Here is a 140,302-nt window from a genome sequence, read left to right as displayed (position 1 = left end):
ATCACTACATTTTTTCCTATCATTTTCATACGTTTGAAATTTTTCATAATAAAAAATAAAACATGTTTTGATATCTAGCTTGATGACAGCAGTTTTAACTTTGAAATGGTTTATAGCCATGATTCAACCAAAAAAATGTAGTCCCTCTAACCCCTATTCAGAGCAAGAAAAGGGGAGATCTGGCTGGATCCCATGGCCCATTTTAGGAGGAATTAACATTAAAACCTCATCTTCTGTTTCCTCTCACCATGCACATTTTGTTGCACATATTCCTTTCAAATCATCCCTTGAAGTCAGAGGATGAGTGTTGTTAAGATTCCCAACTCACAAATGAGGAAACTGAGGCACAGAGAGGCTAAGTAATGGATCCGAGACCCAAAGCAGCCCCCACTCCACCCTGGGTCCTGAACTGATGCCCACAGACCCCTGCCTGCCACCACCGCACCCCAGCCAGCCCCACGCCTGGCGCAGGTACCAGTTTCATTGACCACGGGCAGCGCAGACACGCGGCGGTCCACAAAGATGTCCAGCGCCGTCAGGATGGGCGCTGTGTCCAGCACCACGGCCAAGTCCCGGAATGTCCCGATGCCCAGATCTTGGATGGTGCGAGAGAGGAAGGAGGGCTGGGGCAGCAGGGTGCCCTGGGTGGGTTAGGGACAGGTGGGGATCAGGGGGGCCCAGGGCTCCCAGCCGCTCCCTCCCCAATCCGTTGGGCCAAGGACTTCTCAGCCCCTCAGGGCACCCCGAGGCTGCGCCCAGGCTCACGAAGATGTGCAGGAACTTGAGCAGCCGCTTGTGTGTGAGGATGTGGAGCACTGCGCCTGAGACCGGGTCCAGGACCGGCAGACGGTGGATCCGGTTCTTGATGAGGGCGTAGACAGCTTCAAACAGGCTGCAGAAGTGGGAGCAGTGGGCCTAGGGGAGCTACATCCCCCACCCCAGCCCCTGCAAAAGGAGGACAGGGCGTCCAGGCTGCCTGAGCCCTGCAGGATAAGCCCCTGAGTTCAGACCTGGGAGGTGTGGAAGGGGTTGCTCGGGCGGAAGGTGCCGCTAGGTGGCTGGGGACACTTACCTGCTATTGGGAGAAATGGAGACCAGAGGCTTGAAGCAGCCTTGCAGGTAGATCTCTGTAGGCAAACCAGGGTCCGGCTCAGGGAGGCCGCTGCCCGGCCTGTCTTCCTCCCTCGGGCCCCTGGGCTCCCTCTTGCCCTTCCCCCTTTCCCTCCAGGTAATCTCCACCCCTGCCAGGCCCTCGGGCCCCCCGGCTCACCCACACACCTCAGCCTCTGCCAGGCCCCTGATCCTCCAGCCCGAAGCTCACTCACACACCCTCAGCCCCCTCAGGTCCCAGGTCCTCGGGCCCCAGGCCCACCCACACACCCTCAGCCCCTTCCAGGTCCCTCCGCCAGCTCACCTCTCCAGGTCTCAATCGTATGCTGTTCAATCTCATAGATCTGGACCTAGACACCGAAGGCAGATATGGGCCCCTTGGGCACCAGGCTCCCTGAGCTGCCCTCCGCCCTCGCCCAGATGGGAGCCCCCAGGACCCCCAGCCGACTCCTCACCAGCGGGGACCTGTAATAGCGGTGCAGCACCAAAATGAAATCCGTGATGGTCAGCATCCCTGCGGGGGATGGGGAAGGAGGGGGGGCTTGTGGTGAGAGGCAGGTTGAAGGGTCAGACCCCCTTCCCGCTCCGCCAGAGGCCGAGGACTGAGACAGCTGTGGGAACCGTGGAAATAGGGGAGCAAGGCAGCCCCTCCCATGCCTGAGAAATGGGGTCACCCCTTTTAGGCTTCCCCTGCAATCCCTCCCCGCCCACCTTCCGGTCTCCTAATTTCTTTCTCTCGCTCCCTCTCTTCCTATCTAGCACCTAGGACACAGGACCCGGGGGAGCAGAGCTGGAGGGGTCAGCTGGTCACACCCACTCCACGCACAGGGTCTCCCACCCGGCGCCACAGGGTCACACTGTCCCCGGGCCAGGCCCTAGCGCGGCTCAGCCCAAGGGTCTGCGCGAGCCCTCGGTGGGTCACAGCTCGGCCCCAGAATCCCCTCGAAAGCTCTCCTCTTTCCCTTCCCGACCACCTCTGCCTCCCAGCCCCTGCTCACCCACGAAGCTCTGCTTCTTGCTGTCCCACAGGGGTGCCGCCCGGATGCCGTTGGCCACGAGCGCAAAGAAGGCCTTCTTGATCTGAGGGCCAGAGAGGTGAGGGGTGAGTCTCCCACTGCCCCCCGGGGGTACCCTGTCCCCACCAGGGCCCTTCCGCGGGGCTTCTCCCAGGATCTCCCCTACGTGAGCTCGACTGCCTTTCCCAGGCCACGGCGGACACTAGACACCATCCTGGTCAGGCACACTGACTTAGAGGTGACGCTGCTGGTGGCTGGTGCAGGTGACGCTGCGGTGACCCCTTCACCGGCAGCCACGTGTGGGCAGCGTTTCCACTCGGAAGTCGTAGGTGTACAGTCAGGCACAGTAGAGCTTTTGCTGACCTCAGTTCTAGAGGTGTGCTTATTTACAGAACACTTTGAAAAACTTTTCTCTAAATAAATTTGACACTGACTCGTGTGGCCTCATCCTAAGTGGTAGCATCCACACTGCTTGTACCTGTTCTGGTTGTGTCTTCCTAATGCATGTTAAAATAAATGCAGAACTACTCAAATAAATATATTTGTTCATGTACCACCAGAATCAAATAGTGTACTGTGGATGGCTCATAGGCTATGCTTCTGGAAACAGGGCCCTGCTCTGTGTGATGCTAAGCACGGAATCAGGCGTTGCATAGCTTAGCCTAATGGAAGAGCAGAGACTAGAGCTCATTCTAATTTTCTGTTATTGAGACCTCCCTGCTGTCTGGCCTAAGCCACCCTGCAATGTCTTCCGCATACTTGGGGTTTGCAAAGTGCTCCCATGTATCCTGGATGGTCCCAGGAGTCCTCTAGAGCTTGTAGGGAAAAGCAGGCATTTCCGTTCCCATTTTATTTAATTTTTTCATTACGCACTTATTTTCTACTAATCTCTCCACCCAACGTGGGACTCGAACTCATGACCCCAAGATCAAGAGTTGCATGCCCTTCCAACTAAACTAGCCAGGCGCACCCCCATCCTTATTTTAGAGATGAGAGAGGTATAGTGACTAACCCAAGATCCTATAGATACTAAATGGCAGAGCTAGGATGACAGGGAGAGAAGCCCTCCCCAGCACTGGTCTCCATGGTGCTAGGAAGGAGTTCTGGAAGGGGACTTGCAGGGTGCCCAGCGGGGTGTCCTGGAGGGTGTGAGTGGTGGCTGCAGCCCCGTGAGGATGGAGGTGGGGCAGCACCATGGCCTCACCTCCAGCGTGATGTCGAAGATGACCAGCTTGGAGCTGGTTGCCATGGCATCGTAGCAGGTGTGCTCCTGCATGAAGTGCATGTAGACTTGGGCCCCCGGCTTCTGCAGCTCGTCGTCCCAGCCCGGCCTGGGTAACAGGGCCCGCGGGGAGGGGCACAGGGTAGGCCTCTCTTCCACCAGGCCGAGCTCGTACCCCCAGTCTGCTGTGACTGGGAACTCTATATCCAGCTCCAGATCATCTGGACTGGAGCCTACGGCTGAGGCTGCATGGTTCAGGGGGGAGATGTCCCAGTCTGTCGGTGGGGTGCCCACCCTGGCCAGGGGGGCAGCTTGCGACAAGTGTGTGGCCTTGGGGAATGTGGCCTCCAGCCCGGTGCACTCAGCAGGCGGCCTGGCCTGGGGATCTGTTGGAGGGGAGAGGACAATAAGTCCATCTTCCAGAGTGCTTTCTCATCTGCTGGCTCGGGTCATCCTCACAGCAGGCTTGGGAAGCCTGGATGCTATGGCCCCATTTTGCAGGTGAGAACGCTGAGTCTCAGAGCCACACAAGATAGTGGCTCTGTCCTGAGTTGGCCATGCCAGGCCCCTGGCTCTGCCGTGCAGTTGACGTTTCCCATATGGACAGACTGGGGCTACAAGATGAGGCTTGGGTCCATCTCTATGAAGGGATCAGAGCAGAGCCCTGGGTCCCAGGCTCTGGGATGTCCCACTGCCCCCGCTCCCAACTCTCCGGAACTGGCCTTGGCCTCACCTTCCTCCAGACCCTGCAGCTCCCCTTCCTTCACCACCTCCTGCCTCGTCCATCTCGAGGACTTGGCCCCCTGTTTCCCATGGCTTCTTTCTGAGCCAGTGGTCATGACTGGTGATGGCCATGAAGTGCTCTCTCCTTGTTCTAGGAAGCTCATCTCTGGAAGGGGGAATGGGGCCTGTTTGGTTAATAGGGAGTAACACAACGAAATCAATGAAAATGTCATTAATAATAACATTTAATATTTGCAAGCTTCCCAAGAGTTTTTCTCCTCCATATTTCTCACTCCTAGCAATCTTATAAGGGAGACATTATCATCATTCTTATTTTATGAAAAAGAGACCTGAGATCAGAGATGTTAAGCGGTTTGCCACAATTCACACAGTGAGTAAGTGATAAAGTCAGAACCAGGGTCAGAGTCTTCAGACTCTATATCCCTCCCCTCCCCGCCTCCCCCTCCTCCCCGCACCCCCGCAACTTCTTCTGATAGAAAAGAGTGATGAAGGGAAAAGGAAAAGACACAGGAGCAAAAAAAGGAAAAGGAGGGAGAGAGAGACAAAAGATGGGCTATCAGAGCCAAGGAGATGACGGTCCCAAAGAGGGGGGACAAAGGAAGTGGGAGAAGAGGCTGGGCCCTGAGGAGGAAGCAGCTGCACTTACCTTGATGCTCGGGTCCCCCTAGGCTGCTCCAGGATGGGTTCTGTGGGGAGGAGAATGGTCTGGAGGGGTGGGGGAAGTGCCCTACCTTCCCGAACCACAGGTAGGTCCTCTCCCCGGCAGGCCTGCGTGTGCATGCACCCACCCCCGCAAGCACCCCCCCTTACACAAACACTTATACACTCAGGAAAACACACATCCAACCATTCCCAGACACACACAGGACCACATAGGTTGCTTACACGAAGAATACACGTACACACAGACACCCACATGCTCACACACACACACACACACACACAGAAGATCCAGGCCGCACATGCACACACACACACTCACACACATTCACACAGTGTGCTGTGCTCGCAATCCCCTGGCCTCGGCTGCCCCAGCTCCCGTCCCCGGGGACCCCTATACCCGGCGCAGTGTGTGCTCCATGCGGCCAACCCGGACCAACGGAGAGCAAGTGCGCAACACTGGCCGGGTGGCACTATTCTGGGCCCGGCCCTTGGCACCCTGCCCTCCCCGGATCGGTTTCTCTCTGATTGGGTGTCAGGCAGTGGGAGGGAGGGCTCTGCAGGCTCAGCTGCTCCCACCCAGAGCCTGGGGCAGGGTGGGGAGGGAAGGGGGGCGCCTGGAATCTTGAGACCTGGCCTTGGGCTCCCTCCTGGGTCTTCAAGGACGAGCTTGAAGGGCTTTGCCATGGGGGAGGTGGCTTGGAGCACTGTAGGGGCACCGGTGGGAGGTGGGCTTTCAGAGTCCTGGGCTCCTGCTCATCTTTATCAGGTGCCAAAGGAGGGGAAATGGAGGCGAGTTGAGCTCAACTTTCTTCCTTGTACAAACTTCAGTCGTAGGTGGTGCTGGAGTCAGAGGGGGCAAGTGGGAGCCAGCTGGGAGGCTAGAGGCTGAGGGGTTTGTGGGTGGTCCCAGAAAAATGGCCACTGTGTGTCCAGATGTCCCCATTCGAATCCCAGGAGCCCATCCCTTCCTCTGCTGGAAGTTGGGGTGGGATGAGTTAGGAAGGTGGGGAGCTAGGAGACTCACCATGAACTCACCATGAAGGTGTGTGGTGGGCTTGAGGGCCCAGGATGAGAGCCATCTGTTTCTACCAGTGATCTGGAGGTGGGTCCCAGGGTGTGGGAGCCCCGGTCCCAACATCCTCTCTGCGTGCTGTTCCTACATATCCTGGTGCCAACAGGATCCCAGCCCAGCTCTGGTGGCTGCCCACCCCCCTTCCTTGGCATTCCTGGGGCCTGAGTCAGTATCCAAATCGGGAATGCTGACCCAGCTGCTCTAGCTCCCCTCTCTCTGCCCCCCCCTTCCTCCTTCCAGCCTCTCCCATCCCAGTCTCTGACCCTGGAGTGGACACTCGGTAATGAATTACTGGATTTCTTGCTGAATGTACGGAACATATTTCTAATCACCTCGCAAGGCCCCTGTACTGCCTACAGGGAGGAGGAGGAGAACAGATCAGGGACTTGGCCCTTCCCCGTGTGTGTCTTGAGTAGCACCGGGGGTGGGTGCAGCTCTCCTGCAGGATTCCTGTGGCCTGCTCCCGTCTCATCCCAGATGGTGGAATGTCCAAGGCACAGCCGATGGGACACCTTGGCTGGTGGAAGCGTCAAGTGGATCATCCTTGGACAGGCCCATCTGCTATGCGATGGACCTAGAAAGCCTCTACGCACCTTAAGCTCTGGGCCCACCTTCACAACCGAGCCAGATAGAGAACAGTTGACACCATTGCCTTCTCCATCTTCGCCCTGGGGCCTGTTCCACCTCCAGGGCCAGTGGGAGGGGTTCTTCTCTAAGAAAGCCTTCCCCAATAGCATCACTTCCACTGCACTAGTCTCCTTCTAGTGCAGGCTCAAGGTACATAGAGTTGGCATTTAGATGACTATGCACATGTGAACGTCCTCTATCTCCAAGGAAACAGTGGCCACCTTGATGACCAAAGTGTGTTGGCTGGATGTGACAGAAACCCTGTTTGACGGTCAGATGGACCTGATTAAAATTCATGTTCTGCCGTTTGTTTGCCATAAGACCTTAAAAAGCATTGCTTGTATTCCCTGAGCCTGTTTCTACCAATGTAAAATGAGGATAAAAATATTCTGTGGCAGACTGCCAGTTGCCTCCTATTTTTCTCTTCTCTTCTTCTTTTAGTAGGAGAATTACTTGAATGTTAGCTGGAGTGGCTGCCCTTAATAAAGACTCAGATTCCCAATCTTCCTTGCAGCTAAATGAGACCTTGTGGGGCACCTGGGTGGCTCAGTGGTTTGAGCATCTGCCTTTGGCTCAGGGTGTGATCCTGGGGTCCTGGGATCGAGTCTTGTATTGGGCTCCCCGCAGAGAGCTTGCTTCTCCCTCTGCCTATGTCTCTAATGAATAAATAAATAAAATCTAAAAGAATAAAGTGATAAGTTTTTAAAAAAGAGGTCTTGTGATGAATTTTTGCAAAAGTGAGGTGAGTAGAAGGGATGTGAGCAACTTCCAGGTCAGGCCTTCAAAGAAAGAGGCCTGGGTTCCCTCCTTCTTCCTTTTCCCCCTCTGCATGCTGGAATGCTAATATGACGGCCGGAGCTAGAGCCGCTATCCTGTACCCAAATTGGAAGATGCTTGTTAAGGGTTTCAAAGTCACCCTACCAGCCTTAGACTGTTTATAGACTATTATGTGAGAGAGAAATAAATGTTCTGTTTAAGTCATTCTTAAGTTGAGTCTTTGGTACAGCGACCAGACATGCATCCTAATGAACACAGAATTGGTATCTGTAAGTAGCACTGCTCTGAAAGTCTAAACCAAGCGACATTGGTTTAGAGATTGGGCAGCAGATGGCAAAGCAAAGCACTGTAAGCTGGTGAGGTGGTGACCATTGTTATATTCCAGCAAAACATGCGGCGTGATAGTCATCTATGATGCTTTGAAAGGTAAATCTTAACAGAGCCTGTTAAGTCACAGAAACTGGATGGAAACAGACTGGTGGCGTGCGTCGGGTGTTGCTTGCTGCGGCGACTAGCAAAGACCTACGGGAGAGGTGCACTCAGGCTGGTTGTAAGAGTGACTTGGAAGAGGCAGCCTCAGCCAGGTTGTACCTGTAGTTCCAAACCTTTCTCCAGCACACTCCGTTCAGCAACAGTGGGAGCTGGCTCAGTGGGCAGGATAAAGGAGGCTCCCTTCGCAGCCAAGCATATTTTTTCAGATGGCCTCAAGATAGCCACCAGCAGTCTGAGAGAGAATAGAAAGTACACCACGTCCAGAGAGTATCGGGCACAGGAATTATGTCTCCATGAGACCATCGGCTGTGGCTATGCAAATAGAGAACCAGTCAGAAGCCTTTTAAGATTTTGAGGGTCGTGGAGACACCTGGGTGGCTCGGTCGGTGAAGCATCTGACTTCTACTCAGGTTGTGATCTCAGCATCCTGGGATTGAGTCCCATGTCGGGCTCCCACACCCAGCAGAGTCTGCTTGTCCCTCATCCTCTCCCTCAGCCCCTCCCCCGGCTCGTGCACTCTCTGTCTTTCTCTCAAATAAATAAATAAAAGCTTAAAAAAAAGACTTTGATAGTGCTGTATTGGCAAGAAACTACAAACCTAGTCACCAACAACCAGTTTGACCCATCCAGCTTCCCAGATGTGTGCCAGCAGAAGGAGGTCTATAGAAGCTGTAAAGTCTGCAAGGACATGTTCTGCAGGGTAGCCATAGAGGATCCTAGGTAAGGGATAGCTCCCCAGGAGGCAACACCACATGCCACATAGGGTGGCAGAAAGGGGAGGTCATCTCAGAGAGCAGAACCAGTGGCGGCCAGAGGCATCGCCCAAGAACTTACTCCTCTGTGGGGAAGCAGCTTTGCAATCCCTGCCCAACTGGAATTGGTAATTGATAAGATCCAGTGATTGCTGGCCGTTTGCCTTTCTTTCTTGTTCCAAGTAGACTTCTTTAAAATTTTTTTATTTAAATTCACTTTAGTTAACATATAGTGTGTTATTAGCTTCAGAGGTAGAATTTAGTGACTCATCAGTTGCATATAACACCCAGTGCTCATCATATCATGTGCCCTCCTTCATGCCCATCAAGGGTAGACACACAAGGCTGGCAGCAGACCTGTCCGCAGAGAGCTGGCAGGCCAGAAAGGACTGGCGTGATATCATCAACGTGCTCAATGGGAAAAATATGCAGCCAAGAATACTTTATCCAGCAAGGCTGTCATTCAGAATAGAAGGAGAGATAAAGGGTTTCCAGGACAAACATCTAAAGGAATTTGTGAACACTAAACCAGCCCTGCGAGAAATGTTAAAGGGGACCCTTTGAGCGGAGAGAGAACCCAAAAGTAACAAAGACTGGAAAGGAATAGAGACAATGGGGATCCCTGGGTGGCTCGGCGGTTTAGCGCCGCCTTCAGCTCAGGGTGTGATCCTGTAGACCCAGGATCAAGTCCCACGTCGGGCTCCCTGCATGGAGCCTGCTTCTCCCTCTGCCTGTGTCTCTGCCTCTATCTGTGTGTGTGTGTGTGACTATCATAAATAAATAAAAATTTTAAAAAAAGGAATAGAGACAATCTACAGGAACAGTGATTTTACGAGTAATACAATGGCACTTTTTCAACAATTACTCTGAATGTAAATGGACTTCTTGCTCCAATCAAAAGACAGAGTATCAGAATGGATTAAAAAACAAGACCCATCGTCGATATGCTGCTTACAAGAGACTCATTTTAGACTCAAAGACACCTCAGATTGAAAGTGAGGAAGCGGAGAGCCGCGTATCATGCTAATGGACATCTAAAGAAAGCTGGATAAGTCATCCTTATATCAGACAAACTAGATTTTAAACCAAAGACTCTAATAAGAGATGAAGGACACTACATCATAATAAAAGGGTCCATCCAAGTGGATGGTTGTTGTTTTTTTTTAAGATTTTATTTATCCATGAGAGACACACAGAGAGAAGCAGAGACACAGGCAAAGGGAGAAGCAGGCTCCCTGTGGGGATCCCAGTGTGGGACTCGATCTCAGGACCTCAGGATCACACCCTGAGCCGAAAGCAAACGTTCAACCGCTGAGCCACCCAGGTGTCCCCCAAGTGGATGTTTTAACTGAGTTTATCCTGTTCCTCCTCCACTGCTGTCTATGGGGAGCAAGAGGAGCAGATTATCTGCCTTTTAGTTTACAGGTCACTAGACCATAGGATCCCATCCACACCTCATCCTTCAGAGATCCCGGGCTCTGAACTGTTACGGTGCCTGGATGCCTCCCTCCAAGGGCTGCTGACTGTGCTCTTTGTTGGGGAGGGTCGGGGGAGCTTCTACAGAGCAGTACCTCCTCCCTCCTTCTTATTCCTCTACGAGTAATCCTCACAATTTTAACAAAGTGTAAGATTATATTTCCCAGTTTCCTTTCCAGATGGTATGGCCATGTAACTAAGCTTGGAGAGTGGGATGTGAGTATCTGCCTTATATGCAGACTTTAAGAATGACCTTAGCAGGAAGGGCAGATCTTCTCCTTCCTACTACCTGGAATTGTGATACAATGGTCAGAGCTGGAGCACTGTTTGAACCCAGCGATGGGAGATGCAGGTTGGAAATAACAGACCCTCTCCCTCTTGACCCCTTGCTGGCCTGCCTACCTCTGGGCTGTTACAAAGAGAAATAAATTTCCATCTTGCTTAAACCACTGACAAATCAAAGCTTTGCTAAAGCAACAAAGCCTCTCTCTAGCTAATGTATTTATTTACTTCGCAGGATTGGGGTAGAGTTAAAAGTTACCAGTGTATTTAATGATCCTTCACATTTAGGCAGCGCTTAATACCTACCGGATACCATAAAGCACGTCGTGTGCAGTATTTCTTGTAATCCCTCACAACCCTGCATGGCAAATATTAGTATATGTTTGTTATTTAAATTTGAAATATTTAATATTTACTAATATTATAATATACTTATAATTAAAATTTTACAGATGAAAAAATCAAGGCAGAGAGAGATGAACTTGATCAAAACCTTAAAGTGAGTGAGATGGAACTCAGGGTCAAAACCAGTGTTTCTGGACTCCGGTGCCACACACTCAAGCACAAAGCTTACTGTAAATAAAGCACAGGCTGGTCATGTAATAGATGCTCAGTAAGTGGTTGCTATAATTATTGCCTTGCCACCTGCTTTCATTCCCCCTTGACTTCCAGCCACAAGTCTCCAAAGGCAGGCAGGCATGGGGCACTCTGGTCGTCACCACGAGATTGTGGTATTGAGGATGGGGATGGAGGAGGGCTTCAGCTGGGGCAGACCCCAGTGCTGCTCAACACTACACCCATAGTGATTTTCCTGTTGTAAAAAACAAAACAAAACAAAAAAAACACCTCTCTGCTCTGCTCCTGCACTTTGCCTCTCAGTGCTCCCACACCTGCTCTTGCTGCTGGGTGAGCCCTACCCATTATCTCTGGCAGGACCAACCAGCAGAAGGTACTGGCTTTGGCTGGGAAATAAATACTCCTTGGGTGTTTGCTTTGAGTCTCTGGTCATGGTATCATATTTCTTGCAACCCTATTTCTTGGCTCGCTCTCAAAACTGGGTGTAATAAAGACCTGCACCCTGACCCTAGGGTGAATTTGGCTTCCATCTCTAGATAGCTGATTTGCCTAGGACATGGGGTCAGGATCCTGTTTAAGCGTTATTTTTATATCAGAGGGAGAAAAACAGCTTGAGGAGGCCAAGAGGAGTAGCCCAATAAATTACAAATGGGGTCTGCTGTGCCAGAGTGGTTGGGAGGCTGTGAGAGCAGCCTTCATGTCTGTCACCCAAACACTCCAGCTCTCATCCTATGTGTGGCTGAAATGGAGGTCAGTGTCCCAAAGACCTGGATAGAACCAGCACCTCATTAATGCAATTTACTCTGCCTCCAGGGCCCCATTACTGAGCTTTTTTCTGTGAGCTGTTGGAAACTGAAGTGGACAGATGGTGCTTGTGTCTACCCAGTATCCATTTACTAGGTCCAATTGAAAGGACGATGGGGGTACACAATGAAGTTAGTGAAAAGAGAAGTGGCTCTGTGCTAGGGCATCTGCCAATGCTGGCAAGAGCCTTGTGGGATGATGGGGGCCCAGGACCCACACAAGCTGGGAGTATGGGAAGAGATCTCGTCTATAAACAACTGGGATCTCAAAGGGCCATACCCTCAGAGTAGGCGTAATCCAGAAGCAAAGTAGGCTCTTTCGTAGATTTACAGACAAGATTTTTCTCACCTGAGTGGTTCAGAAAGTATCAAATCTTGAACTTGGTTTAAGGTGTTACTAAATCAGAAATGACCCCAGGTCCTGGCAGAAGCAAATACAAACGTTCTCTGGAGAAAGTTAGCTCCTTCACAGCGACAAATTATTCCAATAATATCCAGCCCATAGTTGAAAATAATGAGAGAGGCACCCGGGGGGTTCAGTCCGTTAAGTGTTCACCTTTGGCTCAGATCATGATCTCAGGGGTCCTGGGGACAAGTCCTGCGCTGGGCTCCTTGCTCAGCGGGAGTCTGCTTCTCCGTCTCCCTCTGCCCCTCAGCCTGCTTGTGCTCTCTCTCTCTCAAATAAAAAAATGAATCTTAAAAAAATAATGAGATACACTAAGAATTGTAAGAACTAGCAGAAAGACAGATAGTAGAAATAACCCCATAAAAACTTCAGCAACTGGAATTATCAGACACTTCCTATATAACAATATGCTTATTGCGTTTAATGAAATATGAGATGGTTTGAAAAAGTATGGAGCAAATAGGAAACTATGAAAAGCCATATAATGGATTATTTTATTATGTATGTATGTATTTATTTTTATAACAGATTATTTTTAAACACAGACAGAACTTCTAGGGGCACCTAGGTAGCATGGTCAGTTGAGTGTCTGACTCTTGGTTTCAGCTAAGGTCATGATCCCGGGGTCATGGGATTGAACCCCACATCAGGCTCCAAACTCAGTGTGGAGTCTTCTTGAGACTCTCCCTCCCTCTCTCTCTGCCCCTCCCCCTCTAAAATAAATACGTGAAATCGTTAAAAAAAAAAAAAAAGGTAGAACTTCTAGAAATGAAAAACACATAAGCGAAAGTAAAACCTTAATAAATGTATTTAACAACAGGTTAAGTGCAGCTGAAGAGAAAATTGAATGTCAGGTCAGAGAAGTTACCTAGAATATAATACAGAAAATTAAGGGCAGCCCGGGTGGCTCAGCGGTTTAGTGCTGCCTTCAGCCCAGGGCGTGATCCTGGAGACCTGGGATCGAGTCCCACATCGGGCTCCCTGCATGGAGCCTGCTTCTCCCTCTGCCTGTGTCTCTGCCTCTCTCTGTGTGTGTCTCTCATGAATAAATAAATACAATCTTTTAAAAAATACAGAAAGTTAAAAAATATGTAAAATGCATATGAAAAAGGATAAGAGATATTGAGGTTAAAGCAGAAAAGTCTGAAGCATATTTATTTTTTTTTTAAGGGCCAAAATTCAAATTATCTTTATTTTTTTTATTTTTTTATTTTTTTATTTTTTAATTTATTTTTTATTGGTGTTCAATTTACTAACATACAGAATAACCCCCAGTGCCCGTCACCCATTCACTCCCACCCCCCGCCCTTCTCCCCTTCTACCACCCCTAGTTCGTTTCCCAGAGTTAGCAGTCTTTACGTTCTGTCTCCTTTTCTGATATTTCCCGCACATTTCTTCTCCCTTCCCTTATATTCCCTTTCACTATTATTTATATTCCCCAAATGAATGAGAACATATAATGTTTGTCCTTCTCCGACTGACTTACTTCACTCAGCATAATACCCTCCAGTTCCATCCACATTGAAGCAAATGGTGGGTATTTGTCATTTCTAATAGCTGAGTAATATTCCATTGTATACATAAACCACATCTTCTTTATCCATTCATCTTTCGTTGGACACCGAGGCTCCTTCCACAGTTTGGCTATCGTGGCCATTGCTGCTATAAACATCGGGGTGCAGGTGTCCCGGCGTTTCATTGCATTTGTATCTTTGGGGTAAATCCCCAACAGTGCAATTGCTGGGTCGTAGGGTGAAGCATATTTAAACAGTCTCAGAAGAGTGGAGAGAGCTTGGGGTAGAAGCACTATTTGAAGAGATTGCTTGATGTTTTCTGGAACTAATCAACAAATAACAACCCCAGACTCAAGAAGCCTATGAATCCCCAGGAGGACAAGGGAAAGAAACTCACACATAGAAACGTCATAGCAAAAATTGAAGAAAACCAAAGACAAAGAGAACAAAAAATTGAAAGCAACTGAGGAAAAAAGATTATGATTGACCCTTGAACAACATGGAGGTGAAAGGCACCAACTTCCTATGCAGTTGAGAATCTGAGCAATTTTTGACTCCCCAAAACTTTACTAATAGCCCACTGTTGACTGGAAACCTTAGTCACAACATAAACAGTCAACTGACATATATATGTCATATTTATTACATACTGTATCCTTACAATAATACCTAACATTTCATGATATTTTCCAATATTTCTAGGCTATGTGGTTTGTTTGTGAGTTTTTTCAAATTGTCATTAATCTCCAAAAATGTGTCCAATGTATTTACTGAAAAAAAATCAGAAATAACTGAACACACACAGTTCAAAGCTATTTTGTTCAAGGGTCAACTATATTTTCAAAGAAACGACAGTTTAATAGCTGATTTCTCAATAGAAAAGGGAAACCGGGAGGACAATAGAATATCTTCAGTGTGCTGAAGGAAAGCAACTTCCCACTTACAATGTTACACAAAAAGAAAATTTACAAAGAAGATGAAAGCTGTATTTTATGACAAACAAAAACAGGTGGCTCATCGCCTCAGTAAGGGAAATTTCTAGAGAACATGCTTCAGAAAGAAAGTGATCCTACATAGTAGATCTGAGACTTAGAAGGTATAAACATCAAGGAAAGTGGTAAAAAATATAAATGTAAATTAATCATAAGTGTAAAAAAAGAGACAAGGATTGTAATGTCCTGTGGGGTTAGAATGAAAATACTACCAACCATGACATATAAATCAAAGGTGGTGAAAAAAATGGAGTGTTTAAAGCATTTGAAAATCCTTGTATTATCTGGGAAGAGCAAAAGATTTTGGATTTTGATTAGCTTTAATTTTGATGTATTAATCATGAATGCTGTAATCTCTAGAAAAAAGCACTCAGAGAATACAAATGTGGTTTATAAATAAAAAAGGAAGAAATTTGTGAGAAAAAAGAAACAACAACAGGCAGGACACACAGAAAGCACAAAATGGTTAGGAGAATAAATATGAATTAGATTAAGATTTATTTGGTTTTTTAAAAAGATTTTATTTATTTATTCATGATAGACAGAGAGAGAGAGAGAGAGAGAGGCAGAGGGAGAAGTAGGCTCCATGCCGGGCGCCCGACACGGGACGGATCCCGGGACTCCAGGATCGCGCCCTGGACCAAAGGCAGGCGCCAAATCGCTGAGCCACCCAGGGATCCCTATAAGATTTCTTTGGCCCCAAGAGGAGACAAAGACCTCTTGGTTTGGCAGGAAGACAAGAGTCAAATGGGAAGTAAGGGTGAGCAGATATGGATTGTTAAAGAAGGAGAGCTCTGCCCTCTGCCTCCTCCCTCTGGCTGGTTGTTGAGATCTGAGAGCAGAAGTCACCTGTGCTCTCCTGATAGAATCAGAGTAGAAAGGGTTACATGGTGTATGTGGGGAGACAGGACCTTACAGGGCTCCCCCAGGCCCAGCACAGTAAGGGAGCAGCAGAATGATCTTAGCATCCAAGAGCAATGCAGGAGGAAACCAAGCTTTTGAAAATCATATACCATTTCCTATGACTCAGCATAGCATCCAGATGGCAAGAATGTTTATCGTGTGCTCAAGAGTGGAGCAGAAGTGGAGACAGAGAGAGAGAGAGGATGGGGGATTTCGGTTGCGGAGGCGAAGGCGGCTCCAGTGTAAACCCTGGTTTATACTCAGAGGTCAGACTGTATCAGTCAGGGTGATTTCAGACACCAGTAATAGAAAACTCAATTCAAATTGGTTTAAACAGGGGCACCTGGGTGGCTCAGTCGATTAAGCAGCTGCTTTCGGCCCATGATCTCAGGGTCCTGAGATTGACCCCATGTCAGCCTTCCTGCTCAGCTGGGAATCTGCTTGTCCCTCTCCCTCTGCCACTCCCCCTGCTTGTACTCTCTATCTATCTATCTATCTATCTATCTATCTATCTATCTATCATCTCTATCTCTCAAATAAATAAAATCTTTTTAAAAATTGGTTTAAACAAGATGGAGACTTATTGACTCATTTAACCAGTTGATTGATTCTGGTTGGTTTAATCCAGTGGCCTTGATATATTTTTCCCTTTGTTCTCTTACCTCTGCTTTCCTCGGGTGCCAGCTTCATGTACTAAGGAAGCAGCAGCAATTCTGGATCCCTTGTCTATGCTCAACAACATCTAGAAGAAAAGGCACGATTTTTCCCCCTGTACTTTCTTCTAAGAGAAGGACCTATCTTCCAAAGTCTTTGGAAAATTTTGTATCTCATTAGCCCACTCTGAGCCATGTGCTCATTCCAGAACCACTCTGAGCCATGTGCTCATTCCAGAACCAATCTCCATCATTGAGAGACTACACTTGACTGACATTAATCAGATCCTTCTCCCAGGTGTGTGGCCACCACAAAATAAGGAGGAGTGGAATGGCTATTATAGATCAACCATACTACAGCCCTCCCCATTGGCTGCCCAATAATCATACACACCCTCGGTGCTGGGTTATAGGCAACTTCAGAAATGCAACTTCAGAAAAGACACTCTGTGTCTAAGTGCAATGCATTCATCCTTCTGAAAAAAGTATCACCCACACTTCATCCAGCTACATATTTTTAAAAATTTTTATTTATTTATGATAGTCACACAGAGAGAGAGAGAGGCGCAGAGACACAGGCGGAGGGAGAAGCAGGCTCCATGCACCGGGAGCCCGACGTGGGATTCGATCCCGGGTCTCCAGGATCGCGCCCTGGGCCAAAGGCAGGCGCCAAACCGTTGCGCCACCCAGGGATCCCATATTCAGGGGCAAACCCAGGATCCCTGGGAGATGTGCCTGCCTCTCCATCACATCAGAAATGTGCATCTGGTTTTTAAAAAGAAAATCCAGTTTCTTTTTTAAAAGAAAGTGGGTCAAGGAATGAGGTGAGTGCTTCTTGTTGTGTGAGCTTGGAAAACTCTAACTCTAGTGTCTGCGTGTATTAAATGGGAACAATAATGTCTGCTATGCAGGTTATGATGTCGATTTCAAATAAAACGGTGACAAAAATAAACCAGTGAAAGCTGTGTATTATTCATACTCCAGCTGCTGATCCCTAATAAATGTGTCACATTTGCAGCTAATATGCCAAAATCCTGCAGCTCAAAGTGATATCTTTTTGATTAGCTGCTATTTAACCCTGGGACTAACCCCTTCTCCCATCAATTCCTTCTAGGAGTTTGAACATGTTCTGCACATAGTTTGAGCTATCATGCTGGGCTGCCGTCCCACTGCCATGCTGCCCTCTGCACAGTCATTCTCTGTTTGTTGACTAAGGCCACCCTACTGTCTACACCACCACCTGTGTCATTTTCTTACTTCTCTGACCACAGACCTCTGTGGCTTCTTTCCTTCTCTTTGGCCAACAGAAACTTTCCATCTACTTCTTCAGATTAGCTATTTCAAACCCCAAGTAACACTCTTCATTCCCTTGCACCACAGTCTTCTCCTTTCCAGAATCTCAGGGGATGGAGGAGGTACTAGATTATGGTCATGTATGTCATCACTCCTCGCCTGGAGTCATAGTGTCCTCCAACATCTTGACTTTGCTGCCCTCTACCAGATTTCTTTCACACACAGTGATTTATCTCAGGAACCCATTAATGGTCTCATTCTCTCTCTCTCTCTCTCTCTCTCTCTCTGCCTCCCTCCCTCCCTCCCTCCCTTCCTCACCCAGTCTTATCTTTTTCAGAAAAGCCCAGTCCAATAGCTATACATGTTTTAATGACAAAATAGGCCAGGTTCAAGTTCTCTTCTACAGAGGCCTTGGGTAGCATGCAAACTCAAGTGGGTATCTTATCCAAAATGCCCTAGTTTGGGGGGCAGCCCAGGTGGCTCAGAGGTTTAGCACCACCTTCAGCCCAGGGCCTGATCCTGGAATCCCAGGATCCAGTCCCATGTCAGGCTCCCAGCATGGAGCCTGCTTCTCCGTCTGCCTGTGTCTCTGCCTCTCTCTCTCTCTCCCTCGAATAAATAAATAAAAATTTAAAAAATGCCCTAGTTTGGGATGCCTGGGTGGCTCAGTTGTTGAGCATCTGACTTTGGCTCAGGGCATGATCCCAAAATCCAGGATTGAGTCCCACAATCCCCTCCCTCTGCCTATCTCTGTGTCTCTCATGAATAAATAAATAAAATATTTTTAAAAAATAAATAAAATGCCCTAGTTTATCTAGAAGCCACAGAGAACCTTTGAGAAGAGTCTGGGTTTCAACAGAGCCCCTGCTCTGCCCAGCCAAGAGATGTTGCCACACTAGTACTGTGACTACCAGCAAATCGCTTATTTTCTTTAAGCCTTGATTTCCACATCCCCATAAAGCAGTCCTGAGAGGGAAATTTATAGCACTAACTACTCACATGAAATGGAGGGAAGAGAAGGATAGGAGATATTTTAATGATAAAGAAAGATATCCAGGACAGTGCTAAATGGAAAAAGCAAGATGCAACAGTGTACATAATATACTACCTTTTGTATGTAAAAGAGGGATAGAATATACATTTATATGCTTGATTCTACACAGAGAAACACCGGTGGGATTACAGGAAATGGTAAAAGTGGTTACTCACAAATAATACATTAAAAGGATCAGGGATCCCTGGGTGGCGCAGCGGTTTGGCGCCTGACTTTGGCCTAGGGCGCGATCCTGGAGACCCGGGATCGAATCCCACATCGGGCTCCCGGTGCATGGAGCCTGCTTCTCCCTCTGCCTATGTCTCTGCCTCTCTCTCTCTCTCTCTCTCTCTCTCTCTCTCTCTCTCTCTCTCTGTGACTATCATAAATAAATAAAAATTTAAAAAAAATAAAAGGATCATATACCATGATCAAGTGGAATTTATTCCAGGGATACACGGGTGGTTCAACATCCACAAATCAGTCAATGATACACCATATTAACAAAATGAAGCATAAAAATCACATGATCATCTTAGTAGATGCAGGAAAACCATCTGACAAAATTCAACATCTATTTATAATAAAAATTCTCAGGGGAATCCCTGGGTGGCTCAGCGGTTTAGTGCCTGCCTTTGGCCCAGGGTGTGATCCTGGAGTCTCGAGATCGAATCCCACATCGGGCTCCCTGCATGGAGCCTGCTTCTCCCTCTGCCTGTGTCTCTGCCTCTCTCTCTCTCTCTCTGTGTGTGTGTGTGTGTGTCTCTCATGAATAGATAAATAAAATCTTTAAAAAAAATCCTCAATAAAGCTGATTTGGAGAGAACATACCTTAACGTAATAAAGGTATGTTATATATCGTATATACCATATAAACCATATATGCCATATATAGCAAACACACAGTTAACATACCCAGTGATAAAAAACTAAAACCTTTTCTTCTTCTTCTTTTTTTTTTAAACCTTTTCTTCTAAGATCAGGAACAAGACAAGGATGCCTCTCTCACCTGTTTTATTCAAGATAGTACTAGAAGCCCTAGCCAGAGCAATTAGACAAGAAGAAGAAATAAAAGGCATCCAAATCAGAAAGGAAAAAAAATAAAATGGTCACTATTTGGCATGATGGCATGATATTACATATGAGAAAACCCTATAGACATCATAAAAATAAAACTGTTACAAGTAACAAATGGATTCAGCAAAGTCGCAATATACAAAATCAATACACAAAAATCTGTTATGTTTCTAGACACTAATAATGAGCTATTAGAAAGAGAAAATAAGAAACATTCTCACTTGTAGTTGCATCAAAAATAATAAAATACTTAGAAATAAATTTAACCAAGGAGATGAAAGACCTGTATACTGAAAACTACAAGACATTAATGAAAGAAATTGAAGAGACATAAATAAATAGAAAGATATTCTGTATTCATGGATTGGGAGAATCAATATTGCTAAATTGTCTATACTACTCAAAAGCAATCAATAGATTCAGTGAAATCCCTATCAAAATCCCAATGGCCTTTTTCACAGAAATAGAACAAATCTTAAAATGTGTGTGAAACCACAGAAGATCCCAAATAGCCAAAGCAAATTGAGAAAGAACAAAGTTGGAGGCATGACACCACCTGATTTCAAATGATTTTATAAAGCTACAGTAATTAAATCAGTATGGTATTGATATAAAAACAGACATGTAGATCAATGGAACAGACTAGAAAGCCCAGAAATAAACCCACATATATTGAGTCAACTTATTTACAAAAAATAAGCCATGAATGTACAATGGAGAAAGGACAGACAGTCTCTTCAATAAATGGTGTTGGGAAAACTGGACAACCACATGCAAAAGAATGAAACTGGACTTCTATCTCATACCATACACAAAAATTAACTCAAAATAGATTAAAGATTTGGATGTTAAGACCTGAAATCATAAAGCTTCTAGAAGAAAACATAGGTGGTAAGCTCTTTGACGTGGGTCTTGGTGATTATTTCTTTTTATCCTGACACTGAAAGCAAAAGCAAAAATAAATCATTGGGACTATATCAAATTAAAAAGCTTCCACACAGCAAAGGAAACCAACAAAATGAAAAGGCAACCTACCAAATGGGAGAAAATATCTCCAAATTATATATGGCAATATATAGCACAATATATTAGCACAATAAGGTGCTAATACCCAAAATATATAAAGAACTCATATAACTCAATAGCAAAAATACAAACAATCCTATTTTTAAAAATGGACAAAGGAGGCCGACACAGGGCCCCGGGGTGCGGGTGGGACAGCACTGTCCTTGGACAGTCTTCGGCCCCACTTCACTGTCCTAAGGTCCCAGGAGTCCCTGGCTCAGCTTCTTCCCACTGAAGGCAGCTTGAAGTTAGAAGGGAACAAGATAGATGACTGTGAAACCAGTGTCCGATTTTGCTGGCAATCTTATAAGGAGCAGATGGACTCTATCCCCAAGAATTGGTGCGACTGGGCCATGATTAGCAGGCCTTATGGCGACCTACAGCATTTTGCAGAAGCATTTGGCCTGGGCTTCCCCAATCCCTGGGCAGAAGGAGTCATCTTTGAGACTCACCAGATCCACTTTATCAACTGCTCCCTGGTGCAGCCCACCTTATCAGCACCCCCAGAGGATGTACTCCTGGCCATGATCATAGCCCCCATCTACCTCATCCCCTTCCTCATCACCCTTGTGGTGTGGAGGAGTAAAGACAATGAAGCCCAGGCCTAGAGTGGTGTGAGCTTTTCTTGGAAGCCATTTTACTCCTTTTCCCTGCCACCACCAGGTCTCTCTTCCCCTCCCTGCCTCCTTCTCTCACTTCCATTCCCACCACAGATCTTTGGAAGCCTAGTGATGTCACAGCACAAGTTCTGTAGTCTTCTTTTTTTTTTTTTATAACTATTTTTTTAAAATTTTTTAAAATTTATTTATGATAGTCACAGAGAGAGAGAGAGGCAGAGACATAGGCAGAGGGAGAAGCAGGCTCCATGCACCGGGAGCCTGATGTGGGATTCGATCCCGGATCTCCAGGATCACGCCCTGGGCCAAAGGCAGGCGCCAAACCGCTGCGCCACCCAGGGATCCCAAGTTCTGTAGTCTTCTAAATAAAAGTGGTTTTTTGTACTGTCAAAAAATAAAAATAAAATAAAAATAAAAATGGATAGAAAATCTGACTAGACATTTTTCCAAAGAAGAAATCCAGTTGGCCAACATGAAAAGATGCTCAACATCAGTCATCATCAGGGAAATGCAAATCAAAATCACAATGAGATATCACCTCACACCTGTTAGAAAAGCTGTCATCAAAAGGACAAGAAATAACAGGTATTGGTGAGGCCAGTGAGAATGTAAACAGGTGCAGCCACTGTGGAAAACACTATGGAGTCAAAAATGGAATAATAATATAAAAAAATGGAATAATCTCAGGGCACCTGGGTGGTTCAGTGGTTGGGCATCTGCCTTTGGCTCAGGTCGTGATCCCAGGATCCTGGGATTGAGTCCCACATAGGGCTCTCCAAAGGGAGCCTGCTTCTCCCTCTGCCTGTGTCTCTGCCTCTCTCTGTGTGTCATGAATAAATAAAAAAAATTTTTTATTTTATTTTTTTAAAGATTTTATTTATTCATGAGAGACAGAGAGAGAGAGAGAGAGAGAGAGATTGGCAGAGACACAGGCAGAGGGAGAAGCAGGCTCCATGCAGGGAGCCCGATGTGGGACTTGATCCCAGGACTCCAGGATCACACCTGGACCCAAGGCAGGCGCTAAACCGCTGAGCCACCCAGGGATTCCCCCCAAAAAAATATTTTAAAAAATGGAATCATCTCATGATCTAGCGACTCCACTTCTGGGTACTTGTCTGAAGAAAACAAAAACACTAACTCAAAAAGGCACCCCCATATTCATTGCAGCATTATTCACAATGGCCAAGAGATGGAAACAACTTAAGTGTCTGTCGATAGATGAACAGATAAAGAAATGTGGTATATATACAAATGGAATATTATTCAGGTTTTTTAAAAGATTTATTTATTTATTTTAGACAGCATGCATGAGTGGAGGGAGGGGCAGAAGGCAAGGCAGAGAGAGAACCTCAAGCAGACTCCCTGCTGAGCACAGAGCCCAGAGTAAGACTCCATCCCAGGACCCTGAGATCATGACTTTTTGACAGTACAAAACCAAGAGTCGGACACTCAACCAACCAAGCTACCCAGGCACTCCTTATTCGCGTTTTGTTTTGTTTTTAAAGAATTCTTGGTATTTACAACAACATGGATGGACTTTGAGGGCACTGCACTAAGTGAAATAAGTCAGACAGAAAAGGACAAGTACCATATGATCTCTCCTATATAGGAAATCTAAAACAAACCAAAACCGGGATCCCTGGGTGGCGCAGCGGTTTGGCGCCTGCCTTTGGCCCAGGGCGCGATCCTGGAGACCCGGGATCGATATCCCACATCGGGCTCCCGGTGCATGGAGCCTGCTTCTCCTTCTGCCTATGTCTCTCTCTCTCTCTCTCTGTGACTATCATAAATAAATAAAAAAATAAAATAAAACAAACCAAAACCGAATTCATAGATACAGAGAACAGGTTGGTGACTGCCAGAGGTAGGGTGGAGGTGGAAGAAATGGGTGAAGAGGATCAAAAGGTAAAAAAAAAAAAAGTAGTTGCCCATAGGGCTTAGCAGATGATGGGCCAAGGGATGGGGTAGATGAGAACAGGGTAGGAATAAGATTTCTCCATGCATACTTTGTTAGATTGCCCTGACTTTTTGAGTCTTATGTCACTAATTCAAAATAACACAACGGTTTTTCTCTCTTCAAGTGTTTATTTAAATTCCAGTTAGTTAACGTCCAGTGTAATATTGATTTCAGTAAAACATTTTTGTTTTTAAAAAATTTAAAGCAGAAAGATAAAAACATACAAAAAAGGTCAATAATCGTCCCACCAGATAATCCCTATGGACATTTAAAATAATAATTATACACACAACTCACGTTGTTTGAAAATTCCCTATTTTATATAAGGGAGGTCTAAAACTGAAAATCAAGTCTTCCTTTTCCCATTATTCCAAAGGAAGCCCCTGTTAACAGTTCCTTGTGTTTCCTTCCAGAAGTTTACCCATTTATAGAATTTATCCTGGTGCGCTGTTCTCGTCTGCTTCATGAATTCTACGTCTTGACCCCGAGAGCTTATATTTTATGGTGTTTGTTATAATATAGGTTATTATTTTCCTATTGATGGACATTTTAGGTTGTTTCTAGGGTTTTTTGTTTTGTTTTTTACCATTACCGGTAATGCGCTAATGAGTTGTCTTGTTTAAACATCTCGAGGTGGCAAATTCATTTTGAATTTAGATGAAGTAAGAATGATGCATTTTGAATCGTCTGTAGAACATGATACTTTCCCATGGTGCTACATTTCTTTTCTCCAAATATTTAAAAATATTTTTGGAAGGAGAGGGGTGAGGGGAGAGATCTTCAACCCCCAGCCAACAACGGAGGCCCCCAAGGGAGGGTGGTGCTGGCAGGGAAGGTTGGTTTCTAATTGCCATGAGCCCAGAGCAAGGCCGGGACACCGCCCGCCCCGTCCTTACGCAGAGGTCTTTCTCTGAGGAGCGGGTCCCTCCAGGCAGTCTCTAGGGTACCGCATCTCTATTTGAGGCTGTCACTTTCTCTGCCTCCCTGTGGCTCCCTGAGCCCCTCTACTGGATGGTCCTAAGGGAGCCTCCAATCTCTCCTGGGGTCTTGCGCCCTCTGCTAGCACTGAGGATTCGCCACAATTGTTCAAGGGCTGTGCCTTGTGTCCAGAATCATTCATTCCCAGCCCCCACTGCACACGGGGAAACTGAAGCCGCAAGTGGGGAAGCGACTGGCTCAAGAACACAAAGCAAACCAGCTCCTAGGACCAGATTTATGCCTTCCGACCCACCTTCCGATCTTCTGCACACTATTGTTGGAAGCAATGAAGACATGGGAGACCCTGGACTGGACTCCCCCAACCAGGGGGTCGGCCATCCACACATCCCTGGGAGCTCTAAGGAACTCTCCATCAGGCAGGGGACCCCTGCTCAGCTGCACTTGTCTTCTGCTGTGTTCTAGGGCAGTGGCCCTCCTGGCTTCCACCTGTCCTCTCTGGGAAGCCTCATTATTCCCCTCAGCGTGGATAAGGTTTCATAAGGCCCTAAGCAGAGCCCGTGCCTCCCCTTACACCATTATTTGTAGGTCCTTTCATGGATATCCACATACTACCTAGACCCCACTTTTACTTCATGCTTTTCTTTCAACTGTCTCTTTTACACTTCAAAGTCCAAGGACATGCATTACCCTTCTCCTGGATGATGACCCATAGATGCATCTGACTCCCTAGGAATTGTTTTTGAATCCTTGTTGTCTTCATTTGGCAAAGTAGACCTGAGCCTCACCCTGAATTCTTTATTTAAAAAATAACCATTACTAGTGAATGAGAGCCCGGCCTCTTTCAGGTCCTGACTTTTGCTGTGTCTTCACTATATTATTGAATCCTCATGACAGCTCTATGGGGTGGGGAGTCTTACCTCAGGGAAGGTGAGGCACAGGCAGGGTTATTAGTTGTCCAACCGCTGGCAGATGGCTGAGCTGATTTTGATCACACTCTTTCTAAAGCCAACTCATGTGACCTTGAAATTAAGGTTGTTTCTTGACATTAAAAGTAAAACAATGCCAAGCTATGGTGAAGAGATGCGAACTGGAGGGACACCCCCCGCCCCCGCCCCTGATCCATGCAGGAGGCAGACAGAGGATGTGCGAGGGCAGTGGGCTAGGCTGTGACCCAGCAAAGTGCAGTATCCTGGCATGTGGGGTCGGGGCACAAGAGGACGTGTGTGCCAGAAGTCCAAAGAGGTGGGGGCAGAGGGAGGAGATGAAAGTGGCTAAGAGGAGCATTCCAGGTTCTATCTTCCTGATGCCCTGAGGAATGCCATTGACCCTGCCAGATATCCTTTGGTCCCTTCTGATCACTAACGGGCCATTCAGTAACATTTTCTCCAAGGGAGCCCTTTTCTTTAAAAAAAAAAAAAAGATTTTATTTATTTATTCATAGAGATGCAGAGAGAGAGAGAGAGAGAGGCAGAGACGCAGGCAGAGGGAGAAGCAGGCCCCATGCAGAGAGCCTGAAGTGGGACTCAATCCAGGGTCTCCAGGATCACGCCCTGGGCTGCAGGTGGCGCTAAACCACTGTGCCACCAGGGCTGCCTGGGAGCCCTTTTCAATGCCGGGAGTGGGGTGTGCATTGTGGGGTACTCAGAAACAGGTGGGGGTAAGGGGGTAAGGGTCCACCAGAAGCACAAGCTGGACTCCTAGCTCTGTCACTCAATGCCCATGATCTTGGCCTCAGTTCTTCATCTGCCAAATGTCCCCTAGTAAACACAGAGATGCGCCACCCAGGCTTCCCTTCACAGAAGGATCTGCTGCCCAGTCATGGGGAACGGGCTCCTTCAGAGTCAGCTGCAGAGAACACGCTCTTCCTTTCTCAGGGCCGCCCACATATCTGGCTACCGAGTGACACAGGGATATAAAGGTCTGGCCATTTCATTCCCTGAGGGACACTCTGGTGGCAAAACTCCCTCCAGAGGTGACAGCTCCTGCGATGGAGGCTTAGCTGAGCCTGAGTCACCGCCCCACTTCTCCCTCTGCCCAATCCTGCTTCCGCCTCCATCCTTTCCAGATAAACCCCTTGCACCCCAAAGGCCATCTCCAGTCTCTGGAGGGCCCAATCGGTGACGTATCTATTTCCTGTGGCCAGGACAAAGGAGGCACGCCTCTAGATCTTATGAAATGATGCTAGCTATGAATCCAAAGTGTGAGAATTATCCAGCTTGTTGGGACCTCCCTCTTGGCCAGTCCTAGATCCATTTTGGACAGAGGCACTGAAGGCAGTAGGCAAGTCAAGCTATGGGTTCTGTGACAGTCTCGAGGCAGGATCTAGCTCTCATTGAATCAGGACAAATAACTTGAAGATATAAGGGCCGAAGGGTGCTCAAGGGAGGGAGAGAATGGCACTGAGCAAGTTGGCTGGTGTTCGGGCACGGCATCATTCTCATTCAGAGGCTCCACACACATCTACTGAACACATGTTATATACAAGCTCCTATGCCAGCACGTGGAAAGTTCTGGAGAAAAGCCTCAGGGAAGGTCTCTGACCCTGACTGTCCCCCAAGGGACATTACCCAGCCCCATGAGCTTTGGACACTTTCTTAACCAGTTCTTTCCTTATTTGATTTCTTTTTACTGAATAGCTGAAGTCTATCAGAAGAACAAACTTCCACCAGAGAGTAAATAAATAACCCCAAAACTCAAAATGTTTCTTCACCGTTGAATAACCTCATCTCCTTGTAAGATCTTTAATCCTCTTCCAATTCTTTTTGTTGCATGCACTGTTTCTACTTTACAAATGACATTAACATTCTGGGTGCTCTTTTTTTTATAGAGGCTGTTCCCTGCATCAGTGCAACGAACATTTGTCATTTTAGTGCCTGAGCAGTATCTTATGGTGCGGTCAACACACCCTGCTGCTAGCTAGGCACCGTGTAAGCTTTGAGCACTCCACTAATACAGAAAAGGTAGTTACATTTGTATGCATAGTTTCTTTTTTTTTTTTGTCTTAAATAACTTACAGTGGGTATCACTCCAAAGTGAAATCATGTAGGGTATATATATGATCAGTCTTGTTGGCATGCCCTCTGGGAAACCTGGTCAACTTGCAATAGGCAAAGGTTTCTCCACACCTCTCCCAGCTTTGAGTTTTATACTTTCTAAATTTTTTGGTGGTCAATTTAACAGGTTGGTGGTCTCCCAGGTTCTAATTTTTATTTTATTTTTTAAAAGATTTTATTTAGGGCAGCCCTGGTGGCGCAGCGGTTTAGCGCCGCCTGCAGCCCCGGGTGTGATCCTGGAGACCTGGGATCGAGTCCCTTGTCAGGCTCCCTGCATGGAGCCTGCTTCTCCCTCTGCCTGTGTCTCTGCCTCTCTCTCTCTCTCTCTCTCTCTCTCTCTCTCTCTGAATAAATAAAAATTTAAAAATATATGTTTAAAAAAATAATTTATTTATTTACCCATGAGAGACACAGAGAGAGGGGCAGAGACACAGACGCAGAGAGCCTGATGCGGGACTCGATCCCAGGACCCTAGGATCACACCCTGCGCCAAAGGTAGATGCTCAACCGCTGAGCCACTCAGGTGTCCCCCTGGTTCTAGTTTTTAATCTGCCTTCTTCTACTACGGAGAGGAACTTTCAGAAAGTATTTTCTCTTGAGGAACAGTGTCTCATCTTGCCAGGAGATGGTGCTGTGACTCTGTGCTAGGCTCCCTGAGAAGGCGCTGCCTTGTTAATGGTGGGCTGTGGGGTAGGCTGTGTGTTTGCCCCAGGAGAGGGGATATTTAAAAAAATCCTCTGGCGGGTAGCCCCGGTGGCGCAGCGGTTTAGCGCCACCTGCAGCCCAGGGCGTGATCCTGGAGACCCTGGATTGAGTCCCACGTCAGGCTCTCTGCATGGAGCCTGCTTCTCCCTCTGCCTGTGTCTCTGCCTCTCTCTCTCTCTGTTTCTATGAGTAAATAAATAAAATCTTAAAAAAAAAAGTGTTAAAAAAAGAACAGTGAAATTCTAAAAAATAAAAATAAAAATAAATCCTCTGGGTTCTCCCCCGGGGACCCAGTTTCCCACCTGAGTTCAGAAGACCTGATATTGGTGAGAAGCTGACACCACCTGTCCTTGGTCTGCCTTTGCCTGGCCCTGCAGTGAATCTTTCAGGCTTTCAGAGTTCCAAAGAACTCAAGTTTATGAAGTATCCACTGCAAGTCAGACATGGTACATGCCCTGCAAAAAAACACCAACAGTTCATAAGCAAGTGGAGGAAGGATATGTAGACAAAATCAACTCTAAATGCTGTTCTTTCTATAAAAAAAAAGAAAGGTTCAAAGTGCTACGAGTTCATGAGAATCGAAAAGATTGCCTCCCATAATAGGTGGGTGGAATCCTGGAGAAAGGGCAGAACTGGGCCTGCTGGGGCTGGGAGGCAGGTGAGCAGAGTGTGGAGGGGAGGCCAGGCTTTGGGGCCTGACCGAGGGCCACGGTGAGGCTGGAGTTCAGGTGGAGGACAAAAAGGAGGGTGAGATTGGGAGTGGAGAAGGAGACAAACCCTGGTGGGACCTGCATGCCAAGTTAAGGGGTGTGCACTTGACTTTGTAAGTGAGGGTGAGCCAATGTGACAGCAAGAAAATGGCACTTTGGCAAAATCAGCCTGAGGTTTAGCTGATTCCATGGTTTCCCTCTTGTGTTCTACAGACACATTTTCTGACCTCTCACAAATGGTAGATACGGCTGCCCACTTACTTCCCCCATCTCCAAGTGCTCTCCTTCCTTGGTTTCCCTGAAACCACATGATTTTTTTCCTCTTACACTTCTGGAGGCCTTCCCCGGACTCCTCTTTGGCCTCTTCCCCCTTCCTCAGCCATTAAATATTCACGGAGCCTCCTCTCCCTCTGCACTCTCTCCTGGGTGATCCTGGCCCTGTGCTGGCTTAATTACACCCTACACCAGGATGACTCAGCCCCGGGCCTCCCCTCTGAGCTCCAGAGCCATATATCCAACTGTTACATGACAGTGAATGTTTCAGAAGCATCTCTAATTCATGTCCCAAACTCCCCAGCCAGGCTTCCCTAATGCTGGTCTTCCGCCGCGTGTTCCTTAGCTGAGCGGACAAGCCACTGTTCATCCTGCGAGGCCAGTGAAACATCCCAGAGGCGCCCTTGCCAACTCCCTCTTCCTCATCCCCTTTCCCAACCTCCCTCCAAGTCCACCTGACCCTACCTCCTCCACACTGACTAGAACTGTCCTCTCTACCCATCATCTCTGTCCTTCATCCAGCTCCAGGCTGCTATGGCTTTTCACCTGGGCCACCACAGAGCCTCCGAGCTGGCCTTCCAGCTTCTGCTCTGGGTCTCTGGCAATCTCCCCTTCACACTGTGGCCAGAGCTATTTTTTCACGATGTAGAACTGACCATGCCACTCACTGTCCCAGGGAGGGGGAAATCTCTGCATTGGCTTTCTGCACCAGGCCCAAAGGGAGTGGTTTTTTACCTTAACTCTTTTATCGTTAACAAATACGGAAAAGAGCACAGAACAAATGTACAATTGAACACCCTTGGAACCCACTGCCATGAAAGGAGACAGAACCTTATCAGCCGTCCCATTCCTTGTGCTCCTCAAAATAGAACTGCTTCTTCCCCCACCCCACCCCACCCCACCTCTGGGGAACTTCCTATCTCCACTTTCATGGTAGGCATCCACTTATTTTTGTTATTCAACCACATGTCACTAACTACTGTGGTTCAACTTTGTCTGTTTGGGTTTTTGTTTACATGCCTGTTAGTTCTCCTGTAATCTAGAGGGTCTCCCCCCCACACACCCCTGTCATCTCTTTTTCTTCTCTCTTGCAGTGTATCTGTCTCGTAGAATTCCCTTTGCTTTTAAAATAAGAAAAACATTCTCTTCTATGCCTGGAAGGCTTTACTTGGTTTGATCCCCCAAAGTCTCTCAAGCCTCATCTCCCACTAGGCTGCTTTTTGCTTTCTTTCAACCCATGCCAACCTTGATTCAGTGACCCCAGCCCTTCCCCACGCCCTAGCAGGGCTTTCACAAAGGCTGTTCCTCGGCCTGAAATGCTCTTCCTTCTCTTGTGTCTTCCAGTTAACCTCAACTTATTTTTGTATCTCGGTGGGAGCATTCTCTCCTCAGGGAAGCCTGCTCCTCCTTCAGGGAGGTGGCCAATCCACCCCTCCCCTGCAGCCAGAGCCTCACAGCCCCTCCCTTCTCCTGGACAACACAGGTCAAGGTTGCGGTTTTCCATTTGTTTGTAAGATGATATGAGTAATGACCAAGAGCTCCATGAGGATAGGGGTTAGGTCTGCTCTTGCTCACCATTGTTTCTCCACTACAGAGCTGGGTGCCTGACACATAGTAGGTGGTCAATTAAGAATGTGGCTGCCCAGGGAGAGAGAGCCAGCAGACATCAACACAATTAGGAGAAACAGACCGAGACTGAAAGCCCTGATTCCCTCAGAGGTGGGAGCCTAAGCAGTGGGCATAGGGGGGGTGTCCCCTGGAGAAGAATGGAGAAGAGGGTGGAGGCTCCTCCCAGAACACCTGAGGCCGTGCCAGGGTCCTTCTGCCTATCCCCAGGCCCTAATGCAGGAGCCAGGCCTGGACTGGGACGGCTGGGAGGCTCCTGGGTCCAGCCACTCCCACTCGGGGCCACTGGGGCTGAGCTAAGTGGAAACAAATGTTCTCTGGCTGTTCCCAGCCCAGTCCTGGTGGGCGAGCAGCCCCTCCCTCTCAGCCCCTGCTCCCCTTCCCCTTCCCCTCTCCCTCCTCAGAGCCTCTGCCGACCACCTCCTTCAGTTCTTTCTCCCTTTGATTGATGGGGTGATTGGAAATTTGGGGCATAGGTAGGATTGGGAGATTTGGGAGATATGGGAGATGTGGTGCAGGTAAGCTGTGTGGAGAACCTGGGGGGCGTGGGAGGTTCCCTTGGACAAAGGCCCAGAGGGAGTCTCAGAGGAAACCTGGCCTGTGAGGCAAGGATCCAAGAGGCTGATGTGGAAACTGGGCATTTGAGCTCCCCCCACCTTGGCTGGAAAGTGCACTGCCCTCACTTCTGATGGGCTGGGGTGGACTGGAGTGGAGCTAGACAATACAGGGGTATGGAAGGGAGAGGAAGGCATCCCTTTTTTCTTTTTCCTCCCTCCATCTCTCTAGAGGGTCAACTTTTCCTCTCCTGGTTCTCCTGGGATCTAGAGACCCAGGGACCTTGGGAATTCTCAAGCCTCACCACCACCCCGAAGTAGGCAGTTAGGTCCCCTTGCTGGGGAAGGAGGAGGGAAGGCGGTGCAGAGGGAGGGAGAGAGAGGAGGGTTACTGGGAGGGGAAGGGTCACAGGCCCAAATTCCTGGGCTCCTGCAGCTTCAGTCATTCTGCGAAACAAAGAAGCAGAGAAAGTGATTTAGAGACAGATACAAATAGAAACCGAATTCTGGAGATGGGAGAGACGTGAAAAGACACGGGAAGACGGGGAGAGAGGATCCTACAGACGGAGGGCTCTGCTTTCGCCTGCAGCGACTCCGATGTTATCTCTCTCCAGCTGCCTCTCTCCCCATCCCCAGTCTCCACCTCTGCTCCTCCCCCCTCTCCCCTCCCACAGCCAGGCATCCCGGGGCTCCTTCCCCCTCTCTCTTTTGCACCGGGGCCTAAAAGTGGAGTTAAAAGGTTCTCAGAACTAAAGACTGAGCAGTAGAGGAAGAGATGGAGGGGGCTTGAGTGCCCAGAGAACAGACAGAGGGGGGGATCAGAGTAACAACACCCCCCCACGCTGCCCCCTCTGGGTTGCTGTGCTCCAGTCTTCTATGAACACTCCTCCACATGCATGTCTGTGCAGAGGTGGGGTGTGTTGGGGGGTGGGGGTGCATGGGCATGTAGTCTCTAGGGAGGCAGGCATGTGTCTCAGCCTGAGCCAACCCATCTGTGTGTCCATCTGTACCTGTGGGTGAAAGTTATCCAGCACTGTCTCGGGGAGGGGCAAGGGTGTCCTGTGGTTTCTGTGGGGTTATCAGGACGCCTGTTCTCCCTCGGGTGTGGGTGTGTGCGGGTGTGCACATGTGCACACAGCTTCATCTCTTAGTACCTTGGTCTCTATCCCCCAGCCCCGGTCCATGAAAAGACTTCCAGGGTGAGAGTGCGGGCCTGAAGCCTCAGACACATGTGAACTTATCTCTCTAAAGGTTTGGAAGGCAGAAAGGCAGAAGTTCATTGCTCTGGTTTCTGCCCAGATGCCAGCCAACCTCTAGATGGGGGTGCAGAGACAGCAACCGAGAGCCAGCAGAGCCCAGGCCGGCGCATCACAGACTCCGGCAGACCCCTCCCCTGCCCCGGTGTTTCTGCAGGCTCTACTGGGCCAACAGATTCTGCAAGGGGACTGGGTGAGGGGAGAGGGTTTAGGGAAGCCAGGGATGGCCAAATATTCTCTAAGATCTGGCCAGAGAGAGTGCTGCAGGAGGGGTGGGGCGATCTGTGTGTGTTTGTAGGAAAGGTGGGGGGTGGGGGCAGAAAGGCCGCCTGCGGGGGAGAAGGCTTCTTGGCAAACGCCCCAGTTTCCTGCGCTGATCCCTGCTCCCTGCCACTGCTCCCAATTCTGTTGTTTCAATAACATCATTTTTATCCACCCCACAGAGAGACTGTGTCTTAGGAGAGGGAGGCGAGGGGCAGGGTTAGGGCATGAGGGGGTGGTAATGGAAAGAGGCTGGGGTCTGGAGACAGCAGGGACTAGATTTGGGGCGCTCCCTCCTCAGGCAGAGGCAGGGCGGTCCCAGAGCCCTGGTCCCCTGATGACAAAGACAAATACATTAAAATTCTTGCCTCGGAGAAGAATGCAGGATAGGGAGAGCATTTCATAATCTGCAATAACAGTAGCAGGGTGGGGGCAGGGGTGGGTAGGGGACTCAGAACCCAGGCAGTGGTTCCCAGGGGTCCGGTCACTGGCCACCTGCAGCCTTTAGGAACCCCCAAAGCTCTCCAGCTGCCTGTTGAGTACCATCTGGACCGAGTGTGTACCCAACCCGGGTATGTCTCTGAGTGTGCAGCGTCCAGAGTCGGCACTGCCCTGCAGAAACAGCAACTGTGTACAAAATAGGCGCAGGGGCCATGGGTGACAGCTGGATGCTATGAAAGGCTAAAATGGGAGGGGGCAACCCTTGGGCCTCATGTCCCTCACTGTCTCTCCCTCAGCTACCAGGCGACCTACCCAGGGTCCCTTCCCCATCTCTAGAGTGCTCCAGCCTCCTCACCAAAATACTCTGTACCCAGTACGGGGGATTATTACACTGACGCAGTCTGGACACCACAGCGGTGGGGTTGGGCTCACAGCAAACCTAGGAGCCTCCCTGTGCGCCTAGGGCAAAGTTTCTCCATTTTTGTTCTCCAGTTGCTCATCCATCCTTCCCCAGATCTGCCTCCTTCCCTGAGCTAGGCATCTATGGTCTTCTGTTACAGCCCCTCAACCCCCTAGCTTCGTCTCTATTCACTTGTCCCCCCTCTCTGGGGGACTCAATCTTGCCTTCTCTCTGCTCACCCAAGGATGTTATCTCTCTGGGCAATGGCCTCACTCCCAGAGTTCAGGTGCTATCTCCATCCCAGACAAGACAAGAGCTTTCCTCTGGGTGCCTGAAGTTTCTACTACTTGGGACATCCACACCCACACCCCCACCAAGGGTGATGCCATTCTAGATGGTGGTGATAGGGAGACTGGCCTTTGCTGTGGAATGTCCTGCACCACCTGTCCCTAGGCACCCCTGGGGCAAGCAGGCGGAGGGGAGGAGCAGGGACTGTAGCCACTGCCTGTACTGCTTGGCGTGATGAATGGAGCTGTCCCTCCTCCCCACAGGCCTTTGATCTCCCCCCAGTTGGGGGGGGGGCAGGGGCATCAAAGACATTTTTGTGGCATTAGAGAATCAGATAAACGCCATCTCACCTGCAGCTGGCTCTTCCACCCCTCCTGGCCCCGGCCAAGTTGGGGAAGGAACGCGAGGCCCGGCTGCAGCGAGATCTGCCCTCCTTATCTCTTGCGAGTCTGCAATCTCAGCTCTCGAGCTCGCTTACACGTGCGAGCGCTGGGGCGCAGGCCCTCAGGAGGTTCCCCTGGCTGTCTAATCTCCCCTCCGCAGCCCTCCCCCGAGCGCGGGCTCCGAGAGGAGAGGCGGGGTGGCCAGGGAGGGAGCGAGAGTGCAGGCCTAGGCTTCCTCCTTTCGTCGAGGAAAGGCTGAGAAAGGGGCGTGCAGCGCGAAGGCGGGGCCGGCAGGGGGTGAGCCCTCCTGAGTCCGCCCGGTCCGACCGTCGAGTCGGCACCCCTCCCCGCAGCACCCAGCGCCCCAGGCGCACTTCCTCTCCCGGCCCCCGCTCCAGCATCTCCCTCCGAACCGCCCCCCCCCCAACTCCCTCATTCCTGGGAAGTTTTCTCTCTTTACAGTCAACAAACCTGTCAAACGTCTCCCTTCCAGCCCGCCCCCCATTCCCCATCTCCCCCCCTCACTCCTCTCCACCCTGCTTCCCCGCCTCTCCTTGCCCCCGACTCTGCGCGGCGGCGGGGGGCTCCCAGTCCGCGAGAGGCGAGAGGCGAAGGGAAGGGGCGAGGCTGGCGGGTCCCGCAGCCACGGGCGCGCTCGGGCCCCGCCCCGGGACCTCGCACCCGCCCTCCGCGGAGCTCCGCGCCTGCAGCCCCTGGGCGCACGGCTCCCTCCCGAGAGTCCCGCCGCCTGACTGTCGCAACTGCCACCCCACCGCCCCCCTGCCCCCCGCCCCCGCCCGGGCCCCGCTCCCCTCCCACCCCCGCCCGCGGCTCTGATTTCTTCTCCCGAGCGAGCTCGGCGGGAGACACAGGCGCTGGCGGCCCCGTCCGCTCTCCGCCTCCGCCGCGCCCTCCTCGCCCGCGATGGGCCCCCCCGCCGCCGCCCGAGCCATCGCCTCCCGGCCGCCGCCGCCGCCGCCGCGCTCTCCGTGAAGCCCGCGCCCCCGCGCGCACCGGCCGCCCCGCAGCCTCGCCCCCTACGGCACCGGCCGGCGGCAGAGCGCTCACGATGCTGCCGCCCGCGCCCTCCCTGCTCGGGCTGCTGCTGCTGCTGCTCCTGTGCCCCGCGCACGTCGGTGGACTGTGGTGGTGAGTGCTGCGTCGGGCTGGCTGGCCCGGGGCGGCTCCTGGAGCTCGGGAGCTTCCGGGGGGCTTCGGGACCGACCGGGGGGCTCCGAAACGCGCCCCCGCTGCCTCCGGGCTCCACCTGCGAGCGGAGCCCAGCCCCGGGGCTGCAGGAGAGGTGCCGGAGGTGCGCGCCGCTCGCCTGTCTGCCGGCCCCGCCTGGGCCACTTCGAAACTGCCCCTCACACGCTCCTAAGCCTCCGCTCCGCGCTTTCTGCTGTATTTCCTCCTACCTCGCGCTGCACACCCTTCCCCACCCTCCCCCTACTCCCTCCGGTTATGCGCTCAACCCAGGTCCTCAAGGAACTGGCACGTGGGTAGGAAAGAGCTACCGGCTACACGTGGGGAAGGTCTGTCTGTAGTCAGAGCCGAAGAAAAGAGTGTGTGAGGAGGGCCCTGGATTTAGGGGAGGAGGACTGGATTTGTGGGAACGAGAGGAACAAGGTGGGAAGCCACAAGGCTGGGAGGGTCAGACAGCTGCCTCTTGCCCGCCTTACTTTTGCCTGACAACCCCCCAGCTTCTCTGAGTGCTCCTTCAAAGTGGACAGTAGCGGCGAGGGGAAGAAAACGTAAAGGGAAACTGAGTCAGGACCCCAGCTTTCTCTACGTCCTCCTCCTGAAGCAAAGAAGAGGAAGAAAGACAGGAAAGGGACCCAGGCGCCCGGCCCTTCCAGACGTGAGGGTCCGGCATGAAAAAATACAGCTTCGTAGGTACTGGGAATCGTGAAGTGTCCCCGTGGAAGGGAGGGAGGCCTGGCCAACCAGGGCTCGGGGACGTGGCCTCCAGACCGGGCCCTACCTAGAGCAGACACCTGTGGAGCTAAGGTCTCGGCAACTTTGAGTCTCGGGGTTGGACAGCAACTGGGAAAGTGGGTGCCGGGCCGGGACCTCTCGGAGATCCGGATCCCGTAGCCTTTTTTCCGCGTCCCTGTCTCTCCAGAGCTGCAAAGACCCGCCCGGAATAGCTGGGTGTTTAAAGAGGAGGGACTTGGACGGGATCGCTGATGCATCAGCCAATCCTAAGAGAGCAGAGTCTTGCCTATTTGCATAGCGCCACATCATTGGCTGGATTCTCGACCCTCCACTCCTCCCCCCACCCCCGATTTGGAAGGAGGGGTGTGGCAGGCAGATCCCTCTCCTGCAGGGAGATAGGGAGCTGCTGGATGCCCACACAGCGAGCTGCTGGCGGCGATCCCTCCTTCGTGATGCGGGAGAGAAGTCCCTCGGGGGTGTCAGTGAGGGAGCAAATCGAGGATGACCCAGGTCCCGGCCAGAGGACTTGCGACCTTCGATCCTGGCTTAGGATAACTTAGTATAATAATAGTATCAAAAAAAATAATAGTATCAGTTTTGCAATAGACCTGAGATCCAGTCTCGGCCATTTGTTAAGTCTGTGACCTTGGATAAGTCACTTCTCTCTGCGCCTCAACGTCGCAACTGTAAAGTTGGGAGACAGCCCCCCTATCTGCGAGGCTGGATAGGAGGATTAGGCGGGAGGACCTACAAAATGATCTGACGTTGGGAGGTGCTCTGTAAATGTTAAGTCCCCTCTTCCACGCTGCAGGTTCTCCAGACTAGAATCTGTAGGGGTGAAAAGGAGGATTAATTTAAGTTTAAAATCCAGAGTCCCAAGCAAAATTTGTCAAGGGATCTCTACCTTGTTTCCCAGACTCATATTTCCTAATTTTGCCCTTTCTCAAGGTATGGAGACAGGCATCTCTCCCTGGTGGTCCTTGCCCTCCCTCTACTTTTCCTTGTCTCCAAACCATTGCCATCCTTCCAAGTAGAATACCACATCCTCCCTAACACCGTCTCTGTGTATTTCCTCCTCTGCCTTCTGTGTGCTCCCACTGCACCCCACGCATTGGGCAACCAGGCCAGTTACTGCACTTCACTTCCCCTCTGTGGTCCTTCTTCCCTGCTCCTGGAGGGCAGAGCCTTTGCCTTTGGGCCCTGGAGGCTGAAGGTGCCGGGGAAGTTTTGTGGAGTGCTGCTGAATTGGTCAATTCAGCTTTCTGAGACTTGTGTCTGTGGGGGTTTCTTGGTTCAGGAGGGGCTGCTGTGTGGGTGACAAGCCAAAGGGGGAGAGACCTGGTCTCTGGGAGACTGACCCTGGAGCTGGGGAAGCAGAGAGTGGGGGAGGAGGTGAGGAGGGCAGGTGTAGGAGAACACAGGGGCCTTCATGGCTGCAGCTGCAGGGGGAGCGGGGTGAAGAGTGAGGGGCTGGGGTGATAAGGTGTCCGGCAACTGCCTCTCTCAGCTGCTTCTCAGAAAGAACCTGCCTCTCCCACCTGCACTGGCCCCCTTGCTCTCCTCTGTCTCTGATACTTCATTCCTTTGGTCTGAGCCCAGATTCCTTTCTCAGGATCTTTGACTCTACTTGCTTGTTCTCTTGTCCCTACCCCACCCCACCATTGCTCTCTAAGATCTGGCTTGGGCTAGAGGGCTGGACCCAGCATCCCCAGTGACCTGAGGCTCCTGCCACTCCTTGCCCACCCCTCACCCCTGCGCTGTCCCCCTAACCCAGCTTTACTATGACTAAGACCTTTATCAAGCCAGGAGCTCCCAGGCTATTCTCTGATGTCTAGGACCTGCTTGATGGCTCTCTTTATCCTGCTTCTCAGAGAATGCTAGCCAGGCCAGAGCTCTAGCACTAGACAGGAAAGCAGCAGCCCCTTGCAGTCCACTCTGACATTCTAGTAGCAGCCAAGCTAGGAACAGAGGGGATCCTGGGAACTCTGAGTGACTGGACTGTCCTGATTAGGAAAGGAGGGTCCTGTAGGGGAGTGATCCAGGTACTGGAATAGGCTCAGGTACTTGGCTCTGGGTTCCAGAAAAGTTTCCCTTTTTCCCCCCTCCTCCTCCCTCCCCCTCAATGCAATGCATGCTTTCTAAACTCTGCCTCCGGCCTCTCTGTCTGTCTCTCTCCCATCTGTAACCATATCTTTGTAAATCGCAGAATCCCAGATTCCAGGACATTGGCCAGGCTCTCTTGAGGTCATCTCGTCCAGCCCACTGCCTCCAGGCCATCCAGCCTGCGCTCTGGCCCCGACAGATTGAGAGTGAGGCAGAGAGGGAAAGTCTGCAGCTTCCCGGTCACCAGCTCCCACCCCTTCCAGCCTGCTCTCCGAGCCCTTCCCACCCTTCCCACCCTCCCCACCCTCCCCCAGGAAGTTCTTCTCAATGTCTGACCCATCTCTATTTATGCCTCCATCAGTGGATGTGGAAAATAGCTCACTCTCACAGAATAGCCAAATCAATCTCCCTTCTCTCTTCCTCTTTCTGTTTTATATTTTCTATGAAAGAAACCAACCCTCCCCCTTGTTCTATGAGCAAAACAGCACCCAGTCTCCCTCCCTTCCCCCATCTCATCTTGCCTTCTCCCTCCCACCCCACCCCGTTATGGAAAAGAAACAGGAACCCAGGAACCAGGCCTGGAGGCCCGAGGACAGCCTCATCTCTGCCCCACAGGGAGTCAGGGAAAGGACCCAGGCTTCTTCCTGACACCCAGGTTTTCCAGCTGAGACCCCACCTCCCCCCTTCAGGCTGGGTTTGGCCATCCCCTTCCATGGTGTCTTTATCTGACCCTTTGTGGCCAGTCCTGTGGCTGGCCCCCGTCAAGCTCAGGGTGGGGTGGAGAATGGGGGTGGGGTGGCCACCCAGTACCCCCCTCCAGGCCTCCCGCCTTGGCAGCTTCCCCTGGAGGGAGACAATGAGGCTGTGAGCAGAAAAGGGCAGGGGCAAAAGGAGGCTGGCTCAATCCGGGCCAGAGCATGCCCTGAGCCCACCAGAGTCCTGGCACTGTGACATTTCCTGGTGGGGGGGGGGCGGGCCCCTCCTGCCCCGTTCTCATCGGAAGCCAGGAGTTGGTGGGGGGAGGTCAGTGGGAGGTTTGATCACCAGGGCCCAGCGAGGGGGATTCCAGAATGTGTACTTTGATGGAGAAATGCAGCTGTGGAGGGGATGAGGCCAGGGCCAGGCGGGCAGCCGGCCGCGGTCAGGCTGGCAGCAGGGCACCCGGCCAGGGAGCAGGAGGCGCTGGGGCACTCAGCAGCCTGTCCCCGGGGGCTGGGCAGAGCGCCCTCTAGCCCGCGTCCTCCTCCCTGCCGGGGCGGGTGCGGTGAGACCGTGGGTGCTTCCCCTGGCCGCCTGAGGAGGAGCTGAGGGAGGGAAAGGTCGCTGGGAGGGATCTTCTGTTTTCCACCTGGCGTCCAAAGCTGGTTCCTCCGGCTAAAGCCCTTCATTGAAGCCAGAAGTTAGGTCTAGAAAGTACTTGGAGATCATCTAAGCCAGTCTTCTCCCTTCTGGTTAAGAGTCCAGCGAAGTCTGGGGACAAGAGGGGACTTGCCTGAGGCCACCCAGAACGCAGGCAGCGAGGGCTAGAGCTGGGAGTCCACCTCCAGCTGTGTACCTCGCCCCTGTGTGCAGCGAGGGCGGGGGTCAGGAAGGGGGTAGAGGGCCCTCCACAGGCACCTTCTGCTCCCCGTCCCCACCGCCACATGGCTACTCCCCACCTCAGGATGGGAGAGCAGAAGCATGTGACAGGTTGTCCTCAGAGGATGCAGTGGGGGGCTCAGTGTGCCCACTCCTCTGCCCCCCAGCCCTGACTGACAGGGAGCCCCCTCGACTGACGAAGTCCCATCAGGGAAAGGAGAGCCCCTGCGTCTATGAGTTATGAGAAGGATCACCGGGTGAGGAGGTGGGAAGGGCAGTGTCCAGCACAGGGCAGAGGGAACCAAATTGGGCCAGCGTGGGAGAGGGCTGGAATGGGGTGTCTGGTGGATGGTGGGGAGGCAGGGGTTAATGGAGCTGGGGCATCACTGGCTTTGATGTGGTGTTTGGGGTGGGGGAAGGGGCTGGGGGAGGGGGAGCAGTAATTATGGAGTTAGACAGAGCAGGACAGGACAGGCGGGCGGGCACAGGCCCGGGCCCAGCCGCCTCAGCAGCCGTCAGGCAACATTTTTTTGCCCCTTCTCCACCACCCACCTCCCCCACCCCCATGCAGCCCCCACCCACAGCCCCAGGGCTCAGGGCTCCCTCTGCTGGCTTCTAGGAGGTGGGGGTCAGACTAGGGACCCTGGGGGTGAGGGTGAGGAAATGGGGGGGTTGGCCATGAGGCCCTTCAGCAGAGGCTGGACATCAAAATAGTCTGTGATCTCCTTGGCCTTAAAAACCCATCCAGTAGTTCTCTCTGGGGAAGGGGAGGGTCCTGGAGGGGGGCTTCTGGTCCAGGGGCCTGGCAGGCAAGGGAGGATGAAACACAGGGATCGAAGCTGAGCCATAAGGGCAGAGCATTGGAGAAGAGGGTGTTCTCACCAACCCACAAACACTGCCTGCACTCCTACTGCTTGCCCCGCACGGGGCAGGTCCAAGAGATGAATATGGGTGTATGACCAGGAAGACAAAACCCACTTGCTGGGTCTCATTCTCTGGACAGGCTCTTTTCCTGTGCACCAGAGAAGCAGTCAGGTATCATTTATTTCCATTTCACAGTTGTGGAAACTGAGGCTCAGAAGGTGAGGTCTCATTCATTCAACAAATATTAAGTGCCAACCAGGCAAATGGCAGAGCCCAGATCCAAACCCCAGGCTCAGCCTCCCCAAAGTCTGAAGGTGCCCTCTTGATGATGTTATGCTTCCTCATGACATCTTTGTCTTTAGTATGTCTTCGATCTAAGGGGAGAAAGATAAGATGAGAAAACAAGACAAAATAGTTATGCCACAGGCAGGACAACAAGCACCCCCAAATAAGCGACACCTGAGGCGATGTGGTGGTGGTGGGGTGGCTCCTTGGGGCTAGTGAAGTGAGCTTGGAGATATGTTGGGTCTGATTTTGCTGACTTAGGGGTTGGGAGGGGGTGGCTCTGAGTCCCAAAAGTTTAAGGTGTAATCTGGATGGATGCAGAGTTAGCCAACACTGCTAAGAGTAAGGAAGGGCGGTGTGGAAGAGGGCATGTGGGGTCATCTGAGGTTTTCTGATACCTCATGTGGTCATTTCCCTCCAGCTCCTTTGGTTTCAAAAATATTCACCTAAATTTCTTGCAGTAAGGATCCCTCCACTGAGTGACCTCCCTCCCAGGGTCAGTCAACTCCCTCCTTCATGTTCATCTGTATAATGAGGGGAGGGAAGGTGGTTGGGTAGGACTAGGTGACCTCTGGCATTCCCTTTGGCTTTCTGAATCTGGAGATGGAAAGGTAGGTTAGGCCAGAACCTGGGGCCCCCAGGGCTTAGATCTACTGATGTTGCCAGTAGGAACTGGCTGGCCCCTAATGCCACCTCACTTGACTCTACCAATCAAGGTCCCTGGGAAGGAGATCTTGGCACAAGCCAAGCCAGTTAAAATGGCCAACCCCAGGCTTGTCCCTTCTTGTCTGCATACTGATTTCTTTTAGGGCTAGCCTCATGTTTTTCTATGCCCAGGAATGGCTATTTGATTAGGATCTCAGATTCTACATACTACGTATTATATATTTCTTACAACGACTGTGCTCCAGTCCCCCAAACATGCAGATGCTCCCAAATGGGCACATCTTCCCTGGGCTGCCCCCAGGCCAATGCTGACTCAAAGGCCAAAAAAGAGCTGATTCCCTAAGGAAGCAGAAGGGAAGAGAAGAGGGTAAAGGAAGAGGGGAGATGGAGGAGTTGGTTTTTGATGTGAAGTCAAGTGTTAACAGTAGGGGGGATAAAGGGAGCTTCTCATGCTACCTCCTCCTGTTTCTGAAGCCCAGAGAGGGACCAACTTGCCCACAGTGGCTCAGCTTACCCAGAATTAACAGAGACCAGGGTATAGAAATGAGGCTTGATGCTTTGTCCAATGCCCCCCTGCTACTCTTCTTCTGGAGTTTTCTTTCCTGTGACTTGGGGATGGGAGCGAGGACGGGAGGGCAGGGAGCAAGCCGGTCCCTTGGGATTCTAGCTGCTACTACTGCCCATCCCTCCTCCTGACCAGCTTGTAAACAAGCTTTGTTCCCAGGCAGCCAGCCAGCCAGCCTGGGGAGCCAGACCCAGACCAGCAACTGACTCTGGGGCAGCCCCTCAACCCTGCAAAGGGCTGGCCCCACCTCCTGGAGGGCCCCACCCTTCCTGCTCCTTCTATCTCTAGCCCCTGGCAAGCAGACAAGGTCAGGGGGCTTTTTGCTTTTCTCCCTACATACCCCCCACCCTCTCTTGCTTCCCTAGGGTAGGAGGAGGGAGAGGAGAGGGATGGGGTCAGAGTAACCTTGAGAGGATAAGGCCAGTCAACCTTGGGAAAGTAGGGAGTTAGCAGAGAGCAGGGTTGGGGAGGGGAGACTGGGGAGCTTAGTGGCATGGGGGTGGGGTAGAAAGATGAGTTTGCAGAGCCCCAGACTCACAGGTGGTGGCCTAGACATGCAGGTGGCAGGAAAGGAGCTGGACAGCCATGGGAAGGTCTGCTTGCCTGCCTTTACATCCAGTGTAGGGGTGTGGGGGGGAGCTAATTAAGGGTCCGGGAATCACAAATGGATAGGGGCCTGGCCTTGGTGAGTGGGGACATTCTTCTTAGGTGGCTCATTCATTCATTCAAAAACATGTATTAAATGGTGTTCATTGTAGTATTATAGTAATCATTCATAATATGCAAACTTTCATAATAAAAATTGGGGGAAATATGAACTAAGCACCTAAAAATCTGCCATGGGAAGGAAAAGAAAATGCCACTTCTAATTCCCAAGGTGTACATAGTCTTATCTACTGACCCTATACAACCCTGCTGGAAGCAGCCTCAAATCCTTATTGTAATGAGGTGGATAAGTGGATGGAGTTTGGATAGATGATACGGGGATGGATAGATGGATAGAGAGATGATAGATAGATAGATGATAGATAGAGGCCGATCCACTCTTCAAAGTCATTGGGCCACTGGGAAACAGCTTGGGCTGCCCTACCGTACCTGTGACGCACTGCCCACCCCTCTATCCACCACTTCTCTTGGGTTGGGAAAGGGTGGAAGCTGGACCTTCCCAGGCTGTGGTTGGAATGCGGTGATGAGCAGGTCTTAAGCGTGGAGGAAGGAGGGCCTGGACTGCATGTCTCTTCACTGAGAAAAGGATCTTGGCTCCAGAAAACGGGTCGAGGGGGCTGACAATGATCTGATAGGGTGGGGTCTGGTGGTGGTGTGGGGAGGAGAGTAGGAGACCTTATAGGATCCATCTTACACATCTTCCTACAACTCTCTCCTCAAGCATCTTTCTCCCCAGCATTGAGAAGTTCTACCTTAAGACCTAAATTCCACTCACTGCTGTTCAAGCCCATTACATCTCATGTTGTGGGGCCAGAACAAGCCTGGGCAGCCTGTACTTGCAGAGCACACGGGGACAGAGGGGGAGCAGCGATGGGCACGAAAGTAGGCCACCATGACCTTTGGCACCTATCTACCAGTTTCCTCTACATTTTCTATCTCCTGGTACCACTTAGTCCCACCCAAGGAGTCTTTTCCTGCTCTCTGCTGAAGGCTTTTTTGTGTGATCTCAAGTGACTCTCAGATCCAAGTACTCCAAGCACTCATTCCTACAGCAAGCACAGGGATCCCAGCTAAGCTTTCAAGAGCAATCTCATTAAAGTAGTTCCACTCAAGGGGCAACTGGGTGGCTCAGTGGTTGAACATCTGCCTTTGGCTCAGGTCATAATCCTGCGGTCCTGTGATTGAGATCTGCATCGGGCTCCCTCCCGCAGGGACCCTGCTTCTCCTTATGCCTAGGTCTCTGCTGCTATCTCTGTGTCTCTCGTGAATAAATAAATAAAATCTTAAAAAAAAAAAAAAGCAGCTCCACTCAAGAGTGAAAACCTTAACCTTCGAGGGTCTGATACATGGAAACCAAATAACAGCTCTCTTCTTAGGTGAAACAAAGGCTAGGAACGGAAGGATTTCTGAAAGTGTACAGAACTTCCCGTGAGGTCTTGACCCACCAAGCCAAATGGCCTTCCCTTTCCCCAAACCAGTTATGTCACAACCAGTGGCGTCAGGGCTTGGCTTGCTGCCCTGCTGCTCTGAAAATGTCACAGACCCCAGAACAGAAGGGTCAGTGTCACTTACTTCACATTAATGCTTCAGCACCTCGGTCCCCAGCTATTTCCTCCTGCTCTCCAGTACAGAGAGACAGAGGATATCACTGCGTGAGGGCCCACCTGAGAGATCAAAGCCCAACCTTCCCATATTACAGAAGGACAAACTGAGCTACAGAGGGAGTGTGACTGCCTTCAGAGCTTCCCTTCCCTAGCCATTCTAAAATCTTGCAGCCTTCTACATCCCTGGGATTGCCCCTGCTTGCTAGCCCCAGGGCTGTTCAGCTGACAGATCCAGCTTGTTGTCCAACTAATGCCAGATCCTTCTTTGATACAACTTTTGCCTACTTTTCTTTGTATTGCTTTATGATTCATACTGTTTTTTTACTTCGACAGTTTTTGTGATCTTCCTCCTGTTAATTTCTTCCTTGTCTCCCTTTTGCGGCAGGCCGGTGCCAGGTGCCTTCACCTTGAGTCAAATTCCTATAAGGATTTATGAATGAAGATGTGCCCAGAAGGACAAGACGGAATCCTTGCCCGATAGCAATTTCAGTCTAAAATCTAGTTAAGGGGGGACATGGAATGGTTAGAGAACCAGTTAGGACAATATCAAACGCAGCTGGAGTGGGGCGAGAGAAGAAGCACATCCCAGCTCTTAGCCCTGGGCTGACCGGGCAGTCTCCCTCCCCCCTCCCCTCCCCCCAAGCCCTCTGAGTCATTCCCTGGCCCTGCTGTTCGGTTGCTTTCCAGGGCGGTGGGCAGCCCCCTGGTCATGGACCCTACCAGCATCTGCAGGAAAGCACGGCGGCTGGCAGGGCGGCAGGCTGAGCTGTGCCAGGCTGAGCCAGAAGTGGTGGCGGAGCTAGCCCGGGGCGCCCGGCTTGGGGTGCGAGAGTGCCAGTTCCAGTTCCGTTTCCGCCGCTGGAACTGTTCCAGCCACAGCAAGGCCTTCGGGCGCATCCTGCAGCAGGGTCAGTGTGGGCTGAGCACCCAGGGGGCTGCTTTTTCTTCGCTAGGGGATCAGAGGGGGGTGTGGGGGGGGAGACTGCCTGAGCCCCCATCTGTCCCAGGGGCCTGTGGGCACCCTGCCCTGACTCTGTCTCCCAGCCAGGCCACCTTGCCCACCGCATGCAGCACCGCGCGCCACTGCGCACCCAGCACCCCTCTCCATCCTGGGGGGACCCGCCCTCGAAGCCTGGGTGCTGCCTGCTGACTGCCCCCTCCCTGCACCCGCAGACATCCGGGAGACGGCCTTCGTGTTTGCCATCACGGCTGCGGGCGCCAGCCATGCGGTCACGCAGGCCTGCTCCATGGGCGAGCTGCTGCAGTGCGGCTGCCAGGCGCCCCGCGGCCGGGCCCCGCCCCGGCCCCCTGGCCTGCCTGGCACCCCAGGCCCCCCGGGGCCCGCCACCGGCTCCACCGACGGCAGCGCCACCTGGGAGTGGGGAGGCTGCGGCGACGACGTGGACTTCGGGGACGAAAAATCAAGGCTCTTTATGGATGCCCGGCACAAGCGGGGTCGCGGAGACATCCGTGCATTGGTGCAACTTCACAACAATGAGGCAGGCCGTCTGGTGAGTGTGGGCAGGGGTGTGTGAGTCAGGGTGGGTGTGGGTGATGGTGGGGTCTGTGGGAGCTTATCTGTGGAAGTGTGAGGAAGTGGAGGGGTGAGCGAGGGCGTATGTGAAGGAGAGCCGGCTTGGCAGAAAGGGACCTCTTGGGAAGATGGGCTGGGGGCATGGACGGGCATGTGGGAGGTAAGGTGCCCAGCTGAGAACAAGGAGTCCCTTGAGACGCCTGGGAGGGCCTGGAGCTGGTGGTCTAATGGGCAGGGTGAGAAGGAGACACCCAGGGAAGAGAACTTGGGGCCTTTAGCAACCTCCAAGAGCCAGCAGATGGGGCAAAGCTTGAGGTATGTAGAGATCCGGCTGCCAGGGCAGGGACAGAGGAGGGTGACAAAAGCTGAAGATGAAAGAAAAGAGAACTTGGGGCAAAGGCATGGGGTCTGGAGGTGGAGGAGTCAGGAGAAGTGAGGGAGGCTTGGCAAGGGGCTAGAACAGGCCTGACGAGGTGGGGGCGGGCTTGGAAAGGTGTGAAAGACAAAAAGTAGATATTGGTGAAGGTAGGAGGGAATCAGGCAGGAGCCAAGAAAGCTGTGACCGAACCTGAGTACTTGCCAACTGGCTGCCCACCAAGCCCAGAGTAGGCCCTGCTTGGGACGCTGGCAGCCTCTCCCTTTCTCTCCGCAAGAAGGAGGGCCCCAGGAGCTCCAGTTTAGGGATAAGAGCTGTCAGGGTCAGATGTTTCCAGGAGGGGATGTGAGAAAGGAGACAGGCCTGGGAAGGGGAGGGAGGGCACACAAGTCTGTAGATTAGGTTGGCCTCTGGACTCTGAGCTTCCAGAGATGATCTTCCTGGGTCATCTGACACCATAAATCTCTAGTGAGGTTGTAGCAAATAAGGGGCAGGAGTTCTGGCTTCCAGCTCCCGGGAATGCATTGACAGGGGGCCCTCCCGCACCCTATGCTTCAGTTCTAGGGTGCTCTAGGGACACCCTACACACATCCGGTGTCCTCCAGGGTTCAGGCCTGAGGCATCAGGCAAGGGGTAAGAGGGGACCCAGAGAGGAATGTCCAGACAGGCCCACATACCTGTCAGAGAGGGTTGGGGAGGGGTGGCAGGGGCAGACGCCCAGGAGGCCCGCTCTGCGGCTCTGCGGCTCTGCTCAGCCCTGCCTGGGGCCCGTGGGGCTACAACGAGGGGGGCCGGCCGGGTTGGTAGGAGGAGTAGAGCCCGACAGCTGCAAACCCTCCCCTCTGTGCTACACACTGCGCCCCCTCCCACCCCACCCCCACTTCTGTTACTCTTCCATTTTTATCAGTTTTCCTTCTCCGGGATCCTCTCCACCTTGCCCTCTACTCCTTCCTCTCTTCCTTCCACCCCATGCTCCCCACCTTACTCTAGGTCGGTCCTCTGGGCCTTCCCAAACCACGCACCCCTCCCCTCTGTCCCCATCGGCCGCTCCTTCGCTCCCCCGCAGGCCGTGCGGAGCCACACGCGCACCGAGTGCAAGTGCCACGGGCTGTCGGGCTCGTGCGCGCTGCGAACCTGCTGGCAGAAGCTGCCCCCGTTCCGCGAGGTGGGCGCGCGGCTGCTCGAGCGCTTCCACGGCGCCTCGCGCGTCATGGGAACCAACGACGGCAAGGCTCTGCTGCCCGCCGTCCGCACCCTGAAGCCGCCGGGCCGCGCCGACCTCCTCTACGCCGCCGACTCGCCCGACTTCTGCGCGCCCAACCGGCGCACCGGCTCTCCGGGCACGCGAGGCCGCGCGTGCAACAGCAGCGCCCCGGACCTCAGCGGCTGCGACCTGCTGTGCTGCGGCCGCGGGCACCGCCAGGAGAGCGTGCAGCTCGAGGAGAACTGCCTGTGCCGCTTCCACTGGTGCTGCGTCGTGCAGTGCCACCGCTGCCGCGTGCGCAAGGAGCTCAGCCTCTGCCTCTGACGCGCCGCCGGCCCCCTCCCCCCCGCGCCCCGAACTGCGCGCCCCTCGGCGTCTGCGGGACCTCCGGACCCCAGCGGGGACCCTGCCCAGCTTCTCCCAGGCCTCCGGAAACTGAGAGGCGGCAGGGCTGGAGGTGAAGGCCCAGGGCACCCGATTACCCCTCCTCCCTCCGGGAGGGAGCGCTCTGGGACTGCTGTGGGGGAGACTATGCAGTCGCCCTCCCCCTTTGGCCGCCTATGGAAACCAAAGAGCCAGGCTCTAGGCCTCTGGATGCAGGACTCCTTAGAACTGTTGGCCTCGGGGTGGGTGGGTGAGTTTAGTATCAATAAAGGTATTTAAACCCATAGGACTGGGCCCACAGTTTGGGAGGGGAGCTTGGGGCTGCCATGGGGCCAGGCTTCCCAAGAGGTGTGTAAAGGAAGATGGCTTTGACAAAACTAGCATCTCAGGGGTCATTCTTAGGTCCCTATATCTTCCCATCTATTGGATTAGGCTCTCCTGGCAAGGTGGTGAAGAGTCACCCTTGTCGCATCTCTCCAGCCTGGATCTGCAAGCAGGGGGAAGACCTAAGCCATCTCTCCTCAAAGGAACAGACTGAACAGGTTTAGGAAAAGAAGACCAGAAGCCTCTGGTAGTGTATTCAGCTCTCAGATCATCCCTCATCTTAATTCTAGGGGACTGTGACACCTTTACCTGCTTTTCTGTTTCTGTGACCCCTGAGGAATTCGAGGGTAGATGTTTAGGGCCACCCAAGCCCGTAGGATTAAAGCACTTTATCAACTGTAGAATGTGATGAAACTATGTTATTAGTAACACCAGACTTTGTTACCATCAAAACTAACTTCACCACCTTAATGTTCAAAAGACTGCCCAGAACAGCATTTCTTAATCACACTCAGAGGGGGGTGAAGCAAAGTTGTCCCAAGGTTTCTCTTGGCACCCAATCACATTTCCTGCCTTCTGGTTCTTTCTCAGCAAGCTGATGTTGAGGCTGAAGTGACAGAGAAGAAAGGTTTGGGATTCTGGATTCTCCAGAACTAAATCCAGAGGATGGGGGAGCCATAGCCAAATGGCTGGGATTCAGGGCCACCAATCTACCCACAGCCCAACCACTGCAGTGGACAATGACTGCCCCACCTGGTGATGTGGGCAAAGCATGAGCTTTGGATTCAGGCACTCTGGGTTTGAAGCTGCTGCTATTGTAGCTGCTTAGAAGGTTACAGGCAGGTTAGCCTCAGTGTCTCTAGCTGTACAATGGGAACACAGTTGTGTTTCAGTTATCCATTGTTGCATGACAAACAACCCCAAACTAATTATTTGTCATGATCCAGCGGGTTAGAAATTTGCCAGAACTCAGCTTGATGGCTCTGCCCCTTATGGCTGAACTATTGGCTGTAGTCATTCACTTGGCCACCTCCTGCGGTGGCTGGGCTGGCTGGACAGTTTAAGAGGCTCTCCTCATAAATGATTTTTTTTTTTTGAGATGTGGAAAGCACTTAACACAAAATTTGGCACAATGATTTATGTCAAGCTTATATTTAATAAATGGCAGTTACTGTGGGAATGAGGATAGAGAGCTGATGCTTTCAGGGCAGACCCTGAGAAGATACCCAAGTCAAACTAGCTTAGGCCAAAGGAATGAATTATTGGAAAGATAATTAAAAAGGGAATTGTTTACCTGGGAAGTCCAGGGGTAAGACTGAATTCAAGCACAAATGAACTCAGAGGGCCAAATGATGTCATAGGTCTTACTCCCCTCAAGTCTTATTCACCACCATCCCCAAGTCTACAGTTTCTAGCTTATCTCTGCTCCTCTTGTCATACTGTCCTCAGTATCTCCTGCTGCTGATAGACTTGCTCTATATGTCAGCCCTATGTCCACATTCTTAGAGCTGGTGGTCTAAAAAAGAATGGCCTTCCCAGCAAAAGTCCTAAGGAAGACCCTGATTTGGTCAGCTTGGGTCACTTGCCCATCCCCAAACCAATACATCCAGGAAGATGTATTACCAAGACTGGGGCTGGCACCAGCCTCCTGGAGACCACAGGTATTGGGGGCACAAGGAGGAGATGACAGTTTTTCAAATGAAAAGAAGAAAGGGGGAACTTGTCCTGGATGTAAGAGACGTTAACCATGGCTTCCAGTGCATCTGGCCTCCCTCCCCACAATGCCTCTGCATTCCCCCTTGACCTCGCCTGGTTCAGCCCTCAAGAATCACATCAAGACCTCTACAGAGAGGAGGGTATCAGGCCGCAGTGGGCAGGAAAGGGCATCTGAGTTCCTGCCTCCTCCTGGCACCTTTAGGTCAAATGCCTGGGCTTCAGGGAAGAGTTGTGGAGAATCTGAACTCAGGACCTCTCTACTCGAAGGGGTTTGAATAACCTCTCAAGGGGGAGAATGGAATTGGCATCATGGGCCACATGGAGGAGAAATTAGGCTCCCTAAGGGTGGGGTTTATATTCACAGCTCTGCCTTCCCCAGAGCTGGGTTCAATACAATAAATAAATAAATAAATAAATAAACAAACAAACAAACAAACAAACGGACTACCTAACTCCTGCACTTCTCTCAGAGACCACAAGAGGGTGCACAGAACCCAACTTCTCTGTTAACGGGGCCCAACAGGACCTGCAAGACATCTGGGGAGCTCAGAGAGGGAGGGGGGGCAGGAGAGGGTGGGATGAAAGGAAGCAGGGAGACCCAGGGACAGCTTGGGTCAAGCTGCTGGGGTTCCAGACTGTCTGGGACCTCTGAGCTGACCCGGACCTAGGGCTGGGACGCTTGCCTCCCCCTCTCTATCACCAAGTCCTGGGGAGTGGTGGAGAGTGGGTGATGCTGGACTCCTCCATGATGCCACAGAAGGAAACCGAGGCAGCAGCTTGAACTGACACTGCCCCAATCAGGTGAAAAGGAATTCAGAGGAAGTAGCATGATTCGGTGGGGGAAAAAAAAAAGCCTAGTATTCTAGCTTGACCTTGACCAAGGTAGTTAGTCTCTCTGAGCCTCAGTTTCCCATCAAAAACAGAGAGTGTCTGATAGCTTCTGGTACCTTGTAAGAGGGCATTACCCTCTTCAAACTGCTAGTTGTATGCTAGCGGTCCCTCTTCTGTGGCCAAGCCCCGCAGGAGTCTGGAAACACCTTCTGTGAAGGGTGCGCACCTCACTATTTTGGCCATTATCTTGGTCATCTCTAAGCTCAGAGACAGCTCTGTGCTCTTGCACTGCTGCCTTGGAAGAAGGCTGGGCACAGAGCTCAGAAATGCCCCATCACCACCACCCCCTTGCTCACTCAGCTGCTCAGCCCCAGGCACAGTCTGAGCCATGAAGGTTCCCTGCTGGCCGGGTGGTGGGGGACATGTGGTACCGGGGAGATGGGGGAAGAGCACAGAGGCGCCCCAGATGTGTGCATGACCACATCAGGAACAGCCAGAATGCAGGCAGATGGGTGGGGAAGCTGCTGGAAAGCCCGTGATCACCCGGAGGCCAAGGGCTCATTTCCCCTTCCTGCTGATGACCAAACATACTAGGAGTTTGGGGACCAAAGGAGCAAGTTATCCCCCCTTACCTTGCTGAGAGGCGCTGGTCTCTGCAGCCGGAAGAATAAGACAAAGAGCTCCTTTACTGATGTGGGGCTCCTTCCCTCTCCTCTTCACCAAGATAGACTTCTGCAGAACCTCGGGACCGAGCCTGGCCTGGTCTGGGCTGGGGCCATGAGGGTCCCACCTGTTCGCACCCTGGTGCCTCCCCACACCCTCCCTTTCCCTGCAACCTCCTCCAGAGTTGCCACAGCTGGAACCATTCTCGGAGCTGCCTTTCATCCCTGGTGCTCCCCCCACCCCCAGTGGCCCCTATAATTGTGGTCTCAGCTGGCGGCTGCGGGGGCTGGGGTTGGGCTGAGGGCCAGGGCCCAGGGCAGGGCCAGGGTGGGGACTGGGGGCTGCTGATAGGGGTTTGCCCATGGCAGGGGTCATTTGGGACTGGAGCTCCAGTCGCAGACACTCTTTCTGGGCCTCATCCCCACATACACCAAGGTTGTGTGCCTCCATATGCCCTCTCCTCCCTGTACTGAGAGGTGCCCCAGGCTTGGGCACTTCGAGACCCTCCTGATGTTGGGCCAGAACTACTCCCCAGTGTAAACAGGACTTGAGAATCATTATTTGCCTCCTGGGGTTTTCAAAGAAAGGGCCCCTGCTCCCTCTCTTTTACACCTCTATATTTCATGAGCAGTAGAGTGGGGTGGGGAGCAAAGAGACCTCTCGGCAGAGGCAGGTCAAAGGAAAAAAACATCAGCCCTTCACAGCAGCTCAGCAGAATTTCCCAAATGTGGTCCTCACAAAAATCACTTGAGATACCAGCTAGAAATGTAAGCCCCAAGGCCCAGCCCCTGGACAGGCTGGTTCAGCTGCATGGGCCCCAGAACCAGTATTCCCCATGACGGCTTACATATGATGCACCAGGCATGGAAGGGCTAGTATGAGCACTAACCGGGGAGTAAGGAGGTCATGAACACATTCCCTGTTCCATCTTGGGCCTCTTCCTAATCCTTTTTGGGCCTCAATTTCCCCAACAGCCAATGGCCACATAATTCCCCAGCCTGGCTTGTCCTTGTGATACCCTCTGCTGAGCCTGGTCCTGCCCTATCCTTCCCCATACTCTTCCCAACTCTAGCCCAAGCCATCTCTGTCCCTTCAGCTGGGCGAAGGAGAGCAGCGGAGTGGGCAGGGGGCAGCCAGGGTCAGACAAGGCTCTGGCTGACGCAGACTGCTTCCTGCCCCCGGCTGTTTTCCTGCTGTCCGGCCAGACTGCTCCCCCCCCCCATTGCCCCACCCCCACCCCCCGCAGCCTCAAGCCCTTAATTCCTGACAGCTGCGGTGGCTGCCGGCAGAGATGGGGGGAAAGGGGGGGGGAGGATGCCGTCAGCCTGCTGTTGCTCAGGCTGCCCCCACCACCTGACAGTCTGGGGACAGGGAAGGCCCCACCCCTCTCCAATTCCCCAGGGATGGGCAATTCCAGGAATGGGCCCCTTTTGTCTCAGAGCCCAGCGTTTGTCCTTAAACCAGCAGAGGACAATGAGGTTGGGAGGGAGGTGTGTGTATGTAGAGTGGAAGACTTGTGCCCATTTTACAGAGGAGGATGCTAAGGACCCAAGTTAGAATCAGAAACAGAAGCCAGAGCCTCTGTCCCCAACCATCTGGTTTCTCAGGCCCTTGCCTGGGTCTAGTATACTCACCGCGTATTGAGATGAGTTCAATGTTCAGCTGGAGCGGGAGGACGTGAAGGAACCCCAGAGAGGAGGGGGTCTGAGTCAGGAGACTGGTTTTGGGTGGCTCCCAGAGAACCAAGTACAGGTAGCAGGGCCAGGACAAGATCTGGAGCCTCTGCAGAAAGACCCAGGCAAGCAACGCTCAGGGTTGGGGCCCTTGCTGCTGTGCTCAGGGTCAAGAGAACGGGCCTCGGTTCCAGCTCTTCAACTAATTTGCTGTGTAACCTTGAGTAAGTCATGGCCCTCTCTGAGCCTCATTATTTTCTTGTGAAATAAAAGGGGACAAAAGATGACCCCCCAAAGCACACTTTTGGGATGAAAAGGCTCACTAATTCCTCTCCTAGGGTGTGTCACCTCAGGGAGCTCTGCTCCCAAACAAGCGTTTACAGAGTCTCAGCACATTTTCCTTCACAGGCTCACTGTAGATGAGGTGGGCTTCAGTATGACCTCATTTCACAAAGGGGCAGAGGGTGGCTCAGGGAGCACCAAACACCTGTTTAAGGTCACATAGGTAAGAAGAGCAAAATCCAGAGGCTGCCAAACCCCCTTACAGGACCCCCCACACCTGCCGCACCAGCCAAGCCTGGGAAGTCCCTCCTGAGGTGGGAGAGGCAAGTAGGGGGGCCAGCCCCTCCCCTCCAGCCCCTGCAGGTGTGTATATTGGGGAGGACCGCTCCGGCAGCTGTGTCTCGGCCAGACACACACACTCTGCCGTAACCCACAGCGTGTTACACAAACCAGCGCCCTGGCACTGACACCTCCACGTGCACGCGCACACGGACCCCCGACACCTCTCCCTCCCCCGCCCTCCGCACCGCCGCTCCCTCCCGGAGTCCGGAGCGGACGCAGTGGCCTCGGGACCCGTGCAAGCCTCCACCCCCCCTGTCGTGACGTCACCTAGGGTAGAGCCCTGAGACACGGGGGGGGGGGGGAGGGGGGGAAGGGGAGGCGGCAGCTCCCGAGCCGGGACAGTCACTCACTCTCTGGGCGGTGGGGCCGGGCACAGACAGCGCCGCCCCCCCCACCCCCCCCAACCCCCGCCCGCCTCGCACGCTCTCGGAAGCGCAAGCTCGCGGCGCTGCTCTGGGGGGCTCCCCGGCACCCCAGCCTCTCGTCCCCAGCCCGCAGCACCTCCGGGCCCCCCCCTACCCTCGAGAGGCACCGGGAGTTGTCGCAGGGGGGCCTCGGGAAATTCCCTGGACCCCTGTGCCAGGAGGTGCCCGGTGCGCCCGCCCGCCCCCCCACCCCGAGGGCGGTGCCCGGGGGCGCTGCCCCATGGAGCGGGGAGGCGGGCGCCGTCTGCTCCCGGAGCCGTGACCCGAGTCGGAGCTGTGTGTCGCAGCCGCCCCGACCCCCGCGGAACATGCGCCGTCGCCCCTGGCTCACCGGTCCCGCCGGGCTGTGAGCCCCCCACTCCTGGCCCGTGACGGCCCGCGCGCCATGGGCAGCACCCACCCTTGCCCCCGGCTGCGGCTCCGACCTCGGCCCCAGCCGCGGCCCGCGCTCTGCGCGCTCCTGTTCTTCCTACTGCTGCTGGCTGCCGCCGTGCCCAGGTGAGCCCTCACCTCAGCCCCGCCCTCCTGGAGAGCTGGGACCCCCAGCCGCGGGGGGCCTCTGGCGCTCCTGCTGGGGCAGGGGACCCTGGAAGGAGGGAGGGACAGTGTCGCAGGAAAGTGCTGGTACCCAATGAAAGACACTGCCCTCATAGGATGTGACAATCTGGGCAGTCCAGGGAGAGGAGGCAGTCAGTGCCCAGAAAAGTGAAGGCTACTAAAAGAGGAAGTGTGTGTGTGTGTGGGGGGGGACAAGTGCCAGCCTGGAGGCCACACCAGCTGAGGGAATGCACCCGCACCCCCAGGAGAAAGCTCCACCGCCTTGCTCCACCTTGGAGATCACTCCCAGGAGGGGCCATGGGTTGGAGACTAGAAGGGAGTAGTTCAGGTGGGGTCACTGAGACACTGCAGCTGGAAGGGTTCTCCGTGTGTGTGTGTGTGTGTGTGTGTGTGTGTGTGTGTGTGAACCCTGCAAGTTATGTTGTAAACAGCAGTCTGTGTGTGCACATGTGTGTGACTGAGAGCTTATGGGTTGATGTACATTAGGATGAGCACATGTGCATGCTCGCGAGTGTCTTTGTGTATGTCTTTGTGTATGTGTGTATAAACTATGTCCGAAGTGTGCATGTTGTGTAAGTGTTCCTGGGCCACCTCAATGTGTGCAGAAGTGTGTCTGTGTGAATGTGACTATCTGAAACAGGCTTTGGGAGTGGTCTCCTGGGGAACGTAGGTGAGCATCTATGCCTCAGGATATACTTATGAAATACTATGTGTGCAGGCATTTCAGATGTGTGTGCATTTACACGTCAACCTGGGTGGGTGTGCAGCTGGGCCCGTGGTGTTCTAGGAAATGATGATGAGGGGAGCAAGGACAGGAGAATGCTTTAGGAATATACCTATAGGCCCAACCTTTAGAAGCAAAGATTGGAACAGATGGATTATGGCCTTTGGGACAGAGTGTAAGTTGCTAAATGGGGGCCCTCCTAGCTCCCCTAAAACACTCCCCCACACCTAATCCCCCACTGCCTTCAGGTCTGCACCCAACGACATTCTGGGCCTCCGCCTCCCCCCGGAGCCTGTGCTCAATGCCAACACGGTGTGCCTAACGTTGCCGGGCCTGAGCAGGAGGCAGATGGAAGTGTGTGTGCGCCACCCAGACGTGGCTGCCTCAGCCATCCAGGGCATCCAGATCGCCATCCATGAGTGCCAGCACCAGTTCCGGGACCAGCGCTGGAACTGCTCCAGTCTGGAGACTCGCAACAAGATCCCCTACGAGAGTCCCATCTTCAGCAGAGGTAGCTGCCCCCTGCCTTACCCTTCTGCCCACCCCTCCAGCACACCTCCACCCCCAAAGCCAGCCATTCCCAACCCACTCCCTCAAGCTGGCAACCTCCTCAGGTGCCCATCTACCAGCCGCGCTACTCTTTTCTGGTCTTGGACAGTCCATGGGGTCAGACAAATGGGGCAGATGTGTCTCCCACCTGGGCTGCATGGGCTGAGGGTAGTAGGTTCCACACCTGAGAGTCAATTCCTGGGTTACCCTGCCCTGTCATTGACACTGTATGTCTCAGGCCAGGGAAATAGCCACATCTGTCACCTTCGTCGATTTACACTCTACCTAGTACACAGCATTTAGGATGGAGAGCCTGTGATAAGGTGTCCAGAGTCAGCATGAAGGACTTTTGCCAAACTGTATAGGTGAGGGAAGCCTGGGCAGGTAAAATGTCTGTACTTCTGCAGAAGCTCTTCCGGGCAGGGTACACCACCAGCCTCTGTGTCATTCCTGCCGCCCCCGAAAACCTTCTCTGAATCAGAGGCACTGGGTGTGTGCATGCCTCCTGCCCAGCAGGCCTGACAGCTCTGCCAATCCCTCTTCCCCTGGCAGCCCAGAGAAGCCGCAGCCCACTCCCTGTCCTCCCTCTGCGACTTCTGGGTGACCCAGGGCCCACCCTGACAACCCCCAGAGTAGCTTGGGCTGGAGATGGCAGGAGGTTTTGTCACCCGTTTCTGTTCACACCCACCTCCTGCCCTGGTATCTTAGGCCTTGACTCAGGTCTTTGGGGGAAGATGGGAGTTATTCATCTTTCCTCTTAGCTGCCTGAGTGGGACAGTGTGGGGATCTGGCTCCTTGGGACTTGTCGGGTTCTCGGTTCTTGGTTGACAGTGGAGGAGGGTTACCCCTATACCCTGTGGCCTTGGGGCCCAGAGGCTTCTGGGAGAGTCACTATAAGGGACCCTAATTTCAAAAAGAACTCGGCAAAATGAGGACTTTCCCTTTCCACCGGGACCCCTCCTCGCATCCCCGGGGCCCCCAAGTCAGGGGCCACCGCAGCCTCCCCCAGCCCAGCCCCAGGCCGCCCGCCCCGCCCCCGCGCACCCTCCCCCCTCGCTCCCCCGCGCGCCCGGGGCGCTGTTTCTACCCGGCCGAGCCCAGCCCGACGCGTGTGGCGGCATGCAGCCGCGAACTAATCCCCGCGGGCCGCGGCAGACAGCTCCCGGCCGAGCCGCGCGGCTCTCCAAGGGGTGCCCCCGCCCCCGCCCCCGCCTCCGCCCCTGCCCCCGCGCCCGCCCCGCGCGCGCCCGCCCCACCCGCCCGCAGCACCGAGCCCTGCCGACCCCGCAGACCCCGGCCCGGCGCCCCGCCCTGCCCCGCCCGGCCGGGCCCCGCCGCCCGCGCTCGCCCACGCCACGGGACCGGCCCGTGTCTCTCTCCTGCGCTGCCCCCGCCGGCCCGGAGCTCGCCCTCCAGGTCTCTAAGTGACCTGCGCGCTCCCCGACGCCCCGGGTGTTTCCTCCCACGCTCGCGCCCCCCGCGGGGAGGGTCCCCCGGAGCCCTTCCTTTGGGTTCTGCTCGCGGGGCGGGGGGGGGGGTCGGACAGGTGCTGGGGTTCTCGCCCACCCCGCTCAGGGTGAGGCAAGGCAAGGCAAGCTCTTGAGCCCTCTTCCGGGCCGCGGTGTCCCCTCTTCCCCTCTGGGCCTCCTGTCCCCTCTAGATAGAGTGAACCCACGCGTCCCGATTTCTTTGCCCGCGTGAGGCCCGTGTGGCCCGGTGGAGAGCGTGGGGTCGTGGAAGCTCAGGGGTGAGTTCCGAGAGCGGTGGAAGCGCGCGGGGTTGGCGTGGCGCCAGGCGTTCCCGGGTTCACCTGCAGTTTAATAAGCGGGAGGTGAGCTGGGGGGACTGGTGGGGGGGAGGTTAGGGGTGGAGGGGGGAGACTTGCTGGGGCTAGCCGCGGCGGGGCGGTGCCCAGCGCGGGGCAGGGGCGGGGCAGCGGCTCCTGGGCTCTGGCAGCAGGTGGGGTGTGGGGAGGGGGTGCTGGCTCCTTCCTTTAGCCTTGGAACACTGTCCTACCGATGTGGCTTCTGCTCCCACATTGCGACAGCCCATTTTCCACCTCTCCGTCCTCGGACTGGACTCTGGGCTTCTGGAAGAAATTGCCACTTTCTTCCTCCCCCCGGGACATCGTGACAGACCTTCCCTCACTCCATGTCTGGGTTCACCCTTCACCCTCCCCGGGGGGTTATTTCCCAGCCCATCACCTCAAGGACTAGCTACATTTGAATTCTAGGGGGCCACTCTTGGTTGCAGCCAGACCCTGGACTGGGTCCTTCCTTCAGTCTCCCCTCTTTTCAAGTTGTGATTTGTTCCATGTGGGGTCAGGTGGTTTCCCCCAAGTGGAATATAGGGCACTGACGCCTCTTCCAACGCAGACTGTGACTGGGGTTCTCTTAAAGGTGCATTCTGACATGTTTAAAATTCAGAGATGGCTGGGAGGAGGTGGTCCCTGGGGCCTTCCATCTTAATGCTGTTACTGCCATCCACTTGTCCTGGCATCTCCCCTGAAATGGACTGGGTGAAGGGATGGGGTTCCAGTGTAGAAGGGAAGGGTGCATGAGCACCTGGAGTGGCAGGGCATATACTAGGGCTTTACCCAGCCCAGGAGAGGGCATGACAGGGTGCTGGAACCTGGGTGGGTAGGGCAATGATATCCCCAGGGTTTTGTTCTGAGGACACAGACAGTTGGTATCTGTGTGGGTGAGGTGCTAGGCAGCAGATCAAGAGGGGAGTCCCTCATTGTGAGGACTAGAGCCCATCCATCTCTCATTCCTGATACAGGGGCAATGGAGTAGAAGGGGATGGAGGAGCCAAGGAGAGGCTGGTGGAGGCAAGTGTAGTAGATTCAAGCAGCAGGTCCTAGGAGCGCCCACACGCGTTGGTAATGCCCTCTCCTAAGGCCCAGACCCATCTGGAATGGATGGAAAGAGGGGGCATGAGGCCCTGCAGCAGGCCAGGCTCTCAGCCCAATGGAAGCCCACAGTTTGAGAATCCAGCCTCTGTTTTCCAAGGCCCTGGCTCTTTCTTCTCCCACCTCCCTTTTACATTCATTCTTGAGGAGTCTTGGTTTTAGGCCTCAGTCTCCAGGCTTGGGGTGAGTGGTGGCACTCAGGGAGACAGAGGCTCAGGGAGTCATGTCCCAGGATCACCTAAAGTTCCATTATTCTAGTAGCCCTCAATAAATTAGCTAATACATATTAAGTACTTGCTGTTTGTCTGACACTGTTCTAAAGCACTTTATCTATACTTTAAGATTCTCAAACAACCCCTATGCAATGGGCCCTATTAATATCCTCATTTTACAGATGAAGCTGAGAGAGGTTGGGTAACTTGCCATTAATCACACAGGGACTTAAAAGGGAGCTGTAGAGACAGGACTCAAATGTAGGCCTGCTGACTTTAGAGATTGCACTCAACCCCTGCCCTGCTGCCTCCTAGGCTCCCAGGCCACCATGAGCTCCCACGTATGTCCAGAGTGAGTGTACAATGGAGGAGTGGCCCAAGAAATGAAACTGACATGTATACACAAAAGCACACACACACACACACACACACACCTACACACCTACCTTTGTTTGTGCAAACGTGTAGCCACTTCCAGTGTCACCCCTAAGCGTTCCCACATGCACACAACTCTCTCTCTCTCAGCCCAGGCACATAAGCATGCGCAGATTATTTGCATGGAGGGGATGGAGAACAGATCTCTCCCCTTCCCTCCCTCTTTGATTCAAATAGGCGGGGCTCAAGCTTCCCTGACCCCTCCTTGTTCCCCTCTGGCTCCTGAATCCTCTCTCCTCCAAGCTCCCCTGCCCTCCAAACCTCCTCCCCCAGCCCCATCCTGGCCGTTGGCTGCGGCCTGGAGCAGCAGCTGACTCCACTTAGATGCTGGCAGTCCCTGTCCCAGATCAAAGGCAGGACGGCTAATTGTGCGTCTTAACAAGCCCCCCCTCCCTCCATGCTCCAGGCAGCCCAGCTGGCCATGGCCCCACCCCTCTCCCCCTCCAGCTGGCCAGATGGCACAGTGCCTGCGTCTGCCCCAGACAGTCGGGGCCAGGACCGAAACTGGGGCCCTGAGTGGGAGCTGGGGGCAGACCCAGTAGGCTGGACTTCTCTGAATCCCGGATGCTTGGAGCAGAGGGTAGTCACACAAGCCCTGGCCAGTCGCCCCTACACGTGGCTGTGACGACTGCCAGAGGCCATGGCATGGTGTCTTTAGCTGCCTAGGACAGGTAGTCTCTGTAGACTGTGAACTACATTTTTCCAGATTCCTCTGGGCCTGCCTCTGAATATAACAGAACCTGGAAGATGGTGGTTGGCCTAGCACATCCCCCTGGACCAGCCTCTTGCTCTTTCTGGATGCCATGTGTAGATAGGGTCATAGGAACTGGGAGCTGGGCTACCTGGGGTTCTTATTCAGGAGCATATCTTCCCTAGAGCTGAATGTCTTTTAACAGGAAGTTGCCAGGCCTGGGAGCTGAGAGAACTGGGGTTGGGTTTGCTACATAACCCCTGTGACCTTGGGCATCTCCCTTTTGTACTGTGTGTATGTATATGGGGGGTGGGGGATGATTTCTGAGGTCTGGGATGCTTCTGGAAGTCTGAGTATTGCTATTTGTCCTAGCAGTGGGCTGGTGACCCCCTCCCCCCCACCCCCAGCAATAGGGGGAGTGCTCAGAGTTCCAGAGCTAAAAGGCAGGGGATGAACACAGGGTGCACTCCCCAGGGACTTGGGTCTGCCCTCCTTTCCCCTGGGCCCCACCTCCCATGTCAGTGTCTACTCCTCTGCAGCTCCCACCAATTCCCGACATGCCCTTAAAAGGCTCCAGCCCAATCCTCATCCTTTTTGTCTGCTCTTAGCTGGGCTCCTTACAGAAAAGGTCCTGAGATGCCACAAGCTGGAGAGAGAAGATAGACAAGGACGGCCTGCTTCGTGGGTTTCTGTGGCTCGTGTGATTTATTCTAAAGTGGGTCATGAGCTGCTGGGCTCTGTCCCTGATTGGGGGAGACAATAACCCATGGCCTGACACTGCAGCTGTAGTGAGTGGAGTGAGACAGAGGAAGAACTTATCAAAATAGCTAATGTTTGTGCAGTACTTTCTGTGAGTAAGGTACTCTTCTGAGTACTTTAAGTTTACTAATTTAATTCTTGGGACAATAATGCAGCAGATAATAGCAATCTCATAAAGGAGAAGACAGAGGCACAGAGGTCAAGTCACTTGGTCAAGGTCAGGTAGCTATTAAGAGTCAGTAAGTGGAAGAGCTAAGATTTGAACACAGACAGTTTGGCTTCAGAGTTCATATTTTTTAACTACTACATGTCTTGTCTTTGGGCGGGGGTGGGGTTAGGCAAGGACAAGAAGACAGGACCCTGTGATAGGGTGAGCACGGGGGTGGGGAGGAGCAGGATTGGGCTAGGGTCTCTGTCCAGTCCTGGTTGGCTCTCTGAGGTCTGTGGGAACTCCCAGAGCATGTCCTCCCAGTCTTTGATGCTAGGGTGGAAGGAGCCAGGGGTTTTTCCTTTGAATCTCTGGCCTCCTACAAGCTATTAAGTCTCCAGCCAGGGTCTGAACTTCCCCAACAGGTACCTACCACACAGGTGAGTTCTCCTCTTCATGTAGAGGCTATGATTGTTCCTGGCTGCTTCTCCCACTGGCCACACGCTTCCGGTTTCAGAGGCTGGTCAGAGACTTATACCAGAAAATGCTACTAGCTGGTCCCTTCTCAGAGGAAGAAGCCACTTGTGGGTCCAAGAGGCAGACCCTCCTCTGCAAGCAGGCCTCCCCCTCTGCCAGGGAGGCCCAGACCTATCAGGACCTTCCCAGAGGATGGCTCAGGCTGGGAACACCAAGGAGAAACGTAGTGTAGACCAGTCCTGGGCCCCTGCGAACAGCTCACCGGGGTCTTTATGCCCTGTAGCATCCCAAGGAAGGTGTCTGCCTTAGCTCACCCTTCCCTCTCAACTTTCAACACTACTGCAGGGCACTGGGCTGACTTCCAGCATTCCTCAAACAACCTCTTCAGATGACCTAGACCCACTGCAGGCGGGGTGGCTGGGCGGTACCCTTTTCTGAGCAGTTTCTGGGATGCCTGTGGACAGGAAAAGGGAAACCTCTGCTGGCTCTTTTCTCTGCCTCTTGAACTTGGCCATCAGAGAGGGTTCTGTAGTGGGCCGAAGGGGATGGCACCAGGCAGGCAATCTTGGGGCTGGGAGCTGTAGGAGGACACCATCTCCTCTGACTTAGCCTTATGCCCATGAACATCTTCTGGGCCTGGAAGTCCATTGCCAGTGATTTTTTTTTTTTTTAGGTTAAATTTTGCCTTCTTTCTGCAGGCTTATTTTTAAACGGCAGATATCACTTGAGAGGTAATAGATTAAGTCCCTGATCTTAAGAAGCGTGTTTACCAGATACCTCTGTCCAACAGGAGAGAGGTAGACACAAATTCTGAGCTTGCTAAGGGTGATGCTAAGGCAACAGGGAATCAAGTGCCAATGAAAAGAGGGCCATGGGGGAGACCTCCCATGGGCCATGGGGGAGACCTCCCCCAAAATTGAGCCTCGGTTTCCCCTTGGTATGGGAAGAAGGTTGGGCAGGAAGGGCCGAGGGTTGAGATATCGAGGCCCCCCAGAGCCTGTTTCCTGGATCTGCACCCTCAGGTTTTCGCGAGAGCGCCTTCGCCTATGCCATCGCGGCAGCTGGGGTCGTGCACGCCGTGTCCAATGCCTGTGCCCTGGGCAAACTGAAGGCCTGCGGCTGTGATGCCTCCCGGCGCGGGGACGAGGAGGCCTTCCGTCGGAAGCTGCACCGCCTGCAGCTGGACGCACTGCAGCGTGGTAAGGGCTTGAGCCACGGGGTCCCGGAACACCCGGCCCTGCCCCCTGCCAGCCCCGGCCTTCAGGACTCCTGGGAGTGGGGCGGCTGTAGCCCCGACGTGGGCTTCGGGGAGCGCTTCTCTAAGGACTTTCTGGACTCCCGGGAGCCTCACAGAGACATCCACGCACGCATGAGACTCCACAACAACCGAGTTGGGAGACAGGTGAGAGCCCCACCCGCCTGGGCCTGCTCCAGATCCCTCTGCCTAGGGCCCACCCCTACCCCAGGCCTACCTCTCTTCTGGGGACCACACCACTCCCCCTAGCTCAGCAACTATCTCATTGCCCCCACCTAATCCAGTCGCCAAACACGCATTGGATACCTACTGTGTGCCTGGACTAGGCCTGGGACACAGGAATGAAACCAGCCTTGTCCTAGGTCAGCTTCCCCTCCACTGAGTGGCCTGCTCCTCCCATTATTTTGCAGTGAGCAATGGAGGGGGCTACCGGGCTGTGGTCTGGGCCTCAGGGGCCTTGGTCCTGTTCTGTCACTGTCACCTCCCCTATAAAACAAGAAGGTTGAACTGGATCACCCAATATGCCCAGCAGCAACCCCCCCGTGCCCCGCCCAGCTCTATGTTCCGTGATTCTGTGTTATCCTGTGCTATCCTGTGCTGTGACCCTCTACCTCCTCTCCCAGCCCTTTTTTGCAGAATGAGGGATTCCTTCAAGGGGAGGTTCTTGACCCTATGTTATAGTTTGCATCATTGCCTTTGTCTCCCTACCCTTGAATGTTTATACTACATCAAAGGTCATTCATTAAAGAAAAGGAAGGAAGGAAGGAAGGAAGGAAGGAAGGAAGGAAGGAAGGAAGGAAGGAAGGAAGGAAAAGAGAGAAGGGAAGAAATAATCGCTTGCATTTATTGAGTGCTTCCTATGTGTTAGGCACTGTCTGGAGGGTGTCAGTACATAGTAGCCTCTAATTTAATCCTTACAACTAGCTATGAGGGTACTAGTATTAGCCTTGTGTTCAGATATGGAAACCGAGGTACAGGGAGGTAGAGAAGCTTGCCCACGGCGGTGCAACTGGTCTGGAAGTGGTAGAGGCAGGATTCATCACCAGGTGGCTGAGTGTTGTCTGCACTATGTGCACGCCTCCGCTAAGATGCCCCCTATCCCTCATCGTGGGAGCTCGGCACCCTCCTTCCCTGGCTGTTCAGCCCCCCCACCATCCCTTCTCTCGGACCTGCCTGGCCTGCCTTCAGGCCTGCCTCGCTCAGGCTGACACCTGCTCCTCCTCACTCCCCTTTCTCCTGGCCTGTCAGCCTAGGCAGTTTGTCTTCTCCTTCCACAAAGACTTGGAGCTATTCAGCTCTTCCCTTCTTGACTTAGGGATGAAGTAAACTGAGGCATTTCCACCCTCAGGTCACATCCAGCTTCCACCAGCCCTGCCCCGTTCACGCAGCTCTTTTCCCAAGCTTCCATACTATCCCAGCCCATACCAACACTGCCGCCTCCTCCTTGTTAAACTGGCTAATTAATGGCTGCTGCCTGTGGGAAGCAAATGTTCTGGAGTTGTTACCAGGGGAGGCCTTGGGCTGGTTCCTCCGTGGTGCTGACACCATGGGCTGCACCCACAAGCCAAGGAGCCCTTTAAGACTCAGGGGACAGAGTCCCTCTCTTGTGGCCCTAACTGCCCAGGTGAGAGGGCTGGGGCCAGTGATCATTGCTCTCCTGGTCTGAGGGTGTGTTTTGGAGTGGAGTTGGGGAAAGGAAGATGTGGCCAACTGCTTCTGGTGTCTCTAGTGAGGGTAATGTCAAGGTGTGCTTTGGGAAGAGATTCTAGAGCTGGTTGAGGGCTGTGCAGGGGGTTGATAGGTTGTGTTCCTGTAACTACCTCCCTTGGAGGCTTGGGGCCTTCTCACTTCCACTGGGCTGGGGATCTGGCCCTCTGGGGCTGGTCCCATTCCCTATTCAGGTAGAGAGCCTTAGGGCTCCCCTTGGTGCTCAGTACCCCCTAGGAGGAACTGTGGCATTCAGCATGGGGCAGAATAAGCCCCAGCCAGTATAATGGGGGAAGGAGGAGGCTCCCCAGCTCTGTTCCCTCCTTGGGCTCCCTGCAAGGGGCCGCAGGGCCCAGAGGAGAGGAGGAAAGGGGTTTTCTCAGACTCCCCGCAGCCCCCACTCCTGCCTGGATCAAGGCCAGAGGCTTTGGGGATGGGATATAGTGGGGCCAGCACCCCCCTGCTCCTGGCCCCCAGCTGAGGGATGGAAGGAGAGGGAATTTCCCTGAGGATCTGGGATCCCCCCTCAGGAAGCAAGCGCCTCTAGCCCCAAGGGCCCCCTGCAGCTGCTGGGAAAGGAGAGGGGTGGGGGAGGAGGGAATTCCCCGGGCCGGCCTGGCGGTGGGGGGGGGGGGCGCGGATGGGAGAGCAGCAGGAGGGCAGGGGGTTCCTCTCCGGCCTGTGCGCCCCCACCCCTACCCCGCTCCGCCCCTCCCCACCTGCTGGGGCCTCAGTGGGAGTCGGGTTGTGAAGTCTCCGAGGAGAGATTCTCGAAGGCCGGTGTCCGCGCTGGGAGGAGGGCCGCGGGCTGGCCGCGGGCGTCACCCCTCGCCGTGCCTCCCTCCGCAGGCGGTGATGGAGAACATGCGGCGGAAGTGCAAGTGCCACGGCACGTCGGGCAGCTGCCAGCTCAAGACGTGCTGGCAGGTGACGCCGGAGTTCCGCGCGGTGGGGGCGCTGCTGCGCAGCCGCTTCCACCGCGCCACGCTCATCCGGCCGCACAACCGCAACGGCGGCCAGCTGGAGCCCGGCCCCGCGGGGGCGCCCTCGCCGGCCCCCGGCGCCCCCGGCCCGCGGCGCCGCGCCAGCCCCGCCGACCTGGTCTACTTCGAGAAGTCGCCCGACTTCTGCGAGCGCGAGCCGCGCCTGGACTCGGCGGGCACCGTGGGCCGCCTGTGCAACAAGAGCAGCGCGGGCCCCGACGGCTGCGGCAGCATGTGCTGCGGCCGCGGCCACAACATCCTGCGCCAGACGCGCAGCGAGCGCTGCCACTGCCGCTTCCACTGGTGCTGCTTCGTGGTGTGCGAGGAGTGCCGCATCACCGAGTGGGTCAGCGTGTGCAAGTGAGCGGAGGGGCCTTGCCCTCTGGGCCCGGCAGCGTCGCCTAGGCTCCTGGGAGAGGAGTTTGGACTAGCTGATCGCACAGGAGCCTCCGGGCTCTGAGGGTCAGATCCGCAATCAGGGGACAGTCCGGTCGTGCCTGGACCCAGCCCCTCACTTCTGTGGGCTCCAGGACAGATTTGCCTCCCCGCTCCTTGCCCCAGACGCAGACAGCTCAGTTGGGCTGGGGATTGCCCCATACCGGAGGGCGGGTAAGGACACGAGTGTCAGCCAGGCAGCCTCTGCGCCTGTCTCCTTTCCTGCCTTCACCGCTTCCTGCGGAGAGAGAGAGTGCGTGGAAGCCTGGAAGCCCATGGGCAGGGGGAGGATGATTAGAACAGAAGAAACGGACATAATTGAGCTGAAGTGGCTCTGTAGAGGCCTCAGTCACGCGCCCCACCCAAGGGCCTGTGCCCCTCCTCATTCATTTAACAAATATTTATTTTGCACTCCTTCTGGCCTGGCACCCTGCGAGGGACGATGGGTGCTGGGGATTACAGATGTGAATAAGAGAGACACAGCACCTGCCCTCTTGGAGTTTACATTCTGCTTGGGGGAGATGGATAATAAACAAATAAATACACAAACAAGTTCTCAGACAATGCTCTGTGCCATGACGAAAATAAAGCGTGGTACTGGATGTAGAGTGATTTGTGGGGAGTGGGGCCCCTTTATTTTTTTGTTTGCATTAAAAAGAACTTTTTATTTGAGTTGACACACAATGTTACATTAGTTTCAGGTGTGTGACATGGTGATTCTACAAGTCTATGCATTATGCTGTGCTCACCACAAATAATAGCTGCCACCTGTCACCTCAGGATGCTGTTACAATACCATTGACTGCATTCCCAATGCTGTGCCTTGTATTCCTGTGACTAATTCGTTCCATAACTGGGAGCCTGGATCTCCCACTCCCCCTTCACCCAATATGTCCATCCTCATACCCCCTTCCCTCAGGCAACCATCAGTTCTGAACTCTGTATTTATAGTTCCAATTCTGCTTTTTGTTTGTATATTCATTTGTCTTGTTTTTTAGATTCCACCTATGAGTGAACTCCTATGGTGCTTGTCTTTCCCAGTCTTATTTCACTTAGCATAATACCCTCAAGGGTCATCCTGTAGTTGCAAATGGCAAGATGTCATCCTTTGTTGCAGCTGCATAATATTCCATTGCATGCATGTGTATATGTTTGTGTATATACACACACAGAGCCTACATCTTTTTTTATCCATTCATTTATTCATAGACACGTAGGTAGGAGTGTGGCCCTGTTAGATAAAGCCGTTGGTCTGGGAAGACCTCTCTGAGTTGTGTTACTTATGTTGAAACTGGGGCAATGGGGACTGCCATGCACAGACTGAGGGTAAGGACTTACCAGCAGAGACCGTGTGAATGCAAAAGCTCCGTGGTGAGAAAGATCTCCTCTGGAGGAACAGCAAAGAGGCCAGTGTGATTGGAGTGAAAGACTCAAAGGGCAGGTTCGCAGGAGAGGCACTCAGAAGGCAGGCAAGAGTCACATCACATGTCCCCCTGGGCCAATGTAAGCGGTTATGGGCTTTAAGAGGAATGAGAAACTTCAGAGACTCTTAAGCAGATGAGTGTCATGGTCTGATTCCCACATGGATTGCTATACAGGGAACTGAATGAAGAGGGGACAAACTGACAGCACGGGGCCAGTCCATCTTCCAATCCAGAGAAGGTGCTTTCTGGATAGAAGCCACGAGATGTTGACAAGAAGCTGGCTCAGGAGCTCTTGATGCCAGAGCTCTAGCTGTCCACCTTGTACCTAAGCCCTCTGCCACAAGCCAGGGCGAGTGGCGGTGCCCAGCAGCACCCTTCGGCAGAGACAGGCACTCTGAGAGGAGTAATCCTGGGCAAGACCCAGCTCAACCCAGCCAGCCCAGCGCCCCGGGGAGCAGGTGGGGCTAGGAGGTGCGGCCAGGAGGAGGGTGGCGGGGGAGGGCCAGGAGACTCACTGTCTGGATTTTGGTCTCTCTGAGTCCATGCAGGGGAGGTGGGGTATGTAGGTAAGGCCAGAGGTGGAGAGACAGCCTTCTTAGGCCTCTTATGTCCCCAGATTCCCAGCTCGGGTGCCCTTTGGCAAGTCAGCAAGCCTCCTTCTCCATACCCTAAAAACACTGCTGAGCTGGCAGTCTGGGTCCAGGGTTGCATTCTCCTTGGCTCTCAGATCTGATGTTTTTCTGGAATAGACCCTCAGGAGGGTGGTACAGACGGAGGTAGAGTCAGGATCTCAGAGAAAGAACACTTCACCTTCTTCATCCAGACCTCCTGCTGCTCACAGGATCCTGCTGCCTACCTCAGTTTACCCAGAATGGCATCCTTCTTGATGGATGAAGTCTTATTCCTTTTCCCAATTGTCAGCCTACACAAATCCCTGTATTTCCCTAGCCCTCTGGATAGGGGCGAGAAAGAAAGGAGGCTCTCATGATGATATACCCCTGCAGGCTCAACAGTTGGGAGCTTTGCCCCCGCTAGGCTTGCTTTCAGCCTCCCTCTCTCCACTGCCTGCATCCCAGCAGCTCCTGGACATGCCTAGGACAGCAGGGCCTTCCATGTGCTCAGCTCTGCTGCTTCTGTGGAGGACAGGGTTTCTCTCCCCAACCCCCAAAAGACAGGCCCACAGGCAGGCGGGTGAGAGTCCCCCAGGGAGGAGGGGTAAGCAGGAGCAGCCAGACACACCTGCCTCATTCCTTTCCTCTTGTTCACCCAGGAGAGAGCTATGGGGGCTGGGTTCCCTGCCCCCTTGCTCCCTCCCATCCCAGGGAGGAGGAGAGAAGAGGTGTGTGTATGGGAGAGGGAGTGAAGGCCTGGGGGGTCACTCCCACTCCAGCAGGGTCCACCACAGCATTAGCTTTGGTGTCATCCTCTTGTGCCTTCCAGGCTTAAGGAAGACAGAGCTGGGGGAGGAGAGACTGAAGAGGAGAGATACAGGATCAGGGTTGGGATAATGAGGTAGGAGCAGGAATATTGCAGAGCATGCTGCCTCCAGAGGGAGGGGTGGGTGGTGGGGTGGGGCAGGGGCTGGACACCGCGTGGGGGGGGAGGGCCATGTTCCACTCAAGAGCTGGCGAACTAATCTATGCTGGCCTGACCTATAAAGGAAGAGAGGGAAAGTTGGGAAAGGGACAAACCAGGTGTTGCCCGGTCCACATCCTCTCTCTGGGCCAGAGGCTGACTGGAGTCTGAAGATCAAAGCCAGATCCCTCAGTTGAAAAGAGGAATGTGGGATTTGGCAAGGGCCCTAAAGGGACATGTGGAAGTGATGAAGGTCAGGAAGATAGGGCCCGAGAGGCATCAGGTTTAGGCATACTGGCTGAAGGGTGAGGTGGGAATCTGCACCGATTGGAAATAGGTGGAGGTAGATGGGAGGAAGAACTTGTCAAAGTGCTTGGGGAGGACCACGGTTGCAATCTGGGAATAAAAACATGGTGAGCCATAGATCAGAGGGGCAAGGAACAGTCCTGGTTCTCAACACCTTTCGCCTTGATGGCCCCTGGAGGTGTCCTTGCAGGAGGAAACAATAGTATGGTCCACTGGAGCCTGGATGGCCTCAACGGGAGGGAGGGAGAGCACTAACAGAGAATGAGGACAGATCTGCAGGCAGGCTTAGGATTAAGGGTCAGGGAGAGGCAGCCAGACCCGGGTGGGGATCAGAACCCAGGCATCCTGCTTACAGTCACCCAAGGTCCCAGGGCTGAAAAAAGGACAGAGGCAAAGGTAGGGGCCCTGGCAGCTGGAGGAGGACCCTGGTGAGTGAGAAGCAAGGTCAGCGGCATCCAGGCCCTGCTCCTCCCAAATTAGTGCGTCCCCAGCTAGCCCCCGGCAGGGGGCCTTCCACGTTGGAGTTTGTCCAGGCCGGAGTCGGGGGCCCCCTCCTCCCCTCTGAGCCCCCCCTTCTCATGTGGTTGCCGGCAGCTGCCTGCGGTCGCCCCAACCCCTGTGCTCAAGGCACGGGGACTTTCCAACAGGGGAAAAAATGACTTAATGAGAGTGGGAGCCGGGGGCGGGAGGGACAGGTCCCTGTAATCACCGCTCCACTGTGGGGCCTGCGCGCCTCCGGGGCCCTTCCCGGCTTCCTGCTGCCAGCGCCCCCCCTCAGGCTCCGCTGGGGGAGGGGGACGGACGCGGACAGGGGATCCCTCTTCAGGTTTCAGGCTCTCTGGGTCCTCCGGCCGCCTGTGCTCCCTCGGCTCGCGGTGCGTGGAAGCTGGAAAGCCCCGCGATCCCTCTCTGGACTTTGTCCTTGAAGTCGCGCAGGGTGGAGGAGGGTGGGCGGCGGCCTCTGCCAGGAGCCGGGGTCCTCGGCGGGCGGCTCGGAGGGGTGCAGGACCGAGAGGAGAGCCCTGTGCCACTTTGCGGCTGCGCACTTCGAAACGCCCCCGGTTACTGTGGCAACCAGGGCAGTCGAGGTGTGTCCGCGGGGCTGGGAGGCGCCCACTCCCCCTTTTCTCGCCGCCCTCGGGGCCAGGCCCGGCCGCTGCGGTGCGCGGGGGTGGGGGTGTGCCGTTACCATGGCAAGGGTGCGCTAGGAGGGCACATTCTTCCCCAGGGTGGGAGCGCCCTGGGGATACGAGAGGGGGGGTGACGGGGGCGGCAGAAAGGGGAGCGGGGGGTGGTGGTGGAGGGAGGGTCAGAACCAGGGAGGAGTCTCGGACGACATGAACCAGGGCTCCTTGGGGTTGGGGTGGGGAGTTTGGAATCTGGCGCCCTCCGCCTGGCTCCCCGGAGACGTCCCACTCCTCCCCCACCCCCGCACCCTCGCTGGGGTTCAAGCCCCTCAAATCCCCGGTTTCCGGGGTAGGGATCCCCAACTACCGACTCGGAGGTCTTTTAGCCTCCTCTGAGGCCAGGCTCTAGCGTAGTGTCTGTCCCTTTCCCCGCAAGCGGAGCTGCAGCCCAGACTGCGACCTGAAGGCCTGCAATTAAGCCCCCCGCCCGCCCCTGCGCCGGCCGCCGGCTCTCTGCCAGACGGGCCTGCACCGTCAATTACAGCCGCGCGCAGCAGCTGATTACTCCGGAGTCAGGGAAGCGGCCGGGTGGGGACCGCAGGCTGGCCCGGGGGGCGGGGTCCTCGGGGTTGTCCCCAGCCCGGGATCCTTAACTGGAACTTGGGACTGCCGCCCTCCAGCCCGACTTCTCCGCGCCGGACAGTACGGGGAGGAGGGGTCTACTCAGTGCTCCGTCCTGCTGTGCCTCAGTTGCTCTCTCTCTCTCTTTTTAAAAGATTTTTTATTTATGAGAGAGAGAGAGAGAGAGAGAGAGAGAAGCAGAGACACAGGCAGAGGGAGGAGCAGGCTCCATGCAGGGAGCCCGACATGGGACTCGATCCCGGGTCTCCAGGATCGCGCCCCGGGCCAAAGGCAGGCGCCAAACCGCTGAGCCACCCAGGGATCCCCCAGTTGCTCTCTTCTTGAATGCACACTGCACTCAGGGCAGAAAGAGCGCGGGGAGGGTGTGTGTGTGTGTGCGCGCGCGCGTTGGGGCGTCTGGACTCGAGGGCTGCGTCCTCAAGAAGCTCAAAGCCCTCAAGGCCGGCTCTCTTTCCCGCCGCAGACAGTCGCGTGGGTCTCCCCTGGCCCGGAGCCCCACCCAGAGGACCTGGCTCTGTCTTGCTGAGCCAGCCCCAGGGTGGCTGCCAGCCCGTACCGCACGTCAGTGGGAATCAGAGAACGGCGCCCCCTCTGGGCGGGAGGCTCCCCCCCACACTTCTGCCCCACAGGGGAGGGCAATCTGGGGCCCCCCTGCGACAGTGTCCGCCACCACCCTCGCCCCTACATCCCATCTTCGCTTTCCCCCTGCCTGCGGGCCTGCAGGGGCTGGGGTGTAGCTCGCGTCTCCCGCGGTCCAGCTGCCCACATCTGGCCGGCAGCTGGGCCCCGCCCACTGCGAACTGCTGTGGCCCCGGCGCCCTCTGTTGGTGACGAGCGGCGATGCACCAGTTTTCGGGCCCGCACGGGCCGCAGCCGCAGCCGCTGCCGCCGCCGGGGGTGGGGGTGGGGGTGGGGGGCCGGGGTCTCGCTTCATCTCCGTGGGTTTCGGAGTCGGCCTATTCCACGCCCCTTGTCCTGGGGCACAACCTGACTCCTTTGGCTTTTGCTTCTTGCCGGCCGCAGCCTCGATGACCTTTCCTCGGTCCCTGTGTACTTAAAACCTTGTTCGGTGACCCGGCTGTCCCCCAACCTTCCCATCTTGTCCAGTTGTCCTTGCTTCGTGGGCAAGTTCTGCGGCGCGCTCTCTCTGCGCCCAATGTAAAGTCCGCAAATAGGGACATGATTACATAAATCATCGTCCATCTGCTCAGGGGAATTCTTCGCAGAGTCCTTAAAACTGAGGTGGTTGAAGAATATTTAGTGACTGAGACAGTGTTTGCTCTATATGGGTGTGTGTGTGTGTGTGTGTGTGTGTGTGTGTGTGCGTGCGCGCGCGCAAGATACAAAATAGCCTAGGGCAGGATCCCTCCTTTAGTGCAACAAAGATTTATAGATGTGATTTGCATTTTAAAGGTCTAAAATAGGGCAGCCCCGGTGGCTCGGCGGTTTAGCGCTGCCTTCGGCCTGGGGTGTAATCCTGGAGACCCAGGATCGAGTCCCCCGGCGGGCTCCCTGCATGGAGCCTGCTTCTCCCTCTCTCTTTCTCTCTCTGTCATGAATAAATAAAATCTTTAAAAAAAAAAAAAACCTCTAAAATAAGCAGCAAATTGCTAGCGGAAACTATTTTGGGATGATGGGATTATAGGTGGTTTAAAACTTGTTCTTTTTCATCTACATTTTTCATTTGTTTATAATGAATGTGTATTACTTGGACACAATAATAGTTCCATATACAGAATATTTTTGAGGATCCAATTATATCATTGAAATATACTAAAGAAAGAATGCTTCCAAAACTAGGAATTATGGAGACCTGGCCTCCTGACCAGAGCTAATATGATTATGTCATTAGGATTTTCTTCTTAAAGGTGTGACAGTTTGTAGTGAAAGCAGGTTTCCAACCTCTCAATCCCAAGGCCCAGGGAAGCCAAGAAGTTGTTAAAAATCCATATGCACATCCAGTAATCTCATGATAAATAACGGATTTATATTCCATTGTACTGCATACGTAAACAGACTTTGCCATGATTGACAACAAAGAACAAATTTCGTAAGTTTAATACCTTTATCTCAGTCTTGATCTTCTCTCATCTCTTTGCAACACTGCACATCAACTGTCCTCTCCTTAGAAATATTTTACCATTTGGTGCACTGACTGGTCCTCCTGTCCCTCTCCACTGTCTCAAGGACTTCCTCCATTCTTTGTCTTTTTTCTTTTTATTTGATATAACAGAAAAATTACAACATACAAGGAACTTTCCCCTTCCTTGAACCACTTGAGAGTAAGTTGCCTACATGATGCCCAATCACAAATTTCTTACAAAAAAGGGACATTATCCTAAATAACAGTACAATGCTCGTGATCAGGAAATTAACATCGATACATTCATATCATCTAACCCCCAGACCTTATTGGACTTTCATTACTTGGCCTAATGATGAAAGGATACAGTCCAGAATTATTCATTACATTTGGTTATCACGTCTTTCCAGTGTCCTTCAGTCTGACACAGAGCAAAGATTTCCTTTACTTTAATGACCGGGACAACCGAAAAGACTGCAGACCGATCATACTGCAGAATGTCCCTCAGTTTGGGTTTATCTGTTGTTTCCTCATCATTAGATTTGGGCTATGCATCTTTGGCAACATTATTATAGATATGAGTGTTTTACTTGTTGCATCATTATTTATTTTAGTGCTGAAAAAATTTCCCAGATTGGGCCAGCTGCCAAGCTGGCTTCTACCACCATGGTTCTTTGATCACTTCCTTATTTTCTGGCACAAGATGTTCCAAGCTCCAATCTTGTATTTTCTCTGCTCCAACCCTCATTTCTCTGAGGCACCTTTGTTCTTTTTAATGGGGAGGGATATTCAGAAATTAATATCTAGGTGCTAGGTATGCTCATTTTTCTTGGGGTATCACTGCTTTCGGGCTGCTCAACGGACAGTGCTAGGAAATATATGTATAATTTTACACATACATTTCTATCTGTCAATTGATCGATCTCTCAATCTCTCTATGTAGAAAACTATGAGCGCACACCATACCTTCAATTCCAACGCAACATCACAAGATTTATTCTAATTTACCCCCTTTCTATTTCTGTGACTTCCTTCTCTCTTCTTGTTGGAAGGGTTGTTTAATCCCTCTGTAGATAATTTATTCCCTGCCGTTGCTGCTGCCCCCTTGTAGACTTCCACCTTCTCTCATCTTGGCCTCGAAAACCTATGCTAGCTGAATGTCCTCCCCCAGCTCCCTGCACATGGGTGATTTACTTTGGCTCCCCATCATGGCTTTGGAGCAAATTATTCAGGCAGGCAGGCAGGCAGGCTGGCTGGAGGCAATCTTGAAGCTCTAGATATAATTCTCAATCCTCTCTGTTCAGTAAATGGCAACTGCTCTTCTACCGATTCCTATTAAAAGCGCTGGAGTCACTGGAGTCCTTTAGTTCTCTGACATCTCACATCCAATCTATCAGCAGATCCTGTTTGTTCTCCTTCTGTTTATTTCTAGAATCTTATCATATGTCCCCTCCTCCATCATTACCATCCTGCTCCATGCCACCATGGTCTCTTGCCTTGAATGACTGCAGTTGTCTTCTAGTTGGTCTTCCTGCTTCTGCCCTCACACACCCCCAGTCTATTCTATACACAGCCACCAGAATAATCCTTTTAAAGTGTTAGTCATGTAGCGTGCTTCCTCTGCTCAAAATTCTCCAAAGTCTTCCTATCTCATTCAGAACAAGAGCCAAAGTATTTGCAATGACTGGCAAGGCCCTACAAGATCTGGCTCCCACTCCCACTCCCACGTTCACCTGTTCTCCTCCTACTTCTGCCCTCATCTATTTAGTTTAGCCACACTGGTCTCCTGGAAATTCTTTGAAGAAACCAAACTGTCCTGCCTCAGGGCCTTTGCACTTATTATTCCCTCTGCCTGAAATAGATTTCCCATGGTAACCATGTGAATGTTGCCTCTCTTCATTCAAGACTTCACTCTAAGATCGCCTTACAAGAGGGGCCTTTGCTTAGAACAAACTATCTAAACTAGCAAACTTCCTCTTACTTTTCCCTTCCTTTAGTTTCTTCATAGTACACATCACATATCTGACGTATTTGTGTACTTGTCTACCATCTCCCTTGTACTCTATAATGGAAACTCCACGAGAGCTGAGATCCTCTTTTATTTTTATTTTTGTTTTTCCTATGGCAAGAATGGTACTGAGTACATAGGAGGTACTCAATAAATAAAAGTAAGTAAATGAATGAATGAATGAATGTCTATGGGAATGATGACCAATTTGTCTTTAGGCCCAGCCTTGCTTCCTAGGATTTTTCTTAAAGTCCTGCTGCCAGTTAGACATGTTTTGCTGTGTGTCCATGGCACCGCAAACTAAAGCTTTATTAAAGCAGTTTCATTATCTCATGTACTTATTTGTTAATTTAGGACTGAAGCTTTGTTTTGCTCCCTGCTGTCTTCTCACTGCCTAGAACAGTGCCTGGCATGGAGCAGGCAATTAATATTTACTGAATAAATGAGTGAAATATTTCCCCCTCCAAATTAGTTCTCCCTGACTTGCTTGTTTCTCTTTATGACATTATTATTTTCCTTGTTGCTAAGGCTCAAAACTCTGTCAGCGTGGATTTTCCCCTCTCTCCTTTTTTCCATATTCAGTCAGTGGCCAAAAGCTGCATTTCTCCCACTTCCTTGGCACTGGCAATATTGTAATTCACCATACACCCCCAAACATCACAACAGTCTCCCAACTGGCCTCTCTCATCCCTGTTTCTCTCTCTTCATCTTTATCAGATTTTTCTGTTTTTCTCTTCCATAAAGTGCTCTGATCATGTCATTTCCTCTGGCTAAAGATTTCAATGGGTCTTTGTGCCAATTAGGGTTCTTAATTGCAAACAACAGAAATGGACTCTGGTTTACTTAAGTAGAAGAGGAATTTACTGGAATGATATCAGAAAACTCACAAAATTGACAGGAAGCCTCCAGAATCCGTGTCAGGAAGTAGGCAGGAATCAAGAGGAACTAAGCAGCCAGAACGTCTGTCAGGTCTTGCCTTAAGGGCAGTTTGATTAGGGGATTCCTGCCCCTGGGCTCTGGAGGTCCTCTCTTGCACAGCCACTACCCGGAGAACTGGCTGTTGCTGCCTCTAGAATGAATTATAAACAGTCCTCTGCTTCCTTGGGTCACTTACTGATCAGAGTCGCAAGTGGGATCATTGATTTGGCATACTTCTGATGTCACAGTTCTGTGACTTTCCTATCAGGGGTCAAGGGTGGGGATCCTGACCTCCCACTAACACCTTCACTAAGGAGGATCCTCCAAAAAAGGAAGGAGGCTTAGGTGCTAGGCAGCTAAAGACCCCAGAAGGTACCCATTTAGAAGTTCTGGAGCATGTCATTGAACCCCTCCATGGTATGTCACAGGCCATCACTTCCAGTTTTGCTCCTTTGCACCCTGGTTTCTGCTGAGACAGGAATACATGCAGTTCCTGAGTTGATCATTTCCGCCTTGGCCCTCTGTACTAGCTGATATCCAAAGATGGTCTCCATTGAACCAGGCATGCTTCCTGTACTCTCACCTATGAATTGTCCCCTCCCCTTGTATCTGGGCCATCCCTGTGATCCATTTTCACTCATAGCATACTGTGGAAGTGATGCTGCATGAATTCCAAAGGGAGGTCGCCTGTCGGAATGTTCATGGTGGGGAAAGTCAGCCACCACTCATGTATGAGGTTTGAATACCTGAGATCACCATCTACAAGGAAAACTTCAGCAAGCCAGATGGAAAGACTATCTAGAGAGAGAGGAATGTCTGGCCAGTCCCCATCTGGTCCAACCAGTTCAGATGAGGTGTCAGATTTCTGTTTTTAAAAAGCCACCTTGGACATCCAGCCCAGATGAGCCTTCAGATGACTGCTGCTTCCATCTGACTACAACTGCATGGCAGGCTCCCAGTGAGAGCCACCCAGCTGAGTGGAGTCAACCACAGGACTGTGAAAGACAAAAATAAATAGTGATTTTAAGCCACTAAGTTGGGGGGGTTACACATTAATAGAGAAGCAAAACTGTCCCTTTGTGGTATGTGTTTTGTTCTCTCTGGAATGCTTTCCCACTGTCTTATTTTTTTTAGACTTTTATTTAAATTCCATCTAGTTAACATACAGTGTAATATTAGTTCCAGGTGTACAATACAGTGATTCAACACTTCCATACAACACCTGGTGCTCATCATGACAAGCGTGCCCCTTAATCCCCAACACTTACTTCCTCTATTCCCCCACCCACCTCCCCTCTGATAACCAGCAGTTTGTTCTCTATAGTTAAGAGTCTGTTTCTTGGTTTGCCTCTCTCTCTCCTTTTTTTTCCCTTTGCTCATTTGTTTTGTTTCTTAAATTCCACATATAAGTGAAATCATATGGTATATGTCCTTCTCTGACTTATTTCACTCAGCATTATACTTTCCAGCTCCATCTATGTTGTTACATATGGCAAGATTTCATTATTTTTTTTGATTGAATAATATTCCACGTGCAATATCTTCTTTATCTATTTTTCAGTTGATGGACACTTGGGCTGTTTCCATTAATTGGCTGTTGTAAATAATGCTGCTGTAAACATCAGGGTGCATGTATCCCTTTGAATTAATATTTTTTGTATTCTTTGGGTAAATACCTAGTCCCCACTGTTCTATATTATCCATGTATCCATTCATATCTGCATTTGCCAGAATCCCTTTGATGAGTGTGGTGGAGCACAGAGGAAAGAGCCAGGCTTTGAGGTCAGTCTGTGGGATGGGAGGGGCTGAATCCTAGCTTAGTCTGTCTCTATCCCTGTGACCTTGGGCAGAATAATTAATTTTTCTGGACCTCAGCTTCTATATCTGGCATATGGAAATTAAAAAAAAAAACCTTTCTCCTGGAGTTAAGGACTAGATATGAATTATGTAAAATATCCACGTGTCTCATTTTAGTTTCATTGAGTGGTAGCAGATACCAAGCCTTCAGACCTACATCAAATGGCACTCCTGAGGTCTACTTGTCATCAGTTATGAACTATATGGTTTTGGACAAATCCCTTAAACTTCTCTGAGCCTTACCCTCCTCATATGTAACATGGGTTTAAATTTTTTTTTTTTTTTTTTTTTTTTTTTTTAAATTTATGATAGTCACAGAGAGAGAGAGAGAGGCAGAGACATAGGCAGAGGGAGAAGCAGGCTCCATGCACCGGGAGCCCGACGTGGGATTCGATCCCGGGTCTCCAGGATCGCGCCCTGGGCCAAAGGCAGGCGCTAAACCGCTGCGCCACCCAGGGATCCCTGGGTTTGATAATAATATCTGTGTAATGGGGGCTTGACTGGACTAAGGACTGGGCTGTCTTGTGGTGTTAGGAGACACTGCCCCCTCGAGGCAGAACGCCCAGAACCCATAAACCACCTTCCTCAATCTGAATGGCATTGGGAATCCTTTGTAAGAGGACAAACACCATGCCCTCAGTTGGGATTAGGGAAGGAACAAACATGTCTAGTGGGCTGAGGGAATGTGACAGATGCTAGACTGCAGGGAGGAACAGCAGAGACTTCGAGAGCTTATCACCCTGAATGAGAAATGGAGGGGGAAGGGGCACACTGAACAAAGCAGAGGAAGGAGTGTTACTTGGAGTGGTGTGAAGCTGGGCATGACCATATTGTGGCTCCATATTGTATGGAGCCACATCCTCCACTCCCATCCTCTACTTTCCCAGGGCCTTCCTGATGGAGTAGGAAAGATCTGGGGTATAATGGCAAAGATGGGGGCACCAGGAACACACACATTTCTACCATGGGAACCCTTATGAAAGAGCTGAGAGGAAGCAGAAGATGCTTTCTTACCTCAGAAAGGGAGAGGTATGCCAGGAGTCCATGCGCACAGGGATCCTGGGCCAGTGAACAGGTAGAGAGGCTAGCCATGATGTCGAGATGGGTGGCAGCAGACAGGAGCCCGGATCACACAGGACTCAACCCCATCCGGCTTCTTCCTGGACTCCCACTGGAAGCGAGGAGACATGGAAATCTGAGAGGTGCAGATTAGCACATGCTATCTGATTCCAGGTGCATCCATGCAAAAACAAGCAAAACTAATGTCTGCTGGTAGAAGGCAAGATAACTGTTACTCTAGGGCAGATATATGCTTAGAAGGAAACATGGGGCACCTGGGCGGCTCAGCGGTTGGGTGTCTGCCTTTGGCTCAGGAGGTCCTGATCCCAGGGTCCTGGGATGGAGTCCCGCATCGGGCTCCCCGCAGGGAGCCTGCTTCTCCCTCTGCCTTTGTCTCTGCCTCTCTCTGTGTGTCTCTCATGAATAAATAAATAAAATCTTAACAAAATTAAAAAAGAAAACAAGAAGGAAACATGAGGGCATTCTGGGGGCTGGTAATGTTTTGCTTCTTCATCAGGGAGCTGGCTATACCATAAGAACTTAAGCGTACTTAAGATCTGTGCACTTTTCTGTATGCTACTTTAATAACAACTGAACATACACACAACTGTTTGGGAAAAGGAGGATGAACAGTTATTTCCCACTTCAAGCCCTTTGAGGTGTAGCCACAGGGGGGGAAGGGGTAAGAGATTAGTGGGCTGGAGGCTGGGACCACCTGGTGTCTGGCCTGGCTTACTCCTTTCTCCCTCCATTCATTCACTCGTTCACTCATTCACTAATGGTTTATTAAGCATCTCCTACACGTTGAGCACTGCAGGACGCGTAAGGGGATAAAAAGATTATCAAGGACAATAGTTTCCATTTATTGAGTGCTTATTTGGGAGTAGGCACCGAATATACCTCCGATCCTCATGATCCCATGAGGTATTATTATCCCCATCTATCTCCTGAGTGTCAGAAAGGTTAAGCCAGTTGCTCCAGGTCCCACAGCACGGAAGGGGTGTCAATTTTCATACAAACAAGAAGTCGGTGTGACCCCAAAGGTGGAATCCTTCTCACTGAGCTGCACTGTCCTCTGGGGATCTGGGGTCGGAGGAACCTGTGGACAAACTGCTTCCCCAAGGATTCAAGCCTTACGGTCATGCGGGTCACATCCTTGCAGGTTCCCCATGCTATAACGAGGGTAGAGAGCACGCCTTCCTCCCGGCGTTGGGGTGGGGGCTAAGCCAGACCGCGTGCGCAGTGCAGCCCAGGGTCCCGCAGTCGCTCACATTAGAGTCCTCGTCCCGCGCATGCGCGGACCCAGAGCAGGGTCAGGTGGAGGGCGGACCCCCTCGGCTCCTGATCCCAGCGGGGGGAAGGCGGACCCCCTCCCCCCTCCGCTCCTGATCTCCGCTGGGGGCCTGATGGACCTAACTGCGCCTTAACTGCCGGGTCCGTGCTGCTGGGAAACGTGCCGGGCGAAGAGCCCTGGTCCCAGACACCAGCCAGGGAGAGTCACCTGCCGGGCACGGGCTGGCGCCGCTCTCCGGGGCTGTGGGGGGCGGGGATGAAGAGTCGCGATATCGCGAGACCCGGTGGGACCAAAGGGCGTCCCGGCCGGAAGTGAGGGGCGGGCCCGAGGGAGCGCGCTCCTTTTGAAACCGGCGGCGGGCGCGCGGCGGAGCGGGATGCTGGGCTGGAGGTCCCGGCCGTTCTGGGCCTCGAGTGGGGGCCGCAGAGCGGGCGCGGAGGGCGGGTGGGTCCGCAGGGACCTCCGCGTGGGGTTTGGCTGGCAGTGGCCGCAGCCTGGGCCTGGCCGCTGAGCTTCCCTGCAAACGTGAGTAACGTTCCCTGCCTCTGGCTCCGCCTTTTGGAGAGACTGTGACCACGGAGCTCATTTGTCCCCAGCGCTAAAGCACCTCCATTCCCTGGGCCTTCACGCACCCAGGCCCCCTCTAAGGCCATGGAAAAAGTGTTTTTATAAAATTAGAAGCAGTGGGCTATTTTAATCCAAATCTGTTAAGACCACTAGTGGTCTCTTTTCAGTACGGCTTCCCTATCTGGGGTCGCTGAAGTAGCCATGAGCATTTTTAGGCATTTTGGAGTAAAGAATACTTTTTTTTTTTTCTTTAAGATTTTATTTATTCATGAGAGACAGAGAGAGAGAGGCAGAGACACAGGCAGAGGGAGAGGCAGGCTCCCTGCAGGGAGCCCCATGCAGGACTCGATCCCAGGACCTCGGGGTCACGACCTGAGCCAAGGCAGATGTTCAACCACTGAGCCACCCAGGTGCCCCTGGAGTAGAGAATACTCCTAATTTGAATTAAGTGGGATCCATATATTCAGTTTGTGTATATAGTTATTGCTAGCCTTCCTGGTGTGGGAGCGGCTTCTAGAATACTCCTAACCCCGCACTGTGCTGAATTACAAGCATGGTGGCCTGAAGGTACCAGAGGTCCTTGGTTCCTAGCGTGTCCAGCACCAGAAGAATGAGGAGATGTAAATGATTAGTCACTGAACAAGAAAATGTGAAATTCCTTGAAATCCTTTAGCTCATAAAGAAAAGAAACTTGATAGAGATTTCCCCAAATTTGAGAACCGTTGTAAAATAATGAGTTGAGATGCTGAAAGTATTTTTTTTTTGAACTGGCAATAATAAATTTTGATCAACCCTGAGAGAGAAAGACTGAATTATTTTCCTGTTCTCTCCATAGAGAACATTACAAAATTGTTATCTTTGAGGAAACCGTTAAAGAATATGTAACCAAAAAAAAAAAAAAAATGTAGTGGGGGAAAAAATGGATAGTGATATGCCAGGCAATTAATTTGACAGATAGATATGTGATTTTTTAAAAATTTTATTTATTTATTTGAGAGACAGAGTGGTAGAGAGGGACAGATGGGGAGGGAGAGGGAAAGGGAGATGACCTCAGACAGACATTGTGCTGAAAGTGAGCCCTACACAGGCTTGACCCCACGACCTGAGATCATGACCTGAGCAGAAACCAAGAGTCTAAGGCTCAACAGACTGAGCCACCAGGTGCCCTGACAAATATGTAATTTTATTTTATTTATTTTATTTTTTAATATTTTATTTATTTATTCATGAGAGACACAGAGAAGCAGAGACACGGGCAGAGGGAGAAGCAGGCTTCCTGCAGGGAACCTGATGTGGGACTCTATCTCGATCCCCTGGACCAGGGATTGCGACCTGAGTCAAAGGCAGACGAGGAGTCACCCAGGCGTCCCCAAATATGTAATTTAAAAAAAAAAGTGTTTTGATTTTTTTTTGTATTACCTTTTTAACAGTTACAGTTTGATGTAATTTCTCATTCTAAATATATATTCAGATGCGTACCTAATTTTGTTCTTATAATTTTATATTCTTAAAGAGGTCCCACGAAATGATAGAAACTTCAGGCCCCACAAAATCTAGATATGCCCTTGCACAGTTCTCATCTCCTAACCACTCTGGTCAGGGCAGGGCATGTGTTTATTCTCTTAATATTTGAGATGAGCACGTGGAAGCCCAGAGAGATTATATTGCTTGCCCAAGGCTTTGCTCTGGTGACTGGCAGAGCGAGACCTAGAACCCAGCCTCTTTGGTTCTCAGTTCAGACATCTGGCACACTATGGACAAGTGCCCTATTCCAAAAGTTTCACCTTTAGTCTTTAGTGAACAGGCTGTGAGTGTGTCTACTTGGCTTGCCCTTGGGTTCTGGGTTGTACATAGTCTGGGTGAGAGGCCCAGTGAAGCTAAAAGGGGACAAGTTATGTCTCTGAAATGCCCCCAAGTCTCAGATGACAGCAGCTTTCTCTGTGGTCTTATATCCATCACTCCCAGCAACGAAGAGCCAGCATCTGGTGGGAGAGAACGAAGAACTGTGGCCATGGGTTCTCCTCTGGGTCAGGGTGAGAAGTGTGGAATCCTTGAACAGAAACAGAATCAGCTGGCGAACCGGCTGTGTGTGAATATTCATGTGAACATGTCTTTTGTTATTTCCCAAGCCAAGTGTATTTTTGGTCGGTTTCCTTGGAGACTTGTGAATATGGAGAGGTCTTACCAAGTGTAGTATAATTTTGCCAGCTCTACTTCCTTTCCAGTTCCCAAAATTAGTCACCCCGTCTCTACCTGGATTGATTTTGTCCAAGGTCACCAACAACTTCTGTGTTGCTAAATCCAACTTTTCAGTCTTTACCTTAAACGACTCTCCCTTGCTACTGGTAGGGTCTTTTAAAATGTAAATCTGCTCCACCTCCACTTAAAATCCTTCCGTGGCTCCCCATTGCTTTTAGGATTGAGGTCTAGATCTCTGACCTACACGGTCCAACTGTCCTCTTCAGTGTCATTGCAGTCACATACACACTGATCTTTTTCTCCAGAGGCCAGTGCTCTTTTCCGGATACAGGGCTTTTTATTTTTTATTTTATAAAGTAAGCTCTACCCCCAACATGGGACTTGAACTCATGACCCCAAGATCAAGAGTTGCATGCTCTACTGACTGAGCCAGCCGCAAGACTTTTGCACTTGTAACTATATTATACTATGTACTATAAATAATATGTGAGTATACATACTATACCTATTTACCAGACATTGTTTTGGTACTGGGAGTACAGTAGTGAACAAAACTGGCAAAAATTGCTGCCATTCTGGAACTCACCTTCTGGTGATTGTTTTTTACTGGAATGCTCTTCCCCTTCCTTTCTTTCATGGTGAGAAGTTTATTCTTATTTATTATTATTATTTTTTATTATTTTTTAATAACAGCTTTTTGTTCTAAGATTTTATTTATTTGAGAGAGACCATGCTCATGAGCACAAGTGGAGGGTGAGGGGCAGAGGGAGAGGGAGAAGCAGACTCCTTGCTGAGCAGGGAACCTGACTGGGGGGCTCAATCCCAGGACCCCGATATCGTGACCTGACCTGAAGGCAGGTGCTTAACCGCCTGAGCCACCCAGGTGCCCCTAGTAACAGCTTTTTTTTTTTTTTTTAATTTTTATTTTAGTTATGATAGTCACAGAGAGAGAAAGAGAGGCAGAGACAGAGGCAGAGGGAGAAGCAGGCTCCATGCACTGGGAGCCCGATGTGGGATTCGATCCCAGGTCTTCAGGATCGCGCCCTGGGCCAAAGGCAGGCGCCAAACCGCTGCGCCACCCAGGGATCCCTAGTAACAGCTTTATAAACAAAATTAACATACTATAAAACTCACCCATTCAAAGTACACAGTTAAACTTTGTGTATTCGTAGTTGAATAACCATCACAATTTCAGAACATTTTCATTACTCCAGAAAGAAACCTTGTATCCATTAAAAGTCGCTTCCCCCTACTTTCCACAATTCCCCAGTCCTGAGCACCCAGTGTACTTTCTGCCTCTGCAAATTTGCCAAGTCTGGACATTTCTTATAAGCGGAATCATACATTATGTGGTTGCTTATGACTGCATCTTTCACTTAACGTTTTCAAGGTTCATCTATGCTGTCATGCTGAGTCATGTGTCAGTACTCATTTAACTTTTTTATTGAGATATAATTGATATAATATCATGTAAGTTTAAGTACTTCATTTGTTTTATTGCCAAATAATATTCTGTGATGTGATAACACTACATTTTGTTTATCCATTCATCAATTGAAGGACATTTGGATTGTTTCCACCTTTTGGCTTTTATGAGTTATGTTGTTATGAATATTTGTATATAATTTTTTGTATGGACATATGTTTTCATTTCCTTGGATATGTACCTAGGAGTGGAATTGCTAGATCATATGGTAGCTTTATGTTTAACATGTTGAAAAACTGCCAGACTGTTTTTCAAAGTGGCTGTACCATTTTACATTCCCAAAAGCACTGTATGAGTGTCCAATTTCTCCTCATCCTTGGTGTTATGGGTCCAAAATTCGTATGTCGAAGTCCTAATCCCAGAGTCCCTCATAAAATGTGAACTTCTTTGGAAATAGGGTTATTGCATATGTAATTAGTAAAGATGAGGTCATATTGGAATAAATTGGACCCCTTGTCCAATATGACAGGAGTCTTTTATGAAAAGGAGAAATCTGGTTACACAGACTCGCACACAAGGAGAATGCCATGTGAAGATTGGAGTCAGGCTGCCACAGACCAAGCAACTACCAGAAACTATAGAGAGGCCTGGGACCTATCCTTCCCAGCCCCTTTAGAGGGAGCATGGCTGCCCTGCTGACCCCTTGATCTTGGACTTCTAGCTTCTGTTAAAAGCAAGACCCACAAAAAAAAAAAAAAAAGCAAGACCCACAGTGGAGTCACTTATACTGAGCCCCATGTCAACCAAACAGGCTTAACTTAATTGCAGTTTCAGCTCTCGCAGAAATGGAATCTTAAACCAGTCAATCAGGACTCACCTCATCAGCACTAGATAAACCTCCGCCATCCCCCAAAGGAAAAGAACCTTGCTAGAACCAATCTGCTTTTTGCTGCTGTAACTTCCTTCTTCCCATTGCATTCTATGAAGGCCTTTCATTTTGTACAGCTCCTCAGAGGGTCCCTTCTATCTGCTAGATTGGATGCTGCAGATCCAATTGATTCAAATCAATTTTTGCTCAAATAAACTCAAAATTTTTAAGGTGCCTCAGTTTATCTTTTAACATCTAAAACTGTGAGTAGTAAATTTCTGTTGCTTAAGTCACTCAGTTCATGGTACTTTGTTATGGCTGCTTTAGCAAACTAATATAGTCACCAATACTTGTTATTTTCCAGTTTAAAGGTTATCATGACCATCCTTTCGGGTGTGAGGCAGTATCTCATCATAGTTTTGATAGGCATTTCCTTAGTGCAAATGATTTGGAGCATACTTGCTTAGTAGCCATTTGTATACCTTGGATAAATGTCTATTCAAATCCTTTGCTCACTTTTAAATTGAGTTATTTGTCTTTTTTTTTTTTAAAGATTTTATTTATTTATTCATGAGAGACACAGAGAGGGAGAGGCAGAGACACAGGCAGAGGGAGAAGCAGGCTCCACTAAGCCCAACGCGGGACTTGATCCCGGGACTCCAGGATCACGCACATCCTGGGCCGAAGGCAGGCGCCAAACCGCTGAGCCACCTGGATTGCCCGAGTTATTTGTCTTTTTATTATTGAGTTCTTAAATATCTTCTAGGGGTGCCTAGGTGGCTCAGTTGGTTAAACCTCCAACTCTTGATTTTGGCTCAGGTCATGATCCCAGCGTTGTGGCATCAGAGCCTTGCATCTGGCTCTGTACTCAGCATGGAGTCTGCTTGAGATTCTTTGCCTCTTCCTCTTCTCCTCCCCACACTCATGTGCACACTCACTCTCTTTCAAATAAGTGAATAAAATGTTTTTAAAAATTAATATATTCTAGATGGAACTCTCTTTTCAGATACATGTTTTGCAGACATTTTTTCCTGTGCTCAGGGTGTGTTTTCACTTTCTTTTTTTCTTTTTTTTTTTTTTTCACTATCTTGATGGTGTCCTTTGAAGCACAAGAATTTTTAATTTTGATGAAGTCCAGTTTACCTATTTTGTTCTTTGGTTGCTTGTGATGTTTTATCTAGTGCCTGCCTGTCTTGATCTTGCTCAAATGTTACTTCTCAGGAAGATTGCATTCCTTTGATATATGCTCTCACAAAACCATCTTGGTAATTACAAATTTGTTGGTGGATTTATTTGATTGACATCCCTATTTAGACAGTGAACCTCAGGATAGGATGGTCTAAGTCTGCTTTTCCTCTTCCCATTGTGTCCCCATTGCAGTGCCTGCTATGTAGCAGGTGCTCAGAATTGTTGAATGAATAAATGCAGACTTGACTCTGGGCCGGTCCCTGCATGAAACACTCTTCAGTGGTCTTGAGTACACCCACTCTCCTGCTTCCACATGTCTTGGCTGCTCCTCAGATTGCTCTGCTTTACTCATCCTTTTTTCTCACCCTCCACACTCTTTGCATCCAGTCTCAAGGCTTTGATTATGATCTTAAAACTAATGACTCTCAAGTCTCTTTCCTACCCAGATGGTTCTTCTAAGCTACATTCCGACTGAAAAGAATGTGTATGTTGATGTCGTTGGTTCTATAAATGTCAGTTAGGTTAAGGTGGTTGATAGTGTTGCTGGTTGATAGTGTTGCTTATACCTTCTATATCCTTATGAATCTCTGTACTTGTTTATCCATTATTGACAGGAATATTGAAATCTCTGAATAGAATCCTGGATTACTCCTTGCAGTGGTATTAGTTTTTGCATCATGTATCTTGGAGCTCTGCTTTCAGGTGCATAAACACTCAGGATTCTTAGGATCTTTTGATGAATTGACCCCTTTGTCATTATGTAATGACCTTCTTTATTCCTGGTTATATATTTTCTCTGAAATCTACTTTGTCTGGTATTAATATAGTCATGTTGGCTTTCTTTTAGTGATAGCATATGTCTTTTTCTTTCCTTTTACTTTTTTTATCAAAATCTGTGTCTTTATATTTGAAGTGTTTTTCTTTTTCTTTTTTTTTTTAAAGGTTTTATTTATTTATTCATAAAAGACAGAGAGAGAGGCAGAGACCTAGGCAGAGAGAAAAGCAGGCTCCATGCTGGGAGCCCGACACGGGACTCAATCCCGAGACTCCAGGATCATGCCCTGGGCCAAAGGCAGGTGTTAAACGCTGAGCCACACAGGGATCCCCCGAAGTGTTTTTCTTTTAGGAGACACATAGTTGGGTCTTTTTTTTTTTTTTTTTTTTAAGTCCAAACTGAAGAACCTCCATACAGTTTTCCAGAGTGGCTGCACCAGTTCACATTCCCACCAACAGTGTAAGAGGGTTCCCTTTTCTCTGCATCCTCTCCAACATTTTTGGTTTCCTGCCTTGTTAATTTTCCCCATTCTCACTGGTGTGGGGTGGTATCTCATTGTGGTTTTGATTTGTATTTCCCTGATGGCAAGTGATGCAGAGCATTTTCTCATGTGTGTGTTAGCCATGTCTGTGTCTTCCTCTGTGAGATTTCTGTTCATGTCTTTTGCCCATTTCATGATTGGATTGTTTGTTTCTATGGTGTTGAGTTTAATAATTAATTAATTAATTAATTTATTTATTTATTTATTTATTTATTTATTTATTTATTTATTTATGATAGTCACAGAGAGAGAGAGAGAGGCAGAGACACAGGCAGAGGGAGAAGCAGGCTCCATGCACCGGGAGCCCGACGTGGGACTCGATCCCGGGTCTCCAGGATCGCGCCCTGGGCCAAAGGCAGGTGCTAAACCGCTGCACCACCCAGGGATCCCCCTTTTTTTATTTATTTATGATAGTCACACACAGAGAGAGAGGCAGAGACACAGGCAGAGGGAGAAAATAAGTTCTTTATAGATCTTGGAAACTAGCCCTTTATCTGATACGTCATTTGCAAATATCTTCTCCCATTCTGTAGGTTGTCTTTTAGTTTTGTTGACTGTATCCTTTGCTGTGCAAAAGCTTCTTATCTTGATGAAGTCCCAATAGTTCATTTTTGCTTTTGTTTCTTTTGCCTTCGTGGATGTATCTTGTAAGAAGTTACTGCGGCTGAGTTCAGAAAGGGTGTTGCCTGTGTTCTCCTCTAGGATTTTGATGGAATCTTGTCTCAAATTTAGATCTTTCATCCATTTTGAGTTTATCTTTTACTCAGCCATTAGAAACGACAAATACTCACCATTTGCTTCAACGTGGATGGAGCTGGAGGGTATTATGCTGAGTGAAATTAGTCAATCGGAGAAGGACAAACATTATATGTTCTCATTCATTTGGGGAATATAAATAATAGTGAAAGGGAAAGAAGGGAAGGGAGAAGAAATGGGTAGGAAATATCAGAAAGGGAGACAGAACATAAAGACTCCTAACTCTGGGAAACGAACTAGGGGTGGTGGAAGGGGAGGAGAGCGGGGGGTGGGGGTGAATGGGTGACAGGCACTAAGGGGGGCACTTGATGGGATGAGCACTGGGTGTTATTCTGTATGTTGGCAAATTGAACACCAATAAAAAATAAATTTATTATTTAAAAAAAAAAAGTCCAAACTGAAAATCTCTGCCATTTAATGAATTCAGCCACATTTAATGTGATTTTTAAAATATGTAGGTTGGTTATTACCTTGCTGTTTGTTTTCTATTTGTCCTATCTGTTCTTTGCTCCCCTTTCCTCCTTTTCTGCCTTCTTTTGGATTGGGTACTTTTTATTATTCCACTCTTTGCTTCATTGGATTTTTAGCTATATAATTCTGTATTTGTTATTTTAGTGGCTGCTGTGGCATTATAACAGATCTTAAATTTATCACAGTCTATGTCTTCAAGTTCACTAATCTTTTCTTCTGCAATGTCACATTGTAGTTTCATCTGTACGTTGTGAATTTTACTTTATTGGGTACTGGGTTGTTTTCTATTCCTTTAGAATATTCCTGTGTTTAGGCTATGTTCTGGGATGCAGTTAAGTTACTTGGTAACAGTTTGAGTCTTGTTTTAAGCTGGACCATTAAGGAAATCTCTGTAAACTTTATAGGATTAAAATTTGACAAATAAGGGTCATCTGGGTGGCTCAGTCTGTTAAGCTTCTGCCTTCAGCTTAGGTTATGATCCGAGAGTCCTGGGATCGAACCCCACATCAGGCACTCTGTTCAGTGAGGCTTCTGCTTCTTCTATCCCACTTGCCCCTTCCCCTGCTTGTGCTCTCTCTCACTCTCTTTCCCTCACTCAAATAAATAAAATCTTAAAAATAAAATCTGACAAGCTGGAAATCAGTAATAATAAAACATAAGGCTTCCAGTTTCTGGGCTTAGAAGTCACTACTCCATGCTAACAACAAGTAAAAAGCTAAACAAACATCCTTTGGCTCAGATCATGATCCCAGGGTCCCAGGATCGAGTTCCACATTGGACTCCCCACAGGAAGTCTGCTTCTCTCTCTGCCTATGTCTCTGCTTCTCTCTGTGTCTCATGAATAAATAAACAAAATCCTTTTTTTTTAAAAAAAAAAGCTAAACAAACTGAAAAATCAACATTCTTTGTTTTGTAAGAGAAGTGAAGTCATAGGGCAAACTGCTGTCCCCCACATTGGAGAGACCAACAGGCAAATGGAGAGAATCAGAGCTGACACAGCAGGAACCCAATGAACTGAAAGCTCTATAGGAACCAGTGCTGGGGTATGGAAACATGAACTGTAATTTATGAATTCCTGGGAACTCAGTATGGAAAATTCTGAGAGTTAAAGACTCCAGGGGGAAAAAAAAGACTCCAGGGGAACCCAGTCATTTAGAGGCCCCCACACTTTTGTGAGTTTTACCTTCTGTAGTTCTACCTGGATCTCACAGTGAATAAGTGGAAAAATTTCCACATGCTTCTGATGGGGAGGAGGAAAAGGAACCATTTTGAAATACACCAAAGCATTTGTCTTAGCAAGGTCTGCTTCCAGAGAAACTTTTTAAAACTGGAGTCTAACTTGCTGGGATTTATCAGAGCATAACTGACCTAGGGAAAGGAAATACCCAACTCCAGCATCCTCTGGCCATCCTCTTCTACCTAAGGGTGGTAGGAGGGCATGAGAAGTATATGTGAGGTTCTCAGTCCAGAGGCACAGGCTCAGAGACCTAATCATAGAACTGGAGAATGTTTCCTCTCCCCCTACAACTTAACACATTACTAAAGATATTTATTTTAAAAATATTTTATTTATTTATTCATGATAAAAACGCAGAGACACAGGCAGAGGGAGAAGCAGGCTCCATGCAGGGAGCCTGATGTGGAACTAGATCCCGGACCTCCATGATCACACCCTGAGCTGATGGCAGATGCTCAACTGCTGAGCCACCCAGGCATCCCTAATCTCTAGTATTTCTTTTTGGTTCTTTCTATTAATTCCCATCTCTGTTTACATTGTCCCTCTGTTCTTTCATGCTGTCTGTTTTATCCATTAGCAGTCTTAGCATACTAATCATAATTGTTTTTAATTCCCAATCTGATAATTCAACATGCTATATAAGAGTCTGGTTCTGATGCTTGCTCTGTTTTCCAACTGTGTTTTCTTTTTAATATGTCTTATGATTTATTATTTTTATTTTTATTTTTGCCAGGTATAATGTACCAGGCAAAAGGAGCTGTTTTAAATATCTTTAAATACTAGAGATTAAAAAAAAAAAAAAAACACCATTGCAATAGAAATTAAGAATGACATGTTAGACTTAAATTTTTAAAAAAGAAATGAAGAATGCCTTTGATGGGCTTATAGGTGGACTGGACATGGCTGAGGAAAGAATCTCTGACCTTGAGAATATTTCAGTGGCAACCTCCAAAACTGAAAAGCAAACAGAAAAAGACTGAAAAGGCCAGGAGACTATCCAAAACTGTAGGACAACCACAAAAGGCGTAATATATGCATAATGGGAGAACCAGAAGAAAGAGAAAGAGGAATAGGAGATATTTGAGAAACAATGACTGGGAATTTTCCCAAAATGAATGTCAGACACGAAGCCATAGATCCAGGAAGCTCAGATAACATCAAGCAGGATAAATATCAAAGAAAACTATACTTAAGCATGTTATATTCCAATTACAGAAAATCAAAGATAAAAAATTCCTGAAAGAAACCAGGGAGGACAAATAAGTTACCTATAGAGAAGCAATGATAAGAATTACATCCAACTTTTCCCATGCAAACATGGAAACCATGCAAGCAAGAAGAGACTAGGGTGAAATATTTAACATGTTAAGATAGAAAATCCCTACTACCTCCCATTCTGTACCCTGTGAAATTATCCTTCAGAAGTTCAGGGGGAAACAAAGACTTTTTCAAAGTTAAGGAATTTATTGCCAGGAGACCTTATTTTGTAAATGTTAAAAGTTCTTTAGAGAGAAGGAAAATGATAATAAGAAACTTGGATCTACATAAAGAAAGGAAGAGCATTGAAGAAAAAAATAAAAATTAGAGCAGAAAGCAATGAAATTGAAAATCAAATTAATAGAGAATATCAACAAACCAAGATTATCTTTTCTTTGAAAAGAGTAATAAAGTCAATAAGCTTCTAACCAGGCTAACTAAGGAAAAAAGAGGACACAAAAAGAGAGAGAGGACACAAGTTACTAATAGAAATGAAAAAGGAAACATCACTATAGATTCCATGGACATTAAAAGAATAATAAAGCAGAGTGCCTGGGTGGTTCAGTCGGTTAAACATCTGACTTTGGCTCAGGTCATGATCTCAGGGTTCTGGGATTAAGCCCCATGACAGGCTCCGTGCTAAACAGAGTCTGTTTGTCCCTCTTGGAATAATATGAACAACTCTGTGTCCACAAATGTGATAACCTGGATGAAATCAATTTCTTGAAAGACATGGTCTGGCAATACACAAGAGGAAACAGACAAAATAAGTTTATGCCCAATGAAGAAATTGAATCCATAAATAATAACTTCCCAAAACAGAAAACATGAAATCCAAATGGCTTCACTGGTGAATTCTATAATATTTTAAATTATACCTATTTTCTACAATCTCTTTTGAAAGATAGCAGCAGCATTCCATGAGGCCAGCATTACCCTAATACCAAACCAGACAGACAAAAGAAACAGAGAATGACAGACCGATATCTCTCATTAACATGGTTGCAAAAATCTTCAATAAAATATTAGCAAATTGAATCCAACAATGTATAAAGATAATTATACACCTTGACCAAGTGAGATTCATCTCAGTTATGCAAGGCTGGCTCAACATTCAAAAATCAGTTAGTGTAATCTATCACATCAACAGGCTAAAGAAGAAAAATCACATGTTCATATCAATAGATGCTGAAAGAGCATTTGATGAAATCCAATGTCCATTCATGGTTAAAAAACAAAATAAAAATCCCAACTCTTGGCAAACTAGAAATAGAGGGGCAACTTCTTCAATTCGATAAATACCTACAGAAAACCAAAAGCTAACATTATACTTAATGGTAAGAAACTCCGATCTTTCCTAGTAACATCAGCAACAAGGCAAGGATGTCCCCTTTCACCTTTGCTCTTCAACATTGTACTGAAAGTTCTAGCTAATGCAATAATAAAAGGAAATACAAGGAATGCAGATTGGGAAGGAAGAAATAAAACTCTTTGTCCATGGAGAGCATGATGGTTTATGTAGAAAATCAGAAAGAATCAGCAACAAAAATTCCTCCAACTAATAAGCAATTATAGGAAGGTTGTGTGAAGGCAGCCCTGGTGGCTCAGTGGTTTAGTGCCGCCTTCAGCTCGGGGCCTGATCCTGGAGTCCCAGGATCGAGTCCCACATTGGGCTCCCTGCATGGAGCCTGCTTCTCCCTCTGCCTGTGTCTCTGCCTCTCTCTCTCTCTCTGTATCTCTCATGAATAAATAAATCTTAAAAAAAAAAAAAAAAAGGAAGGTTGTGTGATACTAGGTAAATATACAAAACTCAATCACTTTCTTTTATACTAGCATTGAACAAGTGGAATTTGAAATTGAAAACACAATACCGTTTACATTAGCTCTCCCTGAAATGAAGCACTTAGGTATAAATCTAACAAAATGTGTACATGACTTATATAAAGAAAACTACAAAACTTTGATGAAGAAGAACTAAATCATGTTTGTGGATAGGAAGATTCAATATTGTCAAGACGTCCTTTCTTCCCAACTTGATCTGTAGATTCAAAACAATCACAATCAAAGTCCCAGCAAGTGGGACACCTGGGTGGCTTAGTGATTGAGTGTCTGCCTTCGGCTCAGGGCGTGATCTCAGGATCCGGGATCAAGTCCCATGTCGGGCTCCTTGCAGGAAGCCTGCTTCTCCCTCTGCCTGTGTCTCCGCCTCTCTCTCTCTCTCTCTCTCTCTCTCTCTATGTCTCTCATGAATAAATAAATCTTAAAAAAAAAATCCCAGCAAGTTATTTTGTGGATGTTAACAAACTGATTCTAAAGTTTATATAGAGGTAAAAGCCAACACCAAATTGAAGGAGATTCTAAGTTTATGTAGAGGAATAGCCAATACAATCTTGAGGGGAGAACAGTTCTGACAAAGACTACCCAACTTTAAGACTTACTATTAAAAAAAAAAAGACTTACTATGAAGGTACAATAAACAGAGTGGTATGACACAATGGACAAATAGATCAATGGATTGGAATAGAGAGCCCAGATATAGACCTACATAGATATCGTTGACTAATTTTTTTTAAAGATTTTATTTATTTATTCATGAGACACATACACACACACACAGGCAAAGGGAGAAGCAGGCTCCACGCAGGGAGTCCGACGTGGGACTCGATCCCAGGTCTCCAGGATCACACCCCGGGCTGCAGGGGGCACTAAACCACTGAGCCACCGGGGCTGCCTTCACACAACCTTGACTAATTTTGACAAAAGATCAGAGGCAACACTACAATAGAGAAAAGATAGTCTTTCAACAAATGGTGCTGGATTAACTGGACAATCCATATGTAAAAAAATGAATCTATACACAGACCTTATATCCTTCATAAAAATTAACTCAAAGTGGCTCACAGATTTTTTTAATCCCTTTTTAAAAAAGATTTTATTTATTCATGAGAGACCCAGAGAGAGAGGCAGAGACATAGGGCAGAGGGAGGCCCCCTGTGGGGAGCCTGATGCAGGACTTGATCCTGGAACCGTGGGATGCTCAACTGCTGAACTACCCAGATGCCCCTTTTTAACCCTTTCTTGCCCTCTTTTGAATTAACCAATATTTTTATTAACTCTTTCTGTTATCCATCTGTTTTCAGTATTTTGTTACCCTAAGTATAGCATACATTCATGACTTAGTAAGGTCTCCTTTATTTTTATTTTTTAAGATTTTATTTCAGAGAGGAGAGAAAGTAAGCAGGGGGAGGGGGAGAAGGAGAAGTCGGCGGCTCCCTGCTGAGCAGAGACCCCCCCCCCCGCCCCCCGACACAGCACTCTGTCCCAGGGCCCCAGGATCATGACCTGAACCAAAGACATGTTTAACTGACTGAGCCAACCAAGTGCCTACATAGTTAATAAAGTCACCCTTAAATTAATTTTACCAGGGGATCCCTGGGTGGCTCTGCCTGTGTCTCTGCCTCTCTCTGTGTGTCTCTCATGAATAAATAAATAAAATCTTTTAAAAAATTAATTTTACCACTTTTACCCCTTTCTAGTCCTTACGACACTTTAATTATGTGTAGTAGCTACTTTGTTTTCATGTTATTTTTGTCATGTAATTTATTTTAATATATTTTAAACCTCAAAATAGATCACTTTTGTTCTGAACAGTCATTATTCAGTGAAATTTACCTCTAAATTTACTGTTCTACTGCTTTTCTATTCTTTCTGCATTTTCCTTCTTTCTGGAAACCTGGTGCTCCATGTCCTGGCTGCATTTGTTACTCTTTGATGTCATCAAACACCTATGATTTGTTTGTATCTAGCATATGTTTGTTTTCATTGGGAGTTATTCTGCTATTTCATCATAGGCTAGAGGAGAGTTTCTTTCCTGGATTTTTAATCCTTCCCCTACTCTGGTTCTTTCTGCTCAGCATAAAAAAATCATACATTCACCATTCCCTAAATACAACCAACCATTTCAGACCTCTATGCCTTTGTTTATGCCATTCCTTCTGCCTCTTTCCAGCATCCTCCTTGTTTTCATGACTTGGGGGACCCTTGAGTTTTAGCTCATGTTGACTCAGAAGTTTTCTGGGGTTCTACCTCTACTCCTGCATCTTGGGTGAACCTTGGGTGAATGAGTGAACATTTCATAAGAAAACAAGAGCAGCTAATCCTTGTGTAGGACGTAATTTGAGAACTACATGGTGACTTAGGACCTTTTTTTTAAAGATTTATTTATTTATTTATTTATTTATTTATTTATTTATTTATTTATAGCACAGGCTGGGGGAGGGGGAGGGGTGGAGGATCTCAAACAGACTCCACGCTGAGCTCAGAGCCCCATGTGGGACTCAGTCTCACCACCCTGAGACCATGACCCGAGCCAAAATCAAGAGTCGGAGGTTTAACTGACTGAACCACCCAGGCACCTCTGGGTGACTTAGGACCTTAACTAAAATTTGTGACAGGGTTATGATTGTCATGCCTTCAACATCAGAAGGGCTTCAGTTCCTTGCCATTATAGAAACTCACCTTGTTTTTTTGATTCTCCTACTCCTGCTGGCATCCAACCTCTTCAAACTCTCCTCTGAATATTGTTCATTTGTTCCTTGTGGCTTCAAAACCTCTGTGACAAAAAAAAAAAAAAACAAAACAAACAAACAAAAAAAAAAACCCAACCTCTGTGACCTGCCATCTCTTTGTGTGTTCACTGTTTCTTAACCTGTCAAGTTCCAACTTTTGCATGTCAGTTACAGCTCCACAAGAGTGAATCTGATTGATTCAGTTCAGACATGGTTGATTTTCTTGGGCAAAGTTCTTGTGTTAGGCTACATCACAGTCATCCATTCATCCATTCGTTTATTTAACAGCTATGCACAGGCCCTAGCATATTGATATACTGTGCGTTCTACCCATTGGCCAGTTCAGAGGGAAAAATAATTTGTTTCAGCAAGGCTTTTCAGAGTAATTCAAAATTAAGAACCCTAGTATTGAGAGAATGGTATTTTGTATTACTTGTCAGCAAGAGTGTCTTTTGCTTGAGATAGGAGTACTGAAGGTGATGGCTAATTTGAGATAGGAGTACTGAGGGAAGAAGGAGCAGAGTTAATTTTAAAATGAAAACTAAAGAGTTAAAAAAAAAAAAAACAACAACTAAAGAGTTGATTTTTGTCCTGGTGTGATGAATGCTTGCTGCAAGAGGCTACAACAAGGTGAAGATTCTGTAGGAAATTCTGTCCCTGAAAACCATGGCATAGATAATTTTAGTGTGGAAGATATTCTGAGGAAAGAAGCTTAGAATGTTTGATTTTGAGCTTGAATTAATGCACAGTTCATAAATAAAATAAACTGATCCACTGAGTAATTGTTGGGATTATCCTCCTAGATGCTGAATAATGTTCACCAAAAATGGGAATTTGACATTGGCATGTTCTTTCCTATTAACAGACCCAGTTTCCTCCCCCTCTTCCTCCCTCCCTTCTTCCCTCCATCCTTCTTTCTTTCTTCCTTCCTCTTTTACAATGGTTTTCTTTATTCTTTAAAAAAGATTTTATTTATTTATTCACGAGACACACACAGAGGAAGAGACACAGGCAGAGGGAGAAGCAGGCTCCATGCAGGAAGCCCAATGTGGGACTCGATCCTGGGACTCCAGGATCACACCCTGGTCCGAAGGCAGGCGCTAAACCCCTGAGCCACCCAGGGATCCCCCCAATGGTTTTATTTTTTTTAAATATGAATTGTATCATGCACACCTAAGCATATTACATGAATATGCTTAGTAACCCAATGAACATCCATGCATCCACTACTCAAGAAACGGAATATTCAGAGGATCTCCTGCTCCCTGAATGCCCTTCAGCAGTTCTATCCTCCTCCCTCCTCCACAGAGACAGCCTCTTCCTGTCTTCTATGTTAGTTATATATAATTATCCAGTATCTATAGTTATCTTTGTAATTTTAACACCTCTGTATTCCTCTGCCATATATTATTTAGTTTCATAAAACTGAGTTACATGCACAAAAATGGGTCAGTAAGGAGAGTGCCTACTTGCTAATTTTTTTCCATAGTTGCTACTTCAGATAAAGGTCCCCAAAAAGAAGTTTACAGGGCAAAGTCACAAGTGAATCTGAAAATTCAGATTCACCAAAATTGAGGCACCTAGCAGTGTCAGCCAAATACTGGCCAGTGGGTAGGGATATGGTCAGAGAGACTGGGCAACCATATTTTTCTGATTTGAAGTTCCCACAGCCTAGTTCCAGCTCTCAGGAATGGGTCAGAGGAAAACATTTTTATGGGAATGAAATAGGTATATCCAGGCAGGAGGGCATTGAGGGAAGAGCAGGAATTTAATCCACACATGGTCAAAACAAGCCTCCTGGTGATGCTCCCAATTCCAGAACCAGCCGAAGGTTTCCAGTCAACCAGAAGAGCTGTGGGAATGTGTCCCCCCAGAAAGAAGAGGTGAAAGCCTGCAAAAGTGGGGAGGAGGAGGAGAACAATAGTTGAGTGCTTACTCCAAGTCCTATGTGGAGCTAGGCAGTGTCCATGTTTATCTCATGTAATCTTCATCACAACCCAAGAGGTAGATCTTAATGTAATGCCTATCGTCCAAATGAAGAAACAGCCTCTGAGAGATTAAGTAACTGCTCCAAGGTCACACAGTTGGTGACTTGAAGCCTGTGCATTTAACGGAATGTTTCCCAGGGACTGAGACCACATTATCTGCTGGGAGAGAATCAAAGGGACCAGCACAGGGCGGGTGAACTGCTAGGGGAACACTTGGGCTAGTGAGAATAATAAAGTCATAGTCAGCACTTATTGACTGTGTAAGTGTACCTGACCCTGTTTTTTTTTTTTTTTTTCATTTTTTTTCCCTGACCCTGTTTATAGCCTTATATGCATTCACCTGATATGAAATAGAACACAAATACACAACAGGTACATGAGGGACCAAGCTTGAGGCATTGGGAAAGACTTAGAAATATCTTCTGGCTACATTAAACAGACACAAAAGTCTCAGCTGCACTGTAGATATTCCTTCTTTTTTCTTTTAAAGATTTTATTTATTCACGAGAGACACAGAATGAGGCGGAGACACAGGCACAGGGAGAAGCAGCCTTCCTCCAGGGAGTCTCACGCGGGACTCAATCCCAGGACCCTAGGATCATGACCTGAGCTGAAGGCAGACGCTCAACCACTGAGTCACCCAGATGCCCCTAGATGTTCTTTCTGGATCTAGATTCCCCCGGAGTTTGTTCTGTCATGGATCTGGACTGAGTGGCGCCAGCACATAGTGTCCCAAGTGTGGGGTCGCAAGGCATAGCCTCTTCTGACCAGGCCGGGTCTGGGGTGTCTCACCTGGGCCTGTCTCCTGAACGCACTAGGTCCTTTCCAATATTTGGGGGAAGCCTTTGTATATATTTTTTCAATTGGATTTTCTTTACTAGTTTCTGGCTTTTATTCTCAAAATATTTTTGCTAAACTTATTACTATCAGAAAACGAAAAAGACAAATGCTGTTCTATTTGCCACCCAGTGCTATACCACTGTGTCCTCGTCGAATTTCATTTCAGCACCCCTTTACTGTGAACCACTCTGCCAGGCGCCATGCAGGGAAGCACTGGCTGAAAGATGGTGGTGAAGCTTCTATCCTTGCGGAGCATAGTGTGGGAGACAGACAGGTAAATGGATAATTCTATTATAGGTGATCCGTGCTATGCCTGAGGTGTGAATAAAATTCTGTAGGAGCAGAGAGGAGTGACTAATTCTGCCTGGAGGTGTCACATAATGTTTTAATGGAGGAGAGGTCTTCATCATGGCCAGGTGGAGCTAGGGAGAAAAGATCCAGAGAGGAGTCATTTGTGAATAGAACGGTTAAGTGACAGCTAAGTTCTGAAACATGGACTGTGTGGATATAACCTGGCCTGGACAGACAATGGTGGGGTGGGGGCGTCCAAAGGGATTCGTGATTTATTGGAAAGGAGGATTAAGGCTTCTGTTGCTACCACTTAAAACAACTGAGTTGATAAGCAACCCACCTACTGTTTCTGTATACAGAAACCGTTCAGACGTCTACCATAGTTTTTCTGCTCTAAGTTCTGGTGTCAGAAAGATTTAAAGCATTGCTGTACACATTAGGGGAGGGGATATAAATTGGTATAGCCAATATGGAAGGCAGATTGGCACCATATATCAAAATTACAAATTTATCTTCAGATGCATTCACTCACACATGAAATAACTTACGAACAAGTATGTATCACATTGCTGTAATAGCAAAAGACTGCAAACAAATGTCCATCAAGAGGGGATTGGTTACATAAATTATGATATCTTTAAGATGAGATACTGTTCATTCTAAACAAACTAATAAAGTAGTTATTTATGTACTGTTTGGGATGACAGTCAAATGAAAAAAGCAAGGAGCAGAACCATTCATATATAATGAGAATGGAAAGAATTCAAGGCCTCTGTGGAGTGTTCCAATGAGTAAAGAACCCTGGACTTCCCTGCCTCCAGACTTGTTGCAGATATATGATGAGAAACTCTTTACTGTTTAAGCCAGCTGAGAAGGAGTGTTCTGTGACTTGTAGCCAAAAGCATCCAGACATGTAATTCTGAGGACCTGGAATAATGCAGAAGAGGGAGTTAAATCTGTGACTTGCAGGTGTTTTAACTTCATTTTCACTTCAGTGGGAACTCCCAAGTGCTTCCTCCCTCTGGGTATTCTGGACATCAGAGCAGCCAGTCATTCACGTGATAAAACTGTGGGTCTTTCTGTGGAGGGATGCGTTCTGGCAGGATTCAAACTACCTGGTTTCTTTTTTAATACAGCCTGATCAAAGCAAAAGAAAAGTTAAAAGCCTGGTGGAATCTAATTGCAGTCAAGGAGCAAGAGGGCAATGCACTGAACACTAGAATCAAACCTTATATCATGGGGTTTGAACAACCATTCTCTGCCTACAGGAGGACCCAGATAATCCAGTCTTGCTGTAGTGACCATAGAGGTGATAAGTCTAGATCAAGACGTGTGGTCTGAGAACTTGTCCATACAGCTGAAATCACCCTGTCAGTATCATTCAGACAATTTTAAGGATCACTATAACTCACTTGTCCATTTTTTCAAGAAAAATATTTTCCCATGTATTCTGCTAGGTGATAGGGATACAATGGTGAGCAAAATTGAAATGGCCTTGCCTTTATTGACTTATAGTCTAGAGGAGGGGGTGACAATTAGTCCAATAATTATCAAATAGGTGTATAATGACAACTGAGCTGAGTATTACACAGGAAGGGTTCGTGGTAGACATGAGTGGTTATCTATTTTAGAGTGGGAGCAGGGAAGGCCTACCTGGGGAAGTGACATCTGAGCTAACATCTGAAGTATGAGTGGGAGTTAACTAGGTGATGTGGGAGAAGGGCATTCCAGGCAGAAGGAACAGTTCCTGCAAAGGCCCAGAGTATTGGGGTGGGGGGTTGGGGTGCAGAACACTCAAGAACTGGAAAAAGGTCAGTGTGGCTAGAGGGCAGAGAGTGACGGGTGTGTTGGTACGTGGGACTAGAGCCTGGCAAGACAAAGCCAAGAGACATATATAAGATCAGTGGAAAACTGTATGTGGCATAGTCTTAGTTGTTCCCCAATACTCATTTTCCCCCTATTTCTTTAGAATTTGAACTCCAGAGTTTTGGCTTGGTACGTGCCAATTAAAGACCACATCCCAGATTTCTTTGCATATAGATTTGCCCAGGTGACCACATCTGACTAATGGGTTGTGAGCAGAAGGGCAGGCTTCTATTTCCTCCTATTTTCTTCTCTCTGACTAGAGCATAGACATATGGTTGGGGCTGGAGGAGCTGTCCTAGACCATGAGATGGATGCCATATGCTGAGGACAGCAAAGCAACAAGATAGAGGGAAACTGCATCCCCATCACCATGGAGCAGCCATAGCCCTAGATTGTTAGACTATATGTGGCAAAGTGATAAACTTCTCACGTTTAAACTACAGCTTTTCGGTCTTTATCATGGAAGTTATATTCTCAGTGACTGTTACCATCTGAATGTTTTCATCTTCCCAAAATTTGTGTATTGAAATCCTAACCTGTAATGGTGTTAGGAGGTAGGGCCTTTGGGAAGTGATTAGTAGGACATGAGAATAAAGCCCTCAGGAATGGGATTGGTGCCCTTACAAAAGAGATTCTAGTGAGCTTTCTTACCCTGTCCACCATGTGAAGACACAGTGAGAAGATTGTCACCTGTGAACAATGAAGTGGACTCTCACCAAACCAAATCTATCAGCATCTTGATCTTAGTTGGACTTCTCACCCTCCAGAACTGTGAGAAATAACGTTTGTTGTTTAAGCCATCCGTCTATGGTATTTCTGTTGTAGCAATCCAAATGGACTAAGACAGTGGTACACCATTGAAGTTCTAGATGATGGAATCAGATTTCCATTTTGAAATAATCACTCTGGCTGATGTGTGGAAGACAAAAGCAGTGAGAACATTCAGAAGCCATTGCAGCTCCTTAAGGAGGATGATGTCTTGGACCTGTGACCAGACCCCAGTAGAACAGCTTTTGCCTGGTATAGTGGAAAGACCATGGACTCTGGCCTCAAGGAGGGCTAAGTCCACTGAATCCACTACTCTAGCTACTATCATGAGCAAGTTACTTAGCTTCTCAGTCTCATCTGTAAGTTCATGTTAAGGTGGTTTTTAGAGGGTGTATGGTTAATTTTAAGTCAGCCTTCAGACTTGAACTGCAACATTGGCTCTTCTCTGGATCTCCAGCCAACAGGTGTACCCTGGAGACTTTGGACTTGCCAGCCTCCATAATCACTCTTTTCATAAGATAAACAAGCAGTTCCTTAAGATAAATCTCCCCATTTTTCCCTCCCTTCCTTCTCTCTCTATATGTATATCATATGTATATGCACATACATATACACACATACTAGGTATATATACACACATATGCTATTAGCTTTGTTTCTCTGGAGAACCCTAACACAGGGATAGATTTCTATGGATCTATAATATACAGAGCTAAGTACATGAATATGAAGGGTACAGTTAAGTGAATTTGCACAAGGTGTTCATAGGTCAATTTAAGAAAGCACCAGAAATTGGAAAGGGTTTTGCCTAACTCATTAGTGGGTGAGTATAAGCAGCCTGGGACAAGGGCTGAAATAATTGGGGCACTCTAGCCCATGTGAACTCTCAAGACTGGCCATCAGGGCTCTCTGCCAAGACAGGATCCCATATTGAGAAGAAATTGCTGGGGGGAGAATCAACATTGAGCAGAATAGGGACGATAAAAAGACAAGGCTCAGATGATAATGGGTAGGGGAGCAGAGCCAAGAAATCTTAGAAAGCATGCTGCCATATTCTTTATTACTACATGAAAATAATGAATACAGAAAAGGGAGCTCTGTGAAGTTAGAAGAGCTGTTCTGACCCACACTTCCCTAAAAGTTCAGGAAAATTAATCTCATATAGAAATAAGCAACAGAAAAGTATTGAGGTCAAGTCAATTATAGTTGTAAGAGAATAGGAAGCAGAACCACAATACTACCTACAGGCAAAGAAAGCATGCCAGAAAGACATGCCCACAGAACAGAGAAAACCTGTAACTGTAACTATTTAGAAAAGAGATAAAAGACATTAAAAATAATACAAGACATAAAAAGACAACATACGTCAAAGTTAGAGACATTCTGAAATGAGATGACTGAACTCAGAAGAGAATTGGAAATGAAAGAAAAGAAGGTAAGGCTACTCTGGAAAAATGTTTCAGTGAATTAACAGAGTAGATAGGACCAGAAGAGAAAAGAAGAATTGAAATGAAATTTTAAAAGATGAAAAGGAGAGACGCCTGGGGGGCTCAGTGGTTGGTTGAGCGTCTGCCTTCGGCTCAGGGCGTGACCCCGGGGTCCTGGGATCAAGTCCCACATCGGGCTCTCCTTGAGGACCCTGCTTCTCCCTCTGCCTGTGTCACTGCCTCTCTGTGTCTCTCATGAATAAATAAAATCTTTTAAAAAAAAAAGATGAAAAGGATTCAAAGAAGGAAAATTACAAATATTGAAGATAGGCAAGTAAGACTCAATGCACAGTAAATAGAAATCTCTGAGGAGGAAAATCAAGGCAAGAACCGAAAGAGATAGGAGATAGGATGGGCATCCCTGTCTCCCAGCACAGTGAGGCCTTAGACCAACCCCCACAAGGAATGAGGCCTCATGCTAACAACCACTTATTGAGCTTGGCTGTGGGTCTTCAAGTCTCTAAAGGACTGCAGTTCTCTCTGTAACCTCAGAAGAGACCCTAAATCAGAACCATCCAACTAAGCCACCCCCAAACTCCTGATCTCAGAGGCTGGGAAATAATAAATGCTTATCATTTTAAGCCACTAAGTATTAGAGTGATTTTTTTATGCAGCAATAGATAACTAATATAATAGCATTAGGGTAGCTTCCAGTATGGGGCTATTTCAGTATCTCTGCTAAGCCTAATAGATGTCTTGCCGTGAATATATGTTCATTTCTTGGGTATAATCCTAGGAGTGAAAATGCCAGTATCTTATTTAAAGGGGCAAGGGTAGATTTTTTGGGGCTTAAAGGTTATATAATCTTGGAGCCCCTCTTAAGAAAAAAATGATAAAATTATGAGCATAATATTAGGCAGGAAAGTGAATATTTATTTAGAATGAGAAACAGGGGTACCAGGGTGACTTTGTCAGTTAAGCTTCTCCCTTCCACTCAGGTCATGACCCCAGGGTACTGGGAACGAGTCCTGGGTTGGGCTCCCTGCTCAGCAGGGAATCTGCTTCTCCCTCTGCCCCCTCTGCTGCTTGTGCATGCATGCTCTCTTTCTCAAATAAATAAATAAAATTTAAAAAAAGGAATGAGAAATGAAATCATAACCAATTATAAACTCTAAAAAGCTGACACAAATATCACAAAATCTGGAAAAATTAGCAATTTTTTAGAATATCCTATAGTACTTTTACACTACATTTCTTGGCTGGATACTCTGATCACATCTGTACATGACAACAATTTTATAATATCAGTGTCTAAGAAAAAATGGAAAGATAATTTAGTCTTTCCTCGGCATGGGTGATCAAAATAATTTTTGTAGCTTTAAAGAGTTTGCTTTGACTTCAAAACTCACTGATCTTGGGGGGATCCCTGGGTGGCTCAGCGGTTTAGCGCCTGCCTTTGGCCCAGGGCACAATCCTGGAGTCCCAGGATCGAGTCCCACATCAGGGTCCCGGCATGGAGCCTGCTTATCCCTCTGCCTGTCTCTCTCTCTTTCTCTCTCTCTCTATTATGAATAAATAAATAAATAAATCTTAAAAAAAAAACCTCAGTGATATTGTCGTGTCAATCTTTGTGTTGTCTAATTAGGAAAAACTGCTACCAAGTTTCCTTTATATATGAGCCATGTGATTTCAGGGCATAATTAAATATATTCCTGACAAGAGAGAAGTTCCATTTTTGTGTCAATGAGAACTGAATTCTCTATTTACAGTTTTACACACCTGATGATTAGAAGAATCTTCCACAGACAAACTTTTGGCTCCCCACATTTCAAACATTGTTTGTCTTCCTTACTCATACACTGCTGGTACTAGGTATTATAGGACATGTCCATTTTGCATGTCTGATCACACATATGCATCTGTTGGTGTAGTGAATGGGCACCAGTCATCATTCTAGAAGACAATCTCATGCCAGAATGAGTTAATAATGAACTGTACATAAAAATGCCTGAAGATTCCACAACTATACCCCACTACATTGGTTGAATAGTGCTTCCCCACCAAAAGATCCTTGTCCTTGTCCAAACCTATACATGTGACATTACTTAGTAAAAGAGTCTCTGTGGATGTTAAGGCTCTTGTGATGAGATCATCCTGGATTTTGAATGGGCCCCCAATCCAGTATCAGGTGTCCTTTACAAGAGAAAGGTAGAGAGAGAGACTCAAGAGTCAGAGGAGAAGGTGGTACGAAGACAGAGGCAGAGATTAGAGTGAAGTGTCTACAAACCAAGGATTTCCAAGTATTGTCAGCAACTACTAGACGCTGGGAAAGAGGCAAGGAACGGATTCTCCTTTGGGGTCTCCAGAAGGAACCAAAGTTGGCAACATCTTGGATCCAGATTGTAAGAGAAATATGTATTGTTTTAAACCAGCAAGTCACAGGAAACTACTATAGCCCCTGAATCCAGATTAAATATCCCAATTTTAGCTTGATCCCAGAAACCACTGTAGAGTTTCAATACCTTCTGCATAAGGAGGGGACGTAACAGAGGGGACGTTGGAGTGGAGAGACAGTGGTCTTAACCAATTTGGGTTCAAATATCATTTTTTTCAGATTTTAGAAAAAGTATGTAACTCTGACTACATTATTGGGCCCCTCCCAGGGCTTTGGAAGGCTCTGGCCAATTTGGGTTCAAATATCATTTTTTTCAGATTTTAGAAAAAGTACGTAACTCTCTGACTACATTATTGGGCCCCTCCCAGGGCTTTGGAAGGCTCTGGCCAAGTGAGAATCCCTGAGACTTAACTGTTTAATAAAGTTTTACAAGAGAGCTACCTATGTATAGAAGGCAATGTAGTGTTACAAAGACAAGCACAAGAACCAGATGGCCTGGATTCAAATCCCAATTTTGTGTCTATCTAGCTGTTGACTTCAAATTACCTGAACTTTCTGTTCCCCAGTTTCTCTGCCTATAAAACATGAATGATAAAAGCAATATAGACCTCATAGAGTTAGTGACCCAGTTAAGTCACGATATATATGAAGTGCATGATACATTTAGCACACATAGAGTAGTACATCCCCCCCATGGTAAGAACTCAGTACATGTTAGCCATTTTGTGACTTACTAGGTAAGGCATTGTATTAGGCACTTGGGTATCAAGGCAGATGAGAAATGGTACTTGCTTTCAAGAAGCTCACCACCTATAGAGGAAATAGATGTACAAAGTGATAATATAATACTTTATTTTTTTTAATTTTTTAATTTTATTTATGATAGTCATACAGAGAGAGAGAGGCAGAGGGAGAAGCAGGCTCCATGCACCAGGAGCCTGACGTGGGATTCGATCCTGGGTCTCCAGGATCGTGCCCTGGGCCAAAGGCAGGCGCCAAACCGCTGAGCCACCCAGGGATCCCAATATAATACTTTAAATGCAACAAGATGGATGCTCACCAGACGTTCGAGAACACTGAGGAGGATCCTCAACCTAGCTTGGCAGGGGATAGGGGTCATTCAAGGAAGGCCTTCTGGAGAGGGTGACATCTGACTTGAGTCTCTCATTATGTTTGTATAACAGTATGATTTACTGAGCTATATTAATTTTTATAGTTTTCCTGAGTTTATTGATTCAAATATTTATAGAATGCCTCCTGTTTGCCAGGCACTGTTCTAGAGGTTAGGAATCCTGTAATGGACAAACCAATCAAAAAGCCCTGACCTTATTTATTTTGAAATGTATTTAACAAAATAAACTGGGTAGAGGAATAGGTATGTAATAAAGCAAATATAGTAAAAGGTTAATTATAGACTATAGATGGCAAGTATATGGATTTTTACTCTACTCTTCTTTCATTTGTTCTGTATTAGAAAATTTTCACAAAAGAAATGTTGGTAAAACAAATATCTGCACAATCGAACATTAAACATCCATTAAAAGTATTTTAGCAGGGCAGTCCGAGTGGCTCAGTGGTTTAGCGCCTGCCTTCAGCCCAGGGCGTGATCCTGGAGACCTGGGATCGAATCCCACGTCGGTCGCCCTGCATGTAGCCTGCTTCTCCCTCTGCCTGTGTCTCTGCCTCTGTGTGTGTGTGTGTATGTGTGTGTTCTCATGAATAAATAAAATCTAAAAAAAAAAAGTATTTTAGCAGAACATTTTAATAGAAAGATGAATATTCTCTATTATAAACAAAATATCCAAAACAGCAGTTATAATTTGATCCAGCTTTATTTTATGTGTATATGGAAGAATTAACGCTAAGAACAGCACATGCAAAGGTCCTGGGCAGAAGCTTTTTCTGGAGGGTTTGAGGAACTGCAAGGAGGCAGTGAGGACTAGAGAGGAGTAAGGGAGGTAAAAGGTAATAGATGAGGTTATAGAGGTCATGGGCAGGGGCAAGGTTAGTTAGGCTCTTTTGGTTGCCTATTTCTGCATAAGAAACCATCTGAAATTTGGTTGCTTAAAATAGCAACCATTTTTTAAATATCTCACAATTGTGGGTCAGGAATTTGGACAGAACTCAATGGGTGATTTTTCTGCTCCATGTGGCATCAATTGAGGTCACTCAGCAGTGTTCAGTTGGCAGATGTGTTGGCCTGTAGGGTCCAAAATGGTCTCACTGTCATGTCTGGTGCCCTGGTGGGGATGACTACAAGCTGGGCCCCTTTTCCTCTCCATGTAGTCTCCCCAACAGAGTGGTAGGATTTCCTACATAGTGGCTCAAAGTTCCAAGAGCAGGGGACACCTGGGCAGCTCAGTGGTTGAGCATCTGCCTTTGGCTCAGGGCGTGATCTCAGGGTTCTGGGATTGAATCCCACATCAAACTCCCTATAGGGAGCCTGGTTCTCCCTCTCCCTGTGTCTCTGCCTCTCTTTCTATGTCTCTCATGAATGAATGAATAAAATCTTTAAAAAAAAAAGTTCCAAGAGCAAACGTTTCAAGAGAGGAAATAGCAGTTGCCAGTCTTTTAAAGACCAGGCCCCAGAAATGGGCACAGTGGCACTTCTGCCGTATTGTAGTGGTCAGAGTCATAATGGAGCCCGCCTAGAGTCAAGAAATCAGAGGTGGGCACTGATGCACCTCTCAATGGGAGGAGCGTCAAAGAATTTGTGGCCATCTTTAATCTACAACGTAGGCCCTTATAGGTCATAGTGAGGACTTTGGCCTTTGCTGTGAAAAGGCAAGGAGCCATTGGAGGGTTTGAAGGAGAGAAGTAACATGATCTAGTCCACATTTGACAGGACTAGTCTAGCTGTCATTTTGAAAATAAATTGTAGGATGGGACACTTGGATGGCTCAGGTTGTGATCCCAGGGTCCTGGGATCAAGTCCCACACTGGGCTCCCCATGGGGAGCCTGCTTCTCCCTCCACCTGTGTCTCTGCCTCTCTCATGTGTCTCTCATGAATAAATAAATAAATAATTTTTGGAAAGAATAAACTGTAGGGAGGGAAAAAATAGGAAGACCAGGTAGGAGTCTGTTGCAGTAAACGAAGCAAGAGAGGATGGTGGCTTGGGCCAAGGTGGAGACAGAAGGGTCATGAGATGTGGAATTCTGGATGTTTTGAAGACAGAACTTTCAAGATTTGCTGATGGATTACAAATGGCTGTGAATAATAAGAAGAGTCCAGGATAACCCAAAACTTTTACCCTAAGCAAATAGTTGACTAGAACAGCTGTTATCAGAGATGGGGGTGACAGCAGGAGCAGTTTGGGGGGTGTATCAGGAGCTGGTTTTTGACACGTCAAGATGCTGTACGTCCAAGTGGGGATCTCATGTAGGCAGTGTGTGTGCGTGTGTGTGTGTGTGTGTGCCTTTTCCATGAAATGAGATTCTATAGGATGAGGATTTTGTCTATTCTGTTCACTGCCTGGCATGCAGTGCCACTTCATAAATATTTGCTTAATACATAAAGTTCATATATTACTGTGGGTTATTTCACATAATCTGACAGTATCACACGCTGATGAGGACTTGGAGCAGTAGGAACTTACATACATCGCTGGTAAGGGCTGTGAATTGGTCAACTACTCAAGGGAATAATTTAGCAAAGTTGAAAATGTGCGTGCCCAATACCCCAACAATTTCACTACTGGGTATATTCCTAGGGAAACGTTATATATAAAATAACAACATTGTTTGTAATCATAAACAGTTGAGAACAAACTAAGTATCAGTCATCAGGAGAACAAATAAATTTACTCACACAGTGAAGTGTTATGTAGTAGCAAAGACCAACATCAACAAGGATAAATCTGGGATCCCTGGGTGGCGCAGCGGTTTAGCGCCTGCCTTTGGCCCAGGGCGCGATCCTGGAGACCCGGGATCGAATCCCACGTCGGGCTCCCGGTGCGTGGAGCCTGCTTCTCCCTCTGCCTGTGTCTCTGCCTCTCTCTCTCTCTCTGTGTGACTATCATAAATAAATTAAAAAAAACTGTTAAAAAAAAAAAGAAAAAAACAAGGATAAATCTTACAAACTTAAAGTAAAGCAAAAAAACAAATTTCAGATTAATATAGTATGGTTTCACTTATATACAGCTAAAATATGGACAACTGCCCCTCAAAGGATAGACAGAAAAATACATAGATATACAGATAGTATAGGTTTTGAAGATGCCTCCATGTTCTCCCTTCTCCATGTTAATCCCATGATTATGCTACATTACATGGCACAGGGGATTGTTGCAGATGTAAGTGAAGTTACTAATCAGGTGACCTTAAAATAGCCTATCTGGGTGAGCCTAACTAACCTAGTCATATAAACCCTTTAGAAGCAGGAAAGTTTTTCCAGCTGGAAATAAGAGACATTCCAAGTGTGATAAAGATTCGATGCACAATTACGGACTTGGGGGCAGCCTCCAGCTAATAGCCTGCAAGTAAATGAGAACTTCAATTCCATAACTGCCAAGAACTGCCAACAAACTAAATGACCCTAGAAGCCTACACTTGCCCAGAGCCTCCAGATAAGAAAACCACCCTTGGGATCCCTGGGTGGCGCAGCGGTTTGGCGCCTGCCTTTGGCCCAGGGCGCGATCCTGGAGACCCGGGATCGAATCCCACGTCGGGCTTCCGGTGCATGGAGCCTGCTTCTCCCTCTGCCTGTGTCTCTGCCTCTCTCTCTCTCTCTCACTGTGTGCCTATCATAAATAAATAAAAAATTAAAAAAAAAAAAAAAAAAAAAGAAAACCACCCTTGATTGGCCTTGTAAAGTTCTAAGTAGAGAACCAAGCCAGGCCTGCCTGGACTTCTGTCCTACAGAAGCAAGCTAATGAATAGATGTCTTAAGCCTTTAAATGTGTAAGTTTGTGGTAATTGTTATGTAAGCAATAACACACACACACACACACACTTGTTTAATCAGGCTCTACATATGTAGTAAGAGAATAAAGAAATATATGGAAAGGACAAACACCAAATTCAGAGTGGGTGGTTGGTGGTAGGGAAGAGGCTGTTGGAGAGGAGAAGATAAGGAGATTAAACTGTACAGGCAATATTTTATTTGAACTAGGAGGTGGATATGTTATTTTTTATACTTTGCTTTTCATCTATTTTATAACCATTTTAAAGATTCCTGACCTTCAGTCATACTCTAGAAAGAGTAGAGATGAAAGACTCTGAGATGCCCTTTGGGCTTGGACAATGAGTCTCCCCAAAGGACTGTGCCAGACACCTTCTGCTTTCTAGAAATATCTTGTAACCTTTGGGAGAAGGATGGAGTCTCCATAACAACTAAGATTGAATTTCCCTCCACCCAATAAGAGTATGCTAGAAGATGGATTTAATTTAACCAAAAGAAAAAAAATTTCAACACACTCAAATTTATGTTGAATGAATGAATGAATGAATGAAAAGATGAATTATAAATGGATGCCCAAGTCCCATAGAATCCCCATCAAGACTGTATTTAGGGGCACTGGGTGGCTCAGTTGGTTAAGCATCTGCCTTCAGCTCAGGTCATGATCTCAGGGTTCTGGGATAGAGCCTCACATGGGGCTCCCTGCTCAGTGGGGAGTCTGCTACTCCCTCTCCCTTTGCCCTTCCCCCCCGCTGCTCATTCTCTTTCTCAAATAAATAAAATCTTTAAAAACAATAGAATATTGTGTATCAGACCAGAGTGGAATAGGAGAATATTGTCCCATTGAAGAATAATCCACAAGTCATCTGAAAGTAAATAACCTTGGAGTTAAAAAAAAAAAGATGTGAGCCATATGATAACTGAAAATTTTGATTTGGTTTGACTGGCGCCCCAACCCCTCCTCTGAGAGCTCCCCAGAGGCAGGTCAGAGAAAGAGTTCTGCAGTCCTGGACAGAATCCTGGGGCAGGAATGCCTGGGTGGCTCATCAGTTGAATGTCTGCCTTTGGCTCAGGTCATGATCCCGGGGTCCTGGGATCGAGTCCCTCATTGGGTTCCCTGCAAAGAGCCTGCTTCTCCCTCTGCCTGTGTCTGTGCCTCTCTCTCTCTCTGTGTCTCTCATGAATAAATAAATAAAATCTTTAAGAAAAAAGAAAAAGAATCCTGAGGCAGTTTAAAGCTCAAAGCGACCCCTACCCCGGCCCCCCAGAGACTCTGTGCTAATGGCCCTGATGATAACAAATGATTCTGTGTGGCCACAGCCACCTCTTACACTGACTGGAGGCAAACTTGATTCAGAAGCATGATGGAGGGTGAAGCATCACATTTCTTATCTGAGCAGAAAGCTGATACCTAAGGAATGCAACCTGGGAGCGGTCCAGAAAGAAGATTTGATGGTTGTACAGGCTGTAGGGAAATGGCTTTCCTGTCCCAAGGAAAGAGGAAGGGCCACTGGGACGTGATGAAGAACTCCAATCACAATCACCACTGAGGTTTGGACGGGGAGGTCCGAGGAATGTAGTAGGAGATAGGCCTTGGGGTCAGACTCCAGGCTGGGTCTCTTCCAGAGTCAGTCCTTCACTGACTACTGGATGTCAGAGGCTACTCTCCTCAGCCATTAAGACCAAATGTGTACTTCTTTGAAGTTACCAACAAATTTCCAGAAGGAAGTTCATTAGTCAGGATGTTTTCTGCTGGCAAATACTAGATTTGCAACTCAAATTACCTTGAAATTAGGAAAGTGGGACACCTGGGTATCTCAGCAGTTGAGCATCTGCCTTCCGCTCAGGGCATGACCCCGGGATCCAGGATCGAGTCCCACATCCAGCTCCCTGCGGGGAGCCTGCTTCTCCTCCCTCTGCCTGTGTCTCTGCCTCTCTGTGTCTCTCGCATGAATAAATAAAATCTTAAAAAAAAAAAAAAAAAGAAATTAGGAAAGAAGTGGGGAGGAGGGGCATTTACTGGATTACATGCCTGTATCAGGCCCAGCTGGATCCAGCAGCTAGAACCATACCAGGAATGTCTCCCTCTATCCGCTGACTCTTTCCCTGTGATTTCATTCAGATGACCTCTCTCCATGTGGAGGCCAACATCTTAAGGCTTTCATCACACCAGTTTAGCAACCTTAGAGGGGGAAAAAGGCACCTCATTCCCAGTAGTTCTAGAAAAACTGCAAGAATTGAGTCTCATTGGACTGGCTTGGGTCACCAGCCCATCCCTCATCCACTGTGACCAGGACAGCAGCTGGTCAGGTCTGTGTTGAATTTAGGCAGGTAAAAACCACATGGATTGGGAGTATGGAAGAAGGGGTTTCCCAAAGGTAAACAAGGGTGTTATTATTATTATTACTATTACTATTATTATTTTACCAGAGAATGCATGGCCAGCAGCAACCATAGTGGAGCAAAACAGAAAGAACAGGTGGGACCTAGTCATCTCCCAGAATTTTCTTCTATCTCTTAATAATTTCTGATAGTGATGCCACCTTAAGTTCACCTGAAGAAATTAGGATTCCATAGGTCTGACATAGACCTATGGAAATTGTATTTTTACAAAGTTCCCCCCGGTGGTTCTGCTGAGCAGAGTAGTTTAGGAATAGCTAATTAATTAATCTAGGGGACAACCTTCTTACTCTGCTCCCCACTCAAAATCAAAAGTGAATATATGTGGGGCTCTAGCTTATAACATTAGAATTGCCTTTTTAAGGGCACCCCACGGGCTCAGTGGTTGAGCATCTGCCTTCAGCTCAGGTCGTGACCCGGGGGTCCTGAGATTGAGTCCCACATCTGGCTCCCCACAGGGAGCCTGCTTCTCCCTCTGCCTGTGTCTTTGCCTCTGTTTCTCACGAATAAATAAATCTTTTTTAAAAATTGCCTTTTTACTCAGAGGAGGTAAAAATAAAGGATTATCCTTATATTTTGAGATCAGGGAAAAGAAAGTGTAAATTAACGAACCTGTTTCGAAGCCCATCCCCCACCTGCCCCTAATCCTAGACAAATGGGAGATAAACAGAAGTGGCTCCTAAGATGTTGGGCCAGTTAGCAGGCCCACTGGGGCTCCTCATGCATGCAGTAACTCATTAACTCTCCTGCTCAGAGGGCAGTAATTTGTCATTGCGATCAGAGAGTTGCTGAGGCCCGGCTCTGTCTCAAAAGGCGGTGATCGTCACCCCAGCTTGGGGTGAGACAGGGAAGGCCATGACTGGAGAGGACCCAACACGAGGGAGAGGTACTGGACCTTAGGTAACTTGATTTTAACTCCCTGCCAGTAGTTGCTTACCCTTGAGAATTCAGGACAAGCTGGAGATGGATTAGCAACAACGGTAGAAGGTGCAGGGGGATGGGCAGGATTAGCCAAATCGTCCAATCCTGTCCTCCAGAGCCGATCAGAAGACACTGGTCAATTTACTACTATTATTGCTCATGTCTCCATCATCTCTGTTGTGTGTTCTTTGAAGGCTGAAGCTCTGCCTCACATTTGGTCCTGGTCCCAGCACCTAGCCCAGTACCTCATAGGCTGCAATTTCTGAAGCAGTATTTTCTAATATGGGTTTTATAACTCTGCAGAACACTTTCTCAAAGCCCTTGAAAACTGGAACTGACGCTACATAGAGTCTCTGGAGCTTCGAAGAGACAGCAGGGTACAGCCAGAGAATGCCCCCGGAAAACAAAGTCAGACATGGGGCCAGGATGGTGCCCGGCACATAGCAGGTACACAGAGGTTCACAAAATTAATGAGGCCCCCACTGGACCAGAGAAGAGGACCAGCACCTGGTATGGTGTCAGGTCTTGGTCACCTCAGGAGTCAAACCAACCCCCCAGGGATGGTCTGAGTAGGAGTAACTGCCAGGACAATAGCCAAAAAGAAAGGACGGCTATAAATTTAGGTCTCAACCAAACCAAAAGAAATGATGGTTGTGTCCAGGCTTTACTGAAGAGTGTGCTGATGAGAAAACAAGACAAAACAAAACACATGGTAAGGGTACAGGTCAAACCTCTCCTGCTCCGTAAAAATAGTGGTGACAATGTAATTTGTAATAACCTGCATTTTATGAAAACCAAGCACCATGCCCATGTCCTATACGAGCATTGGGAGATTCAGAAAAATCTCACAATGACCCTGTGGTGGTCTACTTTTATAGACTTAAGGAGAATTAAGAAGATGTCCCCTATCTCCCAGCTTGTAAGTGGTGGGGCTGTTTTTGAACCTAGATCTGCATGACTCTAGACCCCACATAGGACCCCCTACACTGTCTGTCTCTTTTAAGGGGACAAATATATTCTGTGCTATTTATGAATGAGTCAGATCTCTTCTTGGCTCTTCCCTCTGTTAGCAAAGGAATCTGGCCAGTGAGTCCCTTATTCAAGCCCCAAAGGAGGCCTGGACCCCAAGGGCTCTGACTCTCAAGAGACAGCTCCTAGAACGCCAGGGCCCCTGAATGATTCCTGTATTTTGAGATAAGAAAGGCTCTCATGGTCATGACTAGAGTCTATGGACCAAGTGCTAAGCAGGGTTTCTTGGGGCAGAGAAAGCCCAACTTGGGGCAGAGAGACAAAGGCTGTGTGTGGATCCAGGGAACATCTGCGCTTGAGTTCTCTAAGCCCTTTTCCCCCCAAGAGTCTTCAAGAGCAGGGTTTTAAGACCTCACTGGGGCTAGGCCAGGGTGGAGGGAACTCCCTACCTCAGGGCACAGGAGTCTGTGCTCACAGAGTGGAACTGAGACATAGAAGGACAGGGAAAGGGACAGGGAATGAGATGAAGACCCAGTTAGAGCAGCAGCTTCCCTGCAGCCACCTGCCTGGTTGAGATGGAAACACTGATTCCAGCTCCTGCCCCCAGACAGGCTAAGAATATCCCAGAAAAGCAACAGCCACCACCCCCGCCCTTCTTGATCTGCTCCTACATCTGGAGTGCTATGCTGGGTGCCAGCAGGGGCAGGGAAGAGACAGAGTGGGGGCTGATGCTTGGGGTGGGTACAGAAAGGGAGGAGGGGAAAGAGGGCTAGGTGGAGGCAGGACAAGGTGACTCAGAAATACAGCTACTAGAGGAAGCTGGAAGGATGGGGCAGAGAGTGCTGTGCTCAGGAGGTGAAGTCAGGAGCTGGGGAGCTGGGGAGAGAAGATCCAGGGGTGAGGATGAGAAGGGCTGGCCTTGGTAACCTGAAAGGGAGACAAGGCTTTATGAAGGAAGGAATCCGAGCCCATGGCAAGGAAAAGGAGCCCCCAGCACATCATCATCCTCCTCTGACCCCTAATCCCGGGCCTCTGGCATGTGAGCATCAGTCCCTTCTCTCCCTGCCCCAGGACACTTCCTCATCCGTGCTTTCCAACCCCATTCTCTTCTCCTACTAAAGAATAAACCCCTCTTTGGCCTCCTCCGTTCAGTCCTTCTAGCAACGGGCCTGTGGGAGTGAGAAGGATGTGAGAGTGTGGGGTCTTCCTCTTGATAACTGGCAGCACCTAACCTTTGTCAGGTTCACCTCTTCTCTCTGCCCATCCCCTTTGCCCACCCCCTACTGTTTCCTGGGGAAGGCTTCTCCTTCCACTGCCTCTTGGGGCCTTACTCCCTTCCACCCTAGCTTTCCTGGGCCAACGTCTTCGGGAGAGGGAAGGACACGGCTGGGCGAGTACATAGCCTCTACCTTTGCACACCTCAGGAGCTGAGACCCCGGGGAGGGGATACTGGACCAGTGATGGGGTTGGGGGCAGCAAAATCCAGGCTGTCAGATCCCCAGGCTGAGTCTCCTCCCCTCTAGCTATTTTAAGAACCTTCCTTGTCATCAGCCTCTGTAGGGGCCCCTTAGAGACATAGGACAGACACAATGACCTTAAGTTCTGGGGCCTCCGGCCTTCATGTTTACTGGGGAGTCCCTGAATCACCCTGGCATCCTGGCCTTTGTCATTTCAGAGCTTTTCAGGCACCCTGGCATCCTGGCCTTTGTCATTTCAGAACTTTTCAGGGGCCCCACTAAAGCCTGGGACACCTTGGGAGATTTACATTACTGTGAGCCTGAGCACCCTCCCCTTAGTTTCCTGGGCTGAACTGCAGAAGTGCCCGCCTCTCAGATGCTGTGTGCGCGCAAAGACTGAGCCCATCGGGCAGAAACACCGTACGGAGAAGCAGACAGGGCTGGAGCTAGGAAATGAAACCGACTTACAGGATGGGTTTTATTTAGAGTCAGAATTGTAGAATTGGAATCGGCTCTAGGAATCGTTTTTTAAGTCCAGTCCTCAAGATGGTATCTGATTTCTTTAATATTCATTTTGTCCAATAATAAGTAAAATATATGGAATCCCTGCATTTTAATATGAAGAGAAGGAGGCCCAGAGAGTTCAAAGGACTGGAACTCTACCTCTTGCTTCCTAGACTATGGCCTCTCCGACAAGGAGATAAAAACAGCCAAGGGGCTGAAGAGTCTGAGGAGCACTGCCCGGAGATATTCCCTTAGAGATGGGGCTCATCTTCCCAGAGCGGGTCAGTGAAGGGCTCATATCTTCGGTGAAATTGGTGGTGATCCTCATCAGTAAGGCTGTGCTCCTCCACAGGCTAATAACTTGGTCTGCGCTTTCCAATTCTTGGTCTAGGCCCGAAGTTCTTGCCTTTAAAGAGCCTTCAGGAATAACCATTTATCTGGACAGGGCGGTGTTCTAGGTAACCTATGAAGTGATGGAGACAGATAAGGAGCCTGGTGCGGGGTCAGGAGGTGGGGGAGTGGGTTCTCAGCTACAGGAGTCTCATACAGCCAGCACTGTCCAGGAGGAGCTCACACATCCATGAGAAATGGACAGACGAGAAGTGACCTACAAATACTACTACAGATAAATGAATCAATCATAGAATATAGGGATCCCTGGGTGGCGCAGCGGTTTGGTGCCTGCCTTTGGCCCAGGGCGCGATCCTGGAGACCCGGGATCGAGTCCCGCGTCAGGCTCCCTGCATGGAGCCTGCTTCTCCCTCTGCCTCTCTCTCTCTCTCTCTCTGTGACTATCATAAATTAAAAAAATAAAATAAAATAAATCATAGAATATAGACCCTACACACAGCCCAACTAGAAGCGAGACATAAGCTCCCTCTCGACTCCATTAATTTTTTTTTTTTTTTTTAAATAACAGAAATGCTGTTGGGACACCTGGGTGGCTCAGTGGTTGAGCATCTGCCTTCGGCTCAGGGCATGGTCCCAGAGTCCTGGGATCAAGTCCTGCATCAGGCCTCCCACGGACAGCCTGCTTCTCCTTCTGCTTTGTGTCTCTGCCTCTGTGTGTCTCTTATGAATGAATAAATAAAAAACAGAAATGCTGGGTTTTCTTTTTTTAATGGATCTGTTTTGTCTGCTTCCTTTGAAAATTCCATCCATGTTCATTTTGCACATCTTTGACTCAGGAGTCAGAGCCCGGCCCTGAAACAAGTTGTTATGTAGCAGCGGTGTTGGGGAAAGAGGTGGGAAAGACTGATATCAGCAAGAGCACTAGATCCCTTGCAGTCAGTCCAAAAAGGCTTCTCGGAGGAGGTGGATTTTCAAGAGTTTGACAGAGGCGGCAAGGTAGTGGTTTGAGAAAGAGTGCTGGCCCAGTGGTAGGAGCTCAGTGATTCAAGAGGGATAACCAAAGTACGAGGTGGAAAGGGTGACCTGAGAAAGAGGGTCTGAGGCGGGGCAAGGTGAAGAATGAGAAGGGGAGTAAGACCTTTTAAGGCACCCATTTTGGGGACCCTGAAGCAAGGAAGAGGATTCTGGATTCTGACCCAGAGGATACCACGAGCCACAACTGAGCCTGGAGTGGGGGTACCTTGGTGGTGACATCTGTGGGTGCTGCACAGATAGATCATTCTGCATGACACCAGTAATAGGCCTTACGTCAATGAGGGACTCCCTGGAGTAGAGCTGGGAGGACCCACGTGCCTATTCAAATCCACGTGTTTCTGCTAGGGCAACTCGTCTCTGTGGGGCCTGTCCGTAACTACTGGAAGCCTACGGTTCCTTGGGTGTCAGATAAAGGCTGACTCAGAAGACCTTGTAGGAGGAAGTGGGACCAATTACAGGAGCTGAATAGAGGGAACATTTGTGGGTTGTTTTTTTTTTTTTTTTTTTTTTCAACTAGGGAGAGAAGGAGAGGTGGGATAGGTCAGCTTGGGCTGCAGGGGAATACTGATCAGATCTCAGGGAACAGGAGAGACCCTGCTGAGCGCATATTGGGTGCTGAGTCAGGAATGGGGGACAAGTCTGCACATGTAGCGTGGTAAAGAGAGAGGGAATCAAGACAACCAGACCACAGGCCTCCGGGAGGGTGTGAGTGAGCAGAGGCTGTGAGAGCGCTGAGAAAAGCTGGTGCCTCTGGTGGCTGAAGCTGCAGCCTAAGGGGATTCTGGAACAGCGAGAGTGTAAGGAACCACACCCACACCTATGCTTGCACACAGACCGACAGGCAGCAATCCTCCGAAGTCATTCTGGTGGTCTGTGAGGAACATGGAGGTGACAATTCTGTGGGTTTGGCTGAATTCATAGCAGAGGCTTTTCTCCCCACCATACCCACCTCCAAGGCCCACTTATGAAGCTTGGAAGACTTCTGTGTTGGGGAGCTACAGGGAGCAGGGCTGGAGGAGGGTGGACACTGTCCTATAAGGCAGATAGAATAGTCCCAGAAGCAGCTGGGCTCAGGGCCTGCAGGTAAGGCCCAGAGCACAGAGGCCTTGTGGGTGCTGAGGAGGGAACAGAGGAACGGGCAGGCCCTAGCCTAATAGCTTGCAGCTGGGAGTGGGGGCAGCTGGGGTCGGAATGGCAGGAAGAATTTAACAATGAAAACCCACCTTGACTGGGACCCAGGCCTGGGTTGGAGGCTGAGCCAACCCTCTTGGGCCTCCCTCCGCACAGATCAACGAGCCTGAGGAGACCAACCCATTCAATTTCCAGCGCTTCCCCGGGAGCCAATCATTCGTCACTTACCCTGAGTGTGGGACCAGGGTGTGTTGGCGGGGAAGAAGAGCACAAGAGGAGCCACCCAAGGACCCGAGCCTAGGGCCTCTCCCCGCAGCTTCAGCTGCAGAGAATCAGGCCTGCGGCAACGGCAGAGCCAGGCATATATCTGAGGGTCTTGCGGCCCCCAGAGCAAAGGCCCCCAAGGAGGGGGTTTGTGACCTGCAGGAGGGTCCGGCCCGCCAGCACCCCATCCCAGGTAGAGCAAGGATACACCTGCGGCACTCCCCCACCCACAAGCACCATGCGGGAGGCCGCACGGGATGAAGGGAGGCGAGGAGAGCTGAGCTAATCGACCTGTGACCAGACGTGAGAAGCCAGAGCAGCTGGGCCCAGCAGGTGCTGGGGCGCCCCGGTGAAGGCACTCGCTGCCCCGCGGCCCTCAACACATAATGAAAAGGGGGGGAGGCTGTTCCCACGGCTCCTCTGCTTCTCTCGCGATCCAGGACATCAAAACAAGCCGACCCAGGGCCTTAGGACTTGGGGGGTGACGGTGAGAAGGAGGGGCCCAGCCAGACCCCTCTCCCCAGCGCTGACCCTGAGGAGGCCCTTCGAGCCAGGGCCACCTCCTCCTCCTTTCCCCTTTCTGGTGAGGGCAGAGGACCAGAGACCGAGGGTGGGGGTGGGGGCGGGACTCGAGATCGGAGTGCGAGCTCCTATTGGCCAGGGGAGCTGCCAGTCGGGAGCGCAGCTCGGGCGAGGATTGGCTGCGTGGGGCGGGGCGCGGCGCGGCTAAAGCCGGGGCCCAAGGGGTGGGGCTGACGCTGCAGCTGGCGCAGCTCGGACTCGGAGCTACCGCCGCGGAGCAGCCCAGCAACCGCCTTCCCCTGCCCGTTCCCGCGCCCGGGCCGGGGCTAGGCCCCCCACCGCCGGGTCTCCGGGGGCTGCAGCAGCGGCGGCGGCGACAGCGGCGCCGCCCGCGGTTCCCACCGGGGCCCGGGCGCCGGCCCCGCTCTGCAGGATGGGCACGGTGCTGTCTCTTTCCCCCGCCTCCTCGGCCAAGGGCCGGAGGCCCGGCGGGCTGCCCGAAGAGAAGAAGAAAGCGCCGCCCGTGGGGGACGAGGCGCTGGGGGGCTACGGGGCGCCGCCAGCAGGCAAGGGCGGCAAAGGCGAGAGCCGACTCAAGCGGCCGTCCGTGCTCATCTCGGCGCTTACCTGGAAGCGCCTGGTGGCCGCGTCTGCCAAGAAGAAGAAAGGCAGCAAGAAGGTGACGCCCAAGCCGGCGTCCACTGGCCCCGACCCCCTGGTCCAGCAACGCAATCGCGAGAACCTTCTCCGCAAGGGCCGGGACCCCCCCGACGGCGGCGGCGCCACCAAGCCCCTGGCGGTGCCGGTGCCCACCGTGCCCGCGGCCGCAGCCACCTGCGAGCCGCCGTCGGGGGGCAGCGCGGCCGCCCCGCCGCCGGGTTCGGGCGGGGGCAAGCCGCCGCCGCCGCCACCCCCGGCCCCGCAGGCGGCCCCGCCGGTGCCCGGGGGCTCGCCGCGGCGGGTCATCGTGCAGGCGTCCACCGGCGAGCTGCTGCGCTGCCTGGGCGACTTCGTGTGCCGCCGCTGCTACCGCCTCAAGGAGCTGAGCCCGGGCGAGCTGGTGGGCTGGTTCCGCGGAGTGGACCGCTCACTGCTGCTGCAGGGCTGGCAAGACCAGGCCTTCATTACGCCCGCCAACCTGGTGTTCGTGTACCTGCTGTGCCGCGAGTCGCTGCGCGGGGATGAGCTGGCGTCGGCCGCCGAGCTGCAGGCCGCCTTCCTCACCTGCCTCTACCTCGCCTACTCCTACATGGGCAACGAGATCTCCTACCCGCTCAAGCCCTTCCTCGTGGAGCCCGACAAGGAGCGCTTCTGGCAACGCTGCCTGCGCCTCATCCAGCGGCTCAGCCCCCAGATGCTGCGGCTCAACGCCGACCCCCACTTCTTCACGCAGGTCTTTCAAGACCTCAAGAACGAGGGCGAGGCCGCCGCCGGCGCCGGGGGTCCACCCAGCGGGGGCGCGCCCGCGGCCCCCGCCGCCGCCTCGGCCGCCAGGGACAGCTGCGCGACCGGAGCCAAGCACTGGACTATGAACCTGGACCGCTAGGGATTCCCAAGGGCCGCGCCCGCCCCCCCACCCCAGACCCCGACACGCACTCGGAGCCCCCGGGACCATCAAGCCGCCGCCGCTGTTGCCGCCGCTCCGCGCCGTGGCCGGAGGAGGAGCCGCCCCTGTCCCGCAGGGGAAGGTGGAGGCCAGGACGCCAGAGGCCGCGGCTCTGGATTTGCTGGGCATAGGGTGGGGGTGGGGGGATGACCGCGGAAGGGGGACCCCCAGCCTCACCCTGTCTGCCTGTGCCCCCATCTCTCCAATTCTACCCGGGTCTCCTCCTTCCCTTGCGTGTGTGTCCGCAAGTCCATCTCCCTCGGTTTTGGCCATTTCCTCGCCTCCTTCCTGTATCTCCGTCTTCCTCCCTGTCTGCCTTCCCATCTCCCTCTCTGCCGTTCCATTTTCCTATACCTTGGGTGTGTATTTCCGTCTCCATCTTACCCCCTACCTGACTATTATTGCCCCCCTTTCTCTTTCGGCACCTGTGTCCCCTCCTCCCCTTCTTGTTCCCTTTTCCCTGCTCCTGGCATGTGTCACCATCTTCCCTCCTGTCTGCTTACCTCCCCACCCCCCCCACCTATGTCAGCTTGCATTTCTTCCCCCGACTAAGCCCCCCGCCCCCCCGCCAATCCTCCTTCCCAGACCGAAGGGAATATTAATTCTTGATTTGGACTGACTGAGGTGCGGGGAGAAACTGCAGCCCCAGGAGCCAGAAAAACCACCAGGATGGTCCTTCGCCCCACCCCCACCTCCTCTCTCTACCTTTTTCCAACGTGTTGCATGCCGGGAGTTGGGGGGGGAGGGAGATGCCGGCTTCAGGAGGCTGAGGTTTGGGAGCCAAATCAACCTAGGAGGCCACCCCGGCGGCGGCGGAGCCTCAGAGGAAGGGCGGGAGAGACACAAACTCTTTTTACTCTGGGGGAGGGGGTGCCCCTCTTCCTTATCCTTAGGTGTTTTTGTTCCTCCCCCTTTTAATTTATTTGGTTGTTTCCAGAGGGAGGGGGGAGGGGTGGGTGTTGGGCCGGGAGCTGTCTGAGGTGCTGATTTGAGGCCGGACCGGAATCCTCCCGGGAGGGCACCAGGGACTGGGTTGGGCCTGGTGCCGTGTCCAAGGTGCCAATGATGCGGGCCGACGGCGCGGGCTGCACTGTCTGTCTGTCCGTCTGTCCCGGAGAGAACTATAAAGCGCTGGAAGCGCCTGCAGATGGTTTTGCGCCGGCCTTTCTTTGGGCCCCAGGAGGGAGGGAGTGGGATTGGGAGTGAAACTGTCACAGACAGGGCAGGATGACCCCCACGGGCCTAGTGGGGAAGGTGGGGAAGGTCCCTGAGAACTGCTATTCTCCCCCACCCCCCGCCCCCACACTGGCTTCCATCTTACAGAGAGTAAAGTAGCTAAAGATTGAGGCCTGGTGACAAAGCTGAATCCCCTCGCACACTATGCCTCCATCTTGTCTCACCTAGCTCTTCATTAATGCCCAGGCTATTTAGGGATTAAATGATGAGGACAGCAAAAGTTGTACCCTTTACAAAGTAGTCTATTGAAGTAGAACTAGCTAGTGATGATTGCTGCTTTTCTCTTCCTCCTCCACCTCTCCCCACTACATATACTGTCTAGAGTCTAGTCAGGCCTGACTAAGCCTGTGCTCACCACTCTCAGGTAGGACCTGACTGTCACACTCAGCTCCACACCCCTCCTCCAGCCCACTGGGTTGTTTCAAGGCCGTTTCAGTCACACGCCCACCCAGGATAGCCTTGGGAAGTCCATCCCTGCTTAAGGCAGCCTGGAAGACAGGAGCCACTCTCTGGGGTTGAAAGAAGAGAAATAAGCTCTTTAGCCTAAGATTCCTGTCCCATTGCCTTCTTAGCCACGTGGCTAAGCGTCCCATTCAGTTTCGTTGGCCCAAGGAGGCCTGGCTCCAGTAGAGCGCTGGCGTCTCTGACCCTGGTCGTCGCCCAGACCTCGAGGATCAGGAGTCAGAACCCGGAGAGGCCCTGAAAGACTAGGCCTGGGTTCGCTGTCCGTGGTGCTGATCGGCGCGCTCGGGCGGGGTGGGGGCTTGCAGGGGCAGGAGGTGTTGCAGACTCGGCTTCAACTAGATTTTCTGGATAATTTGGGAGTAGGTTGTGATCTCTTCTGATGGCGAGTTACAGGAGTCTCGCCCGAGAACCCAAGGATGCCGGCTTCCATTTGCCCTCCTAAGCGGACAGACCGTGACTCTACCCCGGCCTCGGCCCAGCGCCCTTGCACCCGGCCTGGAGCCGGAAATCCCTAGTCCAGATTTGTGAATCGAATTCCCGGGGGGGAGGAGGGGGAGAGCTGGCGGAAGGGAAGGCGGGAGCAGCCGCCCATTGGCTGGAATTTGGCGCAGTCAGCGCGGTGCCGTCATCTTTCTGGGTTTGGGAGGAGGGAGGGAGGAGCACTTGGGTCACCCCGCGGCTGTCGCCATAGCAACCAGACTGAGCGGGCGGGGCCACCTTTCCACTCTCCCCACTCTAGCGGAGGAAACAATCCTTATCTGCCTTATTTGGAACTAGTTAGCAAGATTACTTAATTGGAACTTCTGCGTTAAAAGTCTGAAGTGGGAGGGAAAGAGAGACTACCGAGACCCCCAAACATCCTGCTCTTGGAGAGATCACTAGGTACTGCCTCTGAACCCATAGGCACAGCATCCTCCCTTTACTACACACACACACACACACACACACACACACACACACACACCTCCTGGAACCTGTGGTCTGGCACTTGGAGACAGAATGTAAAAAAGCCTCAGCGCGTGGTGTCAAATTAAATCTCACTTTCCTTGCCTTGCCCCAAGGCATGAGACACTGCCATAATCCGATTAGGGGGTAAGCAACTGGAGGAGGATCAGCATGAATACATGGAAGAATTAGCCTCCTGGGTCAAACCTGGTCAGACTCCTGTTTTCTAAGGGAGGGGTGGTCACATGGAGAAAAGCTCAGTCTTTTGAGAAGGCAAGGTGAGAACGGAGAAAGTGCAGAAACAGAGTAAAGTGCCTTCTCTTTACTGACCAGAAGTGAACCTCAGGAAAGTGCCTCCAGGCTGAGAAGGGAAGTGGTGAAGAGGGCTCAGAGCTCTACAGAGAGTCCAGCCTGGGTGAGGAGTGGACTGAGGAAAGAATGGAGATGGAGAATAGGAGACAGAAACCCAGCTAGAGCCATGACTCAGCACTTCCCCTGGCAAATGGGTGACTCTCCCAGCGCAGGAGCAGCAGAGAGGGGAGGGGAGCAGGAAAGCAAATGTATGGATAAACAGTGATTTGACCATTTGTTGCATGGATATACAACCAAAGGCACACATTTTAACCCAGAAAGCAGGTATATATGCATTTATACTGATGAAGGCTCCTTCAGACGTAACAAGTACACATCTCCACTGCCTACTTCCGGGCCCCTCTTCCTGGAGCAGAGGACATTTTGTCCTGACAGCTATGCTTGCCTGTCCCTGGAATACCTTGGTACTTAATGGGAAAGAAGAAATGCAAAAAAAAAAAAAAAAAAAAAAAAAAAAAAAACCCACAGACGTGGGGGCGGGGGTGTTGGTTGTCATGGTAATCGCTTTGCCTGCCAGACAGAGTGCCCAGCAACCAGAGCATCTGGCAATATCCAAGGGGACATCCTGTGGCCTCTACCTACAGGGACTGTGCCTCAGGCACCCAGATGGGCATCTCTGGAAGATTTCTACAACAGAGGCTGCCACAGCAACCCTTCCAACCATGCCACCATGACCAAAGACAGCTGAGAGCCAGATATGGAGGACTGACCATCTTTACACATCCCACTTTAAGTGGTGCTCTTGATCCCTTTATACATGATAAACAACATTTGTTGTGAATGGCCTCAAGACAACAGGCATTAACACTTTAAGGACTTTCATTAAGACCATTACCTTCCTTTCAGCACATTGCTAAACATCCTACAAGAAGGTCATCTGTACCCACACAGGCAAGGCATGTAAATGTGGGGTAGAAAATTGTTTTAGTCCAGCGATGAAAGATTAGATACAAGATAGATAAACTGCAGGGGTAGTCTCAGGATTCAATACATTAGTTGACCTTAATTTAATACATTGATGAGATTTGGAGTCAGTCTCTCTGTTGCACTTGCAGACTGGATGGCTAATTTTTCACTCCAGCAACCCCACCCCTATTTTTTGTTTTTTCTTTCCTCTGGCTTACGTTTAACCTCTTAGTTTCTGGATTAAAATTCCCCCAATCTAGTTTGGGCTTTCATGGGTTTTTTCCCCCTGGATTTTTGCCACTATTTCTTTAATAATTAGCTACTCCTAAGGTCTCTTTCTACTTGGAGATATTGCCCACAATAGTTACTCCCCTCTCTTAACACTCCCTTCCCCTCATTTCTTTATACCTCTTGGTCACAGTCTCTTGTAATTGATATTTAGCTTCAAGTCCATAATTCATAAAACTAGTTTCTCTGTGTGCATTTTTATACATGACCACCTAAAAGGTAGGAGGGGGTTATCATCCATTCCATTATAATTTTTCTACATTTTACTCCTTAAAAAAAATAATATATGTATGATCCCAGAAAAACAGAATATCAAGAAAAACATAAGAAAGAAGAGTAATGATGGAGGGTTTGCTCTACTAGATATTTAAATGTATTATAGAGCTAAGGTAGTTCAAATATATGGCACTGACATAGGAATAGATCATAAAATAGAATGGATAATCCAAAGCTAAACTCTGGCATACATGGGAATTTAAAATATGATAAAGACACCATTTCAAATCCATTGGGAAAGATGGATTGGTCAGCATATGGTTTTGTACAAGTGGGTAGTCATTTATATGAAGAAAAAAGTCAATCCTTCCTCATTCTTTACCCCAAAATAAATTCCAGATTGTTTCTTTTCATGTAAAGAAAAAGAGCTACAAAATACTTAGAAGAGAAGACAGTTTAAAAGTACCTACTAAAAATTTAAATGCACATACCTTTCTATTCAGGAGTTCTGACTTCTAGTATCAACCCTGGAGAAATACTTGAATATGTGCACATAGAGACATGACAAAGATATTTTTGTTATGTTATTGCTTGGAGATCGACAAATTAGAATCAATCTAAATATTCACCAGTATGTTAGGGGTTAAATAAACTTTGATACAGCCATATTACTGAATACTACATTATTCAGTTAAAAAGAATGGATGTACTGATGAAAGATCTACAAAACATGGAGTATCAATAACAGTTGCATAACAACATATACAGTAAAAAACAATATATACAGTACAATTTATGCAAAAGCAAAACAAAACTAACCCTTAATTTGTGTGTGTTTATGTGTGTGTGTGTAATAGAAGCTTGAGAAAGATATACATCACTCTTATAAATGACTTCTCGGAAGAACTGGGATTGATTTTGTCTAGAGGACATGTACCTTATCTGTGGAGTTTAATTTTTACAATAAAAATGTATTAGTATATTGTTTGCATAATTAGAAAGTAGAAGTTAATATATGGCAATGGTCAAATATTGAATAAAAATACTTAGAGAAAACAAGGATTATTTATTAGTATTGTTACTACTGCATCTTGGGTTGGGGGAGAACATTTTTTTTGGCATAGACCTTGAAGGAAAAGATTGATTCATCTGACTCCATTTCAGCTCTTGAATGTTAGAGAAATAGAAAAAAAAAACCATAAGTAAGATTGAAAGACAAGTGATAAGCTGATGGAATATATTTTCAGTAGAAAATTAATCGAAACTGTGAAAATGTCATTCACACCAAAAATGTAAATAATCAATGAACACATAAAAAGAGACTTTGCAAAAAAAAAAAAAAAAGACTTAGCTATTGACCAGGAAACTCAAGTAAAAATAGTAATGGGAGATTGCATGTCTTATAGTGATGAGGATTTCAGAAATGGAAAATGTCAACCATGATAAAAACATGAGGAGACATGCACTTTCTTATATTGATGTATATATGCACATGCACATATTAGTTCAGTCTGTTTGGAGGGCTACTTGGCAAGGGATCAAAATGTGAAAGGCAGCATGCTCTTTGACCCTGCTTCACATTTCCAGAAATTTGCCCTAAGGAAATAAGTGGGAAAAGACCCCCTCCAAAAAAAAATTAAAATAAAAATAAATTAAAAAAAAAAGAAAGGACCCGACACAAGGGTGCTTATCGTAACATTGTTTATCATAATAAAAAAAATGGATGTAACAGTAGGAGATTAAGTAAATTGTATAGATCAATATTCATTGGGATATTATGGATCATTAAAAATGATACATCAATCTATGTTTATTGACATGAAAAATGACCATGATAAAATGAAAATATCTGGTTAAAAACAATATCATATGGTCCTATTTGTGTAAGAGAGAGAGAGACCTTTAAATAGCTGTCCTCTTCATATCATTCAGATCTTGGCTTAAATAGCCACCTCATCCTGATGAATTCATCTCAGCCTGCCCCATAGCCACCTTTCTTCACATACCCCTAACTTATTGTCTTCTTGGCATTTGTCACCCCCAATCATTTTTTGTTGCTTATTTATTTTGTATCCTCTCAATAGAAGGTCTGTCTTGTTCACTGCTGGATTCTCTGCACCTAGCATAGGGCTGGGTATGCAGTATGCAGTCAATAGGTCTACACTGAATGATTGGTGTATGTGTTGTGTGTTTATGTGCAGCAATAGACTCTTTTAAGATGTTTACTAAATAGTTGCTCTCCTTGAGTGGTGGGATTTTAAATGATCAGTTTTAATCTCAGTATTTTCTTGAGTTTCCTAGTTTTTTATAATGAATATTATTACCTAAACAAGAAGGAAAATCATGATGAAAAAAAAGACACAGAGAAAGAAATGAAGAAGGAAGGACAGATGGGAGGAAGAAAGGAAGGAAGAAAAGAAGGAAGGAAGGAAGGAAGGAAGGAAGGAAGGAAGGAAGGAAGGAAGGAAGGAAGGATAAAATGGAGCTGGATGGTGTCTGGCCAACGCTGCCCTCCTTCTTTCTCACACATCTTCAAAATCTCTTCACTCCCTTTCCTCTCCTCAAACTCTTTCCAAATCCCAAGAATTTAAGAATGTCCTTTGCTGGACAAGTAAAGTTGGATAGCTATCTAGCACAGCAAACATGTGTAGGTATCCACGCAGCATGTTTGGTGCATGAACACACACGCAGCATGGATACATACTCACAAGGATCCCTCAAAGACTATTTAAAGAACACTCCTCTATCGATGGCATAAGTGCCATAGGAGACCATTATGCCTTATTTAAATAAAAAACCTAGGGAAAATTTTCTCTTCACATGAACTTATTCATATCCTTTGTTTAAACAGGGAGAACTAGCACAGTGCCTGGCACTTAGTTAAATGTGAAATAGTGACAGTTTCCATGTTTGTCTTTGGTTGCCAGTAAGTATACAATTATACTTTTATTCTTTATCTATGTTGGACTTTATTTCTGTATGTAGTGAGAAGTAGAGATATAACTATTTTTTCCCCAAAGGAATAACAAGTTGTGCTAACCTTTGAAAAGTCTTCCTTTCCCTACAGTGAATGCGATCTTTATCTTTTATGAAATCCCCACATATACATGGGTCTGTTTCAAGGCTCTACTCAGTTCCATTGGTTTACTTAACTATTTCTGTGCCAAACCACACCTTTAATAACTGGAGCTTTGCAGTAAGCTTATTGTTCTTTTGCTAAAATTGTCTACGCTATTCTTTTTTTTAAGATTTTATTTTTTTTTATTTATTCATGAGAATACACACAGAGGAGAGAGAGAGAGAGAGAAGCAGAGACACAGGCAGAAGGAGAAGCAGGCTCCATGCAGGGAGACCAATGTGGGACTCGGTCCCAGGTCTCCAGGATCATGCCCTGGACCCAAGGCAGTGCTAAACTGCTGAGCCACCCAGGCAGCCCCCTCTAAGCTATTCTTAAACATAGTCCAGAAGAACTTTAGAACTAAGTCTGTCAGGGACTATATTACTTTTCTAGACCAATTTGGACAGGTTTGATGTTTTGCAATATTGAGTCATTCTACCCAGGAACATGCTAAGTGTTCCATTTATTCAGGTCTTCCTTCATGTTTCTTAGTGGAGATTTGTCATGTACTTCATTTAGTCGTTCCTATGTTTTTCATTAGGTTTACCTAGGAGCATATTTTTATTGCTGTTGTAAACCTATTATTCCCAATTCTTTCCCTTAATTTTATAGAGTTGTAGAATAATCATAAGATTTTGTATGTTAATCTTGTATGTTACTGGATATACTAGCTTCATTAGTTTTAATTGTGTTCCAGTTGGTTCTGTTGGATTTTCTAGGTAGGCAGTCATAGCCTCTGCAAACAAGGACATTTTAATATCTTCCTTTCCAATATTTGCATATAGCATGTATCTTTTCTTGTCATATTGCACTGAATAGGACCTTTAGTAGAATGTTCAGCGGTCACAGTGATGAGAAGGTTAGAAGGGTAAAACAGGGCAGCCCGGGTGGCTCAGCAGTTAAGTGCTGCCTTCAGCCCAGGGCCTGATCCTGGAGACCTGGGATTGAGTCCCACGTCGGGCTCCTGGCGTGGAGCCTGCTTCTCTCTCTGCCTGTGTCTCTGCCTCTCTCTCTCTCTCTCTCATAAATAAATAAAATCTTAAAAAAAACCCTTAATAAAAATAATTATTCAAATTTACTGTTCTGAAGCATATTGGCCTACATAGTCCTGGCCATGTGCAATTTGAGGTTAAAGGATGGAGTGGCCAAATGTTCCTTTGCAACTCCTCCCCATTTCACCCCACCCCTCCTCCCTGTTCTGCCCAAACATTTAAAGGCAGTGTGATGTGATACACAGAACAACATACCAGGAATCAGAGGTTTGAGTCCCTATTCTACCATTAACTAACTAATCGATCTAAGTTATTCAACCTCTCTGAACTTCAGTTTTCTCACCTATCAGATAGAAACAAGGATTTCAGATGTGTTGCATCTACCAAATGACTGTAACAAGAATGATAATATTACTGTTGTTGGGGTAACAACGATTCCTATGGTAGCCAGCACTATTAATAAATATTGACAGAGGGAAAAGGGACCAAAACAGAGTCCAGAATGGAGCCCAGCACTGCCAAGACTAGCTCTGCTGGCCCCTGAGGCAGTAGGAAGCTCTGGAGACGGGGACCTCCCATGAGCTATCTATGGCCTCAGTGATATGTGTTTACTCCTTGCTGCAGGCAAGGGTCCAGTGGGACCCATGTGCACCTTTCTGGAATGCCAGCCAAGGGACTTGCTTCAGCTGCTGGCATGTAGACTCTTATGTCAGCCAGGCCCAGCCCAGCAGTATTCCTGAGTTGAAGCTTTTGGGCCAGCAGGCCAGGTCCCTTTTGGGATTCCACACTCTAAGGATGCCCTTGCCCCAGGCTGGCTCTTGCCATCAGGGAAGAACAGCTGAACCCTGCCTCTATATTGTACTTGCTTTGTGACCAGGAGTGGGGCTAGGTGCATCTGGGGGCATCTTAGGACACTAGGCATGAAACCTTCAAAATGTGAGGATATGGAATTGCATGCACACATATGTGTGCCAATACCTGTACTAACATCCATGCTTCAACATGGAGTGGAAATATGCTGAGATTTCAGCAAATCTGGGCCTTGCTATTTCCTCACTGTGAGACCTTGAGACCTCCCCGTGCCCCTGTCGTACAGGAATTTAAAAAGCTATTGTAAGTATCAGTGAGATCACGTCTATGGATGTGCTTTGTAAACTGTAAAGTGCAATACATATAAGGTGGTCCTGAGTTTTTGATACATGGTCACAGATGTGGTCATTGCACAGATGTGTATACAAGGTGTATCCAGAACTTGTCTCTCTGCCTGTGTGTCAAAGGTAGAAAACCAAGGGAAAAGGGTAAGGGTATTGGAAAGTTGATCATAAGAGAGGAGGATGAGGTCCAGAGGTTGCTATCAGACCTCAGACCCTTCCCCACTTTCCCCATTCATTTCCCCATCTAGTGTCACCTCAGATATCTCTGTACTGCAGGATAAAAAAGGACAGCATTCCCTGAAGCCTCCCTGACAACTTCCTGCTGTGTTGCTAAGCAACTTGTCCTCCTATTCCAGAAAAAGGAACCTGATGCTCATGCTCAGGGTCTGGGCTTCCAGCCTCCTTTAGCTATTTCCCCCTCCCCTAGTCTCACAGAAATTTAAGGAAGGAGCTGCTCTGACTCACGGAAGGAGACTTGGGGTAGGTAGAGTTGGAGGATTAGACTGGTGGGAGATGGTTTGAGTTCACAGGACAGGTCTCTGTTCTGAGCTGGTTGATGCTGGGAGAATAATACTTAGGAAGCAGCCCTCTGCACTTTACTCTTTAGGCATATGCTCTGTCCTTGAGCAAACCAACAAGGTGGGTATAATCAGCATCTCCATTCTACAGATTAGGTCACTGAGGCTCAGAGAGAGTAAGTACCCTTCTTGGTTCCAAGGAGAGTAGGCAAAAGCTGGGTTTGTAGGCAAAAGCTGTATACTTGGGCTCCTTCTACTCTATCATGTCATTTGAGATCAATTCAAGTGTCACAGTTGGCCACAAGACTTCTGATAGGCATTTCTCACTCTATTTGTCTGGAACCCATGGTGAAAGCTGGATTTGGAACCTGTCCTGGGGTTGGGCTGGAGTTTGGGCACAGGTTATAGTCCTGCCACTTCCTGGGCCTCTCAGAATCTTAGAGTCTGCTCATTCTTCCACAAGAGATGATAAAGGAATAAGGGGTGGGGAAAGGAGTGAGCTGGGCTGCTAGGGTTTGAATCACATCTCTACTATTTAGCAGTACTGCGACCCCAAGCAAGATGGTTCTTGCTTAAAGAATGTTCTTTAACATTCTGTGCCTTATTTTTCCTCATCTACAGAATGGGAATAATACTAGAACAACTACAGAGGGTCATAAAGATTAAATGAATGTAGAGCTCTTTAAATATCACTTGGCACATAAGTGTCCAGTAAGTACTAGTCCTTCATTATTTTTAGGAGGCTTTAGTGTATAAAGCTTTTTCACATCCTTAGTGGTTAGAACTCACTGCTTCTGAAATGAGACTGGGTTCGGATTCTGTTCTGCCCTTTTTCACTGTGTGATTTCAGACTTAACCCTTCTATGCGTTAGTTTCCTCATCTATAAAGTGGGGGGAAATAATAATGTCTATTTCAGAGGATTGCTGTAAAGATTCAATGCAGGGGATCCCTGGGTAGCTCAGTGGTTTAGTGCTTGCCTTTGGCCCAGGGCGTGATCCTGGAGTCCCAGGACCTCTGCCTGGGTCTCTGCCTCTCTCTCTGTCTCTCTCTCTGTGTCTCTAATGAATAAATAAATAAAATCTTTAGGAAAAAAAGGGAAAAAAGATTCAATGCAATCTGTATATCAGTTATGGTCATGTTATTTGCTGTAACAAGAAATCCTGCAAATTTCAAGGAATAGTCTAATGCATGTTGATGGTGACTTCTTTTCATGTGGTGTTTTAGGAACCAGAATCCATCCATACGGTATCTCTGCCTCCTCTTAGGAATAGTCCTCCTCCGAATCCAGGTGGCAGAAAGGGAATAAGAGAGTAAGGAGAAGGCACATTTCTAAGTGCTCAAGCCTGCAAGCAACACACACTATCATTTCCATTCATATTCTGTTGGCAGAAACAAGTCACATGGCTCCCACCAAAATACAAGGAGAGTTGAAAAATTAGTTCCTGGCTGGGCAATCACTTCCCAATGATAACTCTGCTATGTAAAGTAAGGAGCATGCATCTTGGAGTGTGGGGGTTGGGGAAAGAGCTAGCTGTGTTGGCTACATTGAGAGAAATAATATTAGGATATTATTTGGGTAGTAGTAAGTGTGAAAAGTAGGTTAGGTGCTATTGCTAGTATTATTCTTTTAAATGTTTATGTATTTATTTTAGAGACAGCAAGAGCAGGGGGAAGGGTAGAGGGAGAGAGAGAGAATCTCAAGCAGACTCCACACTGAATGCAGAGCCCAAAGTGGGGCTCGATCTCATGACCCTGAGATTGTGACCTGAGCCAAAATCGAGAGTCAGACACTTAAACGACTGAGCCACCCGGACGCTCCATATTGTTAACATTATTCTTATTTAATCTACACAATGACCATGAGAAGTAAGCATTACTATTGTCCACATTTCAGAAGGTAAAACAAAGTCTCCAAATGGTATAGACATATTTCCAAAGTCACAAGGCTGGTAACTAGCTAAGATCCTATAATTCTAGATTCAGTATTACCCCAAGAAGAAATGGAAGATCCATTGGGTATAGGAGGCTGCCCCATGTGACAGCAGTGTGGCCCCATCACCAGTCAAGAGGCCAGTTCTTGGTGAAGCTCAGCAGCTGGGTCTAGGACAAGGTCTGGACTGGCCTAGAAAAGTAGATGTGGCCACTCAAGTTCCTCCTGGGACAGATGGGAGCATCTGATTGGCATTAGAGGAGGAAGAGGCAATTACTTGCTTTGTTTCAGGTGGTTTTATTGGTCTGCTTAATAATAGAAAATACTGATATATGTACCATGGTACTTATGTAATAATTTAATCCTTCAGCCCAATAAGGTAGATTCTGTTATTATCAAATCCATCTTGCAGATAGGGTCATTGAGGGACAAAGTAGAGCAGTAAAGTGCTTGAGGTCACACAGCTGGTAAGGGACAGAGCCAGCACCCAAGCCCGGGAAGTCCAGCCCCAAAGCCCTTGCTCCTACCTCCACCCCCATACTATGTTGCCTTCGTCTACAAAGAAAGGAAAGAAAGAAACAGCAGGCAGGATCCAGTGAGAGAATTCTCAGAAATAGAGAAAGTAACAGTCAATGGGACAGTGGGTCACTTGTCTCCTCATATGAAACCCACCGTTCCAAGACAGAGGAGAGTCAGGGAGAAATACCACTGACAAAACTGAGGTAGGAAATGCCACCAAAGTCAAGGTGCAGTCAGACCCCCCAGCCCCACCCCAGAGTACAGTGATCTACTCCAGCTTGTAGGAGCACAGGTAGGAAGGTGAAGGCTTCCAAAAGACAAGGGGGTAACACTACAGTTTCTGATTTGTTCTTTATCAGATGGAGGCCCTAACCAAGGACACTCATAAGACAAGTCATCAATCTGCCCTTCATAACCAACCACCTTCTGCTATGACAACTAGACAAGACTGTACCTGCAATGGGCACGCAGCAGGTCACAGCCACATGAAGAAGAGGCTCTCCAGGAGGGCCCAGCAGGAATGGATCTGCTGTGATGCTGAGGATGTGAGCTGGGCGGGGGCGGGGGGGTGTGTGTGGCGGGCGTCACAGGCTCGGCCAGCCACCTGACTTCTCTGAGCCTATGCTTCCTCATCTGAACATGGTGGTAACCATCCCCACCTGGCAAGGCTGTGGCCCCATCAAATGAGATATCACATGAAAAGTATTAGCATAGGGCAGAGCCTGGCAGAGTCAGGTTTAATGAAAGGGTAAGGCTCATTTTTATTATCGGCAGGTCTACTTGATATGAGTTATAGACAGGTTGAGGAACAAGCTGAAATTAAATGGATTTTAAAGACAGGTTGAAAAAAGATGAAGGCCAGAAAAGTGGAAAGGTCTGAGAAAATGTACAGCGTAGAAGCCCATTTCAATGTCTATCTATGGTCACCTGAGCTACCATGTGGGCAAGTGCTCTGTAAGCCTTGGTGCCCTAGGTGGCATCATTGCCCTGTGACTCTGCAGGCATAAGGCCTTGAGGACACAGATGTCTTTGTGCCACATGCTAGTCGGGGTTCTGATTCCATCTTCAAGTGGAGCTTGGTGACATAGAACACACATTAGTGGAGGAGATACAGGTCTGTGTAATCCTGGCAAGGGGTGGGATGGATCCTACAAAAAAAGGTGATCAAGGGCCACTCAGGGCAATGGAGAAACCACTCACCACTGAGAAAAAGCTTAGGAGAGAAACCAGAAGACACATGTGCTAGAACAAGACTAAGACTTTAGCCAAGTCTCTTATCATCTTGGGCCTTGGTTTATTTATCCTTCTAGTGGGTCAAGCAATCCCTGCCCTGTCTTCCTCCCTGGCCTTAGAGGGGACCAACAGAACAATGGATGTGCAAGTGTTTTGTTTTGTTGTTGTTTTAAGATTTTATTGCTTTATTTGAGAGAGACAGAGCATGGGGGGTGTGGACAGAGGGAGAGGGAGAAGCAGATGAAAGGTCACATAGCAAGTTAGTTGCCATGCTGAGACTGGAATTCCGGTTTTCTGATTCCCAATCCTGTATCGTAGCTTTGAAACTGGCTCTGTGTGTAGGAAAAGACAGAGGGGCAGGGTGGGCTTTAAAGATATGATTTCATAGGTAAGAAGATCCTCTAATCTAATGATACCTCCCCTCCGCTGCCCAAAGGCACCTGAAATCTTGCCTTATTCATAGGACTTCAAGAGTCTCAAGGTTGGGGACACCTGGGAGGCTCAGTGGTTGAGCAGCTGCCCCACAGGGAGCCTGCTTCTCCCTCTACCTCTTTCTGTGTGTCTCTCATGAATAAATGAACAAAATCTTAAAAAAAACAAAGTCTCAAGGTTGGAGAAGTAACCTTGTCTCCCCCACTTCCGCAAACCACCAAGGAAGGAGCTGCTGAGTATTGACAGTGGTGCTTCCTTAAATCAAAGTGACAGATCTGTTTTCCTGTAGTTTCCTACCACATGTCCCAACACTGCCCTCAATCGTGCACAGCCAGGTCCTCTGCCATGGGCAGCGATGTTGAGTAATCGAGGACAGGTCTTGTGTCCCTTTCCTCAGTGTGATTTCCAGACCACCTCTCATGTTGTGGGTTCTCCAGCTTTCTGTCTTTGCATTTCCTGAGCCCACCACTCTGTATGTTCTCCATTTGGTGTCGTCTCAGAAGTGTTCTCTAACACTGTGTCCAGTATGCTGGGGGCACCATCACTAGAGCAAGTCGTTTCCTACATCTTTGATGCCATAGCTCCGTCACTGCATCCTCAGAGCTCAATGGTTTTTCTGCATCCCACCCATCAGGCTCCCACTTAATATTGTGCTAAGAAGCCACTAATTTGGGACACCTGGGTGGCTCAGCGGTTGAGTATCCCCCTTTGGCTGGGAGGGGGGGTACGTCCTTGGGTCCTGGGATCGAGTCCCACATCGGGCTCCCTGCATGGAACCTGCTTCTCCCTCTGCCTGTGTCTCTGCTTCTCTCTCTCTCTGTGTCTCTCATGAATAAATCAATAATTTTTTAAAAAGAGAAGCCACTAATTTATACACAGGCTTTCCTGAACCACTGCCTTGCCACATCTCGCACTCTGACCTCCTGTCCTTTCATTTAATGATTTAAGAGCAGGGCCTCACACTCCGTGCTGGAAAATTTCACCTTGTTAGATTTAGCCCTCAATTCTTAGCTTTTTGGATCCTGGTTCTGTCTCTCCGGTGAATCTGTTATCCCTCCCAGCTTCCTGCCCCCTGTAAGGAGGTCCTTTGTACCTCCCTCCAACACACGAAGGCCCTCACAATGTGGGGATGATCCCTTAGAATACATGAGCCCGCCCTTCCACCATGTGAGGTCTATAGGGCATGGTGATATGAACATGCTCACCCCCGAACATTAGGTGACTAAAGTAGGGTACCATTAAATTCTAAAAGGCATAGTGAAAAGAAAAGAGATGATGGCAGAGAGATATGAATAGTGATCTCTGTGTAATGGGGCTGTAGGTGGTTTTCCCCCAGCTTCGTTACACTCTTCATCCAACTCATATTTAATGAAGGCCTTATGTGTGTACTTTCCTTTTTTTAAAAGATTTTATTTATTTATTCATGAGAGACACAGAGAGAGAGAAGCTGAGACACAGGCAGAGGGAGAAGCAGGCCCCATGCAGGGAGCCTGTCGTGGGACTCGATCCCAGGTTTCCAGGACCACGCCCTGAGTTGAAGCTTGCGCCAAACCGCTGAGCCACCAGGGCTGCCCATGCCTGTATTTTCCATTTTCTTTTTCTATTTTTAAATTATTATTTATTATTTTTTTTACTGGAGTTCAATTTGCCAATACATAGCATAACACCCAGTGCTCATCCCATCAAGTGCCCCCCTCAGTGCCCATCACCCAGTCACCCCATTCCCCCCACCTCCCTTTCCACCACCCCTTGTTCGTTTCCCAGAGTTAGGAGTCTCTCATGTTCTGTCTCCCTCTCTGATATTTCCCACTCATTTTCTCTCCTTTCCCCTTTATTCCCTTTCACTATTTTTTTATATTCCCTAAATGAATGAGACCATATAATGTTTGTCCTTCTGTATTTTCCATTTTCTATGCTATTTCTGTGTCATTTGGAAAACCAGGAAAAAATTAAGTGAAAATAAAATGAAAAAGAATAAAGACTCTTTCCCTGGGTGGACCTTGATGACTTCAACAGCACTCTTGGGGAAAAGCATCCCAACCCTCCCTGCACTTAATTGTGCTGCCTTCCACCTGCATGTCCCCTTCTGGCCCACAGGACACAGTGGAATCTTGTCAGCCTCCTGCGGGAGCCCAGGGTGGTCTCTCCTCAACCTACAGGAACCTTGGGAAAGAAGCACCAAGACCATGGGGAAGGGGATTGCCTTGGTGTGCAGCCCAAAGTTGCCGCATTCCCTTCACGCACCTGCCCAGGTGTTGGTCCATCTAGGGGAATGCATTTAAGGCAGTTTTCCTGCCAACAGCTGTTGTAAAAGGCGCCAAGAGAGCATAAAGGCCAGGGTTGCAGTGGGCACAAGATTCAGAAGGGCCTCCAGGTTTTAAGGAAAAAGGCGGGCCATTAAGCATCTGCCTTCAGCCCAGGTCATGATCCCAGGGTCCTGGGATGGAGTAGAGCTCCCGATTTGTCCCTCTCCCTCTGCCCTTGCCCCCTATTCGTGTTTTTTCTCTCTCTCTCAAATAAATAAAATCTTTACAAAGGGGGGGGCAGCCAGAATGACCCATTTGAGCCACTTCCAGGACTTCCTGAAGGAGGCAGAGCTAGGGTGCCCCTTTGCCCTCCTCTCTGAAGGCCAAAGGAAGCCTAGAAGCGTCGGGGTCCTCCCCACCTCGGGCGGGTGAGACACCTGAGGTTCCTTCGGGCTCAGTCCGGGGATTAGCGGCAAAACCCGGCCCTGGTTTACCCTCATCCGACCAGCAGAGGGCGCGCGCCACCCGCGAGAAGGAGGGTCCCGCCGCAAGCCCCCGCCGAGAGCGCGCGCGGGGAAAGGGGGGGGGCAGCCAAAATCAGGAGGCAGATCTACAGAAGAGATAGCGTTGGAGATGGGGGGGGGGGCGTTTTGTAAATGAAGGGGAGAGAAAGTCAAAGTGAGGGTAGGCTGGGGAGGGGCGGTGGGGAAGGAAAGGAACTGGAGACAGGAAAGGTTGAGATGGTGTGCAGAGGAGACTGGCTGGGATGGGGGGTGAGACGGGGTGGCGAGAAGGGACAGGTGGAAGGCAGAGTGAGGCAGGTTGGGGTGGACTACCCTGGGGTCCATCAGGTGGGGCGGCTGCAGCAGGGCGGCCTCCCTCCCGGGGTGAGCCCACCCATCAGGGGCTCCTCTGCCCGCCCCCAGCACCCGAGCCTGCTTTGCCCTCATTCTCTTCCTGGTAAGGCCTTCCCGCTCAGGCCTGAGTTGGGCATCTCCACCCCCCTCCCCCGGAATAAAGGTTCTGGTGCATCAAAGAACTCAGAGAGGAGGCAGTAGGGAGCTCCGGAGCTTTAATGGGTCTGGAAGGGAAGAGAAACACACCAGGCCATCCAGAGAGAGAGACAGAGGCGGGAGGAAGGGGGGCCAGAAGCTACCCAGAGGAGTCACAGGGGGCAGCGGCCCTCACCAAGCCCGGAGAAGCCCAGAGATCAAGGACTGTGTGAGGCTTCTATCACTCCAGGACGGGGCAGCTCAGTGGGGGAAAGAAAAAATGAGAAAAGATTTGGAATTCGGAAAAGAGGGGTCCTAACGGAGAGGGCTTCCAGGAGCCAGGCACAAGACAGGTGGAGGACAGGGAGAGACAGGGGAGGTCCGGGAACCCCGTCGGGGCTCTGGGGCCTAGAAGGTGGAGTTAAGGAAAGCGGGGAGGAGGCCACAGTCACTCTCCCCTGGGGGTTGAGGGTGATGCGGGGTGGGAGGAGGGGTGGGGGGTGCAGGGGCAAATCCAGTGCTGAAAGAAGACCGCGGAGGCTTCCTGCCCCTTCCCCGGGGCTGGGCGCGGGCGCGGCGAGGGAGTAAAATCTGAGAGCAAAGGAGCGGTGGGGGGGGCTCCGGGCCCTTTCCCCGGGTGTGGATGGGACGGCGCGCGGCTCCGGGCGCCCCGGCTAGTGGTAGTGGCCCCCCAAGTGCGAGGCGGCGGCCACCGCCCCGAAGGGCCCGGGCGGGGGCTGCAAGCCGGGGCTGGGGTAGAGTGCGGCGGTGGCGGCGGCCGTGGCGGCGGGGCCCGGGCCCGGCCAGTAGGAGAAGCCGGCGGGCGCGACGCCGGCCGACGCGGCCATCAGGTTGAGTTTGGAGAGGCCGGGGAAGGGCAGCGGGGCCAGGCCGGCCGGCAGCTTGTAGAGCGCGCCGTCCTGGGCGGCGGCGGCGGCGGCGGCGGCGGCGGCCGCGGCGTGGGCGTGCGCGGGGGGCGGCTGGCAGGCCTGCGCCAGGCCCTGGAAGTCGAAGCGGTAGGCGTAGCGCTTGCCGTGCACCTTGCTCATGATGTTCTTGTCGTAGTAGTAGCGCAGCGCGCG

At 49.5% G+C, this 140,302-nt stretch overlaps 5 protein-coding genes and 3 long non-coding RNA genes across 22 annotated transcripts in view; 4 read left to right on the top strand and 4 right to left on the bottom strand.

Moving 5' to 3' along the window:
- The window catches only part of PRKAG3 (protein kinase AMP-activated non-catalytic subunit gamma 3), a 9,057-nt gene extending 3,128 nt beyond the window's left edge, over window positions 1-5,929 (bottom strand). For 4 of the 12 annotated variants that reach the window (XR_013373341.1, XR_013373344.1, XR_013373345.1 and 1 more), the window contains exons 1-11: window positions 5,791-5,925; window positions 5,385-5,512; window positions 4,739-4,778; window positions 4,082-4,237; window positions 3,331-3,734; window positions 2,109-2,190; window positions 1,566-1,624; window positions 1,415-1,460; window positions 1,073-1,127; window positions 766-892; window positions 476-641 (exon numbers count right to left, since the gene is read on the bottom strand). Coding sequence is in view for 7 of the 12 variants with exons in the window: in XM_077885734.1 (XP_077741860.1) it covers window positions 476-641; window positions 766-892; window positions 1,073-1,127; window positions 1,415-1,460; window positions 1,566-1,624; window positions 2,109-2,190; window positions 3,331-3,734; window positions 4,082-4,237; window positions 4,739-4,778; window positions 5,385-5,512; window positions 5,791-5,893 (1,366 nt within the window). In the remaining 5 variants the exon portion in view is untranslated. Of the gene's footprint in view, window positions 1-475; window positions 893-1,072; window positions 1,128-1,414; window positions 1,461-1,565; window positions 1,625-2,108; window positions 2,191-3,330; window positions 3,735-4,081; window positions 4,257-4,738; window positions 4,779-5,152; window positions 5,265-5,384; window positions 5,596-5,779 lie in introns of those variants that run through there. The other 8 variants (XR_013373342.1, XR_013373343.1, XM_077885738.1 and 5 more) reach the window with 7 other exon arrangements.
- A 29,101-nt stretch (window positions 5,930-35,030) lies between these two features.
- WNT6 (Wnt family member 6) lies at window positions 35,031-48,516 on the top strand. Its single transcript, XM_077884826.1, has 4 exons — window positions 35,031-35,160; window positions 44,968-45,188; window positions 45,454-45,791; window positions 47,257-48,516. Exons 1-4 carry the CDS (start codon window positions 35,081-35,083, stop codon window positions 47,716-47,718), a joined length of 1,101 nt encoding a protein of 366 aa, XP_077740952.1. The 5' UTR covers window positions 35,031-35,080; the 3' UTR covers window positions 47,719-48,516.
- Window positions 40,609-54,691, bottom strand: LOC144305748 (uncharacterized). 2 transcript variants are annotated; one of them, XR_013372816.1, is made up of 3 exons: window positions 54,366-54,691; window positions 52,947-53,094; window positions 40,609-40,868 (listed from the first exon to the last, which is right to left on the bottom strand). It is a non-coding gene; the product is annotated as an uncharacterized LOC144305748 (long non-coding RNA). The 2 variants fall into 2 exon arrangements; XR_013372817.1 differs by lacking the exons at window positions 52,947-53,094; window positions 54,366-54,691 and adding an exon at window positions 45,001-45,516.
- Window positions 54,011-66,452, top strand: WNT10A (Wnt family member 10A). Its single transcript, XM_077884825.1, has 4 exons — window positions 54,011-54,532; window positions 55,565-55,827; window positions 62,521-62,900; window positions 65,310-66,452. Exons 1-4 carry the CDS (start codon window positions 54,420-54,422, stop codon window positions 65,805-65,807), a joined length of 1,254 nt encoding a protein of 417 aa, XP_077740951.1. The 5' UTR covers window positions 54,011-54,419; the 3' UTR covers window positions 65,808-66,452.
- Window positions 66,453-72,919: 6,467 nt separating this feature from the next.
- Window positions 72,920-80,441, bottom strand: LOC144306229 (uncharacterized). Its single transcript, XR_013373250.1, has 3 exons — window positions 80,015-80,441; window positions 78,833-78,989; window positions 72,920-76,956 (listed from the first exon to the last, which is right to left on the bottom strand). It is a non-coding gene; the product is annotated as an uncharacterized LOC144306229 (long non-coding RNA).
- Window positions 80,442-80,534: 93 nt separating this feature from the next.
- Window positions 80,535-117,869, top strand: LOC144305816 (uncharacterized). 3 transcript variants are annotated; one of them, XR_013372847.1, is made up of 4 exons: window positions 80,535-80,696; window positions 114,122-114,265; window positions 116,922-117,029; window positions 117,668-117,869. It is a non-coding gene; the product is annotated as an uncharacterized LOC144305816 (long non-coding RNA). The 3 variants fall into 3 exon arrangements; XR_013372849.1 differs by lacking the exon at window positions 116,922-117,029 and having other exon boundaries at window positions 114,122-114,530; XR_013372848.1 differs by lacking the exon at window positions 116,922-117,029 and having other exon boundaries at window positions 80,538-80,696.
- A 2,410-nt stretch (window positions 117,870-120,279) lies between these two features.
- On the top strand, window positions 120,280-122,803 carry CDK5R2 (cyclin dependent kinase 5 regulatory subunit 2). The gene has a single exon (XM_077885687.1). It carries the CDS (start codon window positions 120,485-120,487, stop codon window positions 121,595-121,597), a length of 1,113 nt encoding a protein of 370 aa, XP_077741813.1. The 5' UTR covers window positions 120,280-120,484; the 3' UTR covers window positions 121,598-122,803.
- Window positions 122,804-138,869: 16,066 nt separating this feature from the next.
- Window positions 138,870-140,302, bottom strand: part of FEV (FEV transcription factor, ETS family member) — a 4,562-nt gene continuing 3,129 nt past the window's right edge. Inside the window, exon 3 of the mRNA XM_077885142.1 lies at window positions 138,870-140,302. This exon is cut by the window's right edge and continues 179 nt beyond it. Coding sequence (XP_077741268.1) covers window positions 139,895-140,302 — 408 coding nt within the window. The 3' untranslated portion in view covers window positions 138,870-139,894.

Source organism: Canis aureus, chromosome 36, assembly GCF_053574225.1.
Source record: "Canis aureus isolate CA01 chromosome 36, VMU_Caureus_v.1.0, whole genome shotgun sequence".
In the NCBI taxonomy this organism is placed as follows: Eukaryota; Metazoa; Chordata; class Mammalia; order Carnivora; family Canidae; genus Canis; species Canis aureus.
The sequence above is the reverse complement of the archived record's forward strand: the minus strand, read 5'-3'. Positions and strand labels throughout refer to the sequence as shown.

Bases quoted from the DNA above. Each gene is read 5' to 3' on its own strand.
- WNT6 (XM_077884826.1), top strand. From the start codon at position 35,081: ATGCTGCCGCCCGCGCCCTCCCTGCTCGGGCTGCTGCTGCTGCTGCTC. The intron at 35,161-44,967 runs GTGAGTGCTGCG...GTTGCTTTCCAG, and splicing joins CACGTCGGTGGACTGTGGTG to GGCGGTGGGCAGCCCCCTGG. The intron at 45,792-47,256 runs GTGAGTGTGGGC...GCTCCCCCGCAG, and splicing joins ACAATGAGGCAGGCCGTCTG to GCCGTGCGGAGCCACACGCG.
- CDK5R2 (XM_077885687.1), top strand. From the start codon at position 120,485: ATGGGCACGGTGCTGTCTCTTTCCCCCGCCTCCTCGGCCAAGGGCCGG.
- WNT10A (XM_077884825.1), top strand. From the start codon at position 54,420: ATGGGCAGCACCCACCCTTGCCCCCGGCTGCGGCTCCGACCTCGGCCC. The intron at 54,533-55,564 runs GTGAGCCCTCAC...CACTGCCTTCAG, and splicing joins CTGGCTGCCGCCGTGCCCAG to GTCTGCACCCAACGACATTC. The intron at 55,828-62,520 runs GTAGCTGCCCCC...CTGCACCCTCAG, and splicing joins GAGTCCCATCTTCAGCAGAG to GTTTTCGCGAGAGCGCCTTC.